Here is a 144,179-nt window from a genome sequence, read left to right on the forward strand (position 1 = left end):
CCGGCCTCATTTTGGAAAAAATACGCCCCAATCATGCCGCCGGCCCATAAAGTGCACCAAACAGTCACTTTTCGTGTGTGCATTGGTTTTTCTGTAATCATTCTTGGATTATCATTCGCCCAAATGCGCCAATTCTGCTCATTGAGGAATCCACTGAGGTGAAAATGTGCCTCATTAAAAAATCACGAAGTGTGCGATATGCATTTTTATTTGAACGCCCGTTTTCATAATAAGCCTGAAAAACTTTAACGCGTTGCTCGATTGTGTTTCTTTCCATGGTTTAAATTGAATTTGTCTGAAATTGCAAAATGTGTAATGAAACGCAGAAAAGAGGTTGACGTTTAGGTGTGGTTTACATTCAACATCGGCCCTTAAAGTTTAACCACCCTTTATATAAAAATTGTTTAGGAAAATTTCGGTTAGGCAATTTTATAGTCCATTAAATTCTTGTATAACAAAGTGCAAGTTCGAAGTGGTTCAAAAGTCAGGTTAATTTAAACAAAATTTTTTGTTGGCGGTCTTCTGCATTTTTATATTTAACGCATTTACCACATTTTTATTTATATGGAAGAAAACCCAAAACACCGTCTGAATAAAAAAATTTAAAAAATCAGCAAGAATTTTAAGCCAGTTAAAATTTGCACTAAATGGTTTTAGAATTTTATGTGCTATGAAAATGCATACCCGACATTTTCTTAAAAATTTTGTTTATAAAAAGTGAAATTCTGATGGAATTCTGTAGCGTTTTTAAGTTTTGATAAAGTTTAAAAAAAGAATTAAAATTAAATAAGAAATAAATAAACTGTGAAAAATTCTCAATAAGTAGTAGTAGTGCTGTAGTTTTTTAATGCAATAAAAACTTATATCAAATAAAAGATAAAACCAAATACAAATAAAAGCATTATTTTTTTGGTTGTTTAATTTTGACAACAAATAAAATATAATTAATTCCAAAAGTTTGCGTGGCGTTGAAGATCTCATCTTGAGATGACGATGAAATCTTCCAACGCGTGCATTAAGTAAATTAAATCTCACCTTCTTAAGATAATGAAAAAGTAAATCAGTAAATCGCGTAATGAAAGTAAATCAGAAAAAGCAAGAAAATTAACTATTAGTTTCGAATAAAGTACATTTCAGCGCGATTTACTTTTCGTATTTTAGTGAGTGAAATGAGTGTTGGTACAATGATTTTCTCCCGAGTAGCCAGGTAAATTGTTCCCCTAACAAAGTAAGCCGGAATAACAAAGTTAGTATTCTTATTGAGGCATGAGTAGATACTCTTAGAAATGAAAATTTTGCAAGCCACAAATGCTAGAGCGAAAATAAGGAAAGAATAATTCGCAACTTAAGACTTGAGAGAACCAACTGTCATGCACTCGTAGCGGTAGTTGTTGCGTGAAAGTACGAGAGGCGGCAGATAATACTGCGACCTAAGTTACTTAGCGGCATTTCGTTACTGGCAATACTTACTGTGTGACTAATACTTTTATAAGGTTCACTAACTTCCTTACTGGGAACTAGCAACAAAAACATGTCAACGGAAACTGGACATTGATGCAGTTTGTTAAAAAAAGGTTTTTATTGAGAAACAAATATTTGAAGAAAAGTCATCGATGCGTCTTCATATATATAATTTGTGCTTACATCCTTTATTACGCAGTCCGATATATTATATGTACTATTAAGTGACTTACGTAGGCAAATTCCCACCGTAATAAATCAAAAAGTGGATAAAACGGTGGATGGTTCCATATGTCCAGAAGTCCACGCAAATAGGGAAAGTTACTGATTGCCATTCACTTGGGAGTGGCCAGGATGATTCTTCTGCATATGGTTCAAGCAGCTCACAACTCCCGGGATTAGCCCAAGTATACTCTGGGTAGCTTGCGAACACTCGTTCCGGAGTGAGCTAATGTGATAAGGCGAAACATTACAGGATAGCTGGTTGTGCGCTGGGTTTGGGACCCGTCACTTAAAACGACGAGGAATGTCATGCTGCCGCAGAAAGGAAAGATGCTGCCTATAGAGCCACGCTGCGATCGGGCGCAACTCGAGCCATGTGGGATCGCTACCGAGAGCTAAAAAAGGAAGAGAGACGTATCATCCGACAGAAGAAACGAGAGGCCGAAATACGTGAGTGCGAGAAGCTTGAGATGCTGGCCAATAGGAACAACGCTCGAAATTTCTACCAGAAAGTTCGGCGGCTTACAGAGGGTTTCAAGACCCGGCCGTTTTCCTGCAAGAACAAAGACGGCGATCTTGGGACTGACATCCAGAGCATTCTTAAATTATGCAGGGAACACTTCTCTAACCTATTAAATAGTGACAGTTGCGCATGTCACAGAGAGTGTAGAGATCCCGATACCCCAATCGTGGACGAAGGAATTGTCGTTCCGCTACCCGACCATGACGAGGTGAGAATAACGATAACGCGTCTAAAGAACAACAAAGCCGCGGGTGCCGGGGAACTTCCAGCTGAACTATTCAAACATGGCGGCGAGGAGCTGGTAAGGCGCATGCATCAGCTTATATGAAAAATATGGTCGGATTATGTTGGAGAGGATCGTACGAGCCGCAGAACTTAATCGCTCAGGCACGTTTTTTTATAAGAGCGTACTACTGTTTGCGTATGCCAATGATATCGACATTATCGGCATTAACAACCGCGCTGTAAGTTCTGCCTTCTCCAAACTAGATAAAGAGGCTAAGCGAATGAGTCTGGTGGTGAACGAGGACAAAACGAAGTACCTTCTGTCTTCAAACAAACAGTCGGCGACTCGCATATCGGCACCCACGTTACTGTAGACAGTTATAATTTCGAGGTTGTAAAAGACTTCGTTTATTCCGGAACCAGCATTAACACCGATAACAATGTCAGCCTTGAAATCCAACGTAGAATATCTCTTGCCAACAAGTGCTACTTTGGACTAAGTAAGCAATTGAGTAGTAAAGTCCCCTCTCGACGAACAAAACTAACATTCTACAAGACTCTCATCATGCCCGTCCTAACATATGGCGAAGAAGCGTGGACGATGACAACATCCGATGAGGCGACGCTTGGAGTGTTTGAGAGAAAGATTCTGCGCAAGAGGCACGTTGGCAACGGCAAATATTGTAGGCGATGGAATGATGAGCTGTATGAGCTTTACCACGACATAGACATAGCGCAGCGAATAAAGATCCAGCGGCTACGTTGGCTGGGTCATGTCGTCCGTATACAAATGCTTCGCCTCTGAAAGTATTCGATGCGGTACCAGCTGGTGGTAGCAGAGGAAGAGGAATGCCTCCTCTGCGTTGGAAAGATCAGGTGGAGAAGGACTTGGCTTCACTTGGTGTGTCCAACTGGTGCCGGCTAGCACGAGAGAGAAACGACGACTGGCTTTGTTAAACTCGGCCAAAATCGCGTAAGGATTAAACCTTTGTGAACTTCAAGACCGAAAACTTATACGCGTGCCTTGCAAGAATCGTAAAAACATTCTTCTGCCCCTGCAGCTGCTTTGTCTGAAGAAATTGAAAATCCGGTAGTGAAGTATGCAAAGCCCCAAAGAACCATGGCTTTCAAGAAAAAATCGGCAAAGGCATTTGAAATGGGCTCTCCGAAACCGACGTTTTACGGACGAAGTTTGGAATGTTCGGTAGACTGATGAATTGGACTTGACGAGTGGAGCGCCATAAGTACAGCCGAATGTGCAAAATTTGTACGCCGCTGCAATCCACAGATGATTGCTGCTGTTATCCAATCGAGAGTTGGATCTTCTAAACATTAATATTCTTATCACTAATTTCTTTTATTTGTACTGATTTACTAATAAAATATAATTATTTCAATTTCAAAAAAAAAAAATCCATGTTTAATGAGGTGCCCAATACTTTTGACCAGGCTGTATGTTTACATCCAATTTGAAGCGCATGTGTTATTATATTTTTCCGCCAAAGAAAGTTTTACCCCGCATGGTAGTCACGCACCAAAAAAAAAAAAGAAAAAAAAAATGGAGTCGTTTAAAAAAAATGGAGTCGGCAACTTTTGTAAATACGACCTCAGCCCAGGTAGGCCAGTGACGGTGGTGGTCGTAGAAAATGCCTAAACAGTCGGAAAATTATTACAGCAAAATTGATATTGAAAATATTTATATTGAATGAAGCATTAAAATCTGGTTGAGGTAAGCGAATATACAGATTAAGCAAAATTTAGTTGGATAGATTTTATATTTGCTCTTGAAAAAATTAGCCCGTATTTGGAGCTGGACACTCGTATCTCTGGCAACAACATTTTTTTTTTTTTTAATGTTTTATTGCAACTAGTTCATAATAAGATCGCTAGGTTTAGTGCGTCTGAGCCTTCGTATTAATCCGTTGGTTTCAATTAAATTAAGTGCTTCTTTATTGATGTGGTTTAATAGTCTTTCTTTGTGGGCAACTGCAATCTTTGCGATTTCAGTGTTAATGGAGTTTATTTTAAGGTCGCGCTCAATGTCGGAACTTCTGCAGTACCATGGTGCTTTGACAATGCACCTAGGGCCTTATTTTGGAAGTGTTGGATTTCATTTTTCGTACTTTGACTGGCGCACCCCCATAGCTGCGCACCATAACTCCATACTGGCCTTAGTATCTGCTTGTAAATTAACAGCTTGTTTTCTATCGTGAGAGCTAATTTGCTGCCCATGAGCCATTGCATGTTTTTGAGTTTGATGCCCAATTCTTGCCTCTTTTTCTTGACATGCTCTTTCCATCGAAGTTTGCAGTCAAGTGTCATACCTAGGTACTTCGCATAGTTTGAGTATGGGACCTGTTGATCATCTATGTATAGTGGTATATGTTGTATTTTAGTGTTTGTGAAAACTACGTGTACAGATTTTGTTTGGTTAAGTTTAATTTTCCATGCATTAGTCCACTGGCAGATCTTATTTAACGCGGTTTCTCATGTGGCTGTCGATTCGTTTTCAGTTTCACCAACTGCAATCAAGGCGGTGTCATCTGCAAACGTTTCTGTGACGTAATTAGGATCAGACGGTAGGTCATGTGTAAAGATAAGGTACAGCAGAGGTCCAAGAACACTGCATTTAGGTACTCCTGTCCTTTGTCGAAGACTTGAATAAGCATCATCTTGCTTGACTCGAAAATAGCGGTCTGATAAGTACGACTCCAAGATTTCGTAGTATTGCTTAGGAAGTATTAATTTTAGTTTAAAAAGCAAACCAGTGTGACAAACTTTATCGAATGCTTTTGCCACATCGAGGAATACACTAGAACATACTTTTTTATTTTCGAGTGCTTTTTCTATTTCGTGCGTGATCCTGTGTACCTGGTCGATTGTAGAATATTTACTTCGAAAACCAAACTGATGTGTTTTAATTATTTTTTTTCGTTCTATTATTTTATTGAGTCTGTTAATCAACAGCTTTGAGATCACTGGTAGGAGTGATATAGGTCTATATGATGAAACTTCGTGTCCAGGTTTGCCTGGTTTTTGGATCATAATAACCTCCGCAGTTTTCCAGAGAATAGGAACGTAATGAAACTTAAAAGATGCATTCATTATGGTAGTGAGAATTTGGATGCTTTTAGGTGGAAGCTGCTTGAGTATTTCTGCAGTGATTATATCGAAACCACGAGATTTTTTATTTTTTAGCATTTTAATTTCTCTTTTTAGTTCGGCGCTCGTGACTCGTGGAATTTCTTCAAACTCTTGGAGCACGGATGTAGACAGGCTTTCGGATGTTGCCTCATGAGGTGTAAAAATATCAGCTAGATAATCTGCATATAGTTCTGCTTTCTGGGAATTGTTATTAGCCCATTCTCCTTCTTTTATCTTGAGAGGAGGACAGTGCATTTGAGGCCTTTTTAAGTACTTTGTGCATTTCCTTAAAGAGTACACAACGATCGGTGGACAATGAATGCAAGTAACGAGAAAACCCATAACTTTTAAATTTCTTTATTTTCCGACTAAGGTCTTTGGTCATTTTGTTTAGCCTAGTTTTACCTATTGGTGCTCGTGTTAGATGCCACTTACTGCGAAGTTGTCTCTTTAGTGAAATAAAATCTCTGATGTCCTTTGGGTATTGAGTAATGACTGCGGTTTTTTTAATAGCTGGAGTACTTTTCCAAGCGGCAAGTTGCACGTTGGACGTAAAATTTTGAACTTCACTATCTAATTGTTCCTCATTCCCCAACTATTTGTGCTGCATTATTTTTGCAATTTTGTAGAATTTTCTTGAAGTAATACCAATCTGTGAATCTGTTACTCAATTTGTCCATATGTTCTTTAAAAATGATATGCTCGCTGAGAGACAAAAATATTGGTGAGTGATCCGAGTTTAGATAATCACTATCTCCAATTTCTAGAAAGTTTCGAGATATTTTGTTAACTGTAAAGAAATCGATTAGGTCAGACATTTTTATGTAATCAGTTGCCCAGTACGTTGGTTCGCATGTTGTGACCGCATCACATCCAGCAAGTTGCATTGCCTTATGTAATTTTCTTCCTTTCGTTGTAGTTAGTCTTGAACCCCAGTATACGTTTTTAGCGTTAAAGTCTCCAACCATGATGAATCTGTTTTTATATCTTTTTAATAGTTTATAATATTGTTCACATTTGATCTGGTATCTTGGGGGGCTGTATAGTGCGATAAGCGAAAGGGGGTTGTGATCTTCATTAATGGTTACTGCTGTAATTTGGAAGTCATCATCACAAACTTTTGAAGTGAAAAATTCTTTAGAATCGTTGGGAGTGATTTGAGACTCGATGAAACGAAAAAGCGACACTACGAAGCGTTATATGTTAATATACGTATATGTGTGTGGCTGCGTACTGCTGAGCCACGCTAGTATAGTGAGTATTGTAGTGTGTATACTACACTGCCTATTACTTGCTTTGGTGTTTAGTTCAAGCATCATACGTATGTATGTTTGTATGTATACTAGTACGTATGTGTGCGCGCCTGCGTATTACGGAGCCACGGTGAGCGAGAAGGCATTATGTATACCTATACTGCACTATCTAATACTTGCTTAGACCAAGCGTCCTACGAATGTTTGTGTGTATGTTAGTACGTCTGTGTAATACACGCGATACGACGCTCATAATAGCAACCGCTGTGCTGTATTGCGTCCGTATTTTTATATTCGTAAATATTTTCATTTTTAAATATTTACCGCAATTGCAGGCGGTGTTGTAATACACCACAATCAAAATGACGATGCTCGTATTGTGACTCCACAGATAGATCTGAATGCACAGCAACTAGAATCACTGTCTGTTCAGCTCTCTAAAGTGGGAGAAATATGTGCATGCGAAACCAGATTGAGCAATGGAAAAACAGTTTTAATTGTGGCAATTTATATTTCACCGAATCAATCAATAAATAGCATCACGGAATTCATTCACGAAAATTTAATAAAGTATACACCAAAAGTATCGCGGATACTTAGAAAAGATTACGATAAAGTTCCAATGATTTTAAGTGGCGATTTTAACGTAAATTTTGCATTGGACACAGCGGTTCCTTTAATTGACTTTCTCAATACAACATTCAATTTAAAAATGTGTAACAATCGCACTGAATCGACAATACGATCAAAAACGACAATTGACGCGGTATTTCAAAGATATGTTGACAACATCGTAACCAAAGCATTTGTATCATATTTTAGCTACCATAAGCCACTCGTATCATTTGTTGGAATTGAAAACATTGAGGATGAATAATAATAAAATGAAGAAAATAAAATATGAACTTTATAGCAATATTATAATGGACCTATAATTATCCCGCTCCTAATGCTGCATTCGTCTCATTCTCTCTCAGTTTGTTTTACGGAAGGTTTCACTTCTATCGCGTCTAACCGTTAGACTGGTCTTTTTTCTTCTTCGAAGTGCTTGATGCAGCTTTTTGTTATTATTGCACCACCACCTCGGGCACAATTGCTTGGATAAATCACATGATAGGTTTCATAGTTTTTAATTTTTATGTATGATTGCGTTGTGATAATACAGACATCAACATTTTCCGAATTGAGTACAATCTCCAACTCATTTTTGTGCTTTAGTAGTCCATTCGAGTTCCATAGTAGTATTTTTAGGGTTTTAGACATGGTTAGATTCTGATAAGAATATCTCAAGTTTAGATAAGCGTGCATCTTCAGAGCATGCAGTATTAGTAGTGTTTTGTGTTAGAACATGTGAGTAAGTAAGTTGTTGTGGGGTTCGTTTTTTTAATGTATTTATAATTGCAAGCCATTGATTTCTCACAATTTTCTTCATTAATTTGGTTGGATTTCGTTGTATAGGGAGCTAAAAGTTCTTTTTTTTCCTGTCCCACTTTTTGACTGCGCATTTGTTGTAGTCCTTTTGGTACTACATATCCCCTATAACTGGCTGGATAGGCTTCTCCGTAGTTACAGCATTTTGGCTTTTCTTTTTCGGGTTTATTGCAGTCAATGCTTTTATGTTTTCCTGCACACTTAACACATTTTTGCTGTTTACCACAATAGTTTTGTGTATGACCGTAGGATTGGCATAGTTTGCATTGTGGTATCAAATTTGATGATTTTACAGGTTCGATCGAGACAACTGAGTTTAAAATAGTTTTAATTTCATATATCTTTTTTACATTTTCCACGGAGTCGAATGTTAACAGAAACATATCTAAAGGCTCCTTGGTATTCCATTTTAGTTTATTGTGAGCACTTAGTGCATTAAGACCTTGTTTTCTTAAATCTTCTATGATTGCTTTGGCTTCACAGGAATGGTGTAGTTTTTTAACTACAATTTTAATTGGCCGCGTTTGTTTGTTCTCAAAACTGTACCAGGAAATATTTTTAGTGGAAAAAGTTTTTGATAATTTTCTATAGTCTTCAATTGAAAAAGTGTTGACTTTATATACTCCATTATGGCAAACAACATCAGTTGGAGAATTGCACAAATTTTTTGAAAGTGCATCCGAATGAATTGTATAAAATTTGGAAGTACTTTATGAGCGTTGATGAAACTTGGATTCGTAAATATGGCTCGGAGTTCAGGCTAAAGTCAATGCAATGAACGGAAAGAGATGAAAGAACGGTGAATTTTAAAATTTCGCAGGCAACGTCCATCTATTTTCGATTTTAATTTAAATTTTGTTGTGTTGGTCCACATGGATTATTTAGATTAGATTTGACAGGTCAAAAGGTTGGACGTATTTTGGTTTGCTCAGCAATTTTTCGCTATCAAGAAAAATGCATCAAAAAATATAAAATTCTAGCTTCGATTTTCTACAACTTCGCTGTACAACCTGAAAAAGTCGTCTCTTTCTTCAACCATTTGCTATTTCTTTGCGTTGTGTTATTGTAAAACTCTCTCACTTGTTTTGCCTTACTACAAACTGGGTTAAGAGCAGTCCAGTATTTTTCAAAACATGCCGCGCGAGATAGAAATTATTGTTGGAAAAATTAGAAGCAGCGAAAAGCGCAAGAAAAACATTTCAAAGTTTTGCAAAGATGAAGGTCAGTTGGCCTTTTTCACTGACATTGCTCGTCCTTTTTGTTGTCGTTTTTGTTGACACTCTCTTTGCTACGCTTGGTGGCAGCATCCGTAGGAGGCAGATGCATAATTAAGTAGTCCGTCGCCGCGCCCATTTTATTAAGCGGCAAAAGTTTGCGTTTTATTTTTTTGAAGAAATAGAACCGCTGTTGTTGTTGCTCTCGTATTTCTAGTACCGTAGTTGATAGGGTCAGGGCCGTTGGAACTAGTTTAAAATTGACAGATGTCCTGCACAGACGACACTGTTGGTGCCACTGCGGCAAACGGCGAACGGCGAGCGACGAACATCAAACGGAAACGTGGAGGGTGTGAAGCGTCGCGTTATATAAGCACAGTTTATGACGGAGAAAATTGGTTGCATATTTCATTTTGTTTAGTATTTTATTTTTGTGCATATTTTTCCAACTGTCGAAAACAAAAATTAAAAATAAATAAATAAAGTAAATGTACCTGAACGTTTGTTAGATTTGGTGTTTTTTTTTGTTTGTTTGTTAAAGCAAAGTTGCCAAAAGTTGTTGTTGAAAGCGGCATTGATGTGGGTCCATGGCCAGAAAGGTGACGATGTAGTGTAAGTGGCGTAAAATCAAGTCAAGTACAGCGAAGTTGGTAAAATGCTTTAATGTGACCGTCACTTTTTGACCTGCCCACCGGCGCTGGCTGGCTGGCTCGTTCGCTGGTTAGCTTGTATCCTTAGGACAGTCATCAAAGAGAATTTTATGGTTTTGTTTTGGTCCACCGATTTTATTGTTTTATTTGTTTCTTTCATCGTTTCTTTTTCAATTTAGCTTTTCATATTTTTTGCGCCTGCTCTTTGAAGTACGCCACTCCACGCTTTTAGTTTCAAAGCCCACATTTACAATTTCCAGAGTATTTTTATTATTAGCCTCGCTTTCTTACCAGATAATCTATTTAATGGCAATTTTTCATTGCTTATTCAACAAAAAGATATTGAAATAAATGCAAGTACGTATACATGCATACATACATACACATACAAACTCATGTACAGATACACACACATATACACATGCATACACTTCCAGCAATTTTATTCATTCCAAATTTTACTCTCTGCTTGTTTTTATCAGATTTTCAGCCGAGTTGCTAAGGGTGACATTAGTTGCTTTGGTGACCTCCGACATGTGTTTGCCCAAGAGGTGCCTAGTCTGCATTAAATTACGAAGATCCGAACTCTTGGTATCCTGCTTGCCCAACACACTTCCACATGTGCGCTTTGCTTTTGCTACTTTTAGTCTATTGGTTCTTTGACTCCGCTAAGCTTGGTTTAGCCTATTGCCAATTGCTGATTTATGCCAAATTCACATTAAATATATTGTTTATCAACAGTTTGTATGTGCACATTTTTCCCATTTCTGTGATAAAATAAATCCGATTTCCTTTCGTAAATGAGCGGGTAATATTGGTGAAATATATTGATATCCCTAAATTGGCGCTGTGAGGGTGAGTGAACCCATCTGTATTCTCGCTCTTTCTCTCTTTAATCCATACAATTTGTGTTTGTTGCAAGGAGACAATCTGACAAGCTTAATACGCAATGTGCCAATTCGAGTGTGGCGAATACCCAATCTGGTACAGATCTCTGCAGAAAAAGTAAACATACTTATATATTTACTGGCACTTTAAGGAAACAAAAGTATGAAAAAATTAACTAAAATACTAATAAATAATAGTAAAGGAAACTAGCGTGTGAGGCATTTGGGTATATATACAGTAACATAATACTAAAGTTGGTTTCCAAGACACTCCGGTGTTCGAGGAAACGATTTGAATGCGAATGAATTGGCCAACCGTAGATTAGCGGTTCCCCCACAAGGGCCAGAGCCAATAATCGGAACCAGTTCTGCAGGAATCAAGAATTGGATCAGCGATTATGTACGCAATTCACATAAAGAGCGATGGCCCGGTCTAGAATGCTGCAGAACTGCAAAGTGTTTTGTGACAAGTCCGAACAGAAAACTGTCAAACTTTCTACTAAAACTTAGAAGGAAAGACATTCGGTTGATGGTCGGTATCATTACCACCATTGGAATCATTGAGGACCCAATGTGCCTGTCTTGCTTGGAGGAGGTGGATAGCGCTGAGCACTTTCTCTGTGAGTTCCCCGCTTTTTCTAGAACAAGGCTACGAGTTTTGGGTTCCGATGTCGTGAGAATGAGTTATATTCGTTCTCTAAAACTGGAGCATATTTACAGATTTGCCAAAGAATCTGGAAAACTCTCGCAGGACTAACTAACTACCTTTATCTCTGTCTCTATTCCTTCCTATCTCTTTCTCTATTTTACTTTTCTCCTTCCTTCCTTGACTATCTACCCTCTTTCCAGAGCTCTAAATACAATGGGTTTTTTAGCCTAAGCGTTTTAGGAGCCACCTATTCAAATTTCAATTTCACTATAGTTACTTCTTAGTCCTGCCATAAGTTCTGTTACAAGTTAAGTTCGTTATTGATATGAAATTAAAACACCTTTTTTAGTGAAGATAACTTTATTTAATCAAAAAAATGTTAATTTTCATTAGACATGGTAGCCATTTGCTTTTACAGAAGCCTTCCAACGATTATGCCATTCGGCTATTGCAGCACGCGCGGTTTTCATGGAAATTGACGTCGCTGCTCGAACCAAAGATTGTTTGAGACTTACCAAGTTATGTAAGGTCCTGACAGGTCATGTTCTCCAATTTAATCATAAACTCTAGTCCGATGGATTCACATCTAGACTTGCAGACGGCCAATCTTCTATGGCTATGAACCCAGAAATATTCTTTTTTACCCACTGTTGGGTGGTTTTTACCTTATGGGATGGATCGGAATCTTGTTGGAAGATCCAATGCTCTCCATTGAAGAGAGTACAGCTCAACTGCTTCATCACAGAAATGAAGAGATATAATGCCTTTAGACACTTTCTATTGAATCATTACGGAATCTGCATGGATTTTGCGTTTTGCTTATTAAAAACTTCTTCAAGAGTTGAAATTTTCTCATCTGTGAGAAGAATATTTGCATGACCAAACCTGCTTGCATCTGGCGAGTTTAATTTTCTTCATGCGCGTCGTCAAAAGATAACCAGTTGAGCGACGGAAGGCTTTCATGCGGAGATTAATCTTCACTTAAATCTAGTTGATACATTCATTTCCCTGGATATGATTTTCTGCTTTCTAACGGGATTTCTGCGGATTCAATCTCGAGCGGCTTTTATGGCACGAGGACGACCGCTTCTATTTCTGTCTGTCACTTCATACGTTCGCTCTTCACCACCTGGACAAAGGAAGTCAAGCTTAAGGTAAAAGTCGACGACACACCGATTCCGATGGTTAACAAGCCCAAAATATTGGGAGTTACCTTCGATAGCTTGCTCTCCTTCTTAGCGCATACAACTGCTATTGCAACTAAAGTACAGAATCGCAACAAGGTCCTGAAGTCGCTTGCAATAGGCCGACCGGTCGCCTGGAACCAGTGATTCGCATTGGACGAAGCTTCAGACCTTCTAAAACACTGCAATAAACAACGCCACAGGATGTTTCATGATGTCCCTTATACAACACCTGCACGACGAGGCCCACATGCTGCCCGTGAGGGAGCATAACAAACCGCTCAGCAAACAGTTTTTGCTAGGGTGTTGAGCCTGAGCCACCTTCTAGGCCCGTCAGGTGGCATTTCCTCAATTACGCGGACGAGATCCAAGACAAAACAGACAGACAGCTACTGGATCGTACAGTGTACAGACAGACCATAAACGACATTCATCGGGAGACCATTACCTCCTTCTTAAGCTCCCGACCACCGATTACCGTTATCAGAGTCCACCCACCACCAATCGCAGACAAAAAGCTCCAACTTCTCCGAGAGCCCCGGGTAACCTTGGCACAATTACGTTCTGGATACAGTAGCAGGTTGAATTCCTACTTATCCAGAATCAACCTCGACATACTACACATATGTCCGGCATGTTCAGGCACCCCGCACGACACTAACTATTAGGTCAGTCCATAAGTTCGTGCGTAGTTTACCCATAATTTCACTTTTGTACGATTTTTGCATACAAAAAATTATTCGCGGAATATAACGGAACTATTTATATTTTCTTTGATATATTGTGCATTCAAAAAGTGATTTTAATCGCGGATAGAAAAAAAAAATGGAAAAATAAAATGGAATCTTCGAACGCGTATAAGAGGCATATTTTGTATACTTTTAAAAAAGTGGTAAAAATGCAACAACTGCTGCTGCAGAAACAAACACTGTTCACGGAGAGGATACCGTGAGTGTAAGGACTGCGCAAAAATGGCAAATTCCGAAGTGGCAACTGCGACGTGGAGGATGCCCCGCACGCTGGTCGTCCTGAAATCTTTAACTCCGACGCCTTGCTCGAACTCGTGGAAGCTGAGCCAAATTTGATAGTCGATATGATAGCTCAGAGGTTAAATTCATCGCACGGAACAGTTCACAGGCACCGGGTTCAGTTGGCAAAGGTTTCAAAGCTGGAAAAATGCGATCCGCATAGACTTTCCGTCGCCAATCTTCAGCAGAGAGTGAATGTGTGTTCTCGGCTGCTGCAATGGCAACGAAGTTTTTTGAACCGTATCGTTACTGGTGATGAAAAATGGGTAATTTATAATAATCCTGTTCGCAAACGTCAATGGTTAGATAAAGATGAAACACCAGAACCGACCCCTAGAGATAGCCTTCACCCCAAGAAGATTCTCCTGTCTATTTGGTGGGATATGGGCGGTATTGTTTATTATGAACTTCTGGAACCAAACCAGACGATAACTGCTGATTATTATTTTCATCAGCTATCAAACTTGAATGAGGCACTCATGAAAAATCGACCGTCTTTAGTGAATAGTCACAAAGTTTTCTTTCACCAGACAACGCCTGACCTCATACCGCAAGGCAAACATTAGGCAAGCTGAACGAGCTCGGATGGGAGGTAATGCCGTATCCACCCTACTCTCTGGATATTGCACCTTGTGATTATCATCTTTTCCGTGGACTGCAATCCCATATGAGTAACAAGAACTACTCCTCAAAAAAAGCTATAAAAAGGGATATCGAAGCGTATTTTGGCTCCAAGAACAAACAAATTTTTGAGCAGGGAATTAAAAATTTGTCTAAACGTTGGGAAGACATTGAAAATAATGAGGGAAAATATATTATTGATTAATAAATACCTTAAACATCTTTTTACCACCTTTTAAAACCACCTTTAAAAATCGCACGAGCTTATGGACTAACTGATACCTTTTTACGTGCCCCAGCAAACCCACTCATCTAACACCCCTCCCTCTGGACGAAACTTGTCGAAACAGCTAGTTTCCAGGGCCTACTGTTAGATGAGCTAGACGAGGACGACCGGTGATTACACTACACTGACAGGGCAAAGTTACTGCTAAGACAACAACTACAAGGCAACCGACAATTCCTAGAACACCGCAGCGAAAATTTCACCAGCCCCTTATTATGAAAAAGAAAACAAGCCACAATTTTGTTCTGACAGCTTTCATAATCCATCTGGGTTCCCACTCAAATATTTGTTTTTTTGATTTGAGAAACGAAACCCGAACTTGTAAGATTTCCCTACCGGGTAACTTTATGCTGAAAAACAAACAATGACTGCTATTGCAGTACTGCGCTACTGCTGTTGTTGTGCATAGTGCAGAGCTGTGAGTGTTGACGCTTGCTACCTGCAGCGGTGTACGCTCTTTTGCACTGCAGTTGGTGTACATGTCGTTGAAATAAAATTAATAATAACTTTGACAGCCCATAAACTGTTTATGAGGTGTACCACTACTGCAAACAACAGCGGGCGAGCGTACATTTCCCTCCCAATGTGTGTTTTTGTTTGTAGGCATTTATGTACATGCCAACACCCAGAGAGCTCGTGGCGTGTAGTTTGATGTTATGCAGTGTTACTAACATGAAGTGGAAAATATACCAGAGTCTGTAGGCACTTACACACATATAACCACCTACATAAATGTGTAGTATTCACGTATGTTCATTTGTAGGTACTAATGCCAGTCGCTGTGTTGGAGGCACAAACCTTTTCCTACTGTTAGTGACATTTATCATACAATGAAATAATTGTGTAAAACATTGTGTTGAAGGTTTTCGTTTGTTTCTCGGTATTTCGTCATGCTCGTATTATCTGCGTTGATGCGAATCTGTTTACAAAATTTGGAGAAATCCATATTAGGAAGACTGCATATTTTCGCTTTATCAAATTGGAAAATTTAAGCTTTGAAGTCTTAATTTTTGTTATTCTCGACATTCTTTGTTGTGGGATTTTGCGGTTGGTTGTTTGGGGCTCTGAGCGCCGCAGCGCCATTATCTGGGTGTTTGTTATTGCTTACGAGTAACTGCCGTTAATTTGTATATGAATCTGATGAAAAGAAACATGTTTGACAAAATATACCCAGTATGTGGTATTAGGCTCTAAAAATAGTAGTTACATGCCGATTGCACTGGTTACCAAAATATATAGCAATTCTGTGAAGATAAATAATTTATTGAAAATTGTTTATTCACTGAGCTGAGCTGGAGGTATTGAAATAATTTAAATAAATAACGAATCTAAATAACAAAAAAAAAAAAGAAAAAAAAAAACACATTTGTTCCGTACTCCTCGCAATATTTCTCCTGAAGCAAATGTTTTATCAACATATCGAATTTTCGACATGATAACAATGCCAATTTTTTTTATTACATGTGGCCATTATGAAATTGAAATTCGAAATTTGAATAGGTCGAGCCAAGGAGCATCAAGAGAATTGCTGGCTCCTAAAACACTCAGGCTAAAAAGCCCAATGTATTTAGAGCTTTAGAAAGAAGGTAGATAGCCAAGGAGGAAGGGAGAAAAGAGATAGGAAAGAATAGAGACAGAGCCAAAGGTAGTTAGTTAGTTTTGTAAGAACTTTCCAGATTCTTCGGCAAATCTGTAGATATCCTCCAGTTTTAGAGAGCGAATCATTATGATTTACCGAACATAATTGTTTGAAGAATTCATATTTTCAAGGTGTTTAAGTATTAGTATTAAATATTTTGTGCATTAAATTTGAAGAAATCGTACCGGTCTATGACGGCCGATATGGGCACGTGGTGGGATATCTTGGTCAGCTGATAAAGTGAAACAGAGCAAAACAAATGCACGATGGCAGATTTTCGTTTAAACGCATAGCCGTTTTCAAGAAATTTGATGTGGGGAAAATAAATAAAAAAAGTTCATTAAAGTTAATACAACCTGGCGCAAAACTAATCACCTTATCGCTAGATAGAAGCAGGTAGGTAGGTGAGATGGTTGAAGTAACATTAAAGCGCCATGCAACCTCTAACGACCAGATATCTAAAACCAGTCAGAGCTATTGGTGTAATGTATAAGTTTGATGTGATGTAAGCTGGCTCACTGCTCTAGTCTGAACGGAGCACTCAGTGACCTTAATCATCTAGCTGTCAAACCCGGACATTTACAGAGAAAATGCTCGACAGTCTCCTCCCCTAACAGGTCCCCAGGTAACTCCATCTCTGCTACGCTTTTTTGAGAAATAAGTTGTGCAACTCCCCTTTAACGATAGTCAGTAGGATGCCGGGTGGGAGACCTCCGAGATCAATTCAGTCGACCCGTTCTTGGCAAGCTCATCAGCAATTTCTTTTCCCTCTATGCTTCTATGTCCTGCAACCCAGATCAGAGAATTGTTACCTGCACACCCAAGAGACAATATATTAATATCTGCCTCGCTCTCATGTGCCCTAAGCCTTTTGCATGCTTATAGGATCGCAAAGAATTTTGGATGAAAAATATTAGTAATATTCGGCAGTTTTAAGGAAATGTATAAATTAGCTGATTGGAGAAAACCCCTGCGCTGACTTCCGATACCATCTTGGAGCCGTCAGTGAGTACAGAGGTACCAGCTTCGCTGCAGACCTTCCCCTCCATCCAATCCTGCCTGCTTCGAAAAATTGCCCTGGCACGACCCTCAAACTCCAGTCATAAAGGTAATAGAGAGATCTATGTGACGCTTAGAGAAATACGGTGTTAACTACCAAAACATGCTACCATGTGCCTTGAGATATTGCCTCCAACCATTGCCTCTTCAACCTGGTTGCACTTGGAGCAGCTATGGAAATAACGTAAAAGTCAATGGAAAGTAAGTGCAAAGTGGCATTCTAGGCAGGGCAGCATCCATACGTTAAAATTGCCAGAAGCACTGCATTTTACATCTAAAGCACGAACTGTGGCTTGAGTCCCCATTTTATGCCGCACATAGATTTGGAGGAGTAGAAATGTATACTGACGTTGTTTACCCAATTTTCAATTTGTAGCTTCCTATGGAGTTTGAAGTCATGTTTCACTCCATGATACCTAATTTCCGATGAAAGCGTGATGTGATTATTTAATTTGAAAAATCTAAAGTGCCAAGGCTTACATTTTCTAATAATACTATAAGCTTCGTTTTGTTAGAGTTTACTTTGAGGCGGCAACTGGTAGCTCTTCGACTGAGTACGGCCAATGGCTTTTTCAAAATCTCAGCTATGACGGAAACAGTAAACGATCACGATACGATTCGGATCAGGTCATCGGCGTATGCTACTACCTTAATACCACTCTTATTTAACATTGTCAAAACTTCGTCAATAGCAACTAGCCGGAGGAGAGGCGAAAGGACACCACCCTGATATAGAAATACTTCAAAAATGCAAGCTAAGTAGCTGCAGTATACAAACAGACAATCAATTGAGTGAGTACAAGTCAGAATAGAGTTTTTTAATAACTCAAACTAATTTTTTTTTAATTATTTGGATGATTAGTTTTGCCCCACCTTGCATGTACAAGAAAGTCTTTTTCAGAATTTCAATTTATTTTGGAGGCAAAATGGATGCTCTGAAAGTATACAACTAGGCACTGAACCCTTTCTATGTAACAATGCGGCATCGATTCAACTATGGATTGACGACTTAAGGAGAAAACGTTCATCCTGCAGATTAGCTCAGTGCTTTGTGAAACAATCAAATAGGAAACCTATCAGCTAAAATTTAGTAAGAAGGACCTGAGAGTACTGGTGGGTGTGCAAGGCACAACGCCTGTGGCCAGCATATGGCTACCATAGGAAGCATTGACGATCCACTATGCCTTGCCTGTCGAGAAAACGAGGTCCCTACAGAGCATTTTCTTATAGAATCAGGTTCAGGCTGTTGGGTTGCGATATATTGAGTATGGATAAAGTTCGTCCTCTTCCTCTTCGGGATCTCTTAAGATTCATCAAGGAATCCAAGATTCGCCGACGAATTTTTCAGTCTAACCATTCCTATTGTATATTGTATCTATCCTGTCCCTCTATTCCTTCCACTATAATGTTTCCGGGTGTAGTACAATGGTTTCCTCACTGAGTGCTTGGACTTCTCGAAGTCTGAGTAGATCTTGTGGTGCCAAGGAGTCAAGGTGGTCGCTTCTTAACACATCAGTGTCAAAGACCTCAAGCCAGATTCGAGCGAAGGCTGGGAAGACGCACAGAAAGTGGTCCGCCATCTCATCCTCCTCTCCACATGATGGACAGAGAGACTCTCTGAGATGCCTACCTTTTTCATATGCTTTGCTCAGTCATCAGTCCAACCAGCTGCCTACAGACCTTTCTGCTTTCCATATTGGAAAACCCTTTAGTTCAACCTGGATTTACAGTACTCCACTACCCTTAAAGTGGTTGAAAGGCTGTCTAAGGCCATGAGTGCAGCTTTGCTGTCACCTTATATTTATTTATTATTCGATTAATAACAAAGCTGACATTTTTGGTGATATTTATTCTGATTCCTTAGCAGAGAAAGTCTTTCAGAACGCTTAATAATTTTGAGGCTATCATTTTTTTTCATTCTGAAACTCGAATTTATTTAATACTTCCTTTTTTTTTTCAAAGTAACACATTTAAATTAAAAGAATTGTAAAGAGAAATGTAATTGCTTTTTTGTTTTCTCCAATAATGCATCTAACTGCATACTGGGTTGCCCATATTCGACGGACCCGACGATGACTCTTTGGGCCCATTCCAATCGACGGGGCTTGTCCACAGGCAACAATCTTTGCGTCAATTGAATCTTGTACGGGAATAAATGCAAATCAATGCGGATAATTCGTTGTAAAGTGCTCCGAGCAATGCCCAACTGCTGAGAACGGCGATTTTGGGATGTCCTTGGTGACGTCTCAACACTCAACTCACTCTCTTCCGATCGCCTTGGTCGGTTTTGCTTTGGTCTCTTTGGATTAGAAAGAGCATCACCCGTCGAAAACCTTTCGTATAAACGTTTAATGATGTTCTTAGAAGGCGCACTTTTCACATTATTTAATTTTTTATACGCACGTTGAGTTTTCACAATTGACTTCTTTTGTTGAATGTAAATTTCAACAATTTGGGAGCGCTCGCGTGGCGGGTACTGTTCCATGGTAAACATTTGCTTGGACTGAGGCTTTCAACGCGGTATGTCATTAAGCAATCTCACTTCTCTGTCAAAAGATACAGGGTTGCCAGATGGGTCCGTTGAATATGGGCAACCCGTATATGGGGTGACATAAAAGTAAATAACTGCGCTATGGTTAAATTAACTCTTAATATACTCCTGTGTACTGATACTCTTTATTTATAATAAAATCAAAGCTGAAGGGCAAATTGATATGGGAAAAGTGGCAATAAGTAGAGCGGCAATACTTTGGAATGATGGTGTGTTGTTTGGCGGACACGAGACATGCGGCTATGTACGCAAACATTCAAGTTGAAAAACGCTACAATGAAATTTCATTTGCATTTGAATTTGAACTAAATTTGTAGTGAATTTGAAGTGAATCAGTGGCGCCTGTTAAGGAGCAGCGTCGCGTTAACGAAGTGTTTGTGTAAGGGCGTATGCCTCATCAGCGCGCCAATGCGGCAATGCGGCAATGTGTTGGTTTGGTATTTCCCGAATTTGCATTTAACAATTTGTCACTGAGGGTGTGGGGAGTGGCTGGCACTACTTAGATGCTGTGCCCACAACGCTAATGTCTTCGCGGGAGCGATTTCTGTTTCTGTTCATGGCCTTGCTGTGGTCTTGTTTTAATTTTATATTGCTTTTGTTGCCTTTGAGGCTGTTATTGTCATTGTTGCCACTATTCTATTTCGTTTGAGTAGCTTTCGTGTTCCGCCGCGTCGCTCAAGCGCATAATGAGGCCACAAAGGACACACAAATATTCGCACTCCTCTTCTGCCCCCACTGTTCGTAAGAGGAGCAACTACACCAAACAAAAACACTATCAGCGATGTACATGAAGATTTTCGCCAATTCCCAGCTACGCATTTGCTGGTTTGTCAATTTAAACTGTTGTTGTTGTTCTTGCATTTACTGCCACTCCCGGAGACAAAGCGCTTCCGCCGTCACTTTGCTTGACGCAGCGCCATCAGCGTCACGGTAGCTAGGCGGCAATAACAACGGCTGTGTGAGCTGGCGTTGTGGCGGATACGCAACATCGGCTGCGCCAGCTTCGCCTTTCCATCTAAATATGTGTATGTAGCCATACAAGTGCATGCGTGTGTGTTTATTACATGTATATGGGATGTAGCTATGTATGGTTTTATGTGCTTGCATATATATACATACAAATAAATGTACATATATGTATGTATGTATGTACGTATGTATGCATGCATGCATGAACGTATGGTGCGGTGTGTGCCTGCGTTTGACAAATTTACGCTTCCGCTTATTACCCCCGGCAACGGATGTTCAAGCTGATTTCACTCGCATTGTTGTTGCCTCTGTCGTTTTTGTTGTTTTTGTTGCTTTTGTTGTCGTTACTGTCATTGCCATAGCCAATTTTCTTTGCTTCAAACATCTTTGCACTTAATTTCCTTGCTTACCCCACGCACCTAACACGCCCCCAATTGGCTGTTATCTGCTATTGCTTCTATCTAGAAACTCTTACTCTCATCTATGCTCGAAAAAAGAAAATGCGAATGTTCGCTTCGTTAGCAGTAAAAAGAGTCACACGTTTACACTTACATCCGCATTCAAATGCACATTCTTACCCACTCTCACATACACATACACCTACATACATTGGCTTACTTGGGCGAGTGCATGAAAAACGAATTCAGTCAAACTATCAAGCTTCTCTTGATTTCCCCTCTTACGCTATGTTCCCCTAAAAAGCTGGCTGCACATGAATTTGCGCGCACAAATACTCACGTACGTCTCATTTTCTTGTTTACCTATGTTTGCAGAGTCCTTGCAAAAATGTGCGTGTGTGTATGTATTCCTGCCTTTCATGGTATTTCTCACCGCGCCAAACCCTATCGCCGCATTGCCGCTGACACTATTTTGGTGACATTAAAGCCGCCTGACGCAATTGCATTTGTAGCCTGTTTTTTCGCCCTCTTCCACGTAAACCTCCCTTGCCCAACTTCAAGGCCATTCGAAGCGGAAACAGTGGTAGTTATAGAGGGGTATATAGCCTTAAGTACGTATATATATATACATATATATACTCTACGTACCCTAAAGGGCGCAACTGCAGGGGACTAGAAATACAGTTGGGCTGATGTACTCCTATGTGGCATTCGGAGTAGGGTTTTAAAATTTCTTAAATTTTAAAGAAGAGAGTTACTGACATTTCATAAGAAACAAATGAAAGCTTTAAAATAATGTTTATACGTATGTAAGGGGTGGAAGGGAGGGCTGCGCCGGATTGGTATGTGACTAACATTCGGAATTCAGAGAGAACGTAGGTTCGAATCTCGGTGGAAGATTAAAATAAAGAAAAAGTTTTTTCTAATAACGGTCGCCCCTCGGCAGGCTATGGCAAACTACCGAGTGTATCTCTGGCGTTGGCTTAAAACTGTAGATCCCCCATTTGTGGAACAACATCAAGACGCATGCTACAAATAGGAGGAGGAGCTCGGCCAAGCACCCAAAATGGGTGTATGCGCCAATTATATTATATATATATTATATGTATACATACATAGGTACATATACATATACATAAAGGGTGACTAGAGGTACTTTACTTTTTACTTGGGTTTTTCTGGCAGATCACGCGTGACTACCGGCAAACTAAGTACATAATTTCTTAAATATTCATTGGCATTTCATCAGAATTACTTACGACTCAACGAAGTTTACAAATTATAAAATTTTATTACGAAAAACGACGTCCTGTAAAAAGTGTTCATGCGCGCTTAGGCCAACTTATGGTGTTCAGTGATGGGATCCATTTTTGGCTTAATGGCTAAATAAGTAAAATTGCCATATTTGGGCTGAAGAGCAACTCGAAGCCATTTAAGAACAGCCAGTAAATCTTTTGAAAATAACCGTTTGGTGCGGCCTATGGGATGGAAGAATGATCGGCCCATATTTCTTCAAATAAACGACTATTTGATACCGGAAATGGCTAAACAACATTTAGTTCCAATAATTATTATATTTTTTAGTTTTAGATTTTCATTAAAAACAATTATTGTATTTTGAGTTGTTTATTTTTGTTTGAGTTTTATTTTTGGATTGGAAAAAATGATTATTTTTTGAGTTCTGATTTTTTCATAAAAAATAATGGTTATTTTTTCAGTTTTATTTGCTGTTTCATTTTAAGGTTTAGATAAAAAAAGTTATTATTATTGACTTTTGATTTTTCATCAAACAATTTTTTTTTTGGTTCTTTTTTTATGATTTTTTCAGTTTTAAATAAAATTAAAAATTAAAGTTCTGAATTTTTCATTAAAAATAAAGGTTATTTTTTCAGTTTTACTTGCTGGTCGATTTTTAGTTTTGGATAAGAAAAAGATATTATTTTTGAGTTCAGAATTTTTTATCAAAATTTGTTTTTTTTCTGTTTTAGTTTTATTTTGGGATCGGAAAAAATTATTATATTCTGAGTTTAAAGTTTTTTATCAAAAGTAAAGGATTTGGTTTTATGCTGTTATCATTTTTTTTTTGTTTTAGTTTTGGATCGGAAATAATAATTATTTTTTGAGTTCTGAATTTTCATCAAAACTAATGTTAAGTTTGTGTGTTGTTATTTTGTTGTTTTGAGTTTTTGTTTTTTGGATCGTAAATAAAACTCATTTCGCTATCATTATTTTTACTCTCGAAGTAAAATTTTTTTTTTAGTTTGAGTTGTTTTCTTAAATTGACCTCACCTCAACTCACGCGCGTTTTATGGCTATAGTAAAAGTACTATTCAAAAGTTTTTATAATTTATTTGTTTCTCATATAATTTTTATAAATTTTTTAAGAAAATATTCTCATTCTCTTACAAAAAGTTATAAACCTTTTGGAAATTAAAAAAAAATATTTATAATTCCACAAAAATTTCGAAATTTCTTTAGAAAACTTTGGATTCGCAGTTTAATAGCCCATTGAATCTTTGTATAAAAAAGTGTCAGCTTAAAGTGACTAAAAGATTATGTTGATTTTTTGAAATTTGTTTTCGCTTGTGGTCTTGTGAATCTTTTCCCTATAGAGAATGCTTGACATTTTGGATACGGAAGGAAACACCCAACTCCGTCAAAGAAAAAAAAGGAAATTGAAATCAATAATTTTTAATATCAAAATCAATCAAGATCTTCCACTCAACACACTTCAAATGTCTTTACGAGGTTAGTTTGAACTATAATTTATCCACAATATGCTCCATAAGTATATCAAGCATATGACTGGATCATGCGATGACATCACGTGATGAGCTCAAACGATCACTTGAAAAGCGAAAATCGTTCTTGCTTGAGTCAAGTCTTCCCTGCAGGTTTTACACTAGATAAAAACTGAGATACCTCATGCCAAGCTGTAAGACAGATCACTCTTCGAAATGGGAAATTTCCGCCAGAAGTCCAACCAAACTTTTATTTACAAATAATTTTACTTATAGGAAATTAAGTAAAAATTATTAAGAAAAATATTTACTAACAATACTTACATACTTAAAATATCACAACACTTTATTGCACTATTACATACAACAGCTTAGCTTCAATTAGCACAATATTCGCCCAGTTTTAAGTCCTCTTCCCTCCTTTGCGATTTTTTGCGTGTTCGCCAGTGAATTTTATAGTTTACAAGCTCACATCGTGTTGATCTCATCTACATTTGAGCCTTCATTTGCGCTCTCTGTTCTTTATCATTTTTGTTATTTCACTAAACGTTGTTGCTTTTGTATGCGGTCGGGCTTTCTTTGGTTTAGTTGTCTTGTATTTCAAGTTGTCGCTAACGCAACAGCTGCAGGCAAACAAGTAGCGTCAAGTTTTAAATTCTGTTAAGTTTGGGAATCGTGTCTTGTGAGCGCCGGGAGGCGGCATTTGCAAATTAGATTAACCAAAGGATAGAAACAACATGGACACGTACACACATACATGTGCAAGCTAGTGCAAATGTAAGTATATTTCGGAAACCTTGAACTTTCATAAATTCTACATCCTACTTATTTCATTTGTGGTTGGTTTCTAACCTTTCGCAGAGTTTAAGGCAGCGATTAGTGGCGGTTTAAGGCGACTTTAAAATGAAACTGGAACTAGTAAAATAAGGAAAAAATATTAAAGCTTTGATTTTCGGTGGAATGCCTTCCCTATGCAAAATAAAGTAAGGTTTCAAAGTACTTAAATGCTGTAATAAATGCGTAAAGAATGCTTAGATTTGCACGGGGATCGATTTGCGCATAATGGAGATTTGTTGACAAATTGAGTTCATAGATTCTAGAGAAGGAAAGTATAGACCGATTTTAATAATTTTTCTTTGAAATCCTCGTAAATGATTTTGGAAGAGATTGCTAAATTGACTTAGGGTGAAACTTGTTTTAAACATGAAAGTCAGATAAAATTTGGACAAAATTCGCATTTCGAATTTTTGCCTCCTAGGCATTCCATTTCTAAGCCTAACAACTAATAAAAATTAAATAACTCAAAAATACAATTAACATAGTTTTGTAGAGCAGAAAAGTTCTATAGAATGAGTACCTACCCTTTGGCAAACAGGAAAAAAATGGTTCTAAAATAAGAGAAAATATAAAAACGCTTTGGATTCATCATTACATATCAGGAACTAAGCAACAATCAAAAAAGTGATTTCTCCCTGTGAATCTGCTCCAAAGAGAGCGAGGACGGTCGCATCGGCCGGAAAGGTCACAGCGATAATTTTTTGGTATGCGTATTTTGAAAAGTTCGACCAACCCTATTTTTTGGAGGGGTTAAAAAATAGCTGGAGCGTGTAAAAAATTTTATCAAAAAATATGGTTCATTCTACCACAAAAATCATATAATGCAACTAACTAACTAATAATTCACGGGCTAATAATTGTGAAGTTATCCGATGCGGCGGCCGCCGTAGCCGAATGGGTTGGTGCGTGACTGCCATTTGGAATTCAGAGAGAGAACGTAGGTTCGAATCCCGGTAAAACAGCAAAATTAAGAAAAAGGTTTCTCTAATAGCGGTCGCCCCTCGGCAGGCAATGGCAAGCCTCCGAGTGTATTTCTGCGATGAAAAAGCTTCTCATAAAAAATATCTGCGATTCTAAGTCGGCTTAATCTGTGAAACGTCAAGACGCCCAACAAGAGGAGGAGCTCGGCCAAACACCCACAAAGGGGTAAGCACCAATTATGTATATAACTATATGGTTATCCGATAAATCTGGTTTTGTTTAGAACGGAAGGGATATTTCTGATTAAAATTTGCTTTATGTGAAAAGATCCAAGAATGTTTTTATATTACATTATCTGATATCTTTGGAAAAATTAAATTAAATTGCTTACAAAAATAAAAACTTTAACTCTGTGTGTGGATTGGGGTGAAATTTACCCCAGTGAGTCGCATACGTCAAAAAAAAAGTTTAATGGAAGTAAATTTAGTAATTTTCAGAATTTTTTCCCCAGCTACCTGTGTTGCTTAGACCAACCTCTGAGCTACGTTTAAACACCACTTCAAGTCGTCTTCATTATAATCTTGCCTTGCCTAAACTCCCCTGTAGTTTTCAATAACTCCAAGACGAATGTCAATCTATATGACTGGATAAGTTGTACGCGCACCTTATTTTCGTGTCTAGAAGAAGTAAGTGAAAAAAGGCCACACATTTTTCGGAAAATACAATAACTTCGTATTCAAATAAAAAAAAACCTTTTTTTCTCTTCGTTATTTTGCGTCACCCAAATGAGTATTCTTGATGAATAATCAATACAAAAAATCATCTTAATTCTCAACGATTTGCTTTCATAAAAATAAAAATTAAAATTAAATAAAAATAATAAAAGCCCAATTGATTTTCCTATTCCCCTTCGCTGAGCGTTTGTGCGGCCACGCGTTTTCATTGTCGCGTATTGCAACTGATTTTTCATGCGATTTCTGGCATTCACATTCATATGTAAATCTTTCGATAAGCGAATGGGTGTGTATGGTGTGTATGTGTGTTAACAATGTGCTATTGTCGATAGTAGTGAGTAAGTAAATTGGTAAAAAGCCAAGAAAAAACGTACAAACAAAAGAATGAAATGAAAAGGCACAGGAAATGAGTGAACATTCCGAATTGATTTGCTCGTTGATTTATTTGTGTACGCTCCGCCTCCACATACACGCACCCACACACACACAACTGCAATGTAACAATTGACACCCGCCTGGAAATTTCTTTCAATGCCACATCCAACTGCGTCTCGCCACCGCTTAATTTGCCCAGCTATTCAATGTAATCATTTGCGCATAGGTCCCTCGCCCTCGTTCGTCACTTTGCGTTGCACACTCGCTTATATGCGCGTTCGTATACCTGGCTACAGCTTGCTTGTACGATTCAATTCGATTCGATCTCGTTGGCACTCGCAGCAATTCGTTTGTGCGTAATACAGAATGGCAGGAAATACACGCTTGATTACCGCTGAAAGACAGCATAAAATTCGTTTCCGTTTCCGCGTTTCTGGATTAATGGAAGCAGCTGCATTTGGTCGCTCAAATATGCGAACTTACTTGCTTTTCTTTCGTCCTTAGCTGGCAGCCCTCATTCTTGTTGCTCATACGCCCCATAGACACGCGCACGATTGCAGTACATAATTAATTGTGCAATGAGATACCTGCCGTTGGCAGCGCAGCGACATTGTTAAGACAGCTTGACTGGCAGCTTATAGTTGTACGGTTGGTTGTGGTACAGGCGTTGCGCATCTCCGTGGGCAATGCCAGTTGTTTTCAATTACCTCCAGTTCAATGGGTATTGGAACTATAGGCTGGCTTCTTGCTTATTATGCTCTTAATTTACGATTGCTGGTAAGGCGGTACTTCGCTTGGAGCTGACAGCTTTTTGGATGGTATATTTTAGGTATCATTCAGTTAGTCAAATAGATTTCCCACCGTTAATGTGTAAGTCCTTGTACGCTTTCGCTTAAATTATAAAAAACGTTGAAAAATTCCTAGCAAAATAATAAATCTAATGAATTTGAAGATTTACCAAACGAAATATGCAATCTTAATATGAAACATGAAATTAAATTAATAAAGTTTTAAGTACATTTTTCCACATAGAATTCGGCTAAGTGTAGATAAGTAGTAGATGATGATTATGAAGGGTTTTCCAATAAGAGGTGTTATTTTGATGTTCAAAGAAAAATGCTATTTTTTAATATAAATGATAGGATGTATATTTCATTATAAAGAGGAAGGTACGCCGTTAAGAGTGGAAAATAACATCAGGCAAATGACCACCTCCCCCAAGCTTACAGGACAATATCCTTTTCATAAAATTTTCCATAACTGAATTACAAAGTGGCTACCCTATGTCTTCGATAGCCTCACGAATTCCATCTTTGAGGTTTTGAACCGACCCTGGGCTATTGGCGTAGACGTCACGTGGCCAAAGAAAAAAGTCACAAGGTGTTAAATCACAAGATCTCGGTGGCCAATTGTGATCAGCTCTTCGAGAGATAACGCGGTCCGGAAACTTTTCCCGTAAAAGATCAATGGTTTCGCTGCTTGTGTGGCACGAAGCGCCGTCTTGTTGAAAATAAACGTTGTCCAAATCAATACCATCCAATTCCGGCCATAAAAAATCGTTAATCATCTGTCGATAGCGATAAATAACACCTGTGATTGGGAAACCCCTTACTTTTATACAAACAGTTCTTAAATGTTTATTGGAGTAGTAGCTGGGACATATTATCTATAGTTAGACCGAAGGAAAGGCACCACAGTTTGATAGATTGGAAGATATATCAGCAGAAGGCTGGAAATGTCTCATTAAATCGTAATAGAAACAGGCACCAAGCAGGTGGATTATTTCAAAACGAATAACTAATGAACTTCATCTGGCATCGCTATGGACCGACCCGATCTATATGTAACTGCAAGCCTGCCAGTTCGATCTAACCTAACCCGATTCTTTCCATTTAAATTCAACCTGGCAATTCGGGACATGTTCTGCTCTGCTCAAAATAATGAGACACGTATTTTTTTGTTCGCCCGAAAGAATTTGTTTCAAGATTTATCGGCAATTTTGTTTTTCGGCTCAAAATCGATTTTTTTAATTGTATAAGAAAATTTTTTTTAATTGCTTAGTCAAAAACGTCCCTATTTTAATGATTCTGGGTTCAAAATGATCGTCATTACTTGCACGAGCGACTTGATGTACAAACAATAGCAAAAAAGTAGTTGAACATTTTTTATTTTGCAAAAAAACAAAAAGTGCGAAATATTTTCGAAATTCAATATTTCAAAAAGTGTATTTTTTTTTAACTTTTTCCAAATCAAGAGGATATCTCAGACTTCAATTGAGTTGAATGCACAGTTGCTAAAATCAGTTGTTTTTGAGTAATGAATTGTTGAGTAAAAAAGCTGGTATCTGTTCCCTTAACGATTTTTTATGGCTGGAGTTGGATGGTATTGATCTAGACAATGTTTACTTTCAACAAGATGGCGCTACGTGCCACACAAGCAACGAAACCATTGATCTGTTACGGGAAAAGTTTCCGGACCGTGTTATCTCTCGAAGAGGTGATCACAATTGGCCACCGAAATATTGTGATTTAGCATCTTGCGACTTTTTTCTTTGGGAGCACGTGAAAGAGAAGGTCTACGCCAACAGCCCAGGGTCGATTCAAGACCTCAAAGATGGAATTCGTAAGGCTATCGAGGACATAGGGTAGCCACTTTGTAATTCAGTTATGTAAAATTTCATGAAAAGGATATTGTCCTGTAAGGGTGGTCGTGGTGGTCATTTGCCTGATGTTATTTTCCAATACTAACGGCATACCTTCCTCTTTATAATAAAATAAACATCCGAGCATTTATATTAATAAATAACATTTTTCTTTGATTATCAAGATAACACTTCTTATTGGAAAACCCTTTATATTTGATGCCTTGGAAGAAGAAGAATTTATACAATTTCGAAAATCTTACTCCACAACTCTGACCTGTAAGTTGTTCTGCAATTCTGTCGAAATTGAGAAGTTTGAATCGAATACAATTCCTATTCGAACTAGCAATCAGTTGCTTTGCTGGTGCATCCATTGCCTGCCTTTATATTCCATTTTCCAAAAGTTTAGACCTTTAACTCTTTGTTAAGGCAAATCCATCGAAAATTGTAATAAAATGGAATGGAGAGATAATTTTTTAAGGACTCGCTTACATATTATCGCATTGAGTTCAGAAGTCTCAGTCCGAAGGTTGTATTTGAGCCCTGGAATCATTGTTGGCTTATTCGCATAGGCTTAATTTTTCCGAAAACCTTAGTCTGGTCAGCCAGACCTTCCTCTACACTTGATAAAACCAGTTTCTTGAAATTTTTTCACCAGCTTTTGAATTATCGACTTAATCGACTCAATTTCCTCCAAAAAAGTTACGGATTTCGGTAAATCATTTTTCTAGTCAAGTTCAAGTTTCAATAACTTTAACGCGTTGTTCTGTTGCGTAAGTTTGTATAACTGTCTACTTGACAAATATCAAGGATGACTTTAAAAATTTTTATTGTCTAGGAATTATCATTTTTTGGAAGATCCTTTATAATAGGCGCTTACACCCTTAATTCGGTATTTTGGGCAACGGACATTTCTATGCCACCTTTGAACGGCAGAAGTTCTTTGAAGGGATTTTTCTTGGTGGAAATACACTCGAAGCTCTGCCATTACTTCGCGAGAGGGACTTTTTCTAACATTTAGTGTTTCGTGCCCGAAGATTCGAATCCGGGCACTGCCGCTCTTAAATTTTTCTTATGACAAAAGCTATTGGAAATAGTTTAGCAATCAATTATGGTTGCACCCACACTTTATGGATTCACTGTGTCCGTGCCAGTAAACAGATAGCGTACACTTATTTAAAATGTTTATTTAGTTTATCGAGTTAGCTTGAATTTAGAAAAGACATACCCAGTAGATGTTCATAAGTTTTACTTTTCAGCTCTGATATACAAGCACACATACACACATGCATACATACATCACGGAGGTCCACGCTCCTTAGGGATCGGACTGCTAAGCTGGGCTCTAAGCTACCGTGGGGGTCGGCAGGTTGCGGATAGCCGGAAAGCCTGTAGTAGCAGGCCAGTTGTGAAATAAGTTTAAACGAATAAGCAACCCCCGACAATTGAGCGATCAGGAGCGGAGGATGCGGTATAAAAGCCAGCATAAATCTGATGAAGTTCTTGTGACAGTGGCGAGAAGACACCGCCTCTTAGATATAGGTGTCCACCTCATCATGTGTAGGCATGATGAGTAATACAAAAAACCAGGCGCGACGGCTTCCTGGTCAGCGTCTGTTCACCATGTTAGGTGCGGCTGTCAAACCGTCAACAATGAGATTAAGGCTGAGCCCAGTAAGGTCTTAATTATGGCGTACTGGAAAATGATTGGACATAATACCTTGAGCTAACGACTGCACTATTCTGTTTCCGTGGTATGCGGAGTGGTATCCAGCAGAAACGGCATTCAGGCTAATGGTGCAGTTGCCCCCGCCCCGGCAATGGCAAATCTCTAGGAACGCTCCATATTTCGTCTAGATGGAATATTCCTAGTTAACACTGATTCGGCTGTGAACTTAAGCTCCCATAAGGAGCCTTTGTCAACCCTAGCATGGCCTCCTTGCATGCAGAGATAACCATGGAATCGTCAATGGTGACTACGCATCGGAATATGGATAACGACTTAGAAGTTGGGGCCCATACAAAATAAATACAAACAACACAAAACTACAAACTACAGAAGAGGCTGAAGTAACAGCAAAAATCACAACAGCTACCATATTGCAGATGGCAATAATGGCTGCGGGGAACTCCTTAAAAACCCTTTCCAAAGGAGTTCAAGGCTGACACACTCGCCACCAGACACGGAAAGGACTAAATCGGCGTCACCGTGTATGCAGCACTTCGGTTTCGTAAAGGCGATGACGGCTGAAGAAATTCACCAAGCAATCGGCGTTAAAGTTAAGGAGTTGGCGGAAATGATGGAGCTTCCGAAGCGAAACATCAATCAGCTAATGAGTGATCTGATAGCGAGTATAACGGATCTCCATAAAAAACCAGGAAGATCTGTCTTTACCCCGATGAACCAGGCACCAAGAGGGACGAATGAAGCGAAGCCTGTTATTCAAGAGAAAGGTACCCAAACCTCACCTCTGATCAAGAAATCCGGCAGAAATGAATATCTTGCAATTAAATCTCAACCATTGCGAAAGCGCTCAGGACCTTCTCGAGCAGATTATACGGGAACAGAAAATAGATGTTTCTATATTTAGTGAGCCCTATAAACACAAAAAAGGCAACGCCTGGGCCTCTGACACAACAGGCAAATCAGCGATCTGGAACTGTGGAACAAATAGATCCCAACTGATGAGCGTGAAGGGAGCCCGCGGATTTGTACGTGCGCGCGTTGAAGGTACATACATTTACAGCTGATATCTACCTCCCAGCTTAACCCTGCTGGAAGCAACAGGTATCCTAGAGAACCTCGCCCAGGATGTAAAGGAGTATAAACCTGTTCTCGTAGCCGGTGCTTTCAACGCTTGGGCTGTTAACTGGGGTGCCCACGGACAAACCCTATAAGTCAAGCCCTTCTTGAAGTATTTTCCATGCTAGATATAGCCTTGATGAATACAGGAAATCAACAGACGTACCAAAAAGCGGGAACGGGATCAATAATCGACCTTACATTCGTGAGTTCTAGTCTTGTTCGCTACACGAAATAGTTCCTCAGCCAGCATTACACCCGGAGTGATCACCTCGCAATAATCTGTGAAATAAGGCGGCATGATGAAGAAAGGTTCCCAAATAACTACGAGACGAGATACAAAGTCAAAACAATGGAGGCTGAAAAGACTACGCAAACCATGAAACACTTAACGGAAGCATGCGATGCAGCCATATCCAAAACTAGGCCCAACAGGCACAACAACGAACCTGTCTACTGGTAGACAGCAGACATTGCAGAATTGCGCAGCGAATGTAAAAGAGCCAGGCGAGCCTACCAACGATCCAGGGTTAGGGACAGTTTCCAAGAAAACCAGCTCCAATATAAGCAAAGAAGAAAAGCGCTAAAAAAGGCAATTAATAACAGTAAACGCCGGTGGTTCCTCCAGCTATGCGACGATTCCGATAATGATCCTTGGGGCCTCGGATACAGGCTTGTTATGAAAGAACTTAAAGTTTTTAAGCTACTTCCAACAACATGCCCAGCTACTCTACGTAATGTAGTAGAAACACTGTACCCCGTGCAAGACACTATACGAGACTACGAATTGGTAAGACTCGGTGAAGGCGACCAAAATGTGCAGTTGACAAACAAAGAAGAACTGCTGATGAGCCTAAAACGGAGAAAAAATAATAAAGCTCCAAACCCGGATGGAATCGCCAACGAGGACTTAAAAGTAGCAATCCAAAGTCGTACCGACATTTTTGTAGATCTATACAATACATGTCTAAAGGAAGGTACATTTCCAACCCAGTGGAAGCTGCAGAAACTGGTTTTAATTCCAAAAGGATGTGCATGCTCGACACCGCAGGGAAAATCCTGGAACGCCTGATCGCAAATCGTCTGGAGGCTGCTATAGAGGATAAAGGCGGTCTTTCACCCCGGAAAGCCCGTTCAACCACAGATGCTGTATCTGCAGTCAAAACCATTGCACAGAAGGCGATTGAAGGTACTCGATGGCTATACGGTAGCACGGAGTACTGCCTCATTGCGACGCTGGACGTTAAGAATGCCTTCAATTGGAGCAAAATTCTAATCGCGCTGGATAGTTTCCAGTGTAGGATTGTCGCCAGTTATCTTTCTAACAGAACCTTGCGTTATAAAACCGATGCTGGTGTAAAAGAGTACAAAATAACTGGTGGAGTTCCACAAGGCTCAGTCCTCGGTCCTTTGTTATGGAACGTTATGTACGATTGAGTTCTGCGTCTCAATCTACCTCTAGGGTCACACATTGTAGGATTTGCTGACGACATAGCTGTTGTGGTCGTGGCTAAATCACTCCATCAAGCCGAAGAAGCATGCACCCAAGCTGTTGGCATGGTAAAGGAATGGTTGTTCAACAGTGGTCTAACTCTTCCGGACCATACAACTGAAGTGATACTAATTAGCAGCAGGAAGATTGTGGAGTCGGCCAACATAATGGTGGGCGATCATGGCATAGGATCGAAGCCATTCATTAAGTACCTGGGAGTAATAATCGACCGTAGGTTTCATTTCAAAGAGCACTTGGCGTACGCGAGCACCAGGGCAGCAGAAGCAGTAACTGCGCTAACGCGAATAATGATGAACATCAGAGGCCCTAGGCAAAACTGTAGGAGACTACTCAACTCTGTTGTCTCATCGATTATGCTGTATGCAGCTCCAGCATGGGCGGAAGCCACAAATTGCACCTCATATGTGAAATCAGTGTACCGATTAAGTGCCCTCAGAGTGTGCTGCGCGTTTCGCACGGTATCGGAAGACGCCATTATGGTTATAGCAGGACCTACTCCCAATCAACCTAATGGCAACAGAGTATGCTAAAATCTATAAAAAAAGCTACTTCAGAACGGGTGACAATACGCAAAATAGCAAGAGAGCGTAGCCTGCGTTCATGGCAGGAGAAATAGAGCTTGTCCCCCAACGGACGCTGGACGTACCGTTTGATTCCCACAATTTCCAAATGGGTTAACCGTGAACATGGACAGTTAGATTACTATCTGACCCAAATACTGACGGGACATGGGTGCTTTAAATCCTACTTATATAGGTTTAAGCACGAAGACGACCCGTACTGTTCTCATTGTGCACCAACTGCAGAAGACGCAGAACATGTTTCGTGTGTCTGTCCGCGATTTGCGTTCGAAAGGGAGGAACTAAGCATTAGGGTGGGAAGCCAATTACGGCTGATAACCTAGTCGATATTATGATAGAGTCCGAAGAACATTGGTCCGCTGTATGTAATATGGCAAAAATAGTAATCTCCAAACTGCGTCGCGCTAAACAACAGCGCAAATCTTCATAAGAGGCAAAAGGCCGCTCCCCCTCCCGTGAAGTACTACTTCACGGTTGTCCCGCGGGAGGGAAACGGAGGAGCTGGGGTGGGTTTTTAGTGGGTGAGCCGAAAGGCAAGTCTCACACTTTTCGGCTTTCAATGCTTTGTGCCACCTCCATAAAAAAAAAAAAAAACACACACATCCAGACATACACACATGCATACATATACACTTTAGAGTACGATAGCGCAAGTGCATTGGTTTGTGTTCACTTTGCAGCATTTAAATTTTTATTATCAAGTAGTAACAGACACAATATTTTAATTGAATCATTTTATCAAGTGGCAGATCGCTTTATTAAATTCCAATTAATTTAAATTTGTTTGCATGCTGTGAGCTTAAATTAAATTTCAGTCGATTGGCGAGAACTCGTGCGTTGCCATTGACAGCGCACAATTTTAGGTTTAATGATGTGTATCTATGCATTTTTTACGAAATCTGTAATGAAATAAATTAATTTATTAAGCAAACATTTGACAAATTATTTTCCAGAGCTTTTGAGGCAAAAAATTTACAATTGCATAGCTAGTAAATATTTATATGTACTTAAGTGGCCATATAAATTTTGAACATAAGTGCATCTACTGTATATGAATAAAATGAGCTTTTATTGTAAGTACCGGGACATATTTTTGCTTATCTTCGACCCCATTAATAGGTCTCCAGTCATTTGCCGAACCATCGATAAAAATTTTGTCCGAGCTTTGTATTGTCAAATTCATACGCAAATGCATACATACGCAAATACTATTGTATGATTACTTAAGGCGCGAAGAAGCTGCTCGAAAGTATATTTCTCAGTTTTGAGATCTTAGTCTGTTCAAAAGAAAACTATAATATTTTATTTCCCTTTGCTATTATACTCGTATGTATTTATTTATAAATCAAAATTAAATGATTAAATTTAAAGGGCTGATGTTGTATGTGAACCACACCTAAATCTCAAGTTTTTCCTGAATTTTATTTGACATATTTCAATTTCAGACTAACTCAATTTGAACCATGGAAAGCTACACAATCGAATAACGCGTTAAAGTTATTCAGGCTTATTATGAAAATGGGCGTTCGAATTTCGAAGAAAATCATCTTCTGTGATGAAGCATATTTTCACCTCAGTGGATTCGTCAATAAGCAGAATTGCCGCATTTGGGCAAATGAGAATCCAAGAGTGATGGCCGAAAGACCAATGCACCCACGAAGAGTGACTGTTTTGGTGCGGTTTATGGGCCGGCGGCATCATTGGGCCGTATTTTTCTTTCCAAAATGAGGCCGGTCAGGCAGTTACTGTGAATAGTGTTTGCTATCGTGAGATGATAACGAACTTTTTATGGCCCGAATTGGAAGATATGGATGTGGACGATATGTGGTTTCAACGGGACTGTGCCAATTGTCACACAGCTAACGAAACGTCGCAGCGATGTGAATTGGCCGCCAAGATCATGTGATTTGACACCGCTGGACTTCTTTCTTTGGGGTTATTTGAAAAGATGTACGTCGATAAGCCAGCAAAAGTTAAGGGATGAGATAATTCGGCACATTAACTGCATAGAACCTCAATTATGCTTCAGCGTCATCGAAAATTTGGACCATCTGATGGAGGTGTGCCGCCGATGCCGCGGCGGCCATTTGGCCGATATTTTATTCCGTACGTAATTGAGCCATATCCGTACTATGATAATAAAGAAAACTGACAATAATTTTCTAAAAAAAAATTTTTTTTATTCAAAATCAACACCGGCCCTTGAAGCTTTACCACACTTTATAATCTTTTTTTCGTCACAGCATTTCCTTCCAAAGAGAAATGGGATTATTGTTAGGGAAAATGATATTAACATTTATACGAATGTATTTCAGGCGTAAGTCACTGCCATGAAAGAAGGACTTACAGAAATAAAAACGAGAGCATTATCCACAAATGAAGTCTTCATATACTCGGAGAGTCAAGCAGCAATAAAAGCGCTAGAATCTAAAAGACACTCGTCAAAAACAGTCATAGAATGTTTTAAACTTTTAAATGACGTATCGAAGTACTACAAAGTACACCTTATTTGGGTGCCAGGCCACAGAAATATAGCAGGGAACTGCAAGCCAGATGAGCTTGCTCGAAGCGGTACAACACTCGACCTCCAAGTGCATAAGATGCTGATACCCATGCCTTTAGCCACTTGTAACCTATAGATAGATAGGGAAACCATCAAGCCATACAAGTTGCCAAAACCTCTCAACATGCGAACTAAGCAGACCGACATGGGTGAAATGGAACAGTGGTCGATGGAAAATCTTAATGAGATTTAACAGAGAAGCTATAAGAAAAATGATAGGGGTATTAACTGGTTATTGTCTGATAGGCAGCCACGCTAGAAGGTTAGGACTTCCGTACTTCGATTTCAGTAGAAGCTGTCTAAATACAAGCTACCGGATGGTTTGAAAAGGAACCCATAGGTTAAGGATAAGTTTCAGTGGTATCACAATGGACCTATGAAAGGTCTAAGTGTGTCATTTCGATAGCAACCCCACCTATCTACCTATATATTATATAATCTTTTGATAGAAGGAAATCAATTTTTTCATATATAATAGGGAGATATGGTACTACAAGTATGGGCGACAAAATATCATCTATAACTCATTGATGTGCAGAAGGTTACCTGTGTTTTGCACAATACTGTACGCAAGATGGTGATTTTCGCATACATAATATATTCATCTTTATTGTGTATACTTATTTGAACAAATAAAAGTATGGGTGCATACTTACATACGAATACAAATACAGGGTGGGCCATGTAAAATTTGCTTTTTGAATCGGCTATAAAAAAAAAAAACTAATCAATATTTTTTCAAACTTTGTTTGTATTTTGAAGACTAAACATTGTCATTTATGAATAAAAATTAATATCGTTCAAATGACTGCCACGACTGGCTTTACAGTAGGCCATTCGATCAACCCAATTTTTAAGCATATTTTCGATTGTTTGGACTCCAATTTCATGAATGGCAACTGCGATTTCGTGTTTTAAAGCATCAATCGTCTCTGGATGGGTTGCATAGCATTTGTTCTTAACGGCTCCCCACAAAAAAATTCCAACGGGCTTAAATCACAGCTCTGAGGCGGCCAATTGATATCGGAATTTCGGCTGATTATTCGGTTTTCAAAAACGGTAGCCAAAAGTTCGAGTGTAACTTTGGCAGTGTGACAAGTTGCACCGTCCTGTTCAAACCAAATGTCGTCCATGTCATCCTCTTCAATTTTTGGTAACGCTCGCCATTTACTGTAACCGCGGCTCCTCGCTCGTTTTCGAAAAAAAATGGCTCGATGATGCCGCCAGACCAAAAACCGCACCAAACAGTGACTCGTTGTGGATGCATTTGCTTCTCTACAGTAACGTGTGGATTTTCTGAGCCCCAAATCCGACAATTTTGTTTATTGACGTAGCCACCGATGCGAAAATGTGCTTCATCAGAAAGAAGAAGAAGACTCACCACTTTGGAAATATGTTTTCAATATTTCCCAATTTCGTCCAAGCGTATAGCGTCCCATTTCGTAAATGTCAAACCTTTAAGTAAATTATGAACACATTTGACATATCATTTGTGTTACCATTCTCAAAAAAATAGGTGGTTCAAAAAGCAAACGCTATATGGCCCACCCTGTATGTGCTCACATATGTCCGATTGTGGTGACATGATTCATTACACTGTCCAACAAAATATAATTTTTTCAAAGTAATCAGTTTCTGTCAACGAAGTGTGGAAAAGCCGTCTATGCAATAATATCTGTCATTGAACATTTGCAAATTTACGAAGGAACTTTTTTGGTGTAGTCATATTTTAACCTCTGAGAGTATCGCAGCTGTAGCGCGAAATGTTGCTAAACAATCTTCAATATCAATGTCCTGATGTTCTAAATAATTAGGCATTCCTGAATTGATTGTTCGGCGGATTTTACCTGTAGACGTTGCCATTTTTCACATAAAGTTTTTAAGAGACATGTTTTGAATAAAAATAATGAAACCTAAATGAATTTCCAAAAAAAAAAATATTTTATTTTGCATTTTTTTAGGAATAATAATATATCATAAAAATATTTTGTGAAAATTTGAAGTGAATCCGACAAATACTTTTCGTGTTATTCAATAATTTTCAAAGGGCGCTCGGGCGTTCGGGCGCTCCGGAGCGTTCTTTCTCAAAACTTTGTTTTTTGAATTGGTGATCACTGTAACTTAAAAACCGCTCGGTAGATTTCATTAAAATTTATACTGCTTTTGAAAAATTTAAAAAACTCGAAGGATTTTTTTCAAATATTTCGATTTTTCTAAACAATTAATTGTCGGTGTTTTTTCGAAAATCTGAAAAATATTTCCTTTGGCCCCCATATTGTTAATTTTGAAAAAAAAGAATAATGCTTCGATCAGGCGCAAGATTATCTATTAATAAAATTAATTTCTCTTTTCCGATTGATTTTACATGAATCTCCAAGGACTTGTGATGATCACCGCAAGGGAGTTCTGGAGAAACGGGCTCCATAATAGCAGCGATAACTTTTGCAATTACTAATTTTTGTTCTTTGAAATTTTACTAAAGTCAAGTCGAAACATGATGTATTAATGCTGTGTTTGAATTTTTGTGAAATAAGGCAAATGACTAGGGAAAAAAATGATTGAAAATCATCAGTTTTTCGGTTACAGTTCTTACATATCTTACAATATTTTAAAGCAGGCGTATATTTTAAAGTACCCTTTATTTTCATTTACGGTTAATCAAATCTCATTAAAATTGTTTTAAGAAAAGTTAGCGCATCAACGATTTCAGCCTTCAAACCTGAGCCCTGGTCCATTATAATTATGCCCGCCTTACTGAAAATTCCTTTAGATACAGCTGAAGACGAGGATACAAAAAAAAAGCTCCTTTTTAAAGACCTTTTATAAAGAGGTAACTGAATGGCGGATATTATTCTTTCACCAACCTTTCCAAACCATTGCCATAACAAAGTTATTTGTTATTTGGCCTTTTGTTTGCTATTTTAATTTTTTTATTATTTTTTTATTTTTTTTTTTTTGTTTTTTGATATGGTCCATTATTATTTACCCAACCAATGGAAGTTTTATCCAGTCATTAATTAATGGGAAATCATTTTTAATTTTTCATCCAAGAATTTGTGTTATTTGTTATTTGCATGGGCTGTGTGTGTACATATTTATGAATTTCATTTTATATTTTTACGTAAAAAATTTAGCTTTTCGTACAACAAATACGAACAATACCACACGTGCAATTATAGTGCACTACAAAAATTGCTCACAACAACTACATGCGCATTTAACTTATCTACAAAACCGGCCACTAACAGCAAACGCCTACGTACACACACACACATACACACATATACGGATAAAGCTATACATGTAGTAGTGAAATATTTGCATTGCATTGAATAGAATTTAATTTGGCAATGTGAGAACAATCATTGAGGTTTTCCTATACTGACCATAATTACAGGCAGTATTGCAATCAGTCGATTCTATGCCAGGCAGTCGGGTGTAACTTTGTTGGTCTTAATAAGAGTATCTTTCAAAATAGCAACCAATTCGCATGGGGCTCATTATGTGGGTCGAGCTTGGATGCAATGAATGGTCTTTAAATTACCACGCACACTATTATAGATATTTGTATACATGCACATGTACATGTGGATTTGGGTGTGAATGTAGGGAACAACAAAACTAGTATGAAGACTTTCTAGTTCAGATACTGCTATTTAATGGCAGAAATGATACTAGTTCGTTCTCGACTAGAATTGTACCAGTAGCAAAATGATCAATTTGCCTGCAAATTAGTTCAAGGTTTTTTAGATTAGAAAGTTGTAGGAATAGTCCACGGACGCACAAATGTATCGGAATGATTAGAGGATTATTTGAGAGCAGATACGGATTAATACAATTAATTGAAAAACACTATATCCACTAGTTAATTAAAACAAGGCGGGGTAACATTAAACATCTAATTTGGTTTCTGAATACTTTGTACTAAATAGAAAAAATATTATTTTGAGTGATCGAAATCCTTATTTTAACCATTGTCTATTTGTATGCTGCAGCTGTCTCTACTTCACAAGTGTCAAACGTGATTGACATATGACGTCATTTGCAAAAATGATAAATCTTCCGATAGGGTGATTATTTTTGCGCCACCTTCATTTTTATTCAAAATTTATTCACCTTATATGTAACCTCGCAACACAAGTCGGTATGAATAGAGGAGCGGATTTATAATATTGTTACATGAGCTCAGTTTAAGCTTTAAAACGTCAATAGAAATCATTATTTTACTTTGGTAATGTCAGTGCTGGCAGAGGAAAAAATAATCACAGTAAATTTCGTGCAGCGAGACTCTACGGAATGATCTTGTTTTTCTCTGAATTCAGCATTCTATCTGCAAAAAACTCATAACCGTGTTTATCGCCGATATAATTATGGCAAAAATACAGTACCTCTACAACAATATTCCAAAAACTCTTCTCAGAATTAACTAACAAACTTATAAAAAAAACTCAAACTAATTGTCACAGTCAATTCAAAAAGCGCAAACGCTAATACCAAAGGCGTATATTATTACAGCACAGATTTTGATACAGAAATGGCAGCCATGTTTGAAGCAGTACAAAAAGCTGGTCAAACATCGGGAAAATATGCAGTTTGTTCCGATTCCTTAGCCTCACTAAAAATGGTAAAAAACAAAGACAATAATAATATAATAATAATTATGATACGGACTATAGGTATTAGAAAGCGCTTACTAAACTGCAAAGCAAAATCGAAATCATATGGATACCAGGACACGCGAAAATCAAGGGCAACTAACCAGCAGATTTAAAGCAAAATAAGCACAAAGCCGCCTCCATCTATGTCTCGTACACACAGATATAAAAAATCACAAAAAAAAAAAAAAAATGAATAATACTTCACATTCAAACGAACAACAAGCTGGTATAAATTTGTTAGCCCAATGAAGCAAGAAATCAATGGACATCCATTAGCGCAGAGTATTAACACAAATAGAAGGGAAATAACAGAAATAATTAGATTACAGTTCGAACACACAAGATTAACACAGGAAGATAGAATAAAAAATGGCGCGAATATCTACAAATACTGCAATACCTCACGTCCAAACATCAAACGCATCCTAGATGACGGCAAACATTTTACAAATCAGAGAAAATCACAGAAAATCAAATACAGAACCTAGAGATCTGCTTTCAAACAACTCTACAGACAATATTACTAAACTAATAAGCTGTAATGTAATATTCTAAATAAAATTTAACTAACACTCTAATACATAGACCGGATCCACGGAGAAAGGAGCCCATACAGATTTCGATGCGATTTTTATGGGGTATGAGTTTTTACGGAATATCACAATAAATGTAAATATGATATAAGGTGGCGTAAAATCAACTATCCTATTCTGTTTTTAATTAACTTTTTTACTCAATCAAATAAAAACCCCAGTTTGAGTAATGTAAATTCCATATTTTGACCTTTATCCTCTGTATACTTGAACTGTTTAGTTCCCAAGTGTCAAATATGGTTAAAACAATTATAAATCTCCCGATAGGTTGATTACTATTGTGCTACTTTGTATGTCTTTAAATTAGTGTTTTTTGTTTTTTTCAGAATCCGTTCAGTATTTTAATTTAGGTGCATGAGAACTATCGATATCGATAACTATAGTTTGATTGTGTTCATATTTCTCTTCAGTAAGATTTGGCAAATACCGTGAATCGTTTAACGTCTGGAATCGTTTAATGCTTCGAAATTGTGTAAATTTATTTTTCAAAAAAGATAAAAAAATAAAATAAATAAATACATCTGCTTGCGAGGTTCATAGAGCACTCCCGGTATCATCGGAACTTACTTCTTTCGAAATGAGGAATCAACTGCCGTAACGCTGAATGATGAGCGGTATCGAGTCATCCTGACTGAATTTTTGTTTCCAAAAATTAATCACATAAACATAGAAGACATTTGGTTCCATCAAGTTGGCACAGCTTTCCATACAGATCACAAGTCGATTTATTGCAATATTCAACCCACTATCCAGATTTATTGGAGAAAGTAATCAAACATTAGATTGATCGAATGGACCATGAAAGTCATAGCCGCGGCAGACATATAATGGATATCATACAAAAAAAATTAATGCCATTAAATTAGCTACCTGAATACTTACAAAGTGAAGTCAAAAATAAACAAGATGGAGCTAAAATATAAACGACAGGAGCTTTGCTTTGATAACTTCGATTATATTTATTCAAAATAGTCCCCCTCGATCTGGCCTCGATACACTGTTTTGCGCGAGCTAAAAGCTGTGTTTCAGGTCATTGACCGGAATGCCCTTCAGGATGTCGGTAAAAGCCTTTCGAATGGCCTCTATGGCGTCTATGGACGCAAAACGTTTTCTTTTCATGGACAAATTCAATTTTCTGAATAGGTTAAAATCACAGGGAGCCAGATCAGGCGAATACGGTGAGTGCGATTTCTAGTCGAAAAATCAGTCACAAGAGTGGATCGATGAGATGGTGCAATATCATGCAATAAGCGCCAGCTTCCTCCTTCAAGGTATTCAGGGCAAATTCGACGAATGTGATGCAACAAACGCTTTAAAACGCCAAGATAGAAAATTGCATTGACTTCATGTGGACAATTCCCTTGGAATTGTAAAAATAAATGAGCATCAACTTGATTTTAGACTTCTCCAATTGCGAGTTTTTGGGTGGTGGCTCGTCTGGGGCTTCCATTCGAAACTTTAATGCTTAGTTTCAGGTTCATATTGGAAACATCACGTTTCATTACCAGTTACAATGTTGTAAAGGAGGTTCTCGTCTTTTCTTGCCTCTTTAATGTGACCAAAATTTACAAACAATTTCCATGGAGTTTTCGGTGATCACTGATTTTGGGTGGCCCGTATGTTGATTGTCATTTATGTCCTCACACCCATCTCTGAAACGTGTAAACCACTCTTGAACTCTGGCACGAGATAGGCAATCATTGCCATAAACTTTTTTCATCAATTCGAATGTTTCGGTAAACTTTTTAACGATTTTAAAACAAAAGTTGGTATTAGCTCTTTGTTCGGAACTCAGTTTTGTACCGATGACACAAACATACTGACACTTTAGGTCCAATAACTTCGCTTCCACTGAACCGAATGTCACCAAGCTTTCACTGGAAGCCAACTAGAGATGTAACTTCCAACGCACTGACTCTTGGAAAAAATGGAGCCATCAAAAACATTTTTATGACGCCAGTCTTGTTTATTTTAGACTTCGCCTTGTATATAGCAAAAAAAATTCATTCCAACAATTTTCTGTTTGGTATTATCATTTTAAGTTCTCAATGTTTTAAAAAACACCGGCTCCGATAAATCAGAAAAATGCGATTGAGAAAAGGACTTCAGTTGAGTGAACGGCGGTTTTTTTTCAACTAAAAAATCAACACAGAAAGATCCCCGCCGCAACCCGGTACATAGAACATTAATTCCAACTGGAACTATCAATCATTTTATTTATGTTCCTCAAGTGAATACCTTAAATTTTATTTCTTTATTAGTTATTTGTAAGATTATGTTATAATTTTTTTCAGAACTCATTTATGGTGCAGGCTAGGTAGTGCTGGTCGGTCCGTAAAAAGATCTCACTTAGACCTTTAGGGTCGTGCTATGGATTCGGAATTCTTAATGAAAGTCTTCGTGAGTTTTAAGAAAGAGGTCCAAGAATGTAAAATATGTTGATCATAGTCACATTTGTCGAGTCCTCCAACGAGCAGGGCATTGACAAGTTAGGAGTTCCAAAGCACCCCCAGCATTTGCTTCATTGCAAGTATTACACGCATGGCTCTGGACTAATCGTATTTTGGACAGTGTCCAACCAATGTTTTGCAGTCTTTCCCAGACAGCGGTAAAATAAAGTTTGTAGTTTTCGTATTCCAAATCCTTAGCACAATTTTGGCGGATTTGTACGGGGTTGAGAGTTTCCATATCAACTGCGTTTCCAGAGCTAATTCCTCATTTAGCTCCGCGTTTGGAAAGGAAATTTATGGGCATATGTTTGACATGCTCAATCTCGGCAAGCGAACTCATCAGTTCTTTCATTTGCTTATATTCCTTTGTGTCCTGGTATGCATAAAATAATGAACTTCCGCGGAGTTCATGGTGTAAGTTTGAACAAAATTTTGAATTGTGAACCAGAAAATAATTTCATTTTATTTTAAAGGGGAGCCTGGTATATGAGGTCTAAAAATTGCCTCTCTTTGCGATTTTTTTTTAAGGAAAAAATTAATTTAGCACTGCAAAGTTTTTTCTATCTTTTAATGAACAATTAAAAAGTATAAAAAATTTGTGTACTGGTTAAAATAAGTTGAAAAAAATGTTTAACATAGAAATTAGTAGAGCGCTGCAACGCTGGAGTTTCCAACTGGCGTACAAGATACAGCTCGTAATTATTATCTAAAGCAAAAAATTCAAATGGATTTCTAATTATCATGCTTTTTTATTCTAGATGAACTAAGAAAACTGAGACAAATTCCAAAATTTCAACTTTTTGGAGGTTTTAAAGAAAAAAATGCCTTTCTATAAAAAAAAAATTCACTTCAACTTGGTATAAAAATCTTGAAAATTTTTTTTTTATCTATTTTGTTAGTTCAAATAGAAGAGAATTTAATACTGAAGGGAACAAGCTATGATTCATTTCAAAAGGCTTATTAGTTTTTTTCATTCGTGTACGCCAAATCAAAGAAACCATAAAAATGAAAAGTCGAGAAAAGAAGATAAAGTTTGTACTATAGCTATCCGGTCACAGCGTAACTACCTAACGCTCGCCTACCTTTGGCTTTATATCTACGGAAATATTGAGAATTATGCTCTGTAACTTTGTGTGAATATTCTGAAATATATTAGGAATCGTTTAAAACGAAAAAAAAAGATTGTTTTGACCTTATAAACCAGGCTCCCCACTTGAGAAAAAAAAATTAATTCTGTGTGCACTTTTAATAAGAAATAGAATACTTTGAATTGAATGGAATGTATTTTTGGATTTTTTGTAATTTCAACTGGACCGGAAATGGTTATTTTAGGACGTATTTGACTACAATGTTTCTTTGGTTAGATATAAACTGGCTTTTTAATTGGTATGTCGCTGATGCAAGGCCGTCGAATTGACATTTCGTAGGGCATCGCCGTGCTAAAACTGCCACTTACTAATATAGTAAAAAGATAGAACACGAACTGGTTGTGTTGAAATGTGATCTGGTATTACTCTAGTTCACAACTAGTGATTTTTCCTGCAGGGAGTTTACATTTGAAACATGCAATTTTCTCTGCACTATCGTTCAGTATGTGCATATGAAGGTGTGTGTGGATGAATGTACGTATGTATGTATGAATACTCTCAATGCTTGCTTCCTGATTGATACGTAACTAATTGTTCTTGGTCACTTTTGTTATCCCATTATGACTGCAGTTTCACAGATGCAAGCTGGACTGCATTTACTTTTTAATGGGTCTTAAATAATTGTACACTAAATAAGAAATAGGAAACTTGTCTTTTAATTCAGTACAAAGTAAAAGATACACAAGTTTTAAAATATTATAAATATATATATTATGTGAAAAAATTAAATAAATAATAATATTTATAATAAATATTATTTTATTTATAAAGATAATAATAATTAATAATAATAATAATTAATAATAATTATTATTATAACACAGAAAATAATATAATGTAGCATAATCTGAAGCAAAATTGAATGTTTCTCTAGCATTGGTTAGAGAACAAAGAATTCTAATACTACTTTAAAAATAATTACTTATTGTTAAAATTTAACAGATTGTAATTTAAAAAGGGAATTAAAAAAAAAAAAATTATAAAGATTCAATTTAGTAAATCCATAATTTTTTTTTTAATTTTTTTTTGAAACAATAAAATGATATTTTATTTGTTTTAAATATTTTTAAAATTTTGATTTGGCCGCCGTAGCCAAATGGGTTGGTGTGTGACTACCAGTCGGAATTCACGGTGAAAGGCCAACATTAAGAAAAAGTTTTTTCTAATAGCGGTCGCCCCTCGGCAGGCAATGGCAAATTACCGAGTGTATCTCTGCCATGAAAAAAAGCTCTTCATAAAAAATAACTGCCGTTCGAGACCGGCTTGAAACTGTAGGTCCCTCCATTTGTAGAACAACATCAAGACGCACACCACAAATCGATGGAGAAGCTCGGCCAAACACTTTATATATAAATAATAACAATAATAAATCTATATATTATATATAAAAAGAAGTTACATTTCCTTGGTAATCTTATAACTGAAGAACCGCCAAACCGATTGACACAAAAATTTTAGAGTTCTTTTCTATCTTTGAGGAGGTGGTTTGTGTGAAGTTTGATTGAAATCGGTGCAGCCGTTCCTGAGTTATGGCATTTTATGTGAGTAATGGTTTCCTCTCATACGAAATGCCTGTATGGGAAAAACAACAACAAAAACACAGCCGCTTATGAGCGTTTCTGTTGTACTGTTGTGGTTGTAAGTGTATTATGTTAATATTAATTTTGGACGAAAATATAATAAAAACTGGAGTATTCAAGGAACTGGAAAAACATTTTTAACTTTATTTATTTTAGCATAATTTATTAAGCATAAAAAATTGAAATGGAAAGTAAAGAATCAAAGTTTAATTACAAGTTTTTATCGGCTCTTTCACCTTACCTGTATATAGGTGACCACCACAATCAAATTTTAAAAAAGTATAGAAAAGGCTATTGTGACATCTTTAGAAAGTATGTTGAATGAAAAAAATCAACTAATTCAACTGTTTAAACATTTTACGAGTTCTATAAAGAAAACTTAATATGAAAAATTTCTTGCGATATAAAAAAAAACATTTTATGTATGGTGGTGCGAAGCCCACTGGGAAATGCTAGTAATAAATAAAATGAAATATTAGTAATAAAAAATATCTTATTTAGAAACAGATAATTTGTAATCACGTTCGCTTGATTTTTTGGAGCCCCAGAACTCAAAAATTCTTTAGAACTTTTTATAATTTTTTCTAATTTTTAAAATATGTGATCCATTTATTACTAATAGCGCCTAGTGCTGAAGCAGCGAAATAGTGTTTTATTTTATTTATAACTCTTTGAATAGACAAGAGGGAGATAATAAATTTCCCAGGATTTAATGAGCGTATCAAAAAACAAAAAAAATTTATGAGAGCTCTTACACACTCAAATAGGCTCGTGTGCGTCAACGCTTTTGGTGTGTCGGCATAAATATTTGTCACTTTTGGCGCAAATGACCTATTAATTTTTTCTAAAAGAGTCGCACCATATACTAACTTTACAAGAACCACCAATAAGCACTAGACGGTGCATACGGTAATTAAGGTATATAAGTGACTGTAGCTCCCCGAAACCATTCCCTTTCTTTTTGCCCTTTTTCATCGAAGATATGGAAGACTAAAACTTAACTCAAGAAATGAAGAATCATGCCGTTATCGTCGCTTTATTTGCACATCGCACTGATCCAGAAATTTCTAATTTGCTCGTTAATTCATTTATGAGGTTTGCCGTGAATTGGGAGTATGAGGCGGCGATGCAGAAACTGTTGCAAAACGCAAAAAATACGAAGAACGTCTGAGTTTTCCCTGAAGATCTTCAGTATAAATCCAACGTTGAGCACAGAAGACTGATTAGGTCGGAGAAAACACGAGAAGAGCGAGTTACTTGATCAAAAAGCCTTCTAAACAAAATTAAATATCCTGAAGCGCCTATGAAGTTATGTTCATTTTTTCAGAAGAAACAAATTTTGACCAAGACTAAAAAACCACAAAAGTGACCAAAATGACAAATCGTTATGTTCCAATCCTACAGAGGTTCTTGTTGTCATGCACACGAAGGTTCCAGCCATACTTAGGAGTTAAGTGTTGTAGCAACAAAGGACATGTCATGCCGCCACACTTCATTACCATTTACATAAGGGGTTCTTTCAGCAAGATTCTGCTTCTTAAGGGGGGAGCCTCATGTAGAAGCCTCAAAATCGGTCATTTTTTAAACATATTTTTTAAGCTGATAAAATAATTATATTATTTTGAAGAGAGTACAAAAAAATTTTTTTTCATTTTTTTTTTCCAAAATGGCGGCTCAGGATCATTTCTTGCCGGTTGTCGGCGCGAGGTCCCAAATTGCTCTATTTATTACTCTTAATCTATCGATTTGAAACAAAAAAATTAAATTGTTTTTTATTTTATAACATATTTACGGAAAGGATGAACTTATAAAATTAAAAAACAAGTACAAAATTAATTACAAAATAAGCCTTTGAAAAAAAGTCAGAATTTAGGGTAATTTTATTCACATTTTTAACCCTCAAAAAGTAATTTATCAAAGCGAAATATCTAAAATTTTAGGTTTATCCTTCCGATAGTAAAGTACAGAAAGGCCTCACCAAACTTCAAGCAAATCGGTCAATAACTTTTTGAGTTACAACACGAGTAGTTTTTAAAAAAGTCATTTCGAGATAATTGAGTTTAAAATTTGATGTACAGGGGCGCGCGGACCACTCTCTATCTAGTTAGCGGGCTGTAGAAGCTGTAATGTTGAGAATTTCGGCATGAAAATTTCACAGGATATTCCTAAGATACTATATTTTCAAATTATCGAAAAAAATCGATTTTTTAAGGCTTCTACATGAGGCTCCCCCCTTAACACCGAAATTGTGGGAAAGTATGCTGAGTTAGACACCAGACCTTAGTCCCCTGGAGTACTACGTATGGATTACCAATAAGCATTTTCATCACATTATTTTTCTCTAAAGTCTGCAATACCGTTATGGTGAATATGAATAAGAATCATTTGAGTTGGGCATGCAACCGTTTCCGGATCTGGATTGAGCAGGTTATTGCAGTTAATGGAAATTTTGTTGAATAGGTTGTTAATATAATAAGTTAAAGTTAAGTAAAAAATATGAGATCGCATGATCGACATGAGATGACCAAATTGTTAAATTTGGGGAAAATTGTTAAGTGGAAAAAGTAGCAACAGCTCTGATGATGTTATCAAACCATAATCCGCATCAAACAGTACATCTTTGTGAGCTCTTGTGGATTGTGGATTCACTTCTATGATAACAATTTTTTTATAGGCATAACTGCCACGTCTTAAATAGTCTCGTCGCATTTTTGACCACATCCACCTATTCGTATTTAAAACTGAGCAGAAATTTCGGCTGACGGAATATTTTGACAGATGGATACTATGTGTAACTTTGGCAGCCACTAAAATAAAACAATTGAGAAAACCTTGCATTGCTTTCTGTACTAGGACCCACAAGCGAGCAGAGGTCGCGATCGGCCAAAAAATATTTGTACAGGGTGGGCCATGTAAAATTTGCTTTTTGAATCGGCTATAAAAAAAAGAAACTAATCAATATTTTTTCAAACTTTTGTTTTTTTTTATTTTGAAGATTGAACATTGCCATTTATGAATGAAAAATAATATCGTTAAAATGACTGTCACGACTGGCTTTACAGTAGGCCATTCGATCAACCCAATTTTTGAGCACATTTTCGATTGTTTAGGCTCCAACTTTTTAAAGCATCAATCGTCTTTGGATGGTTCGCATATCATTTGTCCTTAACGGCTCCCCACAAGAAATAGTCCAACGGACTTAAATCACAACACCGAGGCGGCCAATTGATATCGGAATTTCGGCTGATTATTCGGTTTTCAAAAACGCTAGCCAAAAGTTCGAGTGTAACTTTGGCAGTGTGACAAGTTGCACCGTCCTATTGAAACCAAATGTGGTCCATGTCATTCTCTTCAATTTTTGGAAACAACTCGTTGAGTATGTCACGGTAACGCTCGCCATTTACTCTCACCGCGGCTCCTCGCTCATTTTCGAAAAAAAATGGCTCGATGATGCCGCCAGACCAAAAACCGCACCAAACAGTGACTCGTTGCGGATGCATTTGCTTCTCTACAGTAACGTGTGGATTTTCTGTGACCCAAATCCGACAATTTTGCTTATTGACGTAGTCACCGATGTGAAAATCAGAAAAGAAGAAGAAGACTCACGACTTTGGAAATAGGTTTTCAATATTTCCCAATTTTGTTCAAGCGTATAGCGTCCCATTTCGTAAATGTCTAACCTTTGAGTAAATTATGAACACATTTGACATGTCATTTGTGTTACCATTCTCAAAAAAATAGGTGGTTCAAAAAGCAAACGCTATATGGCCCACCCTATAGTAGGTCGATGTTGCGCGGGCTAACAGATGCCGACATCACATGGGACGGTACAAAAACAACAGTCCAGAACCTTGTACTATGGAAGAGTCTTGTCTACGCTCCCAAGCGCACTGAACAAGGGGGAAAAAATACTCGTCACAACGTCTAAACCCATGAAGCAATAATTAAAGGTGATGTAAGTAGTCTAATTTTCACCCTGTGTTAGCCATCTTGAAGCTACTTAATAAATCCGTGTTGTCCTCTTGGAAAAGGTACTTTTTATTTCAGATCAAATTCTAAAGAAAAAGTACTCAAAAGCGTAGAAATTAAAATTTTTGCTGAAAAAGTTAGCAGGCAATATTGTTTTGCCTATTCCATTTGGCTTAGACTTTCGCATCTTTCAATTCTATAGAAAGTTCTGTGAAAATTACATTGATAAATAACTGCTACATAGCCACATTTAGGTAAGTCTTTTGTTGCAGATTATCAATCTGATTTTTTGTTAATAACTGCTTAAAATTTATATACACAGGTGTGAAAAAATTTGTACACAACGCAAAATTAATACTTCGTTGCTCCACCTTTTTGCTTTTCAACAGCTTGTAGCCGGCTTGGCATCGATTCCACTAACTTTTTGCAAACATCAGGGCTTATTTTATTCCATTCTTCCTGCAGAGCAATTTTCAAGAGTTGAATTGATGTACACTGCCTTTCCTGCATCCGGCGTCCTAATTCATCCCACAAATGCTCAATTGCATTGAGGTCGGGACTTTGTGCAAGGGTTTTTATTACCTTTGGACAGTTATATAACAACCAGCTCTTGACGTCATATGAGGAATGTTTGGGATCGTTGTCCTGGTAGAATTGAAAACTACTTTCGATGCCTAGTTTTCTCACGCTTTCTTTCAAATTTTGTTTCAAAATTGTTAAATAAACGTGTTTATTCATTATTCCATCAATGAAATACAATTTTCCAACTCCTGACGCCGCCATGCATCCCCAAACCATTCCAGATCCACCACCGTGTTTAACCGTTTTTCTTAAATTCTTGCCTTCCAGCTCCTTGTTCGGTTTGCGCCACACTTTACCCCTTCCATCACATCCAAATAAATTAAATTTACTTTCGTCAGTAAATAATACCTAAAAAATGAATATTAGAATCATGAAATTGTTATTTTTTCGCCCACTTACAGTGCTCCAAAAATCGAAATCCTTAGCCATATATTGGCGAGCAAAAACAAGCCGGTCATTTTGGTTTTTCTTGCTTATTAGGGGCTTCTTCCGCGCAACTTGGCCGTGAAAATAATTTTTTCGAAGAAGTCTTCTTATTGTTTCGGGATTTACCTCCACCCCAGAAGCTTCTTTAACCATCGCAGTTAATTTTGGAGCAGAAATGAATGGATTTTTCTTCACTTCCCTTAGCACCATGCTCTCATCTTTGAAGGAAAGCATCTTTGGACGGGTTCCACGATGCTTATTTGCAATGAAACCATTTTCATTGTATCTAGCAATAATATCGTGCACTGTTGACTTGCTTTTTTATCAATTTCGATATTGCTCGCTCAGATTTTCCGTCTAAGTGCAGTTGAATTACTATTTTGCGTTCCTCCAATGTAGACTGTTTACCATTACGCGGCATTTTGCAAAATACTTTTATAAACTCACCCAATGATTGACAAGGCAACAATGAACAATAACTTTTAATACAAGTATAGAAAATTTAGAAATAACGGTATGCATATTTGCAGAACATGGTTTGCCCGACTTTAAATGTGAGACAGAGAAGTGGCCTTTTTCAGTTTTTTATACATTAACATTTTATAAAGCTTCTTGGAATATATTTTTTTTGTTGTTTTTAAATAAAACAATTTTTGTGAAAAAACAGAAAAAGGTAGAACGTGTTTTCTTTCATCAAAACATAGATATTATGTCTAGAAGTTTTCGTATGCATCTGCGCGACTTTGAATGGGAGTGACTGTATATAAATTTCTCTTTTTTTAACACAGATTTTATACTTCTAACTTTGCAGATAATCTCGTTAAAAAATCAAATGTATGATTAGCGGACGTGACGAAATAAAAGTGGTTTTTCCTCGTTAAGAGTTTCCACTATTCTCAAGTTGTTTTATTTATTACTTCAGTGTAGGTTTACAAATGGCACATATAGATTCCAATCCGATGCATGGTCAAAATACATACATATATGACACAAATCCATGGGTATAGTTAAGTTAAAAATATAAATAATTAAGTACCACTTATAAAATAACATAAAATTATTCTATGGCTTACAACGACCTTTTTCAATTTTTTATTAAATTTTCAGAAAGGGCATAAACGTATGCCCTTTTTTCCCTTGCTTCCAAATTGCATCAATGGATTAAGTAGCATCCGAAATCAGTTGTCAAACTTTACTTAACCTTGTATAATTGAATCATGGTCTAAGCCTGGAAATTTTCGTTCAGCTATTTGTTGAATTAATAAATCGATGTGCTCGCATTTAACGTAGTCGGCTGGTGAGGTACTAACATACAGAGTTGGGTTTCTCTCCCGGGATTTCCCGTTCCCGATATCCCGGGTAATCCGCAAAAATATCTATTCCCGATTTCCCGAAAAAAAACGTAAATTCCCGGGATTATTTAACATTTATTATCATTTAAAATGAAAAATTCAAATTACTTTTTTTATTTAAAAATATTCAAAAACAAAGTAAGCTAAGCAAGCATTGACTTTCTTGTTTTCGTGATTATACAGCTGTGCAACACAAATATTTGAAAAGTCATAGCGTTTGGGTGCCTTTACTTTTTATATTTTAAAAAGTTATATATTAAAAGTGGTTAAAAGATTTCTTTGTGAATTAAAGTAAGTTTAATTGAATTTTAATAACAATTAGTTATTATTCCACTAATATTTTAAATATTAAAATTAAAGGGTTATTAAAAAATACGAATGTCGTCAGAAAGAAATTGGAGATTTTATTTTACCATTGATTCTACTAATAAGGACAAAGCAAAATGCAATAAATGTAATCAAGTGATTATGAGAAAGGGAGGTTCCACAAGTGGAATAAATCGTCATATGCAAATCCAACATGGAATAGATTTGGTTACCAAGAACAATAAATTCGACGCTCCAAGTACTTCATCGCCGGACAAATCAGATAAATCAATTTCAGGAAATCAAAATTCCATTTTAAAATATGTAAAGAAACAATCATTGGAAGAAATTCTTGCAAAACTAGCAGCTGTAGATGGAATTTCCATCAATGTTATTTCGAAAAGTACGTTCATACGTGAATCTATTTGTGCGAAAGGATATTTTCTTCCTAAAAATCCTTCACACATAATGAATCTTATATTCAACTATTATGCCGAAGTTAAATCAAAACTTAAATATAGATTTTCAACTATTCTAAATGCAAATCAAAAATTTTGCTTAACTGTAGATGAGTGGACAAGCAGCCGTAATCGTAGATACATGAATATCAATGTTATGTCCAATGGTGGGATATTTGAAAATTTGGGATTAATAAGAATTGAAGGAAGTTGTGGAGCTGAAAAAACATTAGATTTAGTTAATGAGCGGTTAAAGGAATTTAACTTGAATTTATCTACAGATATTATTGCAATCATAACTGATGGAGCAGCCATTATGGTGAAATTTGGAAAGTTAGCTCCTGCCTTCCATTTACAATGCTACACACATGGGATTCATTTGGCTGTTCTGGATACCCTTTTTGGTTCTACTAAGACAGAATTATTATTGCAAAAAAATCAGCAGCACCAAGTAGACCAATTATTAGATTCAGATGATGATAGCGACATTGATAATTATGATTGTCTTGACAAAGACGAAAATACAACATTTGAAGGGATGTCATATGAACATGATACAAATATAAGTGACCTTAAATTCAAAGATCTAAAACCTCATATCCAGGATGCAAAAAAATCAGCAGCACCAAGTAGACCAATTATTAGATTCAGATGATGATAGCGACATTGATAATTATGATTGTCTTGACAAAGACGAAAATACAACATTTGAAGGGATGTCATATGAACATGATACAAATATAAGTGACCTTAAATTCAAAGATCTAAAACCTCATATCCAGGATGCAATAAAACAAATCCGCAAGATAGCATCATTTTTCAGAAAATCGCCAGTACGTAACACAATTCTTCAGCAAAATGTCAAATTAGAATATGGTAAAGAATTAAACCTATCATTAGACTGTACGACAAGGTGGAATAGCTTATTAGATATGTTGAAAAGATTTGAGCAAATAAGAATTCCGATTAAAAAAAGTCTATGCGAAGTTAATGCTACACATCTACTTGAAAAGGAAGATCAGCTGTTCCAAATTGTAAGCACATTAATTACTTGTTTACGTCCAGTAAAATTAGCGTCCGATGCATTATGTCGTTGTGATATGGATTTAATAAAAAGTGAGGGAATACTATCGTTCCTAATAGAAACGTTAAATGCGTTAGATAATTCAATATCTCGAGAATTATTACAAAATTTTAAATTCCGTATGACAACTCGAAGATCCAAAATTTTAATGTCATTGGTAAAGTACCTAAATAATTCAAGTTTATTGTACTCCAATCAAGATGATATGTTTTTTGAAATGTCGTCGAAGTCTGAAATGGTTAAATTATCTAAAGAATTGTTACACCGCCTATTTCCAGTTAATATCCTTGAAGACACCACTGTACTTGAAAATGAAGATAGCGTATTGATTTCCGAAACGGAAAACAATATAGAAATGCCCGCGAATGTTTTGAAACGAAAGCTTGAAAGTGCTATAAATAGTATGAGCGCCAAAAAACAATGTACTGGAGATACAGAATATAAGACTATATTAAAAGAATTTAATTTATTTGAAGCTAGTGGAAAGTTAACCAAAAATTTGAAAATGCTCTTAGATGCTCTTCTTTGCATTAAACCAACTTCAGTGGAAAGTGAAAGAGTATTTTCGACTGCTGGCCTTTTTGTCACCAAAATTAGGACAAGACTCAACGACAATTCAGTTAATGCGCTAGTTTGTCTCAGAACTCATTTTAAAAACTCCTCTAATAAATAACTTTTTTTTTGTTTTATGAATTTGAATAAATATGAATAAAATATGTGAAAATGAATTTTTTAATGGTTTTTAAATTAATAAATTTATTTTAATTAGTAAATATAAAAACTCGATTTTCCCGGGAATCCCGGGAATATTTTCGAAATATTCTCGTTTCCCGGGAATCATTATGTGACGGGAAATGAGAAACCCTAATACAGAGGGTTCAGTTTTGCAAATTTGTGCTATCGGTTCTGTACATTTTCGACATATGAAAAAGTTTCGACCATTCATTATATGGAAAAACGTCCTGTGTTTTTGTTTTTGTTTTGTTTTGTTTCACAATGGACACATTTTGATTCTTTGTTCAAGCGCCTTGACACCCATATGGCATATAGAAAAGAATGCAAAATACCGTCAATGAAAAAAATTATTAATAATGAATCCTGCTTTAAAGCCACTTCAAACTAGCTCCACGTTATAAGAAATTGAATGGGCTACAAAACTGTATACACATTTCTGAATAAAAAGTTTGACATTTTCATGAACATTTTTTGAGTTTTTTTAACTTTGTATAAAAGTTTGAAATATTGAATTATATGGTTTTTGTTGTGGTATAAACTATTTTTATAAAATAGAATAAAAAATTAAATAAATAAATAGTCAAAAGTTCGCACTAAATTGCGCTGCTATTGTTGTGAACAAAGGCGCGCATTTAATAAATTGGGTGGACAGTGGAATCGCATTCGCATGCCATAGTCGATATTCAATTTCAATTTATCCTCTTCAGCCTTTTTCTATATTTGCAATGCCAACTTTCATATAAAAATTCCCTCAATGCAAATCAATTTCAATAAATACAATTAATTGTATTAAGTAGTTGAAAATTCTCTAAAAACTTTCTTCATTTCGCAGGCGAGTGTTTGTATGCCAGTAAATGATTTGCGCTCAAAACTGCATTCGTTGATTTTCATTGGCGATAGAAACCGTAACGTGAAAAACTTTCAGCTTTTTCCTTAATTAAAGGTCATCTATTAAATACATTAAATGGCGCAAGCGAAGCTGAAGTTGGAGCCGGAGGAGGGGAGGGAAAACTTGCTGGGCTAGGCGCTAAGCGCACGCAGCAAATGCTAGCCATTAAGGCGTCGCTGCTGATGTTTTTCTCTTCTCGATATTGGCAATATTGTTTTGGTTGTTGTTGCTTGTGAATCGTTGCAATTTATTTGTGTGAAAGGGTCGGTTGGATTTGACCTGCACAACTTGGTGAAAAACTTAAAAATCGATTAAAAGCGTTAAACCATCAAGCGGCGGTAGTAACAGTAAACATACGACTGTGCTATACACACACCCACATACAAATGCAACAACACATTGCGCATACATACATACATATATGTATGTGTATTTATACGCGCAGAAAGCTTTTGAAATATTTGAACGAGCCAAAGAGTTTCGCCGATATTAATGCGGGCACGAAGAAGCGATAAATGGCAGCAACAACTAGTAAAAAGTAAGAAGTAATAAGCACAACAGCAACAATGCAGAGCAGCCCCACCCTTGTTTGCAATAAAAACATCTACCGTTAGCTTTAATGACAACAACAACAATGAGCAGTAGTGAAGGCACGCCGGAAAGTAAATCCACAAAATGAGCAAAAATTAAAAGTTTTGCGGTGAAAAATGTTGCGTGAAAATGTTTGTTTATTCATTTTGTTGTTCATTTTCTTTGTGCTTGATTTTTATTTTATTTGCAATGAATAACAATTGAAAAGTTGCAAAGTCGTTCATCAACAAATGTAATGCTCGATATTAAAAAGGGAAAGTTTCGGCTTACCGCAACCCCAACCGCATCATTAGCAACCATTAGCTGCCACATCCACGTACACAGGAATTGTAACTAAAGTAAATACAACAATCAACCATTAGAAAATACATTTCATTTTGAGTTTAGCGAAATAAATAGGTGGAAAAGCGCAGCAAAATTGAAACTAAGTATTCATTGTGTTTGCAATTGCAAGTGAAATAGGCCTACAAAATTGCAACAACTAAGGCTATTTTACTTTTATTAAATTAATTTGTTTTACATTTTCAAACAAATTTTAAAACGTACATTTATTTCTATAACCTATGATCAAAAAGTACCGGGAAGATGGTGTTGACTGTTTTCTTCGATTGCCAAGGTGTAGTGTATTTATCCGTTTCGAAGCATTCGAGAGATGCTGTACGTCGCAAACGGCCGGAAATGTGGGCAAACAATTCTTGTATTTTGCATGATGATAACGCGCCATCGCACCGAGCCCAAATTGTGCTAGATTATTTGACCAAACACCAAGTAAATACCATCGTGCAAGCACCGTGTTCACCTGATATGGCCCCGTGCGACTTTTTTTATTCCTAAGTTGAAGTTACCACTTCGTGGAAGGAGATTGCAGTCGATAGGGGAGATCAAAGAAAATGCGACGAAGGAGCTGAAGGCCATCCCATCGTCGGCCTACCAGAGGTGCATGAATTTGCCTGAAATTTAACTCTGTTTTGTTTTATTCAAACACTAGTATGTAACCCCCGAAAATCGGGTGGGCTTTTTTCCCACGGAAAGTAAACAGCATATGTGACACTTTTATATATTAAAAGTTATGATGATTAGAAAAGTGTATATTTTTATTCATATGTAATATGTAAGAACTTATGCATATAACATTTTTTAAATTTTTTTTTTAGTTAAATCAGTATTTTTTTTTTTTAAATTACTTCATTGTAAACTACATTCAACGTCAAGTTTTCGTTATTGCCCATTTGAAATCGTATATTTTCCCAGGATCTAACCCGGCTTAACGCAACATAAAGTTGGCCGTGAGCAAAGCAATCATCCTTTAAATGAAGCCCCACCCTTGATAATGTTTGCCTCTGAGCCTTATTTATTGTTATGGCGAAGGCTATTGTAATGGGAAATTGGCGGCGCTTCAACGTAAAAGGAGGCAATAGAAATCGCCTTCCCTGAGCCTCTCCGCATAACACTTCCGCGTGCAAACAATTCGGATGCATTTGTTTTATGATAAGTCGCGTGCCATTCACCAATACAATTATAAAATTTTTTTTTTGCCATTCGTAACATTTTTTGGATTTGCAAAAGTAAACATTTTTTTTCACAGATCTTTACGTTTTAAAAATTTTTAAGAAGAATGGTAAAAAAAAAATTTCAAAGTTCAAATTCATATATGATTTGATAATGGCTGCATACATAAAAATATACATACATGTACACACATAGAGTACCATACAAAGAAAAAAAAACATTTAAAAATGTATATCTGTGTCAAAAAGTTCGTCGATTTGATGGGTAATAGTGTTCTTTTAAATGGTGTTGGGCATCGTCTATTACTATAAAATTTATCTGAGAATAGCCCAAATATAGTTTACCTTGGAAATAGTATCAAATAAATAACTAATTTGTCTCTCTCTCCTCATTTTTTAAAACTATTTAAAATTTTGAGTTTTGCAATATATTGTAGTTCAATTGTACCATATATGAACGAAAACAAAAGTGGATGTTTCTACCAATCATATCCAATACGTGACGTTTCAAACATTTATCACTTACTTACCTGCTCTATTCCTCCACTTAAAGAAGGAACTCTTCTATGGACTCTTCTTGGTCGTCCTCTAGGCATATTTTAAAATTAAATATGGATCTACTTTTTTCTTAAAATAAATTCTATTTCGCATCTGTCCAACACTCTTTCTAATTTGCACTGTTACCGTTGTTTTAAGTGAATTGACAAATTTCAAGTCAATTGTCAATTCATACCAATTATTGCCATCACAACAAAATTTTGAAAAAAATTCGCAGCACCCGTTGGGACTATGTTCATGAATACATATTTATTAGTAAAGAGAAAAAAAAAACAATTATTGAGAATCCAAATGTATACAATGCTGTGCTCATTAGAAAGAGAGCAAAACAAAGCAAATGTACTCATATATAATATATGCGTATATTTGTGTATCATCCCGCTTTGCATAGACACCGCTGTTATCAATATGAAATTTTGATAACTTTACACGCAAATATTTCATGAACAAATTAACCAATTTTAATTTTTATAATTTTCCGGAAATATGCTCAACAAAACCTTTCTTTTGATATATATTTCATATCTGTACATATTGTAGTTTAGTCAGAATAAGCGCCATGTTTTAAAATAATACTATAGATTCCCGGCACTTTCTGATCATAGGGTATATACAGGATATGCGAGAGTCGTTTGAAAAGACCGTGCAAAGTCAGAGACATGGCTTTATTGGCGTGTATCAAGGTTATGTTTAGTTAAAATCATCACTTGGAAGAACGCACACCAAGTTTAAGTCAGATCGATCTATTTCACTTGCTTGGTATTCGTTTTCTGGAGGTCGAGTGATTTTCAAAAAATGGGTGAAAAGGAGCTCCGTGTGGTGATTCAACTGCAAGCTCACGCTTCAGCAGTTGTGGTCTTTAAGTTAATGGGTTCCAACTCGTTCCACAGCCCTCCTCTTCTCGAGACTTGACTCTGTCGGATCTCTTGGACAACTATTTGTTCTCTAATTTGAAAATGTAACTGGCGCGAAAAAAATTTTATGCAAGTGGGGAGGTGATTGCAGAAAATAATGGCTATTTTATAGACTTCAACCAATCCTATTGTGATCAACAATCTAGAATAGCGTTGAATGAAGTTTATAAGCCTATAGGGAGACTGTGTCGAAATATATAAAATATTTACCCCAAACAATTGAATAGTTTTAATTTTTATATGCATTTTCCAAACGACCCTCGTATATATCGTATATACCAGTCCCCAATGCAAAAATAAGTTCAGCCAACTTTTTTCGACTGTTCAATTTAATTTTTTTACATTTTTTTCATTGCCCATAGACTATTTTGATTTTTTTTTCCGATTGTTCAAATTATGCCAGGTGCTAAGAAGGTGGTGTAGGGAGTCGGAATATCGTTTTTTTTTCGTTTTGTTGCACTACCTGCTGAGTCGATGCAATTACTTAGTGAAAAATCGTAAATTAAAAACTGTGTCAAGCAGCTACGACAGTCGGTTCTACGCTATCGGAAGGACTCGGATTTATATCCGATTAAATTAATCAGAAAAGTGCTAAATAATATTGTATGTATTTAAATGCTTCGAGCGATATTCCCTTTAACCCTGTATATATGTGGCAGGAAAAATGACTGAAAAATAATAGTACGAGGGCGAATTATTGGTTGTTAGGGCAAATACAAGAACCTTTGCAGATGCCCAATATGACGGCCATTTGTGACTAGTGAATTTTTGGGGAGGCCTCGGTAGGCATGGAAGCCCTATCAATAAAGTCACGAAATCTCAGCATATACATGTATTCGTAAAGTAAAAGTATAATAGACACTTACACCCTTTTCGGGTGTTTGACCGAGTTCCTCCTCCAATTTGGGGTTGCGTTTAGATGCTTTTCCCATATCGGAATAAAGTCACGAAATCTTTATACGCCATCTAAATTAGAACATAAAGATATGAATTTGAAAAATAAAAGCGAAACTCACCGGTGTGGCCAATACTAAAATGGACGGTTTTACTAATTAGGTTGAAATGTGAAATTTTCTGAGTGCTTCTACAACTTCATTACTCTGATTTCAATTAATTATTTGCATAGACCTCAGTATGCAATCAAGAGTCAAAATTGTCACTGCGGTGCTAGCGCTTTATGCGGTCCACTATTGGCGACCATTGCGTGACTAACTGACCCACCGAAGCGACACTGACTGACCAGCGGCTACTGGCGATGCGCTCGTTTGACTTAATGAATGCATAACTCACAATACTCTTGGGCCAAATTGCTTTACAATTAATTGTAATAGTAAATGGCGAATGTTTATCAGCCAATGTAATTAAGCTTGTACACATGAAGTTGGAGTAATTAGCAGTTAATTACAATCGACAATCATTTCCAACCATTAACGTTGCGCCATTATGGGCGCATCAACGGGTTTGCAAATATTTTGCGATATAAATATAAATCAGAGAGACTTTGTGGCGCCCTTTAAATTAAGTCGTTGAACTGAGTATTTACATAGGTGAGTATACATTTTTATATGTGCATAAGGGTGTGTACATGTATGTATGTGTGTACGTATATTTGAATTTTGTATGAATGTAAGGAAGGGCGTCATTGCTTGCGGGCATATCCGTGTGAGCTCTTTGATTTTATGTTCCTTCTTATGTGTGGATGTGCGTGTGTATAGGTAAATATTTCAGCAGGAGTTAAGTAAGTAAGTCAAAGTTATGTAGTTCCCATTACGCGGCGACTCCAGTGTCTTTCAGGTATGTTCAACTCAATTTGACTTTTAAGCAATTATTGGACTAAAGTATTTGCATGAACTTCAGCGCTTTATGTGATTTAAGAAGTGTTTCATTTTCAGTTTTTACATCGAAAAAATGATTCGTAGAGTTTCCAAAAATATTTGCTTTATTATTTTACTTTCATATATGCAACCTGTTCGACAAAAACTTGACATAACTTTAACACAATTTCTATGAAATCAAAATATCTCAATTTTTTCAAGTACGAAGTGGCGCAAAATTAATCATCGAGTTTTGTTTTTGAATAACTTTTTTGGTAAAAAAATATTTAAAATGATTTTGGGTGATGGAAATCTTTGCTCTGACCTTTCTACCTATCGAGGTGCGCCATCATTTGCAAAAATTATAGATCTTCTGATAGGGTGTTTCATTTTGCCCCACCTTGTATTTTGAACATTGTTCTAAATTCTTTTAAAAATTTATTTAGTTCTAAGCTCGATTGATAATTGGTGGTTTCACTTTTTGTGGTTGTTTGGCTGAGCTTCTCTTCCTATTTGCCGCGTGCGTTCTGATGTTCCACAAATAGAGGGACCTACCGATTCCGAACGATAGCTGGTTTTTTATGAGAAGCTTTTTCATAGCTAGCTTGAGTAGAACAAAAAGTTTATTAAAAAAAATTTATAAAAGATTGTGAACTTAAATAGGGTTTGTCTTTTTTAACACTTTTGTACAATTTTTTCTTTACAATATTTTAGAACAAAATATATTTCCAAAAATAAAAGAAAAAAAATTAAGGGAAAATTATATTAAGGAAGAATAATATTTTTTTGTTATAAATTAAAAAGTCTGTATTTTTCTTTCTTTTTTGGTTTTTGAAAAACAAATAAACTAATTGTTTGAAGAACTGACGACAATGTCCCAAGTGCTTGTATCACTTGACTAGAATCGCTTGTTTTTACACTTTTCGAAAGAGTATTGGCAATAAATGGTTTGTGTATAGCAGTTATTTTAGTAGGGCATTGCCACCTGTTTGTATTTTAAAATCCGATGTATTTGTTTTACATAAATCTCTCCTAAGCATTCGAAAGAGTTAAACTATGAGATGTTCTCAAATTAATACGGAAGAAAAACATGCCCCAAAATATAGTAGCGCTAATACACGACCTAAATATAGGCAACAATACAGTTATTCAAGCAAATCCAATACCAATCACAACGGGTATTCGACAAGGCGACAGTCTAAGCCCAATAATTTTTAACGTTATTATGGATGCGATCATAGAGAAGGTACGAGAAGCAGCTCATGGATATAGGTTGGGCAATAAAAATATTCAAGTAATATGCTCCACTGACGATGCCATGCAATTATCTGAAACCGAGGATAACCATTATTTGAACTCGAAAGAACAGCTGGTAAATTTAATATGGAAATTTCAGCAAAAAAACTAGATATTTGGACATATCCACAGAACCTCTCCAATGTAAGCTCGCAGCTTTGATAGAACAACCGAGAAGATCCTTGAATTCAACTAACTTGGAGTTCTAATTACCAGCAGCGCAGACTTAAAAAAATGGAAAATCCAAGAAATTTAAATGGATACAAGTGACGGCTATATAATAGGTACAAGCGGGCGAGGGCAGAGGCAACAGCAACACAAAAACAAGCAACAACTGTTGAAATTCATACGCTTAGAGCTATCGCCGGCCACCCTTGCCGAACATAAAATATGTTATGGAATAAAAGGGTGCACTCTGACAGAATAGCGAAGATAGTGGTGAAAGTAACACCAAATGCCGTAAGACGGTAAAGCACGACCGCCCAGGAGATGGAACGAATGCAGGTCATTGAGCACGCCAGATGATTTCACTTAGCACATAAACTTACAAAACAACTTGTTTGCTCAATTTTACCCCATTTTATTAAGTTTTTTGATTTAAATATTAACACATATTTAGTATTAGTTATTCACGCGTTTTGCATTTTTGTATATTAAGAAACAGAAAGAAAAATCTCTAATAAAAAAAGAAAATTTAAGAAAACGAGTCTACTAAAAAAAATATATATATATATATAATCATTACAGCATTGCTATAGGAATATAATTTAAGTTCGTTAAATCGATGAAAGAAAAAAGCGGTACGCTTCCTGAAGTAGTGCACAGAAAAAGACTACCGGTATTCTTTCGAATAATCAAAGATTCCTGTGAACCATTGCAAGGATAGGGTAGGAATGTTTTAGATTAGACAGGCTGTTCCCTTTTATCAAGAATTCATGTTCTTTCCACAGAGGTTCATTGGAATGCAAAGCTGAAGATTTCGCTAGATCTAATATTATATCCAACCCAAACTATGAGGGAGCACAATCAGCACCTCCAACGAAACTGTGCCTCAACTTTCTTAAAAAAATCGTATTTGCTAAATATGTTTTCTACTTTAATAAACGAAATATTTTATACTAACTTTTCAATTCATGAAAGATTAACATTTGACAAACGGTTTCCGAACTTTCATAACCATAAAAACTCAGCCATTGGGACCCCATTTTCTGTTACCTCTCAGAACAAAGCTACGTTATCTTAAAAATTAGCACTTTTATAGCTAATCAAAGTGAAACAAACCACTGTGCGAGTACTCTACGCACACAGTGACCACTTAAAATTTATAATGTTTACCCATTTTTGAGAACTGAATCGCTTCCTTGTACCCATTATCGTAACTATGTATGCCGACTTTGTTGGTATGCACATTCTCGTAAATATTTTTAAGTACATATATGCACTTGGATATATGCAAACTCTCAGGCGTAGTTTCAATAATTACTGGGCTTCGTTTCTTTTCACGTTTTCGTTGATACTCATTTTATTTTGCTCTCAAGCAATAATAATAATTAAATTAAGCAATACAGAAGTATGCATGGAATGTATAGCAATGTCTATGGGTTCCGATAAAGAGCAAAGTTGTTAATGTAATGTGAAAGTCGTAGGCTTTAATGAACATTGATAGCGCTAGTTGTCCTCACCATCCTCCTTGGCGCTTGCAAAGTTCATTACTTTTAAGAATTGAGCGAATGAAATGGAACTCAGTAATTATGAATGACTTTGGTGGACTAAATTAAGATCTGGAGTCAAAAGCTTTCGATGCAAGTCTGAGTTACGAGAGATTTTCTGAAAAACAAAAAATTAACTGCAGCTTTACATGCAACTGGAGCCAGCGCTTGTTTACGTATACGCAGTGTAGGGCGAAATCGAGTTCAGTAATTAACAATAGCATTAGCGATGTAGAAACCCTTTCCCGATTTATGGATATTACAAGTAATCCATACAGCTATTACTTAGCGGACTTTTTTTGTCCTTGTACATTGATGCTATTGCTTATTTATTATATATTTACATATATAATTGCGTGTAATTGTGCCGTTTGGCAGCAGCGTGAAACCGTAGATCTCTCCGTATGTGGAACAAAATGAATGCAACGGCAATTTGGAGGAGGAGCTTGGCTAAACGTTTGACAAGGGAGGTACGTATCAATTATACTCCTATATAAATATATACAGGGTGCGCCATCTTTTATGTCGGTATGTAAACGCTAAATAACGTTGTCATTTACCAACCGATCGACTTCAACATACATGTTTTCGATAGGTCAATTCTGTTTAATTTCAACCATGGATCGCTTTACAGCAAAACAATGCGCTGAAATAGTGACACTATATATCGAAAATAGTCGTTATATTCTTCTAACTCAACGCGCATATCGCACAAAGTATCGCGGCAAACAGGCACCGTCTGACAAGACTATTCGTCGTTTGGTGTCGAATTTTTTTGATCACGGGACACTAACAGATCGTCAACATGCCGTTCATTAACGACCAGGACGTTCCAATGAACCTGTTTAAGCAGTGAGGGAGAGCGTTGCCCAGGAGCAAAGAGTGCCGTGTCGTCGTCGCACTCAGCATTTTGACGTCAGTGAAACCACAATGCGGCGCATTTTAAAGAATGATTTAAATTTGTTTCCGTATAAAGTGTAACTGGTACAAATAATATTGCCGACAGACCATTCACGCCGTTTGGAACCCAATTTTTAGAAGCAAATTTTAATGACTGATGAGGCCCTCTCTTGCACCGTGAATAAACAAAATTGCCCCATTTGGGGAACTGAGAATCCACACGAGATTCATGAAACGCCATTGCATGACTGGAAAGTAACTGTTTGGGCCGACATTTGTGCCAAAACCATCTTTGGGCCATATTTTTACCGAGAAAACGAAACGGTCGATCGAAGCCGATATCGATGGATGTTGACTCATTATGGCTGCCCGCAAATGCGTGAGAAATGTTTAGACGATTACTGGTTTCAACAAGACGGTGCGCCTTGCCGCACTGCGAGTGCAACAATTTCTGCAACGAAAATTCCCGGGACGTCTAGTGTCAAAAAGAGGCTACATCGACTGGCCCCCAGATCAGCTGACTTAGCCCCCCGGACTTCTTTTTGTGGGGTTATCTGAAAAGTGAGGTTTACGCCAACAGGCCGCAGACTATTGACCGGCTTAATGCAATCATTCGTGCCGAAATCGATGCTACAAAACCCGAAATGCTTGACAAGGTGATGACAAATGCAGAAAGAAGATCGCAGCCTGTGATTGCTAACAAAGGGGGCCACTTGATTGTTTTAATAAATTGCAAAGACCCAAACCAAATAAAAATACCTCACTTATACAAATCATTTGTTTATATTTTCAAAGTTATTCATTGTTTTCATACCGACGTTACAGATGACGCACCCTGTATATATGTATCGGGTGTTCTTTAGCTGCATGAAATCGATATCGTTGACGCGTGGAAACGGCGTTTTCTTGCACTGCTCGTGAATAGTACACAGATTCTAACTGAGCTTATAAAGTTAAATCATTTTCTCTCACATCTGTATAGACTTACTCAACTCGCGTAGAGGGATTCCAGAAATGCAATAAGTAAGTTTCATGTTGCAACAAATGCTTTTCCAAAGTTTTTTGTCTTAAGGATGTGAAAATGTTGCTAGTTTTTTCTTTATCCTCTGCGCATGAGTTGCGTAAGGCTTTTTTGTACTATAGCATTATTTTAATAGCACTTTTCGAGCGAGCCGTAATAGTTGTTGGATTACTAAAGATGTGTGTTTTTTTTTTACTATTGAGCAGGTTTGTTCTGCAAAGAAGGCTCGGTTGAATTTGGTACTCTATTTTATACGGTCTGATAACGCTCTGCGGATCAGCTTAAGAAAGCGTACGTTGGTGCCACTTCGAAATATTTATCCAATCCTCATACCTGCTCTTTCGAAGCTCCTCTGAAGGAGAATCTTGATAAGGAAGAAAGTTACCAGGTAAGGAATTGGGCGTAATTCCACTTTGTATTTCCTAATTAGTTCGGATTTAGTTACAAGTGATTTTATCATTGAAATTACAGCCTTTTTTTAGAATTCTGAAAATACTACATGCTTTGTAAAAGCTTAGTCCAATTAGCATGCATTTGAATCACTTAATGATGAGTCGCTAATAACTTAATGATCCCTGTTTAGATGTTAGAACTAGTTTTCTGCACATGTTGCAAGCTATGACTTTCATTGCCCATGAGTTTGTTTGATAACAAAAATTAACACCCATCTCTGATTCAAGCTTACCAAAATGTGCGCGAGTGTTATAATTCAGTTTGAAACCAATTTCTAAAGTACTTCCTTGCCTGTCTGTAAGCATTTTCAATGAACAGACACAAAAATTGTACAGTTTTTTTTATTGTATACTCGTAGATAATATGTTTAATATGTCTGCATGTACATCCCACGGATCCGTTGGAACTATGAACTCATTTTATTGCCCACTTGTATTTTCTATCAACTACAATTATTTTTTCTCGAATTTAATGATTGTTTGGATTTTTCCATCAAGTGTAACAATTCACATGACTCACGTCCTCGAAGATGGCAAAGTCACATAGAATGATAATTAAAAGTTAAGTGGTGCGGAAAAGACATTTTCTTTATTTATAGATTTCATGTGAAATATGCGAATAGGAGCAAAGACACATCTATGTACATATATGTATGCGTGAGTGTGCACGTATAATACCAGTACCCTAAAAGAAATACTTATTTGGTAGTAAAATGTGATAAATAAGTACTAGGTTGTTCTATAAGTTTTGTGGTTCGAAAAGAAAAAAACAAAATGTTATGGTTCGAAATACACTTTGTTATTCAGTATAATCTCCCTGAACATGAATACATTTCTTCGAACGAGATTCCAATTAATGAATTCCATCCCTGAAGTGAGAATTTGGAAGGGATGCAAAATACCCGTCCAAACCTGCTATGACCTATTCTTTTTTCTTTTGCAAACTGTGTCTTTTGTCACGAATCTTTTCCTTCAACTGGCCTGAGGTTCAACTAATATTCAGAAATTATTGTTTTACCAGTTTGCAAGTAATCCACAAACCAATTTTCGCATCCCAAAAAACTGATGCTAACCACTTTTTCGCCGATTTGTGGACACCAACTTGTTTCGTACCCAAAGAACTAGGTTCACACCACTCTTTAGCCTCCTATTTTGATTTGGGCTCATGGTAATGGACCCAAGTCTCATCTATAGTGATGAATCGACGCACAAAGTACAGTTTATCCTTTCGAAAATGCTCTAAATGTTGCTGAGAAAGACGCATTCAAATGGATTTTTGTGGATTGTTAGCCAATCGGGCACCCATCTGCGTGATACACAGCTTTCTGAAACCCAATACTTCAGTGAAAATATTGCTTACACTGCCCAATGAGAAGCCTAGGGCTTCTAGCAAATCTCTTTCGGCGATTTTGTAGTACGATATCTTGTATTGCTTCTACGATTTGTGGTGGTTTTGCCGGACTTTTGGACATTCTTGGCGTGGATCGTCTTCAAGACTTATACGAAATTAAATTCAGCAACCCATTTTTCTCATACACTCACTGGAGGGATAAGTTACCTTTTTGAAATGATCTAAGTGTTTTAAGCAACTTAGTTAGGGGATGGAAATTAAATGCAGGCATGGGCCTTAGGGCCAACGCGCTTATTGTCTCAGACAAGCGACCTGGCTAACCTAAGCTAACAAATATATTAATCTCTTCTTGATTTCTAAGGCTTGAATATCAGATAAAATATTCTAGCGTGCAAATTACTAAAATAGGCATATGCATGTATAACACCAAAAAACAAAAGTTTAAACAAGGATTTTCGGACAAGTCATTTATCGAATAAAATAGTGTGAATCTGATGAGAATAAACCTTCTTATTTCAAACAATTTTATTCCATTGTAGATCTTTTTCAAGTACATATAAGCGCAATAACAAATGTTTCTGTTCATTTGATTGTTTAAACTTTTGATTGGAAAACTTGAAAAAGGTGTAGGAAGGGATAGCGATTACATCGTTGCCGTATTAACTCGCATCAGAACTAACAATCGACACAGCTTTTTGTTGCCAATGCCTGAATTGCCTGAAACGCCTTTAAAAAGTAGAGAATTCAGCCACTTTCTGGCGTTCTAGACTCTCCAGCTTGGCTTGTGAAGGTGCTTTCATATAGTAGCACTATTCGCTTTTAAAACACAAGTGGCATTTGCGGCAACGCCTTAAAGTACTGGTTTGGAGTTCTAGCTTAAGGGTGTTTGTTGGATGCCTGCTGGCTGACTTCTCTCACTACTAAAGTAAATTCTCTCTCTGGGTGTTGAAAAATATGTTAATTTTTTCCACCATTTGGAACACTGTAACGCAGAGGTGTTTCTAAGCCGGTACCGTAGCCGAATAGGTTCATACGTGACTACTAATTCGTAGTGCCCACGTTCGAAAGCCCGTGCATGAAACACCAAATTATAGAAAAGGCTGTTTCTAATAGTGGTCGCCAATCGGTAGGCAATGGTAAGCCTCCGAATGTATTTCCGCTATGAAAAAACTCCTGATAAAAAACCATTTGCCGTTCAGAGGTGGCTTAAAACTGTAGGCCCTTCTACCACCAGCTGGTACCGCATCAAATACTTTCAGACCGGGGCGTTTGTATCCATTCGGCCTACAAGACCCAGCCAACGTAGCCGCTGGATCTTTATTCGCTGCGCTATGTCTAGCACTGATTGCTAGCTTACCAATAAAGCGATAATACTTAAATTTAGAAATATAAATAAAATTATATTGTACATAAATCACCGAACACATGCACTATATAAGGAACCATTGTACGCCTGAATACTTCCACTTCTTTACTATAAAAATTTTCGCTGCGACTTGAAGCAGTTTTTCGTTAATAATTAACAAAATTAACCACAGGGCTTTTGGTGTTTTTTGTTTTGTTTTTTATAATCTAAGCTTTGCATCACCAGCACGCGCTCTACTTCATTATTCTCCAGCTGTCGGTCATAAATTTTACTCCATTAGTGTTTTAATTAAATTTTGAAATAAACAGCAGCTACAGTAAATCTGCAATGGAAGAACAACAGTGTCGAGAAGGAAAACAAAAGTTTTTGATAATTCTCTGCATCATATAAATTTTCCATAAGTGCATTAGTATGGGGGACAAATGATCGCGTTTTCGTGCACACACATTCATACTCGCATTTAGTGCTCGAGTGCTCAGTTCATACAAACATATACGGATGCATATAAACATATGTTTATACTGGTGTTCATGTAAGCATCATCATAATAATAAACCATATTTGCAGGGAGTGTATTTTATGGTGAATGCTAAATAGCTTTAGTCTATCCATAAAATACACTTGGTTCCTGGCAAAATTCATACCTCCAGCTGTAATACACACATCAGCTCACTCTGCTAACATACACACATACATACATATGTACATACATGCGTAGATATGTACCTACAAAAGTGCGTTAAAACTTTATTCTGTTACGTCCTACAACATAAATTCTGCACGCTGTTCGTATGTATGTATGAACGTGTAGTTTTTTCGATGTTTACGGTCATGAACTTTACGGGATCCCGTTTTCGCAGTCCCGAATTTGCGTGATTAGTCACAGGGCTTAGGCATAACTTTACAATGTTAAATTTATGGTACAGTGTACTCTCTCTTAAGCGGACACTTAAAGGACTGACAATTTGTTTGCTTATGGGAGGCGACCGTTCGCGAGAAGAGTGTAAAAAAAAGAGTTATTAATTTGTTATTCACGTGTTATGGAAGACTTGTCCACCCAACAGAAACATTTTTGATTTAATTCTTAAGGATTTTTGGTATGTATTGAAAAAAAAGTGTGCGCTTATCCTAGTTGTCCACTTAAGAGAGGTCAAAATCGCTTAAGCGGTTATCACACCATTGAAGAAAGAAAAACAAGGAGAGGTGTTAGTTAGGATGGAGTACACTGTATACGTATTTCCTAAGACTTTAGCTGTACACATCCGATAAAGTAACTTAAGATATGTCGAAAAGGGATAACACAAAAAAACTGAAGAAAGGGGTTACCAATAACAGGTGTTATTTTGAATATCCCGCTATTTCAGTAGATGTTACTTTTGAAGCTGTCATTTTTTGATATTTGACAAGTAGAAACTATGCCATTAATAAAAATGGAACGATACACGCTTAAACAACGCATTGAAATTATTAAAATTCACTATAAAAATGGTGAAAATTTGCAGAGACGGTTCGTAAAACTCGAACATTTTTGGGTCATCGTGAAGCACCTTGTCGGACCGCAATACAGAAATTGGTGAAAAAATTCGAGCTGTTGGGACAAGTTAGTGATGTGAAGAATAAAACCCATGCACGTCGCTCAAGAACAGCCAAAAATATTGCTGTTGTAGCCGAAAGTGTTGAAGAAACCCCAGGTTTGTTCATTCCTCGTCGTTCTTTGGAATTAGGTATCCCACAAACGTCATCGCACCGTATTTTGCATAAAGATTTGGGTCTTAAGGTTTATAAAGTCCAGTTAACACAAGAACAATGTCGTGTATTTGTTGATTGGATTGAAATGCATGAAAATGATCCGGAATTCCATCGAAAAATCATCTTGAGTGATGAGGCCCATTTCCACCTCGGTGGCTTCGTTAACAGGCAAAATTGTCGGATCTGGGGCTCAGAAAATTTAAGAGTATTGTTGAAAAGCCTTTCTATCCTCAACGTGTGCCTGTTTGGTGCGGTTTTTGGTTCAGCGGAGTCGTTGGACCTTAATTTTTCGAAAATGAAGCTGGATCAACAGTTTTTTATGGCCGAAATTAGATGATACTGATCTGGACAACGTTTATTTCCAACAAGACGACGCTACGTGCCACACACAACGTAACGTTATCATAATAACACCTCTTATTGGAAAACCTTTTACATAAATGCATTTTGTGGCTGAAAGAAATTCTTATACGAGTATTTCTAAACCTCGTACAATTTAAGGGAAGTAAGCAAAATAAGTAATGGGCTTTCACAAATTTTAGTTTCAAAGAAATCAATCCAGTAGATTTTTTACAACAAAGGCAAATACATGAATATACTGGTTTTTATATTTAAAAGGAAACAAAATCATACCCATATTTGCTAATTAATTAAAGGCAATGTTACTTCTTTTCACTATAACAAGCGACTTTTCTACCTCCATTTCAAAAGCTTCGCAAGAAATTACAAATCTCGAAAATCCCATAACTTTACATTAATAATACCGACAATTTCGGGACTAGAAAAAGTCAAAAATTGTCATCCGTATTTGTAATAGTGTATTGTAACAGTTTAGTATGCATCCTCTATAATGCTTGCCATTATTTTTCACTGCCTTTGCTGTGGCCAACACATCATTTCGACAAATTTCAGTGTGTGTTTGCTGGTATACCCGCTCACCGGACATGGTCAGCGTGCGTGTTAGTGTTGGCCAACATCCTAACAGCTACTATCTCATTATGCTCTTACTTTTTTCTATAGTTCCTTAGTGAACGTAAATATTCCGTTAAACTGACTGGAAATGAGTTTAAAATGTGCGCCGTTAGCACAGCCACAACAGACTTGGCAGTTTCTAATATTGAAAGTTGCGCCATAAGGTATAAATGGCAGATAATAACCATATCCATGTAAATAAAAATAAGAAGGCAAGTACATATAAGGGGAAATACTAAAATCCACTAAAGCATCCTGATATGAAAACATTTAACGCATGGTAAATAGATTATTAATAAATGCGGGGGCTGTGGGGGAGGTGTAAGATTAAACTGGAACGCAATTAACACGTGGAAAAACTAGAAAGCAACCAGCGGGTGTTTTTTTTTATTTAGTTACATGGGAACTATCGATATCACTAATTATCTGTTGGCAGCTGAGAATGGGAAACTGCTCACTGACGGTTTTGCTCAGTATGGCAAGTCATCATGAGTCATATAACGTCAAAACAACGTTTCCAAATTGTGGAAATTTATTAATTCATACTTCAGTAGGTGCGATACCAGGATTCTGTGTCTCCTGTGGTTTAATGCTTGACAATTGGTGATTAAGTGTTTCACGTACTCCTTTTCATCACGGCACAATCTGCATAAGCTAGAGCTCGATAGTTCTACTGCATTGAAATGTTTATTGCTGGCAAAATGGCTTGTAAGTGCTCCACAGACTAATCTGAATTCCTTTTTGTCTAGAGTCTGGTATGGATTTTGGTCTGTTGATATTAAAGTTCTGGAACTTTTTAGAGTGATTAAGCTCATTTGTATCGTTGAGTGATCCTTGGTTTTTTTTTGGTCCATTTTTTGGATTCCTATAAATATGAAGAAAAAGTTCATTTTCCATATTTACAATAATTAATAATTCAATATTATAATAGCACAAAAAACATAATACGAACTAAAAAGAGGTTGTCTGTAAAATCGCTTTACTGGCGATAGTTTAACGTGACAACGTCATAAGAAAATACTGATGTAAGGGTTGCAATTTTCAAAACAAAATTTTAATTTTATTTGTTTGATAGATATTTTGTATGGATATAGAGGAGGGGGTAAATGGAATTGCAATGGAATAGGTCAAGTTACATTTACACAAACGTGAAAAATGACGAAACATTTATCAAATTCATGAAAGATATGTTCAATTTCGATTGTGCATCAGACGTTAATAAGTCAACAACACTAAGAGGCACCATCATCGATTTGCCTTTTTCAAGACACTTTACACTCGAAACACTCCCTTTCATTTCCTACTTTTTCTATCATCGTCCTATTCTCAACAGAGAAATGGTTCATTACCATGCACACAGGAAGAAGGCATATGCAAATACAAATATGTGAATTTATATACAAATGCGCATATACATGCATATACATACATATATATGCTCACTCAAGTAGGACAGAGCCAGATGTCGAACGCTGCCGAACGCGGGGCCGATTGTGCTCTTTGTCGTTCGTTCCGCGCTCTCGCTTGCAGTTCAAGCACATTAGGGGTATATTCAACAATGCGTTATAATACGCAACATACCATTTCAGAGTGAGCAGTGCGTTCAAAAATGCAAATATGGCAGTACTGCAAATGCAACGCGTTCTTAAACGTCATTTTTGTATCAAAAGTCGTGCATTATTTGCAGCAAAAATTTTCACACTGCCAATAAATACGCTAGTACGACTTAAACTTTATTTTATTATACTTTTCTTGCTTTTAGTGATTACTTCAGTACATCGGAGATAAAATTACTGCTCAGAGTCCGACTGAGCATGGAGAACGAGTTCACATCGTATATTTGATATGTCCATATGATTTGTATGCATCTTTACATATAGATTTGTTCTTTTTGAAAATTGCGCGAAATTGTATATGTATATGCATGTTTATATACATATATTAGTATACAACATATCTTATAAGGTATATGGTAAATATTACCATACATTTTTTCCTTCATATATAATAAAAAAATTAATAATAATAACATTAAGACAACAGGTATTATTAACAAACTTGGTTTTATTTTAAATTCTTCAAGTAAGTCAAATTAATAATAATCAATAAGAAGGCATATGCAAATACAAATACGTGAATTTATATATGTATATATGCGCATATACATACATATATACGCTCACTTAAATAGGAGAGAGCAAGATGTCGAACGTTGCCGTTCGTTTGCTTTGTTTGCTTTGTCGTTCGTTCCGCGCTTTCGCTTGCAGTTCATTCAAGATAACGACAATGAGTAAGGTAACGACAATGAGCAAGGTAACGACAAATGAGCAAGGTAACGACAAATGAGCAAGGTAACGACAATGAGCAAGGTAACGGCGAATGGGCAAGGTAAAGACGAATGAGCAAGGTAACGACAAATGAGCAAGGTAACGACGAATGAGCAAGGTAACGACACATTTTTTCGTGCATGCAGCCGGCTAAATCGAATTATAAGACGTTATCACGTCAAAAGTAAACTCACCATCAAAATTAGTTTTTAAAATGTTTTTTTTTAACTCCATTTAATAAATCTGTCATAAATAACATTCAGTGTTATATTTAATTAAAATTTTGAAAAGTTGACATGTTTAAGAACGTCCAATGGAGTGCATTACTGAAAGTCTACATTTTAAATCTTTGTCGCAGATCAGTCGGCATGGGGCGTTGGTTTGGTGTGAAGGGTTTGAGAAACGAGGATTTGGATGGTTAACAAGCCAGTGGCTATGTCATATGCTGATGCTACCAATTTCTTCATGTACCGATGGCACTCCGAGATCACTATGAATCATATCGTTGCAGACAAACCATGGTTCAAAATGAAGTCCAACAAACCATTACTGCAACTTTTACACCAATAAAAACTTTAAGCTATAATAAATTAATATTTTGTAGGTCATACTCTTTTGTCAACAGTTTGTATCCTCTTGGAAGCCGATTCGACAAATTTCTTTGTATAAACAGAAACAATATTTTGCTAATCCCTTTTTATTGCGTTTTTGAGATGCGGTTAGTTTCAAATTTCATGCCCTCGAATCTTTGTACCTAGAATCCATCCATATTACTTTCAATAAAAGGGACTTGTATCTCCATACCATTACATGTCTTGAACTATGTTTTACTGTTTCATAGTTTTCATTTCATGGTTCCAGCTCTAAATTTACTTTTCTCCAAATAAAACTTAGCCGTAAACTTTGAAAACGCTAAAGTTTCTTTCGTAAGCAAAAACTATGGTGTTTCAGAAGTTCTCATCCTTAGTTATAATGTTTCTTCAAAATTTTTAGCTGGCAATATGACTTTTGGCACTGGTAAGTGGCTTGTTGCGTGCCGTACGCCCAAATCAGCTTCTTTTAGGGTTCAGCGGACAGTTTCTGGATGCCACTTCTCTCCTCAAGATATTTTTCAACTTCATTTATAATCGTGGAAGCGCTCTTATGTGGATTTTCACGTACTTTTCGCAAGAACCATCCAAAATCTTTTCCATTGAAAATCTTGTTATGCGTAGCCTTTGCCTTATTTTACGCGCGTTTTTCGCTCAATAATGTATTGAATAGGGCCATGGCTTAACCTTACTATGTCAGCGATTTTGGGTTGCCATTTTTTAATGATTTCATACTATTCAAGAGACGTTTGACGACCTATTTTAATTTCTCGCAGGCGTGTGCATCATTTTGGCTGTGACTAAATATTTGCTTATTAGTATTATATATATTTTACGAGCTTGCTTTTGTTATGTTTAGACGACATAGCTATTTTTCTCTCCAGAATACATAAGTGTAAGGAATTCACTAATAATACAAAAAAATTGTTGGTGTAATATATTTGAACGAGATAACTTTATACGGGGTGTTTTCAAAAAGTATCGCGAATTTTGAGTTTTCGTAGGTGACGTATATACAAATTTCGATTTTCTTGTGGCGATATGTTGGTACTCATATCTCTCACTCATGCCGACGAGTTCGGCCATTTTGAATGTTCAGTTAATTCTTGACAGCTTGCTTTGCACGTGTTTCGTCCCGTCTTCGATTTTTACCTATTCAAAAAGATGGATCAAAGAACCCGTATCAAATTTTGTGTGATAAACGAAATTGAGTGCGCGGATGTATTCCGAATGTAGACTATGTCATACGGAGAATCTACTTTGGACCAAAGCAACGTTTATTGGTGGTACAAAATATTCTCAGAAGGCCGAGAAGATGTGAACGACGAAAAGCGTGCCAGACGCCTGAGCACTTCAACAACAGACGAAAAAATTGATGAAGTGAAGAAAATGGTATTGGCCAGTACTCGAATCACCGTTAGAGAAGCTGCTGAGGACCAAGACATATCGATTGGCTCATGCCATTCGATTTTTTTCAATGATTTGGGCATGAGACGGGTAGCCGCAAAATTCGTACCGAAACTGCTCAATTTCGACCAAAAGCAGCAACGCATGAACATTGCTAATGAGATGTTGGACTCTGTCCGCGACGAATCGTATTTGCTCCAGAGGGTCATAAGTGGTGACGAATCGTGGGTTTATGGTTATGACGTGGAAACCAAAGCTCAATAATCTCAACGGAAGCTGCCACACGAACCAAGACCGAAAAAGGCGGCTCACACATCGTTGCTTGTGCGCGACTTTTTGGCCAAAACCAACTCACTAATGATGCCACAGCCACCGTATTCCCCAGATCTGGCCCCCTGTGACTTTTTCTTGTTCCCGAAACTGAAGAGGCCCATGAAAGGACGACGCTAAGGACGAGATGAAGACGGTATCGAAGAAGGAGCTGAACAAGATAAAAAAGAATGATTTTTTGAAGTGCTTCGAAGATTGGAAAAAACTTTGGCACAAGCGCAAAATATTTCATGGGAATTACTTTGTAGGGGGAAAAATAGACATTATAAATAAATAAATAATTTTTTAAAAAACACAAAATTCGCGATACTTTTTGAACACACCTCGTATGCCATAAATTATCCCAACAATTGCGATCTTTATACTTTATCAACTCAATTCTATATCTAAATCTGCTAGGAGTTTCCTCACTTTTTTCTATCTTCTTATTCTGAACTGAAGTCAACTAAAATTTGTTTCATTCCTCTTTTCTCTTAACTCTGAAAAACGTTCAGAATAGAGAGAAGTTGTTTTAGAAGAGAAGCTGATATCAGAATAGTAAAAATGAAGAAAATGGTGTGCCGATACCAATAAAATGGATAAAGCAAACAATAAAACAAAAGTCGCAAAGTTTAAGAAGGAAATATTCACTAAAAAAATTGTAAACTAAAATTAATTTAAAATGAATTTGTTTCATATAGAATAGAGCTGGAAATATGATTACAGGATTTCTCTGCCAATAATTTTGAAAGGAATGCTGAGTAAATATGTACTTAAAGAAATATTTTAATGAAAAATATACAAAGTATGCGCCAAGAGCACAAATAAACAAAAATTCTTAAGGGCCTCATGCAAGGTTATACAGAAATTGCGCTAGGTCCTTACAAAGGCAATAATGGAGTTCTAAGTGGGGGAAGCTGAGGAAAAGCTTAATTAGGCCGGCCAACGGCAAAAAGTATTGCCAAAAAGTGCAAGGTATTTTTCACAAATAAAATTTATTCACATCAGTTCACTAAAACAGCTGCAACTCTACACCAGGAGAACTACAATTCAGATGTGGGCTGTTCAATAGATACTCTATATGCTGGGCACAAAGCAGTCAATAACTCTAGGCAGAAATGAAACTGCTGAACTGAACTGATCAATAGGCAATATTTTTGTAATAATAATGAATTGGAAGGTCATTTTTCATTTATTTTCATTTTTATTTATTTTTAAGGTTTCTTACAGACTACATAGAACTAACGTTACTCCTGCAATTATGCTCCTACATACATTCTTTAAAAAAAAATATCGGGAATTGTTCATTTAAAAAGCACGCGTTACACATATGTCTAAATATTTTTTTTCCTGAAATGTTGGTACAGCTGTCCTCTATAGTGTCGCAGAGTTTGTGCATAATCTGTCAATTAGGTTGTTTTTGGCATTTAATTATATCAGTCAACCGCAGGTGTGCTCTGCAATTTTCACTATAGATAAAAACATCGAACAAAGAATTTGTCTAAAATTTTTAGTTTTGAACGGGATTTCGTATGCCGAATCATTACAAATGTTGCAGAAAGCCCATGGTTAGTGTGCTTTATCATACGAGCGGTATAAGGCTTTTGCAGAGGGTCGAGAAGTCGTGGAATATTTGCCCCGATCTGCTCGCCAATCAACGTCTTCAACGGATGAAAACGTCGACAAAGTCAAGGAAATGGTGCTGGAAAACCATCATTTAAGTTTGAGGAAGGTAGCTCGTGACCTTAGCGTGTCTTATAATTCAGTTCGCAACATTTTACAACATCAATTGGGCATGAGACGCGTGGCTGCTCGAGTCGTTCCAAGAGAATAGAATTTCTTTCAAATATTCTTCGGAAAGAGGTGGCTGAAGACAAGCTAGAGCAAGTGCATTCGGACCCAACGTTTATCCATCGCATCATGAAAGGTGATGAGACGTGGGTATATGAGTTGGACATGCAAACCAGTCAACAGGCGTTTGAATGGCCTTATCCACATGAGCGGAAATCCAAAAAGCCACGTCAAAGTCGGTCAAAAGTGAAAGTCATGCTACTCGTTTTCTTTGATTATCATGGTGTTGTGCACTTGGAATTCATTCCAAATGGTTTTACAGTAAATAAAGAATATTATTTGGGAGTTATGCGGCGTTTGAGAGAGAATGTGCGTAAGAAACGGCCCAATGTGTGGAAAAAAAACTCATAGATCTTACACCATGATAACGCACCATCTCATAAGGCTTATACCTATTGTGAACTTCTTTAAGGAGAATTCGCTGAAGGTGCTGGAGAAGATCTCTTCAAACGCGTTTAAAAGGTGCTTTGATAGCTGGACTAATCGTTGATTACTGCTTTTTTTAATATATGCCAGTACGCATCCTAGATTCTTAAGGACGTTATTTTTTCAGTCATTTCTGATTATTGTACTCGGGCATACATACATGTACTTATCAGCAGACCTAAATCGCATCACTCCAAATCCACATAGCTGCCAAAGTTCTATCAGGCGTTTTGCTAAACCAGCCATAGTAAAGTTTTTTTTTATTATTGCATCGATTACTGAATTTCAGAAAGTTTTTCTAAAACTACAAATTCTCAGCCTAAGTGATGTGATATGAAACGCATTTGATTTCTCTGCTTTAAATTCATTCGAAATGCCTGGTGCTGTACTGTACTGCATTTATTGTATTTTATTTCTTTGTTTTTCTCTTTTTTTTTAATGGCACAGCAACATTTAATTCCACTCATAATTGAAAAAATGAGTGTCCTCGCACAATTAAATTCTTTACTGCCTGATGGACGGCAGCACGTGCCGCAATGAATATTACGCGTAGTTCCGCTAAAGTGCTGCACGTTCCGCATGCCAGCAAGAATGGCGCATGAACTCATACACACTAAACCAAATACACACGAACAAATATTTGAAACAACGGACTTGTGTGGTGAAGGGCCTTTATTTTTGTTCTTTGTAATTTGGAGCTGCAAATTAAGTCACACACGGCTGCACATACATACACAAGTCATAGCGCCATATGTTGCCACACGATGTCTGCGCGTACGCGTTGCATGACGGGTAACTCATCGGTGCAGCTATGTCGCCGCAATGGAGATCAAGTCTGACCTCAACACCAACATTGGAGAAGCATAATTATTCATTTGAATTGCGCTATGCCATTTACTCACTACCGATTGCTAAGTGGTGGCAACGCTGTATGCCGTTGTGAGCCCATCGAGTGGATGTGCGCCGATAGGAGAATGTCACTTCAAGAGTTACAGAGAGTTGTTGCGTTGCTCGTTACGAAATGCCAGCACTATTTTATACTTATGTGAGTATGTATGTGTGTGGGAAGGGGAGATCGGTGGCCTTCCATTATGTGCATGTATGTGTATGTATGTACGCACTAAGTCAGATGCGGGCAGCTCCTGGTCATAATTCGTTGTTGTTGCTCACGTTGTTGTTGGTTGTGCACGCTTGAATGTGGGTTTGAGTGTGAGTGTGTGTGGGTGTGCGTCATGAACGATATCGTACTGGCAGTGTGCTATGAAATTTTATGTGCTTCCAAGGCAAAATGTTAAAATGATATTTTTTGCCAAGCTTCATATTTCAATTCTCATGCCAGATGACCTTCCACTGCTCTTGCAACATTTTCGCCTTTTTTTTTTGAATATTGCTTCTGCATGAAGCGTTGCAAATCACTTGATTTCACATGCATACATACATACACACGTCAGTTATTGTGTGTGGCCGGCATTTATGACTGAAGAAGAAGTTAGACCGACAGCTTTTTCGATAGTTGTGGCAGTGCAAGGAATCGTATTGCCGCCCCGATATACGGCGGAGCAGTACATCACTAACTGATGGATGAATGTCATCATTTCACCTACAATCAAGAAGAAATTTCGAATTAAAATTTATTACAACGCTTTTCTCTCGGAGTGCAATTGAAGTGCCACAACTGCTGTAGGGAATGGTTTTGGAACGCACAAAAAAATAAAATCCCTCAATTGCTTCTATCCTTTAAGAAGTTACGTCAGCTATTCATATCAAGTGCTGGGAGGTTCCTCTAAATTTGCCGAACGTTACTGTTTTCGTTTTCTTCGCTTCGTCGTCTAAATGGACGGCACGGGGAAGTCAACGATGTAGTCATAAATATTTTGTCTCTTGAAAGTCCTCTCGTATACTTAGTAATTACTCCATACTCTTCTGTACCAGCGATCAACTGGTAAATGTAATTGCTCTTTTGCGGAATAGTTCTCTCAAATTTTGTAAACGTCTTGGTTCTTCGCCTACTAGAAAGGCTTATTTCGTATTCGATAGTAGGCAAAGAGTCTTAATTTGCAATAAATAGGAAATCTTTGTGTGTACCTAAAAAATAAGTATTTTGCTTTGCTCTTACCAATTACCGCTTTTTCTAAGCCTCTTTGATGATTCTGGTAGTTAAGGCCTTTTTCCATGGCTCTATATTCGCCTGTTTTTTAGCGGGTGCATGATTTTCACTGAGTCGGACATCCAATAACACAAAAAAACAAAATCGCACTTTTTGTCTGATGAATGACTTTTGATACTTGATGTTTACTAATTTGACAACGCTGATTCTAAATATACCCTCATTTTTTTTGTAACAGCTCTTGTTTACGAGTTATAGCTATCACAAAAAAATCACTATATTTCAGTGTTAATTGACGAATCTTTAAACAAATATTAAGTTTTCTTAATATTATTTGTTATGGCATCGTCAAGACGAGTTTGTATAATTGACCGGAATAGTTTTTTTTTTATTTGCGGAGAGTATATGTTTCAGAAAACTGTTTGAATGTGACATCGTTCGTAAATGAGGCGTACAAAAATTACTTCGGTCACCCAATGGAAATGAAAAATAAGCCTTCGATTCCACAAAAGGTATGCAAAACGTGCGTTGAGTTTCAACGTTTGGGGACGAATAAGAAAAGGAATAAATTTAGATACGAAACTGCTATGATCTGGATTGAACCTGTGGACCACCACGACGACTGTTATTTTTGTATGGTAAAAATAACTAGCATTAACCGAAAAAATCGAGGCAAACCCCACCTTTAGTTTCAAGGGATCGTATAATTTTACCTCCGTTACATATAAAACTGGGGCTTATAAAACAATTTGTTAAAGCTCTTGACACAAATGGAAATTGTTTTCTTTTTCTGTCTAAAAAGTTTCCAAAATTGAGTGCAGAAAAGATAAAATCGGGTATTTTTGACGGGCTACAGATAAGGTCGTTAATAAAATACTCAAATTTCATAGACACTATGACAGTGATTGAGAAAATGGTATGGAATGAGTTTGTTTGGCTTGTTCAAAATTTCTTAGGAAATAAGAAAAGTTCTGACTATTCTCAGCATGTCGAACAACTAATGGGTCACTTCCAAAGGGTTGGATGTAATATGAGCATTAAGTTACACTTTCTTCACAACCATCTGGACTATTTTCCAGCCAATCTTGGGCATCTCAGCGAAGAACAGGGAGAGCGATTCCACCAGGACCTTCGTACGATGGAGGAACGCTATCAAGGTTACTGGAACACAAACATGATGGCCGACTATTGTTGGAGCATTAACAACAGTTCTATGCCTTCAACTTCAGCAAGGAAATCATATAAAACAAAATTTTTTTAAACTTAAGAAGGCAATAAAATAAAATAACCTTTAAATCTATAGTGTTTTATTACAAAAAGTCAAATATGTCATATAGAGTCATATAGAGCTGATACAGGAATTTCAGTTACAGATTTGAAATTGTCATTAAAAATTGGACTAAAAACATGTATCATAACCCAATCATCAGAAATGCTGTTGTGCAGTGTAATAGAAAACGTTGCTTCTAATAGTCGTCGCCCCTCAGCATGTAGGACAAACGTTCGACTATATTATTTTCCCGAAATGACGGAAAGCCATCTGCCGTTCTGAGTCAGCAAAAGGCTGTTTGAAGGGCAGCAACATATAAAAGTAAAACAAATAATTGACGCGTACACTTCTATCAGGTGCTTGGCCGAGCTTCCAATGCTATTTGTGGCGTTCATCTTGATTTAACACCACAAATGGAGATACAGTTTTAAGCCGACTCCAAACAGCAAATGTTTTTTTATCAGGAGCTTTTTCTTGGCTGAAACACACTCGGAGGTTTGCCATTGTCTGCCGCTATTAGAACACATTTTCTATCTTTTTTTTGTTTCCTGCTAGGAGATTCGAACCTATGCACTTCCGAATGTTAGTCACGTACCAAACCATTCGGCTGCGACGAACTTGACTCGAATACTGAAAATCACTTCAGTGTGCTTCATTACTAGTTTCAGTCTAATAACAACGGCCTTTCGATCGAAAGTCTTTGCAATAATTGAAGTAAAAGACTGGATAATTGACGAGGAATCAAAACCGAGGTTTGTAGGGACAATCAAGCTTCTCCATAGGTCATAGAGGCTACTCGCGTCTCTTCAAAAAACAGTCCAACTCCGTTGTAAGGTCGAAGGAGCTTGGAATTAAGTGAGCACCGGTAAACTGTGGTATTGAAGGTAACAAACTGGCTGATAAATTTGCAAACGGCAGTTTCCATGCATAGAGAAACAGTCGGCTACATCAAGTTTTTCTTCGAAAAAAGGTCTTGAGAGCCGTTGATGCAGTACGGACGCCTTTAAAATAAACGAGTTTTTTCAGAATAGACCTGACAGAGAAGGAGTAAGCTGATGAACTCTGAAAAGATTAATTACGTGCCTTATTCGTAGGGATGATTTATGGGCCTCGAGAGGTATCATCGAAGATTTTTATCGGAATTAGGTGATACATTTTTGTATCGGATGTATTGAGAATGAACGAGCTACATTCTCTGTACCTTGACAAAATGCTTGGATTCTTAAAAAATCATTCTAAGTCAATAAAATCATTAAAACATTGAATTGAATTTCTTTAAAGTAACTTGCGCGACTGGCCTTACAGTAACTATACAGTAATCAATTTAGTAGCCTTGTAAACACACATTTTTGCAAGTGTCGTCACTTATCTCACAAATGGCAACTGCAATTTAATGTTTCAACTCTGGATCCGTCATTGAACGGTTGGCGTAACATTTATCGTTTTGGCGATCTTCAAAAGTAATCGAATGTCTGCAAATAGAAGAGAGTTTCTTGGCATCAGTGTTTCGGCTTATGATTCGATACTTTCTGTTCGATTTTATTATTTGCCAAATGTGTTCGAATTACGGTAATCCATTTTTTAACTTTCTAACCATGAGTTAAATTTCTGTTACTTTCCGATATATTAGCTGTTCCGTTCTTTTTATTATAGAATTAAATCCTTTTCTTCAACAATTTTTGTACAATAGATGCAATTTGTTTGGACTATATTGAATGTACAAAAATATTAGTTATCGATGACGTTGGAAGTTCAACACTTATTCGAGCGTTTGGGTGGGTTCGAAGGTATACAACATCGCCTGAAGGTCGTCTCGGATGCAAATGATACAATTAAGCAAATCGATACTTCAAATTTGAAACGCTAGATGGAGCATTCTGTATATATGTATTTACGGTTTATTATAAATCTACAATCCTAATAAATTCTACCGCTTTCCTTCTCTGACACTTAATTAACAATTTTCGAAAATTTCGATATGTTCTAAGCACTATTTCACCAGAAATATTGAAATGAGAGGAGTAAATCATGAACACTTATGCCGTGTGCATATTATCAAAATCTGTTTGCTATAACAAATAGCATACAGTTGTGGACATACAAATATGGGCAGTGAGTTAGCTTGCACTTAAAGGATATTTGGCGCGTACACTTAGCACCAGGGTTGATGGCGTCTGTCCACGTTGAATGTATTGGATTGCAGATTTTTTGAGAAAATCAAAGACAATTTTTTCATGGAACTAAATAATTTTATTCCGTACTGTATTGCCCATTTTGATCAATGACCTTTTGCCATCTTTCAGGCAGCATCATAAACCCCCGTTCATAAAACTTCTGGTGTTTATTAGCAAACAGCTGAATCAGGTACGATATGACATCATCATCATTATTGAAATTTTTACCATTCAAAGAGTCTTGTAAAGATCGAAACAAAAAGTAATCAGATGGTGCAAGGTCAGGACTTTATGGTGGATATGACAAAACATCCCAACCAAGCTCCAATAATTGTTGCCGAGTGGCCAAAGATGTGTGTGGCCTTGCATTGTCATGATGGAATACAATACTTTTTCGTTGACAATTCGAGGGTCGACAATGGTTGAGAAGGGTGACAAATCGGGCCGCTTTTCTTCAACTACATTATTTAATTTCATTAGTTATTCAATGTAGACATCAGAATTGATCGTTCGGTTGGGTACTAAGAGTTCAAATTAGACAATTTCTTTGTAATCCCACCAAACTGATAACAAAACCTTCTTCTGATGAATATCAGCTTTTGATGTTGTTTCAGTTGTTTCACCTGACCTGCTCCACACTTTTCCGCTTGGTATTGTTCTAAACACCGCATTTTTCATCGCCAGTTATCAGTCGTTTTAAAAAGGGATTTTCATTACGTTTCTTTAGAAAATCGCAGTTAATGCGTTGCGTTAAATGTGTTTCTTTCAGTTCGTGAGGAACCCAGATATCGAGTTTTTGAACATAGCCAAATTGTTTTAAGAGATTTTCAATGCTTGTATGGGATACATGAAGCTTCTCTGCAATCTCACGTGTTTTACTGTGACGATCCGAATCGATTATTGCTTTGATTAGGGCGGCATCAACTTTAACTTGACGACCAGAGAGTGTTTCTTCTTTGAGTGAAAAATCACCAGAACGAAATTTGGTAAGTCAGTTTTGTCACTGCCGTTCTTTTAAGCTTCATCACTATAAACAGCACATAACTTTTTACGAGCTTGCGATGAGGTTTTCCCTTCGCGGAAATAAAAAAGCAAAATATAAAAAAAATGTTCCAAATGCCAAACGAAAATTACGCAACCAATCAAAAAATTTGTTTTACTAATTGACAGCTGAATTGCCAACTAACTCTGCAAACCTAAAAATTCAACTGAAGCTTAGTGAAATTCGCAATTACCTAGTTGCCAATGGTTTATAGCGCACAGTCAAAAAACTGGCACCGTACTTAAACAGTTCGGCTGGGAGCAGATCCGGCCCAGAAGATTTATTATTTTTTTAAATTTACTTGACGTCGCATTAAGAACTACATCACAGGTATTTACAGGCAAGTTTTGCCAGTTTATTTGTTTTGCATTTATTAATAATTTTTTAAGGAAACAAAATTCGTTCTCACACAAAAATTATATAAATAAATCTAAGTCTTAAGCTTTGACCAAATTAAAAAAATGTTAACAACCTTTCATCAAAATTTTAAACTTTTTAGTCGAAACTAAAAAAATAAAAAGTATGCAGTTTTATAGTCCATTAAATTTCGGTCAAGTTTGAAGTCTCTAAAAACGCGTTTATTTAACCCATTTTCGGCAGCTGGTCGATTTTTCGACCACCAACTTCGGACTCCAATATCTCAGAAACTAAATGTAAATTTATTGATCAGTTTTCACAAGTTTTAAATATGGAATTTAGTTAATTTCCAGAGCATAATTTTTTAAGAAAAAAAGGTTCAGGGCAGATTTTGTAAGATAATGAAATTATCACTATTTTTACGTGTTTTTTGTGCAGATGAAAAAATAATGAAAAACAATAAAACAAATAATTGTTACTAATTTATTGTGAAGAGAAAAGATGAAATTAAGAGAATCAAAAAAGTAACATATCGATATTGCAATAATTTTTACTGTTTCATGGACGTAAACTTTAGTGGTCGAGAAATCGGCCGCTGGCCAAGAACTGTCATGTAGGATAGAACAAAATCTAGCAATATTTTTTTCTTATTGAAAGAGATGGAAGTGAGTATATTTGTGGTATAGGAAAGGTACTACCCCTGCAGGGAAAATCACTACTAGTGAACCAAAATTCTAGTTCAGCACCAGTACCTTACCTCCAAAATCGAACCTGTCCTATATTGGATGGTACGGGACTATTAGAAAATACCTACAAATCGAACTAGTTCTCATTCCTCTAATATCGAATTAGGGCGGAACTTTCCTAAAAGGGATGCAGCGGTGGAATGTTGGCATTCCGCTAAGATTGGAATATTGTACCTACCGGGGTACCATACTTTGCCACACAATGACCACTACTGGTCTGTTCGACCGGACATGGGGGTTCCAATTGTGAAGCAGGTATGAGTCGTAATCGGTTTAAAAAAATTAAGCAGTTTTTCCATCTCGCTGACAACACGAATTTAAACGCAGCAGACCGTTTTGTGAAGGTTCGTTCTATTACTGACGCTCTCAACAAAAAGTTTATGCAGTTTGGAGTCTTTAGCCATAATCTCTCTATAGACGAACAGATGATTCCATACTTTGGACGCCACTCCTGCAAAATGTTTATCAAGGGAAGGCCAATCCGGTTTGGGTTTAAACATGGTGCTTATGCTCTGAAAGTGGGTACTTATTTTCTAGTTCATTGTACGGGGGAGCAGCAACCCCTCACGGTAAAACTATTGGTCTAGGCGCACAAACAGTCTTAGACTTGCTTGCCAACGTATCTGACCCTGAGTGCCACATCATTTTTTTGATAGTTTTTTCTCTTCATACCATCTAATGTGGCTTCTGAACGAACGTCGATTTTTTGCAACTGGTACTATACGCGTAAATAGAATGGGCGATTCTCCTTTGAGAAATTTAAAAAAAGAAATACAAGGAACATTTGACCAACTACTTGATCAATAGTAAGAAATATTGACTGTTCGGTGGAATAATAATGCTGTAGTCAATGTTATAACTAATAACTCCACAGTCAATCCAATTATTAGCACTAAAATATATTGTCGGAAGAAAAAACAAACTATCACTATCCCGCAGACAAAAGTTATTCAAGAGTACCTATAATGCGGTGGCAAATTATAGAATATGTATGAGAGGGAAAAAATGGTGGTGGCCAATATGGACAAATGCTCTTGATAACGCAATGGTCAATGCATGGAAACTTCATTCTATGATGGCAAAAATTGAAAAGATAAAACCACTGTCACTAGTTGATTTTCGTTCCAAAGTCACAACAGAATTATTGAATTACGACAAGGACGAGGACGAGTATGAAAACGAACATGGAGATGAAGGTCCATCGAACCTTCCTCGGATCAATGAAAGAGTACACGCCGTCATGAGAAGCATTGAAAACAAATTTCAGCGGTGTAAATTTTGCAAGAAACATACTATTTTTACTTGCAAAAAATGCAATATTCATTTACATACTAAATGTTTTGATGATTATCATAAAAATTTGTAAGCTGACTTTTCTATCAATAAAATAAGAAAAAAATATTTGTATTTGAAATAAAATGAAATAAATTGATTTCGTGTGCAACATTTTTTTTCATAAATGTTGTATTTTTTTTAAATATATTTCAAGGTTTTCGGCCAGCGGTCGATTTTTCGACCAGTCCATATCTAAAACACCGATGGTCAGAATTTTTTTTTTTTTGTAATTTTACGGTGCTGAATGTTCCACATGGAAAAATTTCGAGCGTTCGTTATATTGAAAAAATGCACAACACTGCTTCCAAAAACAAAAAAAGAAGAAATTGTCAAAACCCAACGCAGTTGTTCTATCAATAAGCGCCTGCTCTATAATAATGAAACGCAGCGTACGTTAGAAGCAGGTACATTAATATGTGCCACTTGTTATTGTTTGATTTTTGGAGCTCAGTGCATGTGTGTGTGTGAGTGCAATCGTGTATTCAGTGTGGCTTGGTTGTGCTGAAATACACAGTTTACGATTCAATGCACAAACTGCAGAGCTCAAAGCAACCAACAGGCTAACATGACCATCGAATGCCACAACGACATGCCGTGGTACTGCGGCACAATCATACCGTAGAAGAGAAGTGACCAGAAGGGGGCAAGCTGTACATAAATTTTATTATTTTGTGCTAAAACTTCGTAGTACAAATATTATCTGCTTCGAGGTGATGGGAAAACATATGTAACTCTGAAGGCTGGGTATTTATGTGTTTGTACGTACTCGTGCGCTGGTTTTTGATATTCGTACTTTTTCTAAAAAATGGTTCTTAGTCCTTTTTACTGAGAGAACGAGATTGTTGCTTAAATTTTAATCTGAGATATTTGCTCTTTTGAAACTACAAGCAATTTTAGATTGTGTTAGGAAATATTGGGTATGGGAATAAGTTTTCGCCCTCGCAAAAGGGGTGTCGCTGCTGATACTATTTCTGTGTTCGCTCTAATAATATACTGGTGATTTGAAGGTATATATGTGAGGTCTAGATCGCAGTAGTTGACATTCGTTTGAAGCGTAAAGCTCCTTTTTTATCTAACCCCAAAAATGTCTACATTCGTATCAAAAAAACAGCATTTGCGGGAAGTTATGCTTCATTATTACATTTTAAAGAAAAGTGCAGCTGAAACGTATCGTATATTGACCAATATTTACGGTAATCACGGTCCATCAAATAAAACTTGTAAAGAGTGGTTTTGATGCTTCCAAAGTGGCAATTTCGACGTGAGTGTTAAAGATCGCGAAGGGGCACCGAAAACATTCAAAGATACTCAACTACTCTACTCAACCCTTGATGATATGTCCAAAGAGTTGGATGTTGACAGATCCACCGTCGGTAAACGTTTGCACGCAAAGGGAATGGTGCAGAAAGCAGGTAACTGAGTGCCACGTCTATTGAAGGATCCCTCTCCGAGAGACGTTTGATGAAGTGTGAGATGTTTCTTGAACGGCAGAAAAGAAAAGGTTTTCTGCATCGCATCGTTAATCGTTCGTAATCGAAAATGTTGGTGAACCAAGTCCATCGACAGCGAGAAAAAAAAATTCATGCTTCAAAGGTTATGTTGTGCAACTAATGGGATCAGAAGTGTGTTATCTATTATGAACTCCTTAAACCACCTGAAACCTTCATTGGCGATCATTACCGACTGCAGCTAATGTGTTTGACTCAAGCTCTCAAAGAAAAGCGATCGGAATGGAACGGTAGATATGACAAACAGATTTTGCTGCATGAGAACGCAGGGCTACACGTTGCTAAATCGGTCGTGAAATATTTAGAAAGACTGAATTGGGAAATCCTGCCCCACCCGCCGTATTCCCCAGACATCGCACCTTCGGATTACCATCTGTTCCGATCAATTCAGTCATCCCTTATTGGAGAGCGGTTCACTTCTTAAGAAAGCATCGCAAACTGGCTCAATGAATGGATGAAGTCAAAAGAACTCGAATTTTTCGTCAGAGGAATCCGTATGCTGCCCGAAAGATAGAGTAAAGTTGTAGCTTCAAATGGCAAATACTTCACATAATATCATGTATCTTTTCATTGTTTAAATAATTCGTCACTTTGGCTAAGAAAGGGCGGAAACTCAATCCCTTACCCAATACAAAATTTCCATGCACGCCCATAATCACAGTGGTTCTTGAGTCCACTGTGCGCGTTGATTTCAAGTTTTAGTAAGATGCAATGAGTTGAGTTTGAGTAGAATTCAATGACTGAAGAGCCTTTTGCACAAAAGCCAAGCTCTACCCGGTCATTCCCATATGTGGATTGTCTGGCTAACCCGGAAATGAACGCACGTGGCCCTGGTGGTTCAATTTCACAGATAACAGACATAGAAATTGTCTTGTTTGTCGAATCTAGAGAATGAAGCAAGAAATTTTGTTTTATTTATTTCTATTTAATAAATTATTTTTTTTACAACTCTTCATTATGAAATAAAATATGTACATTTTTGGCAAATAAGACTATGGTTAATGATATAAAATGCTGCAAAAGGAAGACCGTGGTAATGTCATGTTTTTAAGTATATAAAATTGGATACGAAATGCTGTGGGACGAATTATAAAAATAAATAAAGAAATGTATAAGAAAACTAAATGGCAGATTGCTTCAATAAACTTATTATACATGGAAGGTTAGGTTAGTTTGGCCGGGCTGGTTGAAAGCCTTCACATAGACCTATTGGTGCTTAGTGGTACCAGACGGAGCTTGCCCCTTACGTTTCCTTGCAGTAGGCTTCTTGTAATAAGCCTGCTTGTTTTGCGAATTTAAGTAAGTTCTGACACTTTTACCCCGAGAGATATTCTAACCTCTCATATTGTAGAGTTCCTAAACATTTTATTCGGGTTCTACATGGAAGTTTATTAAGCAAATTTAGGACAATTCAGGGCAAAATTATTCTAAATGAAAGATAAGTTATGTGACATGTCTCAACAATACTTCATGCGAATGAGAATTACTTCTTCAACAGGTGTTACTTTGATTTGATTATTGATTATTAACGATTTTTTATAGCCGGAATTGGATAGTATTGATCTGGACAACGTTTATTTTCAACAAGACTGCGCTACGTGCCACACAAGCAACGAAACCATTAATCTTTTAGGGAAAAAGATTCCAGTCTGTGTTATCTCTCGAAGAGGTGATCACAATTGGTCACCGAGAAATTGTGATTTAATATCTTGTGACATTTTTCTTTGGGGCCACGTGAAAGAGAAGGTCTAGCCAACATCCCAGGGTCGATTCAAGACCTCAAAGATGGAGTTCGCCTCTTTGCAATTCGGTTATGGAAAATTTCATGAAAAGGATATTGTCCTGTAAGCGTGGTCATGGTGGTCTTTTGAATGATGTTTTTTTCCACTATTAACGGCATACCTTCCTTTTTATAATGAAATAAGCATCCGATAATTTATATTAAAAAATAGCATTTTTCTTTGAATATCAAAATAACACCTCTCATTGGATAACCCTTTAGAATATAAAATGATATCACCACTCGGCACTTCCTTCGATATTGAAGGCATTGAAGGAACCATAAGCCACCGCCAAGTCAACAGCGAATGCTATGAATTTTCCCATGTAAGCCAATAAAAATAGCGAGTTAATATACATCAAAAATAAAATTGGTCCAAGAACTGACCTTTGAGGGACACCCAAGGTTATACATTTGGTTTCGCTTAATTTTAACTCTCTGACTTAAGCCAATCTAGAACATTTTTGTGAAAATCTGCAGAGTTATGGGGTCCCGGTGGTCTAGAGCTTGAAAATTTAGGGTATTTTCAGGATTTTTCTTACAACAAAAAATATGAAAAAAGATATTTAAATTGTGTAATCTTCTTATTTAACTTCTTTTACATAGAAAAATGAAAAAAAAAATATATTTTAATATTAATAATTTTGAAAATGGCGCTGAAGTTGACCCTCCCGAAAAATTAGACCTGGAGGGTGTTGTCCTCTGGGAAATTCCTATTTTGGCTCTTCTATTTACCTGAAATACAAAAACCAAAAAATTTATTACTCTGCATAACTGTAGCTATGTCCCGTTATTAGAATAAAAAAAATAAAATTTGACAAAAAGGCGCGGTTTTGAATTTGACACTCTAAAAATCGGGGTTTTTCAGTTTGGTAGAACAAAAAAAACGAAATAATTTGAAATAATAATATGATTCTAAAACGGGCGATAGCCATTGATGTTGTGACATATTAAACAGATTAAAATTTCAGATGATTCGGTTGAATATCTTTTTTGACAACACCAGGCCGAATAGAGTCGTTTCGAGAGAAATGAGTTTAAAGTTTAAGGTACAAGAGCGCGCGGACCGCTCTCTACTTAGTTAATGGGCTATAGAAGCTGTAATATTGGGAATTTTCGCATATATATTGAAATTTCTAGACCACCGGGTCCCCTTAAGTTTGCTTAAAAATATGTTATTATCACCCACATTGAATGCTTATTTCATCATCCATTTCTTTACATATAACTGAACTTATAATATTTCATTAATTCTTCAGTTGAAACTCCAGGCCTGAAGTCAAATTTCATTGGACTAAAACATCGGGTTGTTCGGAAAGTAATTTCATTTATTCCTCACCGGGGGTTTTATTGTATTTTTCATAACTAACTTCAGACTTAAGTCGCATTGTCATTATATGTTTTGACAACTGATATAGCAAGGCTTGTGTGTGAATAAGTTCAATTGATTTTACGCAGTAGTTATTGGTCGATGTGCTTTTTAATATGGAGAGCAATAAGCAGCAGCAGGAAAAGGTCTGTAGTTGCTTTTAGCTTTTCGATTGCGTTTTTTATGAATTGATATCCCAATAGCGCATTTGAAATCCTCTGGAAAAATTCCTACAACTATACTACAATTAAATAAATGTTTTAAATTGTTTTCAACACACAGGGCAATACTTTTTAACAGTCGGTTTGATATATCATCATTTCCAGATTCATCAGTTGGAATTTACGAAATTTAAAATATCTGAACCAGAAATTGGATGAAAGAAAAAACTATTTGCGGGTGGAGTGTATTCTGAGCAAGAGGTGTTGGCATTACACCTGCAGCGTGACAAACTGTTACGTGACATGAAAGCTTTACCAGTTGAGACGATAAAATCATAAAGCTCATTGGCGACATTCACAAAGTTCGAAATACTCACACCACCGGAATTCAATACAACGGAATTTCCATGCCTGTTGGATTTTCGATATAAAATATCCTTTTTCGCATACCACCTTTTTTAATGTCACCTTGCGCAGCTCTAAATCTATTCTTGTAGCTGTCACGCTTAGAACGAATTCCTTTTGGCAGTTTGTATGACAGACGATGCACGCGTTTCCGGAGGCCTCTGTCTGTCGGGTGCTTGTTACATTTTATACATAGCTCATCTTTTTAATTAGCTTCGAGTTATTTAAGGCTTCAGTGAAATATCGGATCACTTAGGGATAATAGTGAATCTTCTTTTGCTTATGTGAGCTTAAAGAATACTCAAAAGTAAATTAAACGCTTCAGTTGCGTCCTTTTCTGCGTAAACAATTTCCCATTTTTCATAACGTAGAGCATCATGAAGAGCGCTAAATTTAATTTTCGTAATATTTGATTATCTTTTATTAATATTATTTCGTTCAATATTTAAATAACTGATTTGAAGACTTATCAAGTCTATGAATCCAATTTTGCCTGTGAACATAATTTACAAACTTTGGAATTGGAAAGTAGAGCAACTATTGACTAAGATTTTAATACCTAAAGAATAGAATAAAAAGTACTTAAAAACCACACTTTTCGTACATAAAAAATCTAGTTGGATAAATTACAAGATCAAATTAAATTCAGTCACTGTTCGAACAGAAGAGCATGCGACTACTCCTGTCTACTTGGTCTGAGGGAGGTTTATGAGTTGCCTGAATGTTCTTTGAGTTTTAGAAGCGGCCCCAAACATGAACCTTGACTGGATGCTTAACAGTTCATTGAAATTGGCGAATATCAACAGTACGCCCGGACCGACGTATGCAACCATTCGCCTAAAAGAAAGATTCATCCGTCAATATTACACTTGCCCAATTCCGTTCTGAATTCGCCTTAGCACAGGAAAGTCCTTTTTCAATGTGTGATAGTGAGGGTAGCAGTTTTTTAATGTGATCCGGAGTTTGAGGTCTTCTGTACGTAAACGTCGTCGAATTGCATCTCTGAATACATTAACACTACTTTTCTTTAAAATTGCTTCAGCCTTACGCAACGATAAGTTCAGCTTTGTTACAAACCAATCAATGATCTTCTGATCTTGCTTTGAGAAAGTATTTTTTTTGGGCCTCGTCCGCTGAACTCGTCAATATATTTAACTTCAGTTTTCCAATGCGCGCATTTATTTAAGAAAGTCCTTGACTTTTTCGAATACTTTGCTGTAGTCACATTTTCGGATTTTTAAAAGCTGAACACAGAAGCACTGCTTCAAATCGTTTTTCATACGCCGAACTCATTTTGTAAAAACAAAGTACGCTTTCCAAATTTCTCCCAGAACTAGGCAATTGCACAACGCGTATTGCGAAAAGGGTCCGCCTATTAAGCGGCATTTAATTTTTTTTATAACGGAACTCTAAGTTTGCCGATCACGTTTCCGTTAGACATGTTGGTCGCCATAAATTACAGCAGCTTGCAATCTATTAAAAACATTTAATTTTCTGTAGAAAACTTTTTGTTTTTAAATCGTTCACTTTGAATCCTCTAAAATGTTATAAATATTAAAGAATTGCAGAAAAGTTTTGGAGTAAGTAAACTTGATGTGTGGTTTTAGAAGAAGTCGGCATCATTGTTTTTTTCTTTAGTTTTAACCTGATTGTGTGATGGTCTCCTACAACTTTATGCTATTAGTATCAATATGACCCTATAAAGTGGCTCCTTATTCTTGTACTGCCTTCGAGTCGTAGCAGGGCTTTTCAAGTTTTTTAAGGCCAAAATTCACTTTTACTGACTGAGTACTTTTGTGTAGAATCTCATCTAATCACGATTTAGAATTAATGGAATCAGATAGAAAATATGTTCGCAACCCCAATGAAGGAAAAGTTAAAATACTTAGATATTATTATAATTTTAAGCTTCAGATACCTAAAATTAAGTTCCATCCTATAAAATGTCTTGCTTTAATTGTTTCACTAAAAAATTCTCTAATGAAAACTTCTTGGGGTGTTTGAGGGTAACCGTCGCTGGTACGGCGTATGTTGAGAATAGGTCCAACGTCTGAAATATCCATCAAAATAATGAAACTCGCCCCTTTATCTTTGCTCCCTAATCACGTCCTTTTGGACGCCAAACAAAATAACATTAATAACAAAATAACTATTATAATGCTACATGGAAAACGCTGCTGGATTGGCCACCTGCAGCTGCAATCACATCACCGCAAAGCAGCAACCGCAAAAGGCCAAAAACCCGAGAACACTCAGCATTAAACAAACATCACTATGACTGTTTTTGGGCACTGCCTATTGCCTGAGTGTGTGTGACACATGCAATTTAGCCAACGCCAGGTGCTTTATTTGGACGCCGCTTTGCTTTCCTATTTGATAGAATTAATTACAATTTAGTCAAAATTCGCTGGTGGTGAAAGCGTCATGGCAAGTCTGGCAGTTGTTGGCTTCTGATTGGCATTTACGGGTTTTAGGTGGCAGCTGCATAAATATTTGATGCGCTTTACTCGTATATCAGGTGGCGACAGCAGCAACTGTAGGTGCTTTGAAAGGTGCGAAGCTCAGTGCATCGTTGATGATTTGCGTATGTATAAGTACGCATGTGCACACATATGTACATACATAAGTGAATGCAGATGAACGCATGTGGCACAAAATACTTGCAGTTACACACATGCACCTGCACACATGAATAGCAGCGCGACAAATTGCAACGTTTAGTGTTTTAATATATTTTTGATAAAATTTTTTATTTTATTTTTACTTTTTATACAAACATAGTTCATACTACAACGAAACTAATATAACTTAAAGTTTCAAACTTTGTAGAAAAAAAATTGAAAAATTTTCATAAAAAAATTGTAAACTCAAAATTTTTTTTGCAGCATACGTTATATGAAAGAAAATGCATAGTGATTTTTTAGACACCTTCAGCCGGAACTTTTTTACACCGGAATTTAATGTGCTAAAATCATACGTACCTTCAGTTGTTTAAAAACTATGACTAAAAGGTTTTGAATTCTTGTGAAATTTGTTTGTATTTTTTTTTTTAATTTTATGCAAAATTTGAAACCTTAAGGGTTATATAAGTTAGCCGAAAAAAGCAAATTTTCCAGAATTTTTTCTGAGAAAACTTTTAAATTTATTGATTTAAAAATTTGTGCACATTTTATGTTATTTTTTAACTGTATTTTAAGACTTAGCATTAGTAAAAATATTTAGTTGGAAAGAAGCTACAGCTGATCTCCGGGAGCTCCTCTCAAAAAAGGCTACTCTATCCCTGAAATTAATCCTCTGAAATTAAAAAAAACCAAACAGATTTCGTTTAAGTAATGTTAAATCTAGTAATTAATCAAGGAAATAAGCAAAATAAATGTTTTTAACAAAATGCCGGTCTCTCAAAAATCAAAAAAAAAAATCGAATTTTGATTAAAATTTCGGCCTTAAATTGTTTATAAAAAAATATTTACAAAAATTAGTACCACTTCGCATGCTATTGCATGTGTTTTCTTTTTTTTCTATAGAATAAATGTGGCGCGCATATTTATGTAGTCCTGAAAACCGCAAAAACAAATGCAACAAAATAAATTTTGCAGTGCAATTTAATGTATCTACGGGTTCGTAAAGAATTAAGTGAAATGTGAAAGTGAAACTTAGTCATTGTATAGGGGTAAGCTTGTCTCTAATATATTTTAATACTTGCTTAGTAGTATATCTGCTAATCCATTACAGATGATATTTCAGGAATTTAGCACGCCGGCGAAAATTAGGCGGTTTTGCAAAATTTCATTTCCAAGCTAGTTGGTAGCAGCGAAGCTCTATAAGCTACTTACTCCGGATGATTGGATAAATATTTATCTATATTATTTTATAAAGCTTACATAATAATACCTTATTAAGTAAGCTCAAGCAATCGCAGCGCTAACAGCAGAGGCTTTCGGCTGATGGATAAATACTCTTCGAACTACAGAGCTGTGTGAGTTAGGCTCAACTCCGTTAAGTTTAAAAATAGCTACAGAACGCAAGCAATACCGATGTCATCGATCAGACACAAGTAAGTCCATTGTACTGCACTCGGATTCCCGTTTCCATTTTCTTTAACTTTACTCGCCCTTCGAAGAAATCTGAGTAGATTTTGTGGTGCCAAGAAGCCCAGGTGGTCGCTTCTTAACACATGAGAGCCTGATTCGAGTGAAGGCTGAACAGACGCACAGAAAGTGGTCCGCCATCTCATCTTCCTCTCGACATGCTGGGCAGAGTGCACTGTCTGAGATGTCTACCTTTTCCAGCCCAAAATAGCTGCCTACAGTCCCTTCTGTTTAATGACGGGAGGATCTGCGACTTTCGGTGGGACATGACAGGTAACATAAGTTTTGTCCATCTGCAGCCTCTCTCAGCCTGCCATGCTCGCTTGTGGGCTGAAGTAACCCGTTTGCTAACCGTGGCTTTGATGACTGCAGAAAAGAGTGGCAGAACGGGTTCCGGGCCAAGGAATTTGGCTTCATCGATCTTACTTTGTTATGTTTTGTTTGTATTTCTTGTAGTAAAAATTAGTCAACAAAAAAAATTGATTTACAGACTTTTTAAGATGTCTTGACAAAAAATATACTAATAATCTTAATCCGAATGAAAAAGCAATATAACAAAACGCTAAACCAAATTATTCATAGGCAATATTAACAAGTTTAATGAGAGGGTGTTTCGAAGAATCAAAATCAATCCTAACAGATTTGTAGAAAGTATAAAGTTCAGTCGGAAATCTTTTGATGTGTGCATTTCTTGTACTTGACTCCCACGGGAGAGAGTTTACTCATACAGACCGCTGATGCATAGGTGAAAATAGGTCTTATCATAGCCGTGTAGATCCATAGGACCTTGCTAGGAGAAAGACTCTACGTTTTCCCAAATACACCTTTGCATTGCCAAAAGGCTGCCAGTGCTTTGTATGTCTTTGTTTCAACCTGTGATTTCCAAAGGAGTTTACTATCGGGGATTACTCCCAGATATTTAATTTCCTTGGATAGCTGGTTTGTTACTCCTTTTAGCTTAGGCAGAACGAGTCCATCAAGCTTCCTCCTTCTGGTGAAGAGGACAATACCAGTCGGGATTTGCCAATAACCCACTCACACAGCACCAAGTGTCAATCATATCCAGAGTTTTCTGAACTTTTCTTCAGACGTTCATAAGCGAAGGGCCCGTGAACATACAAGCAACGTTGTCCATATATGCTTGCGTATAGACTCCAGCATCATTTAAGGTTGTGTGTAGAGGATCAATCACCATGCACTGAAGCAATGAAGACAGCACACCGCCTTGCGGGCAATCAATTTTAACACTTTTCACTAGCCGGTCTACAACGTGCCTACTAGCAGAGCGGCACATACTATCAAAGGAGACATTCTCAAACGCCCCCTTTATGTCTAAAAATATGCCCATTATGTCGATGCCCAGCTCTACCCTAGCAATAAGGTTTTGCAGCGCGGATTTTCTACTTTGATAAGCATGCTAAAATGGGGACCGAGGGTGAGCCTTCAGCGACTTCTCACACATGCGCAATTCCTTCTTCTTCGGGACTTTTGAGCATGTAAGAAGTCATGCTGATGGGTCTAAAGCTTTTGGGGCTGGTGTATTCATCTCTCCCAACGCACATAGGGGTATTTAGTTAATCTAGCTGGCCAAAAACATTTGTTTGGGGTTTTGAGTTGCTAAGGATGGGAATAATACAAGCGTAATGTGAACGGTATAAATAATGTATTTTCTTTCAACTTCCATAAAAAAAAGGAAAAAAAAACATGTTTACAATTTTACTAATTATTCAATCAATCAATACATAAATTAATCTCATCGTGACTTTCGGATTGAAGTGTGTCTGCTGGGTTTGGTGATGCAGATACAAGCATATCCAATGTTTCAGGAAGAAAAGAAGACTTTTTATTTTTCTGTATTACCCTTGAGGCACTAAAATAGGGATCTGAGCTTAAAAGAAGCCTATTGAAAATGTCTCTGTTACAGGACTCTCTAGAAAATTTTCTTGAGTAATCCTGTCTGTATGACCTAAAATGCTTATTGCGCGCTTCTGCTGCTTCTTCAGATAGTTGCCCTATGGGTAACAATGCATTTTTTATTATGTCTGATCCGTGCACAAGTACTTTGTGAAGTGTGGGTGTCATTGGGTGCCACGGGTAAAGTTGCACGTATAAGCAAGCAGTTTCTTCTGCATATTTTTCATATTTTTCTAAATTTATATCGTATCCGCTCGAAATCGTTTCCAAAATCACTTTTAATCTATATATTAATATAACTCGTAATCTATTCCTGTAATATCTGAGGATAGTTTTGGATCTTCAAAAAATCTCCTGCTGGTGTTGCCGTCATTTGTGTTTCCGAAGTTTGCTTTCGGCATGTCAACCAATAAGCCAGTTTCATTGCGAAACCTGGTCTGTATTTCGACTTTCTTATTCAACTCCATTTCTTTTTCTTCCGCTGATTTTCTCTGCCGGTACTACTTCTTCACGGGCAATTTATACGATAGATGTAGAATGCTTTCAAAAAATCGTATTCTCGCATGTAAAATGGAAAGACCGAATTCAGTAGCATCCTTTGAAATTCTCCTTTTGTCTTGTAAATTGTTGAATTCTTTGGAAACTTTCCCACAAATGTAGCAACGACTTGTGGATGTTGTGCCAGTAGCTGCGTTGCATACCTTTCCATCGACCATTGTCATTACAAATTGGGAATACACTAAAAACTTTTCTCCGTCAATATCCACCTCAGTCGCAACCAAATTACCAATGGAATTTTTAACATAATTGATCTCTTCGTTTGTAATATCAGTTGTCTCTTTTACGAAGCGAAATCTTATTGGACGACAAAATCGGGCAGATGAAGGTGTTGGATTTTCCATAACACCTTTTGTTTGTCCGTGCCGCAAATTAATCGCACAGGTACAAAGCAGCTTTGAAAAATATTTGCATCAGAGTCAATCTCATCGTCTAGTTTTTGTTTGTATTGGGCTTGTTGGGATCCGTCGCAGCCCCATTTACATAACAATTTCAAAGTGGTCCGCTCTTGTTTGTTTATTCTCAATAAGACTTCTTCTAAGAATTCTGATAAACGCTTGACAGTAATATCAATTAATGGTTGCAGTTGGGTTTCCGCGCAGGTACTCGTTACCGTGGTCGTTTCTGGAGGAGGATAACATTTCTTTTTGGCTTCTTGAATTAAGCTATAACAGGGAAAAAACTTCTTGTTTGTCTTTCTTATGATTTCATATTGTCCTCGTGTTAAATCTGCATCTATAAACATTTTTAAAGCTTCCATAGGGGTTAGACGCGATGATACTCCACACTTAGAGGTATCGAAAGCTTTTTTGTACTTCGTTGCACGAGCCGGGGAGCTTGTTATATCTTGGAGTACGCGGGAAGCATCACGTTTTCCAGATTTTCTTAATTCAACTTGTGCTGCGTGAATTAAAACACCATCTTCTACAATGGAGCGAATATCTTCGGTTTTCCTCCTTTTGCTCCTTTCGCTAGATTCACCAAATGATTTGCGAGGGCGACCTTGACGATTTGTAGTTGTGACTGGAATTTCGAAAGTACCTTCCAGCCAAAGATGGTTGTTTTTTAAGAAAACCTTTTCTTTTTGGTGCGCTTTAATCCACCTTTGCTTCAGTTCTGATTTAAGATGCGCAAAATTGTGTTTCAGTTTATTTAACTGACTTTCAGAAAGGTCGTCTTGAGTGAAAAGGTGGTCTCTTAAAAAACCCAACTTTTCTTCAAAATTACGTAAATTTTCATTCTTCATCTTATCGAAGAGTGATTCACGAGTCACTATTCTCACTCCAGAGGTACCCGCTGAACCTAAAATAAATTTTAAACATAAATTAATATTTCAATAATTTTGACTTTACAATGTTCTCGGCATTAGTGTATCCGCGCTATTCCGCGGCTAATTCAATTATCATTTGATACTTAAGAATGTATATTTTTAACATGAATGTCGAAAAAAGCCGGATCTACCCCGATACTTAAACAAATACATCTTTGAAGATAAAATTCTTTAAAAAAAACAACTAATTTTAGACATTATTTCTCGATAACTAAAAATATATTAAACAGAATCAAATTCTATTATTTAAATTACATTTGGATTGCTACATACCTGAAATATTCGAATCCATTGCTTTTTTTAACCAGGTTAGCACAGGAAACTGCAGTTTAGCTCACAATGGTAACGTTTTCTAAAAATCGCCGATAACTGACACAAGCTGCCTGTTCGATGATCAAGTACCGACTAAGGTTGCCAGGTAACGCGTAACGGGATAGGGGTGGGGACGGCGGCCTATTGTTCGTTGGAATGTCCCCTGCCTCAGATAGTCGAATGTCGTATCATTTCTTTAAGTTTGTTATATTGACTTTTGGCCGCGTAGATAATGATAATACTCCTATGTGCAACGGTAGTGATGAAGGCGACCCTCACCATCCTCCAAAAGCTTGATATATAGGCCAGTGCCAGGCATGTAGTGCAGATTTTCTTCAATGCTGCTGGTACGGACTCTGCGCCTTCCTTCAGCATGAAAGGATATATGCCATCTGGTCCGGACGACTCGGAGCCGCCAAAAGATTTGGCGGAAAATCGAATGGCGGCCTCATTCACCACAGATCTGGCAACGCACCAGTCATTCCGAGAAGGTGTAGCAGCTCTTTCAATAAGGGCTGATTACCTGGCTTTGCAGTTGGATCCCTTTTAGAGGACAATGGCATTTATGCCTCTTCGGCACACTAAAACTCAATGTACATGTGGTCTGATCACGAATCTTCGGTAAAGACTCTCCAGTTCTTGACTGATCACCCAAGGTTTGAGTTTGATAGGGTGAGATCAATCACCTGATGCCTGCCCTTGTTGTGTATGTCTAGGCAAGAGGACGCGATAAGCTCGAATAGTCGAGAGCCTCGTCCATTGCACTTGTTGCTGCCCCAGATTGTATGATGGGATTTAGCATCGCAATATAGAAGAAAACCCAGATAGCGCTGCTCACAGAGCCTCACGAGAGTGGTGGCCTTCCCAGCTGTTGGCCCTTCCAGAGCATCGTACGGAAAATAAGCAAATGCACATCCGCGTCAACAGCTGACTTACTCAGTACATATTTTTTAACAAATCTATAATTCAAAACATGTACGAGTACAATTGCATACTGTGAAGATTTTTGGAAGAACTAGCGTACCTTTTACAAGAAGACAACGATTCCAAACATCGAAGCCGAAGGTGTGTAAAGTGGCAACAACAAAATGGGATTGAAATGTTGGATGGCTCTTCACAGTCGCCTGATGCACACTCTACTGAAAATGCTTGGGCAATTAAACAAAAACTCAAAGGAAAACAAATATGAAGGTTTAATAGCCTCCAAAACTAGCGCATAATTTAAGACAAATTGTGACTCGAAGATGAGCAGCCTTTATAGCTGTAAAGACGACTATATATTTTATGGCATATATTGCGTGCAATAAATATTATAATATAATTTTACAATGCAATTTGCTAATACCAAATTGGTCAAATAGCTTGAAGTATGGCGGCAAATTTTTTATTGAACAGAAAGAATTTTTTTTCAGTTTTGAGTTTAAAATTTGCTTGCTTACTTCTTGCCAGCTGGTGTCCAAATATCAAAATTTGGCATTTGCATTTGGCAGGACTTTTTTCGAGCTCGTTACTGCGGGTTTTACTTGGACGCAATTATAAGGCTGAATATTCGCGCATATAGAAATATCAAGTCAATCGGTCAAGATTTGTTCCATTTATGTTTCTGGCGCCTATAAATGTGGTTTAGAGAAAACTCGTTTAAAGTTTTCATCACTGTAGGAATCGCACTGAGAGGGGAAGCGCTAAAAATCAAAATGCAAGTATTTAAATTTTTCTCCACCTTAAACTTTTGAGTTAATCATTTCCAAGGTATTAGGGCATAATTTCCAAAGTAAAAAGAAAAATGATTTATTGAAATTTCTACGTGGGCCTAACCTCTTGATGTTGATTTACTGTCAGTTTTGTGAACGCCAGTAGCTATCAGCGACAAGATAACAAGTATTCAAAAACAAACTAAGACTCACCACTAAGGGTATTCCTTAAAAAAAAAAAGTTATTACTAATTTAGAAAGTGGTAGGCCAAAAATTAAATTCATTTCACAACAGGCCACGCACTTCTTCTCTGTACGAGTATATGTGTTTACCGGGGAAGATAAGCTAAATGCAAGATTGCGCAAAATTAATCACCCTATCGGGTTATTCATAATTTTTGCAAATGGCGCCGTACGTTAGTCATATTTGACATATGGGGACTAGGCAGCTGCAGTATACAAAGAGACAAGAAATGGAGACCCATATGGACGGATTTTCCAACAACAGGTGTTATTTGTGAATGGATTCCGCTAGCGAGTGATGATTAACCATTATTTATGGCCGAAATTGGATGGTATTGATTTGGACAACGTTTATTTTCAACAAAACGGCGATACGTGCCACACAAGCAACGAAACCATTGATGTTTTACGGAAAAAGTTACCGGTGAAATATACATCCTATCATCACAGTTGTGAAACCCATAGTCACATATGCATCCTTAGCATGGTGGCCCAAGGTCAAGCAAAGAAAGGCAGCAAACGAATTAAGCAAACTGCATCGCCTGATATGTGTTGGTATTACAGGGGCTATGAAAACATGTCCCACGGATGCATTGGGTTTGCTCCTGAACGTACCACCGCTTCCAATTCTAATTGAAAGGGAAGCTCGCTCGAGTGCCTTAAGATTAAAAGGTACATCTGAACTTAAAAGTGGGGATATGAAAGGACATTTAAAGATCTTGGAAGACTTCCTACATAGTCCCATTCTTCATAGGGATGATATACTATCACCCAAACCAATACTCTTCAGGAACTTCCAAGTTATAATTAATGAACGAACAGACTGGAGAACTAACTCTATCACTTTGAAACCTGGCTCCCAGCTATGGTTTACTGATGAGTCCAAATTGGAAAATGGTAGAACAGGTGCAGGAATCAATGGGCCCAAATTCAAAAAATCGATTCCGATGGGATTCTACCCAACAATATTCCACGCAGAAATACATGCCATTGAAACATATGTGAGAGAATGTCTTGGCAGGAAAATGAGAGGTACTCACATCTACATACTTTCAGACAGCCAAGCGGCTCTAAAAGCCCTTCTATCAACAACTATCACCTCTAAATTGGTAAAGGATTGCCTAAACCTTCTCAACACGTTAGGAAACCTCAACATAGTAACACTATGCTGGATTCTGGGACATGAAGGACATGAGGGAAATGAAATGGCTGATGAGCTGATCATTGAAAATTCTTTTTTTTATTTAGTAAACAATTTATTCAAAATGTGAGTTTTTGATCAATTGTGTGACATTGGTGATTTTCTACTTCAGGAATTAATAATTTGGGTGATTTCTGATAAATTTCATTATAAGACATGATTTTCAAAAATTAGATTTTTAAAATTATGTTAAAAAACTATTTAATTTAAAAAAAAATCACCCCGGTTTTAAGCCACCTTAAACTGGTACTTTGTTAAATTAAAATTTTTCGTTAATTAATTAAGTGGTTAAAAGGTTTAAAATTTTGATGAAAATCTTTCAAATTTGTTTCAAGGTAGAATTTATATAATTTTTCTAACAGGATGCTCTAGATTTTAATAAAAAATTATTAAAATTAAAAAATAAATAAGTAAATTGTCAAAACCAGTCAATAAGTCCCAGTACCAAAGTTATTAAATGCGCTGTATAGGAAACTTAGAAGCATTTCTTAAGGCTTATAAGGATCTAAAAGCATTTTTGAAGCATATATTCAGAGTTTAATGGCACACTTTAAGCACTTGAAATTTGATTGTGAAAGCATATTATGAAAGCAAGCCCTACGGGTTGCTGCGTGAGCAGTAAGTCACAAAGAAGGCAAATTTTACTAAGTGGATCGTTCATCAAGCTCACCTATTCCACTCAAATTTTGTGTATTTTGTGTGGTCACATTTACATGCTTGCATTACAATTAAATTATGTCCGAAAAAGATTATTTGCAGATGAAGCCTTGAGGCTTCTACGCCTCTTAACAAAAATAGTTTTAAAACTAAATGTTTTCTCAGATTTCAAATAGGATTGGCTTACAATTTGAAATAGGACGAAACGGTGTTAGAAAAAAGCAAGTGCGCAGAAAAAAGCGAGTTATTTCCAAATTGTACTAACACTACTAACAGCAAAGAGCACGAAACATTATGGACAGAATATATAAAGAATTGAGCCATAGTGGTGGTATTTGTGGTGTGCGTCTTGATGTTGTTCCACAAATTGAGAGACCTACAGTTTCAAGCCGACTCCGAACGGCAGATGTTTTTATGAGGAGCTTTTTCATGGGAGAAATACACTCGGAGGTTTGCCATTGCCTGCCAAGGGGCGATCGCTATTAGAAAAAACTTTTTCTTAATTTTTGGTCTTTCTAGAGATTCGAACCTTCGTTCTCTCTGTGAATTCCGAATGGTAGTCCGCACCAACCCATTCGACCACGGCGGCCAATAAAAACTACTCTATATGTAATTTAAATGAGAAGGAAACAATCCAATTGGGACGATGCCGAATGGCCTTTTTTCGGAAAGGCCGTCCTTAGTAACACCGAAAGAGTTCATGTTTTGAATGGTGTACATGATTTTCAATGCAAAAAATGAATCAATTTTATCACCGGAGATTTAAAGTGCAGACAATTTATTATATATTTTTGTAAATAAATATCCAGCTAATTTTACCGGCAGATGACCTTTAAAGTCACTGCAGTATATCCATTTAAATTAAGGGATTGTGTACAGTTAGAATTTTGAAAAAATTGAATTTTGTATTTTTGTTTTTTAATGTTTTCATATCGGTGACCAGCATTGCTCGAAAACGGTTAAATCGATTAGCCTAAAGTTTTAACACGAGCTTCTTAAATATATATTTTAGTAATTAATCGAAGATTTTTTCTCATTTTTTTTCATAAACAATTTAAGGCCGACATTTTGGTCAAAAATCGATTTTTTTTTTTTGAGAAATGGCGGTTTGTCAAAAAAATTTATTTTGATTACTCCTTCGATTAATTACTAGATTTAACATTACTTTAACGAATCCGTTTGATTTCTTAATTTCAGAGGATCCACTTCAGAGATATAGTGGTCACCACAAAACGTCGTTTTTGAGAGAAGCTCCCGGAGATCAGCTATAGCTCCTTTCCAAATAAATATTTTTACTAATACTAAGTCTTAAAATACAGTTAAAAAATGACATAATATGTGTAGATCAATAAATTTTGGATCAATAAATTCAAAAGTTTTCTGAGAAAAAATTCTGGAAAATTTACTTTTTTCGGCCTTATATAACCCCTTAAGTAAAAAAATGTTGCGAATAGTTGTGTAAGAGTTTTGTGAAAAATGATTGAATGTATTTGGTAGTATTCACTTTGGGTAGTAGATTAAAAAAACTTTAGCTTAAAGTTGTTGAGTCTTCATAAGTTAATCTGAACCTGAGCCCTTTTGCGATATGCCTAAAACCTCTCCAAACGGGACCGAGATGTATATGCTCTATCTGTGAGGTGGTATTAGCGATTATGGGGACTGACTTCGATTGACTGAACAAAATCAGTAAACACATTTTTTAAGGACCACCCTAATGTGTGCACATATGTAAGTATGCACGCAGCTAAAGATTTTAAATTTCTATAAAATCAGGAAATTACTTAATTAGTATAACAAGTTTTTGAACGCTCAGAAATAAATGAGTAAATAAACAAACGAGTAATTAGAGTAGAAGAACGCGGCAAGGCGGAAGCAAAGAGTCAACCAGAAAATTACAACAATCCTAAGGAAAATACAAAAGCAAACCCCAGCACATGCCACTCGCGCTTGCCGCTACCCAAAAGACTCTCACCCTTCACCTCCATTGCTAGAGTTCTTGGTTTTTTTTTTTTGAGTATCCGCAAAAATATTGCATAAATTTGTTGGCTGTAATTAATTTTTGGTGAAACTTTCTCAGTTTGCCCGGCAAAAGTATTTCTAATCGTTCTTTTATGTAACCGCGAAAGTGCCATGCAATCGTAGAATTTATGCGCCGCCCTAGAGGCAGCAAAGCGGCCATACGGCATGACTTTAGTAAAGCAGCCGCTCACAATGAGAATGACCAATGAAATTCTTAAATCTCGTTAAAACTTTTCATTCTAATTATAAAACGGAAATTCGTCTAATAGCCGCTGGAGGGGACAAGTGTGTTAGGTATTAGATAATCGCGCAAAGGAAACAGAAACGCGAAAATGTGCCTGTTAAGGCAACAACAAAAACATATTGTTTGAAGTAGATTTCAATTTTTTGTTTTTGGTTTTTTTTCTCTGGTATTTTTAGCTTTTTTGTGAATTTGTGCTTTTGGGTCTTCTCTTCTTTCATTTGTTTCGGCTCTAATTGTTGACCCAGAATGCAAATACCAGAGTGAAAATTAAACCAGCGATGCCTCGCTAATCGTCCTTTCTACTCAGTTTTTGCATTTCATGCTCATTTAGCCACTTTCAGTCTTTTTATGGGTCTTTTATATTTTTCGTCGCTTTTGTTTGTCTAAATTTTTTGGAATGCCCGAGAATGTAGGTTTTTATTTGATTTGAAGAAATTTTTTTTTCGTCCTAGAGTTGAGAGTTACATTACTTACAGCGACATATCATCTTGCAACGTGTGTCGAAATTCATTTGTTTCTTTACTGAGCTTGTAATTAGAGAGCGGTCCGCGCTTGTCTCAGCCCGACGAGCTGTCGCCGCATCCGGTTGCAGCGCATATGGCCGAGGTCAAGGAAATTTAGTGCGGATTTGCCGCCAGCTTTTAACGCATTAGCGAATAAGTGGATACCATTTGTATACATTTTGCACACACACACAAACAAACAAAGTAACAGAAAACCCAAACTAAGTATCATTGCAGCACTTTAATGCGCAATTCGCCATCTGTTGGGTGAGTAGAGTGGTTTATAAAAATTGCAATTTAAATAACTGACTGTATTTTTGAAGATATTCCTTCACATATTTTCTTATATATAGACATCTTCAAGTAAAATATCTCAGTATTTTTTTGTTTTGGCAGCTTTGCTAGTTCATCTGTAATTTTTTGGCGCCTTCAAGTCGTTTTCTACCCATGCACGCTGCATTGAATCCCTTTTCACTGGAGCGCCATTGCTTAATTTATAAATATGTATTATACGAGGGTCGTGTGAATAGTCCGTTCAAAAATAAAAACTATTTAATTGTTTGGACTAATTCTTTTTCATTTTTCGGCATAGATTCTCCCAATTAGCTTCTCGTTCGCATAAAATCTTTTTCACGACAGACATTTCTTCGAATTGGGGAAGAGATAGTAGTGCGAGGAGCCAAGATTGAAGAATTGGGGGGATGTGAAACGGGTTGGAGCCCCATCTCCGTTAATCTTGCGCGATGGAAAAGGTCTTTTTTGAAAATCACTTGACTTGCTCGATTCAAACGAGTAGTTGTTGTGTAGTCTTCCAAGAGATGCTACTAGCTAAACGTAATCTCGTAATGCGCCAGTAGGGCCATCTATCCGGCTTTGGAGGGTCTTTTCAAACGATTATCGTGCCGAAAGTCGAAAATACCGCTTTCGTTGCACTCTTATCAGCTTCCATCTTTCAGCATTTCATTTTCCACGGTAATCGTCACTTATGCAGACAGAGCAAAAAATCGAATGCTTATCATTCCCATGCTTTAATTGCCGCATTGCTGTCACACTTATTTTCAATATGTACGTGGTATTTTCACGCCATGACGCTTGCCCATCGTACCTCGAGAAAATTCCTTCCTCTTGTCAAGCAAGCAGTACAGTTTTGCCCGTGATCCATAATCACTAAACCAACTACTCCTAAAGTTCTAAAGATCTCTGAAGCTTAACCAGATGTACTGTTCTGAAAAACGAAGCAGGTTCGCTAAGCTGCGTTCCATGCGATAAACATCAACTAGAATCATCCTGCCGAAGCACAATGACATATCATCATCCGTGTGTAGATAAAGACGAGTTTCTTATCCAAACTCTGTTGGTTAACTTCTCCGAGATACTGAATTCCCTATTAAGGAAAATAATAGTCCTGCGATTGGACCTGGAGCGTGGAAGAACATTTTAAAATAACGACGTTGGTAAGACTATGCAAAATTTTAATTATTTGATTTTGCAGTTTGGTGGTTTAAATTTCAAACGGATTTGAAACCAACAAATGCTAGAAAAGCGAACAATAGATAATTTTGACAGTTAAACAACCAAATTGCAAGAAAAAAACTAATAAATATCACTTTTGGATAACTCTTTTCCTTACATTTCAGCAGATTTCGATGACTACAATCTACCTACCGGTTATGCGCACTAGGTACATACCCCTACGCACATTTAAAACTGTGTCCGAAGATGCCCTAGTAATATCTAGCAACTGCCTTGATGACTGGCAAACGAGGTGGAATAACTGTACGAAAGGGCATTGAACATACAAATTCATTCTCAATAAAAAGCTTTGGCTAACGAGGTCACAAAGAGGCGTGCACTTTTACCGGACCCAGTTCTTGAGTGGGCTTCGAGTGTAACTTTGGCAGTGTGCCAAGTTGCGCCGTCCTGTTTAAACCAAATGTCGTCCATGTCATCCTCTTCAATTTTTGGAAACAACTCGTTGAGCATGTCACGGTAACGCTCGCCATTTACTCTAACCGCGGCTCCTCGCTCATTTTCGAAAAAAAATGGCTCGATGATGCCGCCAGACCAAAAACCGCACCAAACAGTGACTCGTTGTGGATGCATTTGCTTCTCTACAGTAACGAGTGGATTTTCTGAGCCCCAAATCCGACAATTTTGCTTATTGACGTAGCCACCGATGCGAAAATGTGCTTCATCAGAAAAGAAGAAGAAGGCTCACCACTTTGGAAATAGGTTTTCGAAATTTCCCAATTTTGTTCCATTTCGTAACATCATATACAATGAAATCTGCGTAGATCAGAACCCCTTAAACGCATCATAGGTAACCCATCCCGTTTTGTATCATCTACACTTTGCTTAGTTGTGTTCGTTAATATTTATATATAAATTTGTTGCTTCAATTATGACTTAAGGTGATGATTACATTAGGTTAGGTTGTGAGTTATGGGATACCCATTGTGATGGCGCACAGGGAAATCGTTCTTTTCTCTCCTAAGCCAATAAAAATCGGTGAGAATGCTTAGAATTTCCTTTTTTCCACCGTGAGATCTTCCAATTTACAAAAAAATTGTCTACCTAAAGTGGTGAATCTGCATCTGGGTAGAGCAGAACATTGACACTTGGACAGACTCGCTCTGTTTTACAGCATCCAGTGTATCTTTATTAAGGGTAGGAGTGCCGTGAACGTTCTGGTGGTAGTTGTAGGCGGGTATTCATAGTGAACCAGTCGGGGAAGCCGAAGCGAAATAGCGTTTGGAATTTTTTATAATATTAACCAGCGCTCGTGTTTGACCACTTACTCAAAGTGTTCAATCTTATTGCTGCACTGCTAGCAATATATTTTGCCTAGAATTCTACTGGAATGAGGTTTTGTGCCGCATTCAATACCTGCTATGGCATGGTTGGTATTGCATTGGTTATGAGAATAGATGCGAGTTTTGAATCGTCATTCCCTTCTCAAAGATGTTCCACACAATGTAGTACTATTCTGCGTTCCATCTTCTATTCATTCCCAAACTACGTGCTGCTGGAGTACAATGCTATCGTTGCTTTGCGTATCCCATTTGCAACTGTTATTCCATGGTTTAGCTACTATTCCGCAAAAGGTTTGGATATATAGCCCCTACCGTTTCTCTAAAGTTTTTCCTTGCTAGGAATATTTGCTTAAACCCAGGTGTCCTATGTCTCCTGCTGATGAGTATCAGATCTGTTTTCTCCGAGTGATGCTGCTCAAAAATATAGGTAACAATAAAAAAAAATCAGTCTTACTGCAAAGCGTTGTTTTAGGTGACTTCCATAGGATCGACGACAGCAATTGAACCATTATTTCAAAAAAAGCAAAAACATAAACAAAAAAAAACACAACATAAATTTTGATAATAAGGTGTAATGCCTTTCTGGAAACTTTTTTTTCAGCCACCTGCCTGCACTTCTTTAGCGTTTTGAACTTGAAAGCATCTCTTGAAACGAACAGTTCCACCCTCGAGAGTTGTGGTCGCCTGTCTCTGCTGCAAAGATAAAATTTAAAATGAATTTAAAAATGAGAAATCAAGGAGCAAACGAATGGATAAGAAAATGCCATTGCTTTGGCTTTGTAATCTTTGAAAATTATATAATATAGTTTTTTATTTTCTCTGCATTTTATCAATACTTAAAATTTATTAGGCCTCCATGCATTTTAAGATATATCCATTTATTACTTTGCTATAGAAATTCCTGCATGACGCCGCACACACCGGAACGGAAATAAAAATTAAAAAAAAAATGTGTCTCTTTTCACAGAAACAAAGCAGAAGGCATAAGTAAATTTACAAAAACCAACAGAACTTGGCACCTCACTGTCCAATCAGACCGGTTTGCCCATAGAATGCATGCCTTGCATAGCCCTGCTGTGCGCAAAGTTGCAATTCTTGACGCCGAGGTTGACACTTGCTTTGCTGCTGGGAAATTCACATACTTGCACACTTTAATTTGTGCTACTAATTACACTCCAATGCTTTGCTTTTTGAGTTAGTAACTTGCTTTGTGTGTGGCACATTAAGCACAGCAGTAGCAGCAGCGGCAGCAGAATCATTGGCGACAATTCAATTGCAAAAGCAACCAATTTTCCTGCATCGATGCAACTGAAAGCTCAAAAGGACGGCAAAAACCGACACCACTACAAATGAACACCGACACCATGATAATACCAACAACAACTACGGCAAAGTAATAACATCTCCGCCGTCACTTTTACTTGCTGCCAATTGCCACAGCACTCATACGACATGGCCAACTTTCTTTCCCACTGTCACCGAGGGCGGCAGTTGTAGCTTTTTGTTGTTGTTGTATGCATCATTACGAACACACAGCACCGGCAAAGGTTGCCAAGGGAGATATAATTCGATCTTTTTCGATGAGACCTTTTCGTTTGACCACTTGAACGTTCTAACGCCCTCTCTTCTAAATGCTTCTCTTTGAGAGCAAACATATTCCCATCTTCACTTCCTGATAATAAGGGAGCATGGCAGTGGGTAGAAGATCTGGGAAAAAAAAACCTTAGAGAAATTGCGAAAGTATAAATGCTGTTGGTGTTGTTGCTTTAGCTTTCATGGTACTTTTGCACAGATTGCTTGCATTTGGATCGGCTCCCTCTGCGTGCTTTTACGTGCGTAGTGATGCCTGTGATTTCTTGTGGCAAATGGTAGTGACATCATTAACTTTCAACTGAAGTCGAAATGCGAGCAAAGTGGCAAATGGTAGCTACAAATTCACTTGTTGGCATCGTAAAAAGTTTACTTGCTTTACAAAAAAATCGTCGGTTGGTGACAGTGTCACACTGTATTGCCAAAGTGTCAAACTGGACTGAGTGTGGTCGAGTGGTCAAGTGGTGCTCGTCTAAAATTCGTTCCAAATAATGTCTGCGAAGTTGTTGACCAAACTCTGCAGGACTTATATTAGATTTTAATTTGCACTACAAACACATGCACGTACATACTACTACTAGGGTGTTTGAATATTTACAATTTTTTGGATTATTTCTGTATCTAGTAAAGTAAAAAAAATAACAACAAAAATTGTAATTCATTTATTTGTAAATTATTTTGTATATCTCTTCACCTTAAAAATACATTTTTTGCTAGCATGGCGTTTGAAAAAAAGACTAGAACAACTCAAAACAACTGGCAGCAAAAGTGCGAAAAAAATGTAACGCAAAAATTTCACTCAGCTCATTTTATTTTGGAAAAAGGTCGCTCGCCCTACTATCAATATTGGTTTGATGCTTGCCTGTACATAAGCGATGGAATGTAAAAATCAATTAAATTCTAAACAGAACTTCCAAGTAAAGCAAATATATTTTGTGTTCCAATTAAACTGGATGACTTTTGTTTCCAACTGTTTGACCAAAATGGTTGTGCGCAGTCCAGCAATTAAATAATTAAAAACACTTCGAACACATTCGATTCTCATAAAATCCAGCTGGGGGTGAGGTATTACTTTTGGTTATTTGGAAAAATATTTTTTATTTCTAGTTATTAACATTTCAAGTGTATCTGTTTTTCATGTGAAAGAGCTGCTGTACACAGTGCGTTAAATAGCAACTCCGATCGACACATTTTGGCAACTTTTTTATTATTTACTTCATTTTAAATTTTTAATATGCAAATACAGCTCATTCTCATATAAAAACTATAAAAATCCGAGTTTTAACTTTTGTGGGAATTTGAGCAAAAAATGACAAGTTTTCATAAAGAGCTCAAACTTTTCAATTAGAATATGAAAAAAAAGTTCGAGTTTACGGAATTATAGCTCATTAAGTTTTGGTATAACAAAGTGCAAGTTTCATGTGGCTTAAAATTTCCGCTGATTTTTCACAATTTTTGTTTTATTGACGGCGCTGCATATTTCCTTCCACATAAAAAAGCTACGTGTAAAAGACCGCCAGCTGAAAAATTCTCAAAAACCAACGATATTTTTAAGCGTCTTCAAACTTGTTACTTATTAAATTAATATTCAATGAGTTGTAAAAGTGCATACCGGAAATTATTCTGAAAATTATGTTTGAATGAGTTTTGAAATTCTGATGAAAATTAGTCGATTTTTTTTAGTTTCCACAAACTTTGAAACTTGCATTAATATGGGTTTTGTACGAGAATAAACTAGACTTTCATAAAAAAGTTATAAAAATAAGTAAGTAGTTACAGGTGTGAATAAAATTGTTTCACTTGTAATGGTTGGTAATTTTTAAATAAACAAAAGAGTAAAAAAATATGTGTACAAGGTCATGCAACTTTTTCTTCCGAGTATCACGGAGTATACTGGCCACAGAGGATATACCACGAAACTGTAGGGCAGACCAACTTACAAGAGAAGGTATCTGTATGCCAGACATAAGTAATTTTATGGAGATACCTCTCGCAACTTGTAAGCTTCTCATTAAGGACGCATTAATCAGTTCTGCAAATCAAAGATGGATTGGCGTTAACACCTGTGAAATTGCAAGGCAAACATGGCCAAGGCTAAATCTACGTCTATCGAAGAGTAATATAAAATTGAGTAGATTTCAAATTAGGACCTTAGTAAGGGCCCTAAGAGGACATTGTCTCATAGGAAATCATGCAATCATTATTTCTATCGGAGCTGCAGAAATGAGGAGGAGTTGGAAACAATTTAACACCTTATTTGCACATGCCCAGCTCTAGTTAGAAGTAGGAGCCGATATTTAAGATTCTACTTCTTAACGAATATATATAATCTGTACACTTCATATCAACAACCTTTTACGTTTTGTCAAAAGATCAGGATGGTTCAATATGGAAAGGAAAATGTAGCCCCGCCTCCGCGGCTCACAACGGACCCATTTCGTGGTCCAAGTGGCATCGTTGTCTGTATGTTCGATACGGCTGACAAACCTAAATCTAATCACAGACTACTGCCCAAATTTCGAATCCTGAGAGCAACATTGACACAAAAATCCAAAACAGAGAAGGGTGGCGGGTAAATAGATAGGTAAGTTAGATGACAGGAGAATTACGGCTACACTACAAGTAACACTAGAGTGCCGTTTTGATACCATAAGGTAGGTAGGCCACTAGCTGCGGCAAGTTACAAAACTTAAAGGAAGAAAATCCATCTAGAGCCATCCAGTACTGTTGATGTAGTGGAGCAGAGAAACGGGATCTGGGCTGGAGAGCTGCTCCTGGCTATCTCTAGAAAGCACACTAAGAAACCTCAAGCGCCTAACCGACAAAGCCGGACATTTGCAAATAAAGTGTTCAACAGTCCCCTCTCTACCACAGTTTCTGCAATGAGGGTTGTGGGGAAGTCAAAGATTCCCCGCATGAGCTCCAATCACCCAGTGACTGGCGACCACTTCTATGAGTTTGGAAATTAAGTGGCGTGAGGCCAAAGTGTTTTTGAGATAGCACACGATAAGATAGAGCTCCATCTGTATCGCTTTTTATAAGAAAGAAATTTTGCATTTTCCCTTTAACAAGGGAACACCGATATCTGAGATGGGGACAATAGAGATCGGTTCTGTCGACCCCTTCCTAGCAAGCTTATCGGAAATTTTATTATCCTCTATGTGCCTAGGCCTTGGAGCCCAGATAAGAGAAATGTTTCCTGCATGTTCGAGACGTACAGAAATTGACCAGAAGACTGCTGCATCATTGTAACGACAGAGCCTTGATCGCAGCTTGATTACCGGAAAATATATTTATGTCTTCTTCCCAAGCATTTAGAATGCCTGCAGGATCATGAAGACCTCTGCTTGAAAAACACTACTAGTTTTTAGCAGGTTAAAGAAGACTGAAATATTGGCTGATATAGAGATTTCATCATGGATTTGTCAGCAAAAGCAGAGGTACTTATGGGGAGGGTAGACTCCGTTGAAAAAAGTGGCAAAAGCCGCCCCCTGTAAAGATTTCCTTGAGAGTATTTCAGCATCATAAAAAAAAATATTTTTTTAAATAAAAAATTAATATAAAAATAAATGTTTTTTTTTTTTAAGTACTGAACCGATTGATTTGAATTTTCAGTATGTTATTGAGTAGCCTTGTGGCTCTCGCGAGTAGCAGAATTACAATTTTATAATCAATTTTTCTATTTTTTTTAAGAGCGAGAACGTGAAAAAAATCCTTTTTTTTTTGTTTTTCCAATAAACAGATAAAATATGTAGAACATTTTTTATAAATACAGAATTGATGAATAAAAATGATTTTCAATTTGATACCGATTGTTTTCTTCTTCACGTCTTCTTACAAATTTCTATGCTAAATGCGTCCACTGTTCACATTTAGTCTTTTCAAACAATTTTGAATTCAATTCAATGATTTAGTTTGGGTAACATAAAAAAACAAAAAAAAACTTTGACAAAATTAATTAAAATTTTGTACTCGAAAATGTATTCACTGAAATTTCCCAATATTTGATTGAACCAAATATTTTTCATTTGAAATTTAATCTACAATTAAGTGATTTGTGTCGGTATTTCAAATAAATACTGCCAAATGTGATTTGAAAATGCGCACAAACAATTGCAAGGATTATAAAAATAGAAAATATAGAAATAGGGAAATTAGAAAATCGATCAACCAGACAGATTTGCAAATGAATGTGGCAAGCAAATTTCAGATATTGCAGAGATAAGCAAAGCTTTCTACAAACAAACGATTTAGAACAAAAGTAAGAAAAAGTAAAAGTTGTTGTCAACTCGTATGTGGAAAAATGCTGCAGCTGAAACAGTTTTGCGTGCGCCCAAAACACCCAGCAGCATCAGAAATGGGATCAGCTGAAGTGAGAAATAAAAGAGCACTTACACTGAAGTGATTGCGGAGCAATATCCAGGTTTTTGTTGCTTTCGTGGACCAACTTATGCAATAGGGAGAGTTAGAAAATTAGCTAAGACTAAGAGTATATTTGCTCTTTAGAGTACTTTTGGAGTCCAAATGGAAAAAATTAGCATTCGAATTAGCTCCACTTCCAATAAAAATGGCAACAGCGTAGCTATTTTTCACGATTTTGTAAGCATATTGAATAAATCCCCGCTAATAATATATCAAGACTCCATATTTTAACAGGTGGCGCTAAGGTAATCCTCCTATCAGAAAATGCTATACATCTTGCGATTGGCCCCTAATGTCAGTTCTGTTTTGACATTTGTGTAGTAAACACATGCGAAATACAGGTTAATAATATAAACAATGTTACGTTACACTGCTCCAGAACGCGGAATATTGCTGACTATTTATTTGACCAATAATCGGTCGGTGACTTTGACACAACGTGAGTTTCGTCGCAGATTTCCTCGCCGTCCAACGCCTACTGGTGAAACACTGCGACGTTTAGCCGCTCGCCTCGAAGAGACTGGCACAACACGAGATGCTGCCAGGCGTGGCCCCGGACCCCGGAGTAGCCGTTCTGCAGAGAATATTGCTGCTGTAGCCGAGGATGTTATGGAAGCGCCGTCGACATCGCCCAGACGACGTGCCACGTAAATGGGTATCAGTCGACGGTCTTTACCGCGAATTTTGGTACAAGATTTGAAGATGTTTCCGTACAAAGTCCAGACGGTGCATCAGCTGTTAGCTGCTGACCGCCAATCGCGTCTAACATACGCTCAAGCCATCCTTAATCACCACCAAGAGGAAGATGATTTTTCATCAAAAATAATCATGAGTGATGAGGCCCATTTCCATCTTAGCGGGTACGTAAATAAGCAAAATTTACGCTTCTGGGGCACTGAAAGTCCACGTGTAACCTACGAAGAGCCATTACACCCGCTCAAAGTCACTGTATGGTGTGCTGTTTTCGCTGGAGGAGTCATCGGACCTTTTTTCTTCGAAGACGTCCCGGGCCAAACGGAGCAATGTTCAACGAGTTCTTTTTGCCGCAACTTGATGAATTGGGAACATGTGGTTCCAACAGGACGGTGCAACGGCACACACTGCAAGTGCCACAACCGATATGCTGAAGGATGCATTTGCCGGGCGCCTAATCTCCCGTTTTGACGATTTGCACTAGCCAGCAAGATCGCATGATTTTACCGCTCCAGACTTCTTTTTGTGGGGCTTTTTGAAGTCGCGGGTTCATGTCAACAAGCCTCAGACTCTTGCAGCTCTTAAAGACAATATCCGTCAAGAATGTGAGGACCTATTGCCGGAAGTTTTGGCCGAAGTGATGGAAAATGAAATGAAACGGGCTCAAATGGCAATCAACTGTGGCGGCAGCCATTTACATGACATCATATTCTCGACTTGATGTAAAAAAAACTAAAAGACCAAATAAAAATAATCCACAAGAAGAATAAAAGCTTTCCATTTTTTGTTTTTAATTACAGCCAAAAAACATCGCAAGGTTACTTTTGCGCCACCTTGTATGTTACTCTCCTGTCCTTTACACTCGTATAGATAAGTGGCGCAAATATATAAATAAATAATAAAAAAAAATATATATATATATATATATATAATTGGCGTGTACATCCTTTTTGGGTATTTGGCTGAGCTCCTACTCCTATTTGTGGTGTGCGTGTTGCTCGTTGCTCTTGTTCCACAAATGGAGAGACCTACAGTTTCAAGCCGACTCCGAACGGCAGATATTTTTATGAGGAGGCCGCCAGCTGCAGCTGTCTTTCACAAGGCCAAATATGATTAACGTACGACGCCATTCGTAAAAATTATAATTCTTCCGATGGGGTGATTAATTCTGCGCCAATTAGAGGGTCGTGCAGTTTTACACCGACTCTGAATGCTAGATGATTTTTTTATCTTTCTTAAGGAATTATTTACTCACAGCAAAGTCGAGTTAACGGTAAACTGACTTCGATAGAACACCAACAACATTTACATGTATTTTGTTTTGGCTATTTTGTGGCTGAAATGTCAAAATTTCATTGAGAATGTAGTAAAAACAGGACATATTGATCTGCAAACCATCAGCACACAAATACAAAAAAAAAAAAACAAAGTTAATGAACTGCTATAAAATTATTTTTCGGAGGAGACTAATCATATACCCACAAGTAAGCGCTCCGGAAATCCTCGATCGACGACCGCTAGCTCCACTGGGATGCAAATGTGAATTGACGAAATATGGGGAATGTGAAAGTTTCAGAGAATGTACAATTAAACCAAATTTTAGTAAGAGGGAGCAAAATTTGTTACCATTGTAAATTCGGCTGCATCGCCCGTCCATACGCTTCAAAGCCCTTAAACGGATAAATTGCCGCCAACTCTAACCATCCCTCTAAGCAACTACCTTCACGTATACCTCTATGCTTATATGTACTAGCTACGCCAAACGCTGCAGTGACCCTCCGTGCGAGACCACCAAGCTTTGCAAATGACAACAGTTGACATTCTGCCCTTTAAAGTGGCATGCGACCGTTTTGCTACTAACTCAAGCATACGAATGAAAGTATGAATGCAAATATATATGTATCTGTATGTATGTATTTGTATATTTGTGTGTGCGATTTGGCATGGGGATGCTTGAGTGTGGCTTGTTGGGATGAGGCGAGTAATCAATTGAACGCAATCTGCAGATTTACGATGGCTCAACCGCTGCACTGCATTGCGAGCAATGTTTGCTGATTTCTGGGGCTCACCCAATGTATTCACCTACACATATGCAGATATTTTTATATGCACATACATGTCTATGGATGCCTATTTCGCAAGCCTTCTTCTTATTAGATTGCACCCGCATTCCTTTAAATCTAGCAAATTACCAGCAATTGCAATTCCAAGCATTTCTTCTAGACTTCTTGTTGTAATTGCTGTTTTTGTTGCAGTACATACAATTTTTTTATTGCATTGATTTTCAAAGTTTTATGTTACATTTTTGATTTCCTTCATCACCCTGATTGGCCTCAGCGTACCCCTTACATATATGGCTTTTCCCTCCTTTACTAAATTACAACTTCAATATTTGCCATTTCAAAATTGCAAACAATCAAATAAGCGGATATATAAATTTGTTTACGAATTTTCGTCATCGACATATTTTCCTCTTTTTATTCACCAATTCATTTTATAGTTTTCTTTTCATGCTATGGAATGAGTTTGCCCGCTTTTCTTGTCGTTTGCCGATTGCCATTTATTCAACGTCCTTTGAGATTTTGGCACACTATGAAATGGTCAGCATGGAATTGAAAATAAATTGATTGTAGTCAAGAATTTTGTGCTCGTCCTCTTCGATTTGCTGTAGTTGTCATGTGATTGCAGTAAAAGCTGTCAGTAATTTTATAAAAATGCATTAATATGTGTATATGTACTTGTATATGTATATGGCCGTACCTGTATTTTTGAAAATTTAACTGAACATTTTTTATTGTTTTATTTTGTCATTTATCAGTTTGGTACACAAGGTGAGTTCCAAGGTGAGCGGCATAACTGCTTAACTTTAACCTTTAACTAGTTTCCTTAGGAATATACAGGGTGAACGATATGAAGTGTTACCTATTCAAAACACCATAACTTTTCTGTGTGAAATTAGTTTTTATTGATTTCAAAGACAAAATTGTTTAAAAATGGTTACAATTTTAACATATATTCACTTTAGCTCGATATGACCACCTTTTGCCTTGCCTATATCCTTCACACGGTCAAAACATGAGTTGCATGCTGCACGAATGTGATCTTGAGGTATTTTGGCCCATTCTCGTGTAATCACTTTTTTCAGCGCATCCATACTGGCATATTTTTTAGTCCTCACATTGCTCTCCAAAATCAGATGGAATAGCCAATCGGATTTGCGTCTAGCGAATTCGAAAACCATTGTGTGGACGAAATGAAGTGTGGAACATGATTTTTTAACCATTCTTGGTTCACACGAGCTTTATGAGATGGTGCCGAGTCCTGTTGGAACGTCCATGTTCTATGACCGAAATGTTTGCGTGTCCACGGCTCTAAAGCAGCTTCTAAAACATTTTCCCCATAATTAGTCGCATTCCCTTTGTCACCAGGCTCGATAAAAACGATTGGAGAGCGTCCATCAGCGGTCACTGTGGCCCAAACCATTACTTGCATGGGAAATTGCTTCGAGTGGCCATACGTAGGCTCAAATTCTCGTATGAGCGTTCGGTCAAATAAACACGATCGTTTTGAGTGTTTATGAACTGCTCAATTCGGAGATTTTTTTCATCAGAAAACACAATGTTAGGAAATTCGCCACGTTCGTGCAAGCGCAACAACTCCTTTGCTTTTTCTCACCGAATTTTTTTTGCGGGGTGAAAGATCGTGTGCTTTTTGGAACTTGTAAGCCTTGACCTTGAGCTCATTTTTCAATATACGTCGAATGCTGTCTTGCGATATTTTCAGTTCTTTGGCCATTTTTCTTCCATTTTGACGTGGATTTCGTTTAGAAACGTCTTCTTTGGATGACACATCTGTTGGATGTTTTAGCTCGATCGCATTCGCCTTGCTTCCGCTTTGCGCTTTCATCCTTTGTTTTGAAGTTTTATTGCAATGCTTGTTGCAAACTTTGCTACTGTTTCTCGGTACTATTTTGAGTTCAGCATTAACGTTACTAGGTTATCTGATGTGACGACGACGCCGGGGATGTTTGCGAGCTTGGAGTGTTCTCCGTAAAATCTGGTGCAGTGAAAAGTCATGGGGTATGCACTCTCATTTTCGCCGTCGCATTCCGGGCAGGTCGAAAGCCACCATGTTCGCTGAGAATCTGGTTTAGATAGAAATCTGTTTTGTCGTGTTTTCTACTATCCATTCATTTAGTTTGGGAGTCAAGTTATATATCCAGTGGCCTTTGGAAAAGTGATCCCATCTATTTTGCTATCGAACATGCGCGCTCGATTAGATTGTCATCAGGAGTCAGTTTGTGTTCACCTGAGTGATACAGTCGCTTAAGTTTCTCTGACCGTGTATCAAAGGGAACTTTACTCGCTATAACGCAGGTTGTATCATCCGATACTGTTCAGTACGCACGTGCTACACTGAGTGCGCTAAGTCTGTCACCTTGCAGTACCACCTTTGACGGTCTCGTTCATTCTCCTGCCCATCCTGGGTGGGGTATAAGAAAGTAGAGTCAGTAACTATTGAAAGCGCCTTTCTTCTACCTCTTTGAGGTCCTTCAACGTTTGCTAGCATAGCCATAGTCAAAGCTATAGTCGCAGTCTTAGCCTTAGTAATAGTCACAGAGTAATCAGAGTTAGGTCTCCAAATTTTTTTATTTTTTTATGTCCAGTTGACATCGTCCATGCTTCTGTGCCACATAGCAGGACGGGCATGATGAGGGTTTTGTAGAGTTCCAGTTTGGTCCTTCGAGAGAGAGCTCTACTTGCCTACTGAGCCCAAAGTAACACCTGTTGGCAATAGTTATTCTCCGTTTGATATCCAAGCTGACGCCATTTCTGTTGTTAATGTTGGTCCCAAAGTAGACAAAGTGCTTCACAACTTCGCATTGTCCAAGACAAAATTGGCCTTTCTGATACCATCACTTGCCAATTCTGTAAAATGGACACTAAAAATTCTAAACCCATGCCTTGTAAATGTCCTGCACTAAGCATAAATAGGCTTCACCTTTTTGGTGGCCTCAACAGGCTTTGCACATTAGATCTGTTTTGGTCCCAGTGCGCAATAGCCTAATAATAATAATAGTAATAGGACTATGTTTAAGTTCGTGCGGTTTTTTTTCGAAATTTGAAACTTTATTGACGTAAAATGGTTACAAATTTAATATTCAAAGTATTGTCCATCGCTTACTACTACTTTTTCCCATCTTTCTGGCAATTCACGGATTCCCTTTGTGAAAAATTCGGTCGGTTTTGCCGCAATCCACGAATCGATCCATTTTTTGACTTCATCGTAATTACGGAAGTGCTGGTCAGCCAGGCCATGTTGCATCGATCGGAAGAGATAGTAATCGGATGGCGCAAGGTCTGGACTATACGGCGGGTGGGGTAGGATATCCCATTTGAGCGTTTCTAAGTATGTTTTGACCACTTGTGCAACATGTGGCCGAGCATTGTCATGTTGCAAAATAACTTTGTCGTGTCTATCGGCGTATTGCGGCCGTTTTTCTCGCAGTGCTCGGCTCAAACGCATCAATTGTCGTCGGTAGACATCCCCCGTAATCGTTTCATTCGGTTTCAGTAGCTCATAATACACAACACCCAGCTGGTCCCACCAGATACACAGCATAACCTTCAGGCCATGAATATTCTGCGCCGACGTCGATGTTGAAGCATGGCCAGGGTATCCATACGTTGCCCGACGTTTTGGATTGTCGTAATGGACCCACTTTTCATCGCCAGTCACAATTCGATGCAAAAAACCCTTTCTTTTGTGCCGTTGAAGCAGTTGTTCGCATGCCATAAAACGGCGTTCAACGTCTCTTGGCTTCAATTCATACGGCACCCAATGGCCTACCTTTCGGATCATTCCCATGGCTTTTAAACGTTTGGAAATGGTTGATTGATCAACTCCCAAAGTTTTTGCAACCTCTTCTTGCGTTTGAGCCGGATCTTGATCGAGCAATTCCTCCAATTCGGTATCCATGAACTTTGGCGGCGCACCCTCGCGTTCTTCGTCTTCCAAGCCAAAATCACCACTTTTAAAGCGTGCAAACCACTTCTGGCACGTTCGCTCAGCTAGAGCATGCTCACCATAAACTTCCACCAAGATACGATGACTTTCGGCTGCTTTTTTCTTCATATTAAAATAATGAAGAAGAATTCCCCGCAAAAACACATTATTTGGCACGAAATTCGACATTTTCAAGTGTGGTAAAAATATTGTTGTTTACGCTTCAAATAAAAAACTTATACTGACGTTTGTGCCTTACGACAGTAGCTCTCCAATGAATGTTTGGAAATGTGGATCGATGGAATAATAATCAAGTTACGCCATCTGTTGTAAAACCGCACGAACTTAAACATAGTCCTATTAATAAAAACCTATTATAACCATTAGATGAAAACCACGCCCACTTTTTATATTTTAAAAGAAAATTTCCGTCCGTCCATCTGATATCTATGAATTTGTTCGGTTCCAAAAGTTAACAGCCAGCTCAAATATAAGTTTTACTAATATAAATTGTGCTGAGGAATATAAATCCCGGTCTTCATCGAATCACCCTTTCTTGCTTGTTTTCTCTGAGGCTCAATAAATTTGCACTATAATTGCATCAAATATTATAACTAGAAACACAGGGAGTCGAAACAAGTGAAATCCACAATTATTGACTTACCGCCAAATGAAGTTGGAATTCACATCAAATTATTCACATGCCAGCCAGCATACGCCCAAGCACACGAGTATCTACGAGGCAATGGTCTACATCACTACATCTACGGTTATTTCGGCATTATGATATGTGCATGTGTTTGTGTCTGTGTTTATAGAAAGTTAATACAATTCATTGTAAATACAACAGCACAAACCACTCAATAATAAATAGCAGCAGATAAGCTCTGAGGCGTCATAAGGAAGGGTGGTGTGTGATTGTTGATGGAACCGAAAATGATGGATGACATCGCCAGTAATATCAACAATCCCAACAACAGATTGAGTTGCAGAAATGAAGTCGACATGAGTGAATGCCATCATCAATTGTGCATTCAGCATTCACCGTTCAGCTCGGAATGTCGCACAATCACAGGCTTGCCACACTGACTAACAGCGACAGAAACGTTTAAGCCGACGCAGACGTAGACGGAGCTGGAGCTGGATGCGTATCACAACCACAGAGCCGACAACCGCAACTGCGCAACATCCGACTGACAACGCCGCCATCGTATGGGGTGTGTACCGCCTCATTTGATTCGTTTGCAATTCGTGAGAGACTGTCAAAATTGATTAAAAGGAAGCTATGCGGGGAGAGTGAGCTCATACGCGCTTGTATGTGTGTGTGTGTGTGAAATAATTGTGAAATGAGTAGGCAGAAATGAGCGTGAATGTTGATGCCACAACTGAATTATTATGCAAACTTGTGCATGTCAAAATAATTTGCATAAGGCGTCGCGTCCTTTGTGTGGCAGTCAGTTGCATGGAACAATAACAATTATGGCCATGAAAGTTGCAGAGAATATTGCAACCAAAAACTCAGACGCGAGTGCGGCTGTGGGTGTTGTAAATATGGGATTTCATAAACTTATTAATTGTGTGGTGAATAACAGTGTATGACAACGGCAACAATAATAACAGCAAGCACCCGGTTGACAGTGAAGGAGCTTAAAACCTCAAAGGGTATCTGCTTTAATTACCGCCACTCCGTTCGGCTGGAATCTGTTACCACTCTGAGCAAAAAGGCAGACAAATATAGGTATGCGGACACTAATGCACATGCACATCACCCCAAAAGCGGCAACAGTCTATGCATTTATGTATGTGTGTATGCATGCATACAAGTTAGTATTTATTGGTATGAAATTGTGGCCTGCTAGGTAATGGCTAAGCTTAAGTGGTATGGGCTATTGGATAATTTGCCTTTTGTCACGTACCGTTACGTTCGTGTTGGCCATTGAGTGCCTGCCAAACAAACCAGCTGCAGAATTCTGCCTTCAACTCCACATCTCACCATCAGTAGACTGACTGCACAATCGTAGACTCGGTCTGCACCCAAGTGGTGCTCTTGCCCAGCCAGAATGCAATTAAGTTTACAGACAGTAATCCAGGCAGATTAGTCAGCGATTACAGCGCACAATCTGCATGCGATTTATGAGACAAAATGGTTGAGATGCTCAAAAATATTGAAGATTAGAAGTAAAAGTTAAGGTGATCGCCCTCAAACTTATACTCTCATGCATGTATACATAGGTAGATGCATGCATATGTACATACACATATAGGCGCACACAGAAGCAGTCAAATAGATGGCCCGTTGCATGAATGTGACCTGACAATTAATTTGCAAATGATCTGAAAATATTGCTTTTGGTCTTAATTTGCAGCGTCTGAAGCTGCGTAAATCTGTTGGAAAACATTTCTACGAATCCTTCTGCTCCGACACAGAGCAGAAGTCTTAGGTGTAAAGTGCAATTTATTTCCGCCATTGTTGTACAAATTGAAATTTAAGCTCCTAAAACATATTTCAAAATTATTGTTATATATAATTTATGATTTTTGTATTTAAAAGAATGAGCCAAAGTGCTTTGTTGGAAATAGCTCAGTGGTTCAAGCTTTAAAAATAAAAATTAATTGTAAGTGCGGTCTAACACAAAATACACATCTGGAAACTTCAAAATCTAAGCTTGGTTTTGCTATTATCACTGATATCATACTTGCTATAAAGAATCTCATTTGTTGAAACTGGGAATACTAAATCTCAAACCTTTGTGTCAACTTCGGAGTACTCTTGGTGAAACCTTGTTTGCACTTTTCATTAAAGACGTTGGTCGTTGTTACAGGAAGACTTGAATACTCCAAATGAAACAGCTTTGCAACACAAACCGTGTCTTAGGTTAGGTTAGATTTTGGTGGGAGGCGGTTTGTACAACCAACTCACTTAGACCTTACGGGTCGGTTGTGATATCACTGTGCGGCATGAGAGCCTCGTTTATTTTTCTTCGTGGAACCATTTGTGGATTGACCCCATCCTCACGCGAGACAGTTCCGCAAGAGAACTGAAAATTCAATTCGCCGTTAGTAACAATCAGAGAAAAGCCGATGGTATCTGAGACCAAAGCACTCCCCTTCCTCGTCAGCTCATCAACAATTTCATTTTCCTTTATGTTGATATGTCCTCGAACCCAGATTAGAGAAATGTTAGCTACACACCCAAGAGGTTTGATCTCCTCCTAACAGGACTCCTAACAGGAGTTGACCAGTTTGGATTTGCACCTTTTCGTCGCCTTGATCGCAGCTTGACTAACAGATAACTCTCTCGCTCCCACATTCTCTAAGCATTTTTCGTGCCGGCAGTATCGTAAAAACGTCTGCTTGAAAAACTCTAGCATTCGGTAGTTTTAAAGAAATAGATAAGTTTGCTGATTTACAGAAAACCCCACCGCCGACTCCCGATCCCATCTTCGAACCATCAGGAAAGATAGAGGTACCAGAAGCTAGAAGGATTGCTCTTACCGACTTGCACGGAGAGATTTAGTCCAAAGCCAACCTTCTTTAACCTGATTGCACTTTGAGCAGCAATGGAAATTACGTGAAAGTCGATGGAAAGTAAGTGCAAAGTGGCATTCAAGGCAGCACTGGGACAAGTTCTACAAGTTCCCAAAAGATACTTAACATTATTTACCTATAAGTAGATACACAAATACATTTTAAAATGCAAAAATTATAAAATGAGACCAAGGAATTTGGCGGTACTTCACAGGAGTGAATTAAAGTAATTTACTGGCTTTAGTCTGAATTGCATAGGTTTTCTTTAGCAGTGAAGATTGGATCATTCGTGCTTTGGAGTAAAGATATGGGAAAATAACTCGATGGAGGAGGCTTTCCTCTTCGTCTGCTACAATCAGCTGGGACCGCATGGAATACTTTCAGAGCCGGAGCTTTTGTATCCACTCGGGCGACATGATCCAGCCAGCGTAGTAGATGGATCTTTATTCGCTGCATTATGTCTATGTCATCGTAAAGCCCATATAGCTCATCATTTCATCGCCTGCGATACTCCTCATCACCAACGTGCAAAAGTCCAAAAATCTTGCGCTGAATCTTTCTCTCAAATACTCCAACGGACGTCTCAAGGGATGTTGTCATCGTTCAGGCTTTTGCGCCATACTTAGTCCAAAGAAGCACTTGTTGGCAAGATAGATTCTCCGTTGGATTTCATGGCTGACATAGTTATCGGTGCTAATGCTGGTTCCTAGATAAGCGAAGTGTCTTCAAACCTTGAAATCGTAACTGTCAACAGTGATGTGGGTGCCGATACGCGACCTAGCCAACTTTTTGTTTGATGGCAAATTCAAAGTAGCAAAAATATTCTGTTTCTATTTGTGCTGTGTGACAAGATGTTTTCCACAAAATAGAGAAACTTACAGTTTTATGCCGTCTCCGACAATCACATTTTTTTTTTAAGAGGAGCTTTTTTATGGCTGAAATACACTCGGAACCTTGCCGTTACCTGCCAAAGGGCGACCGCTACTACAAAGAACCTTTTCTATCGTTTTTGATTTTTTAACAACATTGGGTTTCAAGCCCGGGCGTTACTTAATCGTAGTCACGCACCAACCCATTCAGCTACGGCGGCTACCTAAGGTCTCCTATTACAGGGTGGGCCATATAGCGTTTGCTTTTTGAACCACCTATTTTTTTGACAATGTTAACACAAATGACATGTCAAATGCGTTCATAATTTACTTAAAGGTTTGACATTTACAAAATGCGACGCTATTCGCTTGAACAAAATTGGCAAATATTGAAAACCTATTTCCAATGTGGTGAGTCTTCTTCTTGTTTTCTGATTTTCACATCGGTGACTACGTCAATAAGCAAAATGCATCCACAATGAGTCACTGTTTGGTGCGGTTTTTGGTCTGGCGGCATCATCGGGCCATTTTTTTCAAAAATGAGCGAGGAGCCGCGGTTACAGTAAATGGAGAGCGTTACCGTGACATACTCAACGAGTTGTTTCCAAAAATTGAAGAGGATGACATGGACGATATTTGGTTTCAACAGGACGGTGCAACTTGTCACACTGCCAAAGTTACACTCGAACTTTTGGCTACCGTTTTTGAAAACAGAATAATCAGCCGAAATTCCGTTATCAATTGGCCGCCTCGGAGCTGTGATTTAAGCCCGTTGGACTATTTTTTGTGGGGAGCTGTTAAGAGCAAATGCTATGCGAACCATCCAGGGACGATTGATGCTTTAAAACACGAAATCGAAGTTGCCATTCATGAAATTGGAGCCCAAACAATCGAAAATGTGCTTAAAAATTGGCCTACTGTAAAGCCAGTCGTGGCAGTCATTTCAAAGATATTACAATACTTTTCACTCATAAATGACAATGTTCAATCTTCAAAATAAAAACAAAAGGTTTGAAAAAATATTGATTAGTTTTTTTTATAGCCGATTCAAAAAGCAAGTTTTACATGACCCACCCTATACAATTAAAATGTGTTTTGAGACTTGCGAGTAATATTCGTTCTCTTAGAGACAAATACTCTAATATTCAACTCATGGAAGCCGGTGTACCTCAGGGCAGTGTACTAGGGCCTGTACTATATGTGGTGTACACAGCTGATATTCCCCTGCCTGCAAGTATCGACATGATAGCAACTTTTGCAGATGACACTGTCCTATTGGCAACTCATAAAACCTTAGAAGCAGCAACAAACAAGTTAGAACAAATTTTAAACAAAACACTAACATGGTTTAATGCTTGGGGTATACAAATCAATAGTGGCAAAACAATTCATGTAGTTTATTCCAACAAGAAAGTAAGACACAAGAATCTGACAATAAACCACTCACAAATCCCAATAGACACCAAAGCAAGATACCTTGGAATGACTATTGACTCCAAACTTCTCTGGAAAGAACATATTACGATGAAAAGAAATGAGGTAAAAAACAGATTCCGACAACTATATTGGCTACTTGGCAGGCGCTCGAAACTGTCATTGCTGAATAAAATACTTATATACAAAACTGAGATTGCGCCAATCTGGGCATACGGCATAGAAATCTGGGGTACTGCAAGCAAAAGTAACTTTAACATTATTCAACGACTACAATCAAAAATACTCAGAACTATAACCAATGCACCTTGGTACATCCCAAACGAAGACATTCATCGCGATCTCAACATCGATCAGTAGCAGAAATCATCCAATAATGACATGCGACAACTCCCAACAGCAGAAAAGGCAAACTCTAGGCGGCTCAAACGACCAACCCCAACTCAGCTGATAACTAGAATAATTTAAAGCTATGCATATACCTACACTTGTAAACTCACACAAAAACTTAACCCAAATGTAATATTGATAATGATTAATGTTATAAAATCCAAGCTGCAGAAAGAATTACTTAGTGTCATACGACAGGTGTAATTAATAAAGGAGGCAAAAAAAAAAAAAAAAAAGCAGGAAGATATTTTCAGATTTGCCAAAACATGGAGAAAATTCTCACAGGACTATCTCCATTATATCCCATTTCTTTATTTATGGTACTTCTCTGTTTTCCTCCTTGACTATCTACCCTTTTACTTTCCTAAGCTTTGAATGCAATGGGCTTTTTAGCCTGCGTTGTATATACAACAATTTCTAATTGGAATGTACGAGTATAGGACCTTTTTTTAGTAAGATTTCATTCGAAATTTTTTTTAGAATTCAACTTAAAAATATTAGTTAAATGGCCCATGAGTGATATCCACTTATTATGGAATTTTCGGTTCTTAAAAACATTGTGAGGTTGTGGGATGACGAAGTCTTGAATTTTCGTGGCAGACATTTCTACTTAACAGACTTCGAGAGTGATTGCATCTCTTAGTCTTTTCTGCTTGTTATTTGCTGAAATTTTCCTAAATTTTTTCTCGACCTAATGTACAATTACCATGAACCCATTTCATTAACAAATTTCATTTTTAGGTAACCTACAAAAGTTCACCGTTACTAACCAAATTCGTTCAACATTTTTTTGTTAGGTCAAAAACAAAATTTGCCTTCGTTTTCAGGTGACTTCGGTGATAAAAAATTCTTAGTATTCACTCGTAGTTTTTCTATGATGTATTAAAAAATAGCGCTTATTGATGCTTTTTCATGCATCACGAATAACTCGGTCAAGATTAAGCCTTCAATGCTCCTTCAGATAAATTAGAGAATTACTCCCAAAATTATTTATATTTCTATCACATTACTCAGGTAAATTCAAATTACATACAATAAGTTCTCCAAAAAAAAGTACACATTTCTTTATACTCGTACGCACAAATTTCTACTCATAGCCCTATAAGTTGCTGCGAAAGCGTACAATCGCGAAATAATATTTCATGACTTGAAGAATGGAAAACTTAAAGCAAAACTGAAATTGGCAAATTTGAGTGGAAAACTTCACTCTCATTTGATTTGACGAAGATTTCACAATGGAAAACCTTGGCTTGAAACCAGGTCAGATTCACTAATGTAAGCATTACGAATTTTCTTACTTACAAACATATACAGTATACAACAAATGTATGTGCACAAATGTAGTCGTTGCTACACGGAAAGAATAAGGTAATTTAGCGGGTCACACGTACAGCAGGAAGAAAGGGACTGACAAAAATAGAAATGCAAATACAAGTAAAATTGCAGATACGACGAACTTTTAGGAAAGTGACTGCAAATTGCATCTCTTAAGTTCACTTTACTTTTTCACCAAAAATTGGTGAAAGGAATTCACATTCACACAGGCATGAATGTTTGCGCGTACACAGAAATCTTGGTTAATGTAAGAATTTCTAATAGAACCACAAATATGTAGATACGTTTACATTTTTATGATGAGAATATGAGGGTGATCCTAAAATAATAGATGTGTCCATGGAACAATGAGGATGTCGCTCATAGCAACAATCCTTGCGTCAATTGAATCTTATACGGGAATAAATGCAAACCAATGCGAATAATTCGTTGTAAAGTAGTCCGAGCAATGCCCAACTGCTGAGAACGGCGATTTTGGGATGTCCTTGGCGACGTCTTAGCACTGGCTCGTACAAGAGCAATTTGGCCTCTTTGGATTAGAAAGAGCATCACCAGTCGAAAACCTTTTTTACATACGTTTAATGGTGTTCTTAGAAGGCGCACTTTTCACATTATTTAATTTTTTATACGCACGTTGAGTTTTTACAATTGACTTCTTTTGTTGAATGTAAATTTGTACAATTTAAGAGCGCTCGCGTGGCATTTACTGTTCCATGGTAAAAATCTGCTTGGACTGAGGCTTTCAACGCGGTATGTCATTAAGCGATCTGACGTCTCTGTCAAAAGATACAGGGTTGCCAGATGAGTCCGTCGAATATTGGCAACCCTACATAGAAGAAATATGGAACGTCAGCGACTATCAGATGTAGAAGCTTCTCTGTCGAGTGCTCACTCCTGCAAACAAATAATTCATATATTCATAACCGCCATTTTTAAAGGAATGGGTTTTTTGCGAAATTTAATAACAGAACAACGAATTGTTGTCAAATTTGGCACTTAAAGAGGTATGGAAACTTATTATTTAGAGAGAGAAGCGCATTGCAATGAGTACTTATTGAGTATTTATTATGTTTGAGTGCTATTAGCGTTTCCAAGAAGACCGAAAAAACGTCGAAGACGACTAACACGCGCATTGCATTTTTACAGTAAAACTGGTGGCAATAACGAAAAAACTCAAAAACAGTCTCCATTGGCACCTTTCACACGCTTCTGAAAGTCAAGCTAGAGGCCAGCAATCCTACTTCCACTTTTGGCAAAGAACAAATAAAGAAGGAATAAAGAAACACTACCCAAATTGTGGAAGGACAAGTGAAGAGTACTCCATCAAAACAAAGCGTCGTTTTATAAAATTTGGGAAACGAAGAAAAAGTGAATTTTATCCAAACTTTTAAGGCTACTCATTACCGTGGAATAAAGCCAGATGGATATAGGGTTGATCTCGCAATAACAAAAGGACAACGAATTCTGATTCAACAGCCTCAAAAACATGTACCTATATCAGTTTTTTTTAATTTTTATGATGAATATTCTGTGCTTGACCTTGAACTGACTTTCGAACTGATCCCATAAGGATAAATGGATAACAAATTCGTACTCAGCAGGCCCAAAATCTGGTATAACTATTTTTTTGAAATGTTTGCTGTAAATTTTCTAGGTTTGATCTTGAAAAAAATTAGTTTTTAAGTTTTAAATTAGATAGGCGATGATTTCACCTCCTAAGGGCGGTTGAAAATTTGCGTACTTGGCGGAACTAAGTTCCCGCTGTTTGTCAATAGATGCCGCCAGCAGTGTGTGTTAGTCGATTCTAACACAACCTAAACGTCATAAACCAAGCTTAGACATATGGAAAACAAACTGCCTTGACACATTAGTGACTTTATTTTGGTATCATATGCTTTTGGTTTTGTGAAAATGTCTGATTTTGCGCCGAACAATCGTCATTTGCGGGAAGTGTTGATTTTCCTCTTTCATTCAAAAAAGCGGCGGCTGAAGCACATCGCAAGCTACAAAAAGTTTATGGAGATGCTGCTTTAAGTGAAGCAACGTGCCGAGATTGGTTCGGTCACTTCAAAGACGGTGATTTCAATGTTGACGACCGTCCTTCTGAATTGGAGGCATTGCTCAATGAGGATCCGTGTCAAACGCAAGAAGAGTTCGCTTCAGCATTAGGAGTTACACGCCAATCTATTTTGAAGCGATTGCATGCTTTGGTAATCATTCAGAAACAGGGGACTTGAGTTCCTTATGAGTTAAAACCAAGGGATGTTGAACGTCATTTTTCGCCTGTGAAAAACTGCTCCAGCGGCAAAAAAAGGAAGGGATGGATTTTCAGAGAGAACTTAGTAGCGTTGATTAGAACTGCAATAAAAAAAATACCAAACTGAAATTGAAAACGTACAATTTTTTTTTATTTTTAAAGTTTTGTGGTTGTGTTTTGATATAATAAAAATAAAAAAAATTAGTTCGAGCCTGGGCAAAATTATTAAAATTGGCCAAAAATTTGCTTCTCTAAGATTTATGAACAAAATTTGGTCGCCCACTTCACTTACCGCAGCATGCGCCGCGCGACTTCCACGTATTTGTTAAAGCACAACAGGCATAAAGAAACGCAAAATTTAATTCCATTGAAGTTGTGAAAGTGTGAACGACAGGCGTTCTTGAATAATGGATGAAAAAAAAAAAAAGAATAAAAAAAAAAAAATTCAAAATCTCTTCAAGCAACCACTTTTAATTGCCAGGGCTTTGCCTAAATTTTATAGATGACTTTTATTAATTGGCATAAAGGGTATGAGCTAAAATTACAAAAAAAGTGGAAAAAGCTAATGTTCTTTCGTATCTAGGACGGATTTTTCTGTAATCCTGTATAACGAATGCTAGAATTTTTAGTTTTTGTGCGGAAAAAGTGTACAAAGCTGCTCGAGAAGAAAAAATTGTTGAAAATCGAGGATATTTTTGAGCCACTTCAAACTCGCACTTCATTATATCAAAATTCTATTGGCATACATAGAAATTCTCTATAGAAAGTTTGAATTTGAAATGAATGTTTTTAAATTTTTTTAATTTTGAAACTTTAAAAACTACGTTTGTATCTCGCGTTGCTATTATTGGGAACGCAGGTGTAAATGCGCATATGTATAAGCGACTGCTGCCACAGTAAACCCTGCTATTGTCGATTTACAGGCATCCATATAGGTCGCTTCGTTTGCACTCATTCACATACCCTTCCTCGCCCATTTGTTTAAGTGCGTATCTGCGTATGTGCGTATGTTTGTTTGTGTAAATATGGTTTGAAATCACAAGTGCGCTGCTGCCAACTTCAGGTCAAATTCAACTGAGAAATTGCACTAATTTCCAAGCCGCACTCCCGTTAGCCCCGAAAATTAGAAAACATCACAACAACAACAATAAAAAGTGCAAGCAAATGCAACAACAATTCACGGAATAGAACAAAGAAAAACTAAAACAACTGCCTACACCAACATTTGGGGGCGTCACAAACATTTGCGCGACAGCGGCATGCTAAGTGTTCGTAATCGCTGTGGAGAACATTTTTTAGGTCACGGTGAAGTGCGTTAACACACACGTATATACACATACACACAAAAGCAAACAGAAGGAAGGCACAAAGTTTTAGGCTGATGATTTTAGAAAAACTGCACTAACTTGCACGCCCGTTATAGTCGAGTGTTTTGGTGCAGTGTTTCCTATGTTCGATTCCCACTACGGACACAAAATATGCAAAATATGTTCGATGAAAAATTATCTCCTAAAAAATCAGCTGCCGCTCGGAGTTGACATAAATCAATAAGTTTCCTCATTTGTGAGCTCCAACATCAGGAGGCCTACATCGAATTGAAGCCTAAGCTCGGCCTAAACGACAACGGTGGACGCTGCTGCAGCACTTAGACAAGGATAACAGAGCATTCCGTTGTTGTTGTTGACTGCGTGGAGCACCTATTGTTGTGCCAACCTCAATGTGCAATGAGAACGAAAAGTGAAAGGCGAAACCGCAGCAGCAACAACTTCAGCACCACAGCGACAGCAAAGAAGCAGAAAGTATGACATTGGTTGCGTTGCGAATGCGATTGCGATTGTGATTGTTCTTGTCGTTACTTCCACGCAGGTAGTCTTGCGCTAGCCAAGTTATCGAGTACCACTCACCTGAGCAACCAGCGCCGCCCACTACATGGCTCTGCCGCAGCCGCTGTTGAGTGCACTACAACAATTGGAATTAGAAAAGGAAATGTAGTCGTTACTCGTTGCTATGAATTGTATGTTTCTTACTTGCACAATGCCACCGGTTGTCGTTGCCTACGCTACGTTGGTCTGAACCCTATGTGCAGTTAATTACGAAGTAGAAGTTTCTCATGTGGCACTCGCACAAACTCATATGCACACCTACATAGCTGGATGTATGCATATATCCGCTTTGTGTAGTCATCCTTGTTCCATGCCAGTTGCACTCGTTACTTTTTTCTTCATGTTCACCATTTCGTCATAGTCTTTTGTCCGGGTAACCCCATTTGTGGCATGCTGTGCATTTCCTAAGCTAGATTGCAAGTTCAAAACCAAGTTTTCTGTGGTTTAGTTAGCGTTTGATTCATGCATAGCGACATCATATCTCTACCGCTGTACACCGCACCAAAATACTTACATTGCAGCTCGTCTCAGTTCATCCGAAGGGCGTTACGTTTGGTAAACATAATTCCTGAGCGGCTTTCATAAACAATGCCCTCCCCCCTCTCCTTCTGTATGTACAAATAATATTATATAATATATGTATGTGTACTCTCTGGTATTCTTGTAACGGTATAATTTTGCTTTAATCTTACACATACAACGCGCTTCACTTCAATAGGTACAGTCACCGAGCTTAACAAAGCGCGCCAGTCGTTTCTTTCTTTCGCAAACCGGCGCCAGTTAGATACATCAAATGAAGCCAAATCCTTCTCAACTTAATTTACTTAGGGAGGCTTTTCAACATAGAGGAGGTCTTTCGCTGCCATTCCCATGGAAGCCGGTTCAACGTTACCGGAATGACTCGAGTTCTTCCCGGCCAAGGGCTGCCGCCCCAGTAAACTAGCAGTTTCTAGTGAATCGTATATCAGGGCATTCTCTTCCTCTTGTTGAAGAGAGTCGAATACTTTTAGAGCCGGAGGCTTTGTATCCATTCGGATGGCATGACCCAGCCAACGCAGCCGCTGGATCTTTATTCGCTGCGCTATGTCTATGTCGTCGTAAAGCTCATACAGCTCATTGTTCCATCGTCTGCGATATTCGCTGTTGCCAACGTGCAAAGGTCCAACGGCATAACGGAGAGCCTTGTGGAATGCTAGCTTTGTTCGTCGAGTGAAGACTGTACCAGTCAATTGCCTACTCAGTCCAAAGTAACGCTTGTTGGCAAGAGAAATTCTCCGTTGGATTTCAAGATTGACATTTTCATCGGTGTTAATGCTGGTTCCTAAATAAAAGAAGTCTCCTACAACCTCAAAATAGTTACTGTGTATAGTGACGCCCACTACCATGACGGGAAAGCCTGTTCGGATAAACTGTACTGTCTCATGGGCTGTATGCATCTTAGACAATCTGGAAAATTATTCGAGCCAGTCGTTAGCCAATTTAGTGGTTAAGTTAGGTGACAGTTAGCCGAACTGATGAGTGTTGAGGAAGCAAGGTACACAAGTAGCTTTATCGCAGTGCCAATTGTATGGGTCTTGATATGAAAAATGTTGTTGTAGTCTGGAAGTGTGTAAGCCTTTCTTAGTGAGAATAATTTTGAATAGTTTCCTCTGGAAAGAGTATTGTCCTATAATAGCTTGCAGGGATATCATATTTCTAGGCATCTCTCTCGGGGAAGTTTACGTTGAATTAGTAGCTAAAATAGATTTCCCACACAATCACACTCTCTTTGCGACAATGACGATGTGACAAAACAAAGCACACCTCTTACAACAGTAACTAAATCCATTGCATTATCTAAATTGATACATTTTCGTCCGAAAAACTATAAGTTTCCGTTTGCCCTTCCTTAAAAGAGCTCTTAAAAATTAAGTCGGGCTTTTTGAACTTAAGAGGTTATATATACTTGTAAGGCAGAAAAATCACGTTTTTTTTTGAGAATTTTTTACAAAGAACGATTTTGTTAAGCAAATACAATTTTTAATTATTCAAATAATGTCTACTTTAAAGTTAATTATAGCACGTAAAGTTATTGAAAATATTGAAGTTCACGGCCCCTGCAGATGAACTCCCAAGCGTCCTCCAAAAAAGCGTTGGGTGGTGGACAAAATATCTCCGGTTTGGATTACCTGAAATCAAAAAATCAATAAGATTCCTTTTGTGGATAGATAAAGCTAGGTATTAATCAAAGGAATAGTAAAAATTTTAATTTTTGATAAATGGCGGCAATAGGAAAAAAATCGAATTTCCTACAAAAATTTTCGCGAAAATTTGCCTAAAAACAATTGAAAAAATCATCAGAATTCTTATTCCTTCGACTTATACCTGGAGAATATATCTGAGAAGGTTGTATTAAAATTTTAAGATTTTTGGGAAATCGTGTTCACCGACTTCGAAAACACGGCTTTGTGAAAAATGCGTTTGAAGTTTGAAAATCACTTTACATAGGGCAAAAATTCTCTGAAACGCCTTTTCAAATTTGCGTGTTACTTCGAAAATATTCACCGGAACGCTACTAAATTTTCTGTGTGCATTCTTAAATATCTGTACATTAAGAAAATAAAATAAAAACAAAATCGATTTTTTGAAAATTCTAACTGTATATAACCCCATAAGGCGCTGAGAACGAACTCTTCTTGCAGTAGCAGAATCACCATTAGGTGCCTCGCTTATTTTTGCTGTACAGTCAATAAAATTAGACTCTCTAATATCTTTTTATGGCTTTTGTGTCCAACTGACTTTGGGTTTTGCTTCAAATTTCGCTCACAATAACTCGACTGGAAATGATTCGTTCAGCAGCAGTTTCGATTTTATAGTTTCTATCTGTGCTCATATTTGGTCTACAAAATTCAAGATTACTTTTTAAATATTCTAGGAATTACTTCTTGTATTATCAGGAAAAAGACAAATATAAGTTAAAAAGTATTTTCGTACAAAGTTGGTACGTATCCATACCCATTTTTCACTTTCGTCATTTAAGCAGTTGGTTGTCTATATTGACACTACAAAACCACAGGTAATGCAAATACAAAAATGCAGATAACGCAAAAAAAAACACGGGATGTATTACTCTGTTTATCCATAATTTTTTCAAAAAAGAAGCTGCAATGAAACTTTTCAGCATCCTAGGTATCAGTAAAGTCGTATGCTGAGTCCTTTATGAAAAGCACTGTAGCTGTTCAAGTGAAACGTGCTGTATGTGTAAAGTTCTGTGGGTATCAATTGCTGCCCATGCGTTCGCTTTTCAACCGCAAATCCAGGTAAAATGTTGTAAATTGCTATGCGGGTATACTAAGTTTCTATGATGTACCGCATACGGATATATAATTGATGTGCAGCACCGTTGTTCGCTGTTTGGCCGAGCTGCTCATCTGTTAATGGTGCAACATACAGTTCTATGCCACCTTGGAACTGCAGCTGGTTTTTAATAAAGAGTATTTTTGCCATTGACTACTGAGGGCGCCCGCTTTTTACAAAAAAACTTTTTCTATCAATTGGCTTTTCATGCCCGGTGTTTCGAACCGGTGCACTTCTAAACGTTAGTCGGCTACAAACTCATTAGGTTACGGCGCCCACGTTACAAGCGTAATTTTCGCGCCACTTTCCTTCAAGATGCTTCTCTCGCGAATATGAACATTCCAACTTTGTTTTCTATACTTCGCCTTTCAAAACAGTTGAGATGCACTGCTACAAATTGTGTACCACAAAGTTATACCACAAATCATCATTCGTAGTTTACAAATTAGAAGATAGAATTGTTAAAATAAAATATACAAGCGAAGAAGTGTCTAAATTGCGGGCGGAAAGTAATTATATTTAAATTCAAGCTATGCGAGTGCTCGATTTTGGTTACACGAAGTGGCGCAGAATCACGTAGGAATTCCATTTCATACCACAAACTCATTTCAAATATTTTCTGCTCTCACTGAAAGTTTCTTCATAGTAAATGGGGAAAGTGGTAAATTTTCTTCAAAAGTGTCAAAAGGTAAGCTTATGCGCTTCTAAATAAAATCTTAGCATTGCATTTGCTCATTTTTAACGTTGTAAAATAATTTCTAATGGGTGAGAATTTATATGGTTTAAGCCAAATGAATTGTGCCCGGTTGGAGACCGAAAAGAGGAGGCCCAAGAAAAAGATGACTCGGAGATGAGGAAGTACGCCATAAGAAGCTAAACGGAAAGCAGTGGCTTTGAATAGGGAGAGATGGCGCGTGGTTGTGATTGTAGGAATCGTTCATCAAAAACTGTGAAGCTAAGACGAAAACGAAGAAGCCAAATAAGTGGTACTTGCCGAAATGTAGCCTTTTTGCTTCAAAAAAGCATATAAATATATTTCTGGAAAGTCTCGCCACATGATTGTGGAAACTTCTGGTGGGAAACTTCTTTGCGGATGCAGGGCTCTGTGAAGAAGAAGGCTGAATTTGCTCAGAATCGCTTTTCTGATTAGCACAAAACTAGCTAGACTAACTACATTTAGGATGGGGTAAAGAGGACAAAATGGAGTTAGTTCCGGGTAATCGGATAGTTTCGGTGGTATCACAAGGGCCCCTGGGTGCGTCGTAAGACAGTCACTTTGCCTAACAAAACCTAAGGTGCGACTTGGTCAGTGAAATATTGCATTGTGAATAGTTTCTATGAAAGAAGATTGATGTTAAACATAATAAGAACTTTGAGATATTCGAGATTGAAGACCATCGCTTAGAAACTTTTGAAATTAGAAAAAAAGGAAATTTAGTACCCATTTGAAGTTGTCTTACTATGAGGCGAAATGAAATACCATTATCAACTTCATACCTTTAAATAAGTAGATTATGCCAACGCTCACCCCAAAAAATCACAAAGCTCACAGCGTATAAAAAGGGTCCTAACACTAGAATGCGAGCTCGATTCTTCAAGACTTTCACTAAAAGTCATTGTCATAGTGATTGCGAGGTAAGCTAGGCATCTGCTTAACTTAAAACTTTCATGATCCCCGAATGACGCAAACCGAACATTAAAGGTTATTCCTGCCAGCTAGATCTCCAAGGTTAAATTTGACTTTAACTGCAATATTCGAGGAAAGCTTCTTGTAAAGCTGATAAATAAAAGCGGATGTTAAAGGGTTTCGGAACTACTTCCATTTCTCTTCTCAAAATATGTTTTGATTATTTATTTATTTCTCATTTCATTTTATTAATGTTTTAGGAAAAATATAACATATATATGCCTTCTCTTTATCCAGTTTGGAGAAAGCAGAACTAACAGCGCGGTTGTTAAGGCCGTGTTTGTCAATATCTTCGGCATACGCCACCAATTGTACGCTCTTGTAAAAAATTGTGCCTGAGGGATTAAGTTCTGCGGCTCGCACGATCCTCTCCAACATCAGGTTAAAGAAGTCACACGACAGCGAGCGACCCTGTCTGAAACGAAGTTTGGTATCAAAAGGCTCGTAGAGGTCCTTCCCAATTCTGATGGCGCTGCCGGTATTGAGCAACGTTATCTTGCATAGCCGTATTAGTTTGACGGGGATACCACATTTAGCTGGGATAACATACAGTTTTATGCACAAAAATTAACTAAATTAACACAAAACTTTTAAATTCAGTATTTGAATATTAGTGAAGTTACCTATGTGTGCACATGCATATGTATGTCTTTATTTGTATATGTACTTACAATTGTATATGTTGGTATGATTTCTTCGAAACATTAACCATAAATGTTGGAAAGTAATAATAATTTCAACTACAAGAATTTGTATGCATTTTTGTGTACAAACCAAATTTTTTTAGAAAAATGTCATTGGTATTGTATTTGCATTGATCTATCAACAAGTTGTGCTAAAATCCATGAAATATTGTACTAAGGAATGTATGGTATACATATGCCAGTAGGCAAATAAACTAAAACTATCAATGTTAGTGCACTTCCTCCTAAGAATTTAGTTGTATTAAAGGATTTACTTTACTTCTACTACATACAAATGTAGGCATATATATAAAGGTGGTTAAGTTTTAAGGGCCGATGTAAATTTTAAGTAAAATACAATTTTTTTGAAAAAGTTATTCTCATTTCTCTTTATTATGATAACACTGGTATGGCTCAATTACGTACGGAATAAAATGTCGGCCAAATGGCCGCCGCGGCCTCGGCGGCACACCTCCATCCGATGGTCCAAATTTTCGATTACGCTGAGGCATAATTGAGGTTCTATGCCGTTAGTGTGCCGAATTATCTCATCCTTTAGCTCTTTAATTGTTGCTGGCTTATCGACTTACACTTTTCTTTTCAAATAACCCCAAAGAAAGAAGTCCAACGGTGTCAAATCACATGATCTTTGAGGCCAATTGACATCGCCACGACGTGAGATTATCCGGCCATCAAATTTTTCGCGCAAAAGAGCCATTGTTTCGTTAGCTCTGTGACAAGTGGCACCGTCTGTTGAAACCACATATCGTCCACATCCATATCTTCCAATTCCGGCTATAAAAAGTTCGTTATCATCTCACGATAGCGAACACTATTCACAGTAGCTGCCCATAAACCACACCAAACAGTCACTCTTTGTGGGTGCATATGTTTTTCGGTAATCATTCTTGGATTATCATTCGCCCAAATGCGCCAATTCTGCTCATTGAGGAATCCACTGATGTGAAAATGTTCCCCATCACTGAATCACGAAGTGCGCGATACGCATTTTGATTTGAACGCCCGTTTTCATAATAAGCCTGAATAACTTTTACGCGCAGTCACCGACTAACTCTCTTGCCGTACGCTTGTGCGTATCAAGTGATTACCTAAGTTGAGTAAACTCCGCGAGCATTTGTGCTATTTCCACGTGCTTTTTGATAATTCCATCCTTTTACATTCTTATTGTTATTCAAATTACCTGGTTTGTAAAATATTTAAAAGAATATCACTAAGTGCCTTATATGGGTAAAAGCCCCACGATTCCTTCGGGGAATCGATTTAGCATACTTACCGACGGTATGCTAATTTCCCCGAAGGCAAAACGTAAAAAGGTGAATAAAGAAGCATCTTTTCCACTACTATCAGACGTGACCCAAAATCATAATTGCAATGATCCAAAATTCATTATCATTAAATCTAGCGATGTGTCCAACTCCTTATCAAAATACAGCGTTTTTGCTAAAAAGAAGGCTATTGATGGCATTAGTACCGAATACTTATCAGTAAGCTTACTACGCGATGGCAGCCTGCTAATTCTAACAAAATCTCTCAAGGTTGCTGAGAAATTTATAAAATGCCAAAACTTTGGCGGCCTATGTCCTGTGTCTGTTAATCTTCACGAAGCCCTTAACACTTGTGAAGGTACAATTTTCGACAAGAATTTGGCAAATACGGACGAAAAAGAAATTCTGGAGGCTTTAAATTCGCAAGGAGTTGTGGGAATATTCAAATTTACTAAAACTATTAATAATATAAAAGTTCCTAAAGGCAGAATAGTTCTGTCGTTCAACTT

This window comes from Anastrepha obliqua, chromosome 1, assembly GCF_027943255.1.
Source record: "Anastrepha obliqua isolate idAnaObli1 chromosome 1, idAnaObli1_1.0, whole genome shotgun sequence".
Lineage (NCBI taxonomy): Eukaryota > Metazoa > Arthropoda > Insecta > Diptera > Tephritidae > Anastrepha > Anastrepha obliqua.